This window comes from Patagioenas fasciata, chromosome 1 (assembly GCF_037038585.1).
Source record: "Patagioenas fasciata isolate bPatFas1 chromosome 1, bPatFas1.hap1, whole genome shotgun sequence".
NCBI classification, from domain to species: Eukaryota; Metazoa; Chordata; class Aves; order Columbiformes; family Columbidae; genus Patagioenas; species Patagioenas fasciata.
This window is the reverse complement of record NC_092520.1, coordinates 173,756,826-173,879,171: the sequence shown is the minus strand read 5'-3', so window position 1 is coordinate 173,879,171 and position 122,346 is coordinate 173,756,826. Positions and strand designations below refer to the sequence as shown.

Genomic DNA, 122,346 nt, shown 5'->3' with positions numbered 1-122,346 from the left:
GGCCAGGGCTGTGTGTTATTACTCTTAGTTACCTGCGTTTACACTGAGGAGTCCAGTCAGTGGGTTATTTTGTGCTACATGTTATACATGTAATTAAGTGAAACAAACAGCTCTTTCCTCACAGCCTTCATGGACCAAGCTATACAGTGCAGAGCATTGCCCTGTATTATGGAGGTGAAGAATGAGCAGCATGAGGTTTTGGTCAAGCTCGTGTGATGGGGAAAGGAGTGATGTACTGCAGCATGGGTGAGGTTTTACCCTAAATACTTGGCTGTCACAGTAGGACTGATTTCTGCCAAGGGAAGAAGGAGACCAGAAGTTATAGCAAAGCTTTTGCCGAGGACAAAAAAAAAAAATCCATGCAGGGTCTGAAGTGATTTGTTTGCTGGAGCAGAAGGAGGTAAGTGTGAGAGGCTGGAAAGAGCATCTGTACCATGTGCAGGGGTAGGAGGAGCAGGTGGAGACCACTATGTGACAAGACTGACTGCTGAAGCACTCGCCACAGAGCTGCTTTTTTTGCTGCAGTACAGCTCTTTGTTGGCTAAAATTCACCGAGGAAGAGGACTCAGCCGTGGTACCCAGCCACACCCCAGGTGTCAGCGTTGGTGCGTGTGCCAGCTGCAGCTGTGCCCATGCTGGAGGGGCATGAGTGTGATGTTTGCTTGGTGCCTCTTGTGAGGCACAAGAGAGGGCAGTGCTGCACAGGTGCACAGCCCCACCTCTGGGCCCTGGCAGCTCTGCCTGCAGGGAAGCTCTACCCACCATGTGTCACTTACCTGGTGGTGTTTGCTTGGAGCCTGGGATGGGTTTGTCTGTTGTTCCTGCTGGCTGTCATCAGGGCTGGCTTAGCCTCTGCCTGGTTTGTCAGCTTTTTGAGCTCTCACTGTTGACTCACTGATTACAGCTCCAGCCTTACAGCACAGCAATCTTGATGGTTTTTGGCTAGGCACCAAATATGAACTCACTACTTTTTTGTGAAGCCCTCAGGCGTTTGCTGCTGGTCACTGCCTGGAGGGACATGTTTTAAACTCCTGTACTGGAGACTTGCAGCTACAGAGCCACTGCTGTAAAAGGCTTTAAGGAGCACACTTCAAAGAAGGACTTGAGCTGGGCCATGAAGGATGGCCCAGCACAAGGATGTGAGCTGGCAGCAAGCAGTAGAACTGAGAATCTGCTGCATGTTGAGGCTGGAAGCACAGTGTGGCTGGAGGATGGCTGTTGGCTACTTGCCTGTCACTCCTAAGCAACTCAGCAACATTGCAGTTTGTATTTACTGCCTTTTCACCCAGCCTTACATAAAAATACTAATAGATTAGATAAGTATTGTTTAAAAGTTGGTCACCAGAAATTGCCAACTGATTAGTGTGTTGAATGGTATTCTCAACCCAGGGCACATCTGAATGTTTCCTCCTGCAGGGAGTGCAGGCAGCAGATGTGACATGCTCTCAGATGTGATGTGCCTGTTTGTAAATACACATGGAAGTGGGAGCTCTGCCTTTCTCCCACCGTGAGCCTCCTACCCTGAGGCAAGAGCTGCTTTGTGCTCAAACACAGAGTTGTGGGAAAACAGAGCTCTCCTTTTAAGAGCCCTTGTTTCTGTGAGTAAATGTTGACATCAGTGGGACCATATGAGCCTTAGGACTCTAATCCACGTGACTGTGGCTGTTTTTATTTTCCTTTGGTGGTTGTGCTGTTAAAGGTCAGTACATTCCTCTGTCCCATGTGCTTCCTTTGCAGCAGGCCAGCCTGGATTGATCTGCCAACCATGACCACAGCAGCTGGCTCCAGCTCCTGTCCCCGCACAGCAATGTAAGGGACCAGAGGAGGCTTTGAGTAGGGCAGCATGGACCTACAGGCAGGGGCACAAGCAGTGACAGCTGAATTCTCAGGCAGCTGCACAAAGTTAAAAGGTCTCTTTCACCATCTCATTCCCCTCTACAGGTGTCACTGGCAGAAAAAGAGGGTTTGTGGCAGAAGCTGTCCCTTTTTCCACAGCCAGCTTCCAGGTTTTTCCAAGTCCTGTGGCTTCTGCCTTTTAAACTTTGGGTTTTCAAGCTTGGCTGGAGAGGGACTGCATTTGGCATGGGGATGGAATTGGGAGGCGGTTTTGATAAACTGCTCTTGCGATAAAACATAGAAACCTGTTGTTCAGTCACGAGAGAATGCCTATGGAGGAAATGAATCCTCCCAGCGTATAATGAAAGCTTTTGCTTTTTTACCATCCTTGCTTTCTGAAATCCAGTAACTCACCATTGCTCGTCTGTCTCATTTCAGCACATTGGGTCTCTCTCAGAGGTGGCAGAACCTGTCAACACTCTGCTCTTCCAGCAGCAGAAACCCATGTGAGGTCTCAGCAGTGCCTGTCTAGGCAAAACTGCATGGTGCTCCCCAGGGACTAACCAGCTTTATGACTTTGTCAGTGTCCGGGTGCTGTGCTGCTGGGTCAGGTTGCTTCTTGGCACATTCCTGTTTTTTCTTAGTTTCCTTATGTTACACACTAGAAGCACCAGTAGGCTACAGGGAGTGTACTTTGCTGTACACACATTCTGCTCTGAGGCTGTAGCATCTTTCCAGGCATAACCCTTGAGTGTTTAGCAGAGCTGCCCTGCAGGAAGGCAGTGTGAGTGCTCTGGGTGTTCACTTATTCACTTTGCATTATACCAGCACAAACTGCAATTGCAACAGTGCTTGAGCAGCGTGGCTACACTACTACATTGTATGATCAAGTAGTGCTCTAAACTCTGTGCCGTATGTATGCTCAGGCTAAACAGGCAGTTTGAGAAACTCAGGACTTTCAAGTGTGACTGTGCTCAGGCATCACTTCACTGGAGTCGATCATCTTTTGGTCAGTGACCTGAAGCAAGATTTATTAAGTGCCAAGAACCTAATTATTACCATCACAAATTAATTATATGCCCTTGTAGTATGGGCCCAGCACTAAGGGAAGGCATGTCAGTAACTCCAAGTTTTAGTACTTCAAGTTCTCCACAATTCAGCAGCAGAGCTGTGTCCAAGAGGCAGCTGTTACCGGCTGCCTTCTAGTAAGGCAGTTTATTGGTTCTCAGCTAGGTCGCACAACATATTTCATGGTGCTATACCTGACTTCTACCCTCAAAAAGCAACAGGGTGGGGGACACAGACTTTCTCGATCCCTGCACGAAACCACCTTTTTTATTACTCCTGATTTCATTAACCTTGGCTGATGTAATTAGTGCTGCACAGAACAGCCCCTGGCTTGAGTAGCAGACCAGGCAGCCACCCTGTGGCCGCTGCTTCAGGCTCAGGGACTCTAACTGTGAAAAGCCGAAGTCATCAGCTGTACTTTGTCCAAAGCCTCTTGCTAAAATAGAGAGTATTTTTCTAGAGGTCAAATGCAGCCCCTTGGAGGGAGAGGCGAGGAGAGTGGCACCAGCAAACTGGTTTCCATTTCTGTCCCACCCTGGGAGAACTTTAGGGTGCAAGTTACTTCAGTCTATCTGTCCAGGATATGTAGCCCCTCTTTGCTTTGCAGAAATCCCTGGAAGGTGACTGGCCAGAAGCTTTAGCATTTCTCCCAGGTTTCATTGTTATTTGCTTCTGTGAGAAGCCTGGGAGGGCAGCATCACATATTTGACTCTCTGGGAATGCCCTAGAGCCAAACCATTGCTGCTAAAGGTTACTTGAGCAAGGTGGAAACGCTTCCGAAGGTGAAGAGCACGCACTGGGCTCTTCTCAAAGGAGTTGCCTCCTGAGATGTCTGGAACTAAGCACAGATGACTCAGTATGTTAAAAACCCAGTATTTTATTTCAAAGTATAAATTTCAGGCTCGTCAGACAAAACCCCACTACAGTTAATACAGACACACACGCTAATCTGCAGTACATACAAAAATGGGGAGAGCTTGCAACTGCCCAGTTTCAATTGGACATTAAGTCAGTCAGTCCTACTTTTTTTTTTTTTTTTTTTGTATTTACAAGTTCTTTTGCAAAACAAAACAAGAAATTAGATTCTGAGTTCTCTAACAAAAGATGTTGTTGCACGTTTGACTCCCAATAGCCAATAAATTACTAAAGCTGAACAGGACTCCCCAAACAGCTACTACCCAGGTATCTTATTTACAGCTATACCCCGTTAAATTAGGACAGCACTTCAAATATATATATGTGTGTGTGTGTATATATATATATATATATATATATATATACGTAGAAAAGAAAAAAGAATGCTCAGCCTGCATAATGGCAATGAGAAATAAAAGTGCATCTTAATGGGTAGTTAGAAGGGATGGAAAAGGAAAACTCATTCATTTGCTTTCTCTTGGCTATCCTTATTTTCTTCTTTCTCCCCTCGGATGGTGTTTGGAAGGGAACACAGATTTTGGTGGCAGGGCTGGCTCAGTGTCATTTGAACTCCTCTCCCTCCAGTGTTTTCATACAATGCCCACCCCTACCCAAACAAACAAATTAAAAAAATATATATTTAATATATCACGCTTCTATTTAAAAAATCTGGATAGATATTTTTGACTAAATGAAAATACTCAAGAGTTTATAAGAAGACAGAATCACAGCTTGATTTTATACAGTGTATGCAATACTCTAATACTGGGGAATGGCTGTTTGGGGAGTAGGAAAAGATTTAAGCTGTCCTTACATATAATACAGGTTCTAATTTATTGGACATTTAAGACAAACAGCATAAAGGAAGGGCTGAAGTGACTATTTCAGTTACAGTACAAAATGGTGCTCAGATCCTGCTGTTGGGCCCAATCGTGCTCCCACTGAAGGCACGATGGGTTTTGCTGTTGTTTTCACGGGAAGCAGGTAAGATGCCTGATTTTTACAGGGAAGACACCACAGGCATTTCCAGTCTTGTGCTAAAACCCTTGGGATGGGCGAGTGCCTCAGTGCTTGTGCTCAGAGACCCAATGTGGCCAACAGTAGCACAAATAACTGGAAAAAGCAAAGTCCAAGACCAACTGTTGCTCCTAGGGAAACTGGTCAGAGCATGGAAATAAGTCCAGGCTGAAGGGAACCTGACTCTGCACCCTCATGTTTTCTGAAGCTGTCACTGCGAACAGGGTACAGATGCTCTACCTACAGTTTGTCACCTTCCTCGCATTTAGCTATTTGGATCCAATAGTTTTTTTTCAGATGTATACTGAAATAAAGGAGGTCAGTGAAGCTGTAACTGGGAGGAACGCAGTGGAAAGGAATGGCATTTTGCCATCAGCACTCCACAGCAGGACTCGTCTCCAACCTGAAACTGAACCAACTCAAATTACTGTCAACCTGGACCATCCAGATGCCCTTGTATCACAGAGAAAACAAACCAAACCTAAAACAAACCAGAAAGGAAATGAGGATGGAAAATGCAGCTGTAGAATCAGTGCTGTGTTTGCTAAAACACAGGGATGAGATCCAAGGTAGAACTGCTGAAATGTCACATACCCAGTGGCAACAGCAAAACACTAAATCAGGAACAATTTTATACTCGGGTACTGACAATAAGACAGCAAAACTTGCGTGAAGCGCAGAGAAGAAACTAAAGCCAACCCTTCCACTTAAAAACCATATAGAGATTTTTAGTATATTCAAAAGTAGATCGCTGGAAACCTTCGGCAACTAACACTTTTATGAAGAGCCCAGTCTAGAAGCACAGTGTTAACAGACCTGCACGGAATGTTCCCAGATATTTTGGTAATACTTTCAAATAAAGTCTATTAAATGAAATAAATGATTTCTGAACATTTGTTGCTAGCAGAAATTTAATTTTGCAATAGTTTTATCGTTTTTGGGAGGCAAAGAATAACAAAATAACCAGCTACCCCACAACACAGGGAAAAATACCATTAAGTTGAAGAATTAAGCAATACTCCTGTTGGCATAAAGGGTGAATACTCACTGCAGAGATCTGCTCCACCACGGAAATGATGTTGCAGAAATGGTGTAGTTCTCCCTTTGCGTGTCAGTGATTTAGGAACCAGCTACCGTTAAGGTCTCCAAACTGCCCCAGGCATCTGAAAGTCAAACTGTGCTGTATCGCATACTTTGCCACCACTACTTGCTTGAGATCCTGAAATGGGACTTTTAGCAGTTCTGCTGGGATGAAACAAGAGAAACCAGCTCTCGCCCCACAGCTGCGATGGCTTTGGCCAACAAACAGCAGCCAGCTTGTTTCAGCGATTCACAAACAGCACCTGCACTCAGCCGTACACAGCAGAAATGGATGTAATTAAGCCAGAAGCCAGGTTTTACAGTGAGTTCAGTTGAAAACTACACCTTTCTTTAGTAAATAAAGATGAGCCTTCTTTCTCTAAAGATAGAGCCCACAAAACCTCCAAACCTGTACCAGACCAGCCCTAATGATACCTCCACTGGAGGAAAGAAAGAAATGGTGACGCAGGACTCTCACCCCCCACCTATCCCAAACAAGACAACGCCAAGAACAATCGTGACCTAAATGCAACCACAAACTATAGAAAAGCTGATGTATAGTTTGGGCTGGAATCACAATTAAATAAGCAGCTTAAGTTCTAGGTTGTATTCTAATATTTATTTTAACTTTCAAACTATAAAACCTCATTGTATTGATACGGCCAACGGCCCTTTGGTACCACCTCAAAGACACATTAAAAAAAAATCGCCGAAGGAGGACTTGACAGCCATCAACTGGAATGAACTGTTCTAACCTCTAATACAGAACTGGCTTTATAAAGACCCAACTTTCCGTAAGTAGTCTGAATGCATTATTAAATTATTATTCCTTGAAACAGGCAGACAAAACATTTAATTAAACATAGAAAAATTAAAGGCATTATTGATTATTGGCACCAGTAATACAGGGACAACTGTTATTGGAAGGAAAGGTTACACATCATTCGTACATGAGATTCAGTGGGAACCTTCTCTCATGATCCTTGGACTTTGACAGAATTTTTGGTCACCCAAATCAATGAAACTGCTGTACTTCAACTGCAAGTTTCCATACAGAAAATATTCATTACTCACTTGACAGAAGTGAGAATCCCAGCTACATGAAGGAGCGCAGTAAAACAGCATAGACGGAAGTCTATAATGCAGTTTCTTTCACCGATTGACAGAAGGTCTTTAAGGGAACACAACTAAAGAACCTATCATCTCATTGTGTATTTCACCAGCCATGTCTTGGATTTCGTTTTTCCTGTTCTTTTTCAACATTGCTTTACATTTTAACATGTTGGTTTTATGATGAAGAGCATTTAAATTAAAAAATCTTTACCTTCTATAGCTTTGCTACATGGCGAAGCACATTAAAAAAACTCTTCTTTCCCTTCTAAATCCACTGTTTGGCTCTGCTGAGCAGGAATGAGACTGCAGTTCTTGTTCTGAGAAGTTCCAAAATAAAAACCTTACATACACTTTCTTGTTCAGGTGCATTACAATCTGGTTCTGCAAAATGCACGTTTAACACGTCAATGACAGTGGGGCAGATGCACCAATTTCTCAGCTCAGAAGCATCATGAAAGCATCTATTAACATCTGCACTTGCCCACAAGTTTTAGGCCAGTGTCTAAAATTGTTTCTGAACTGCTCTGAGTGTGTTACCTTCCTGCAGAGGCAGGCAGGTAACTGAGAGAAAAGAATTGGGAAGCCAACTTCTTATCTTTTTTTACTAATTGAACACCCAAACCGAGTGCAAACAGCGAGAAGCTTTCATGGTGCCACACCACAGGTTTCTTCTTTGGCTGAACTGCAGGATACAGCTTTCCCAAAAGAACAGGGAAAGGCTGTGGTGGAAAATACTGTCTGTACACTCTCATATTCTTGACAGGACAAAACCAGCTACTCAAGAATTACAGTGAGGAAAAGGTTGAATGATACCGCAGATAAAAATTAATCCAGCATCAACAGATGTTCCACTTCCCAGTCTTTACAACAATAATAATTACTGCAGGCCAGGAAAACGAGAAGCAGTAATGAAAGGTTGGAAGGGTAAAGGGAAAAAAAAAACCAACTCCAAGCAAACAAAAGAAGACCACAAGGTATCTGGCTACATTTATTTCTGAAATTATTCTTTAAGGCACAAAATAAATCTAAAAAACAGGGCTGGATGTATGAGGGGAGGGGCAAAGAAACTATCTGAGCTAGAGAGGTGTGAATGCCGTCTCCACAATCCAGTTTCAGATCTGACCTGGACACGCTCCCAGTGTGAGTGAGGGGAGGATGCTCAAAGTTGAGCAGCGTTCTCATTTAGGTGAGGTAAGAGGTAGTGGGGTGATTTACATTTTTCCCCACAACCTCCAAATCTACACACATACTGGTTCCCCAGCCAGAGTCGAGTTCCCTTCCCTCCCCTCAGAGAGCTCATTACAGTTTGTAAAGTAAGACAAAACTGCTCAATCTTCCAGTACAAAAGTGAGACCTTGAATCACCCTCCATATCATCGCCTGCTCACAGAGCGGTGGGGGGCAGAAGCAAATCTGTTCTTGCTCTCACGTTAGTGCCTTGATAGATATTACAGATGTGTATGTTTTGCTTCAGATAAACTGTAATTTATTATTTTGTTCCCGCTCTGAAGCAGAATCCCAGGCATCCAGGGTGCCCTCAGTGAACAGTAGGTGGGTATCTAGGTGAAACAGCTGTCGTGGAAAGGAAAACAAAATTTTTACATGGCCCAGGGCTTGAGCTATCCAGAAAACACAGGCTCTCTCACTGCAGGTGAGATTTTATTTTTCTTTTGGTTCTGAATGCATGTAGTGTATCACACAACTGTCTAAAATAATCCTGCAGAGAGTGGATTTAAAAGTGAATTTCATGCATGGGATCAACCCCCCAAAACAGGGGTAATTCTTGGAAGTAGGACAGGTTTAAAGGCTCCAAAGATCTCTAGTTTAACTGCTCTGGGAAGAGATCACATCTGTGGACTGGGGATCACAGAAGGGTCCAAAACGTCCATAGATGTCCTTAGCCCGGACTGCAAAGTAGTATTTGCTGCCAGACACAAACTGCGTAAGAGTGCATGCCATGGGTAGTGGGAGGGCCTTCACTTCCCCAATCTTCTTCCACTGGGAGGGCATGGTGGCACTCGGGTCCTCGTGGTAGGCGTAGAGATGGTAACTGTCCACGGTGGCGCAGCTCCGGTCCACCTCCGTGACGCTCCATGACAGCACGATACCGTTCTGGCTCTGTACCCGTGCCAGCTTCAGCTGGGGCTTCTGAGGCAGAGAAGTGTTGGCAGCTTCAGGGGGCAGACGTGGGGGCTGCGGGGCCTCTGGGAGCGGGGCGGGATGTACCGGGCGTGGTGGCTCCTAAGCAATGTAAGAACAAGATGGGCAAGGTCAGAGGCTACAGCAGTGGAAGGAGGTTTAGTCCGTCATTCCCCAGGCAAATGGAAGCACATGAGCCTGCAGTCACCCGACCATCACAGCGCTCAGCCCTGTGTGCAGAGAGGACACCGGAAGGGACTGGCAGCAAAGGCTGAGAAGGGGCAGGACCGAGGATGCCATAAGTTCTCATTATTTGCATATAAATCCATAACTGTACGGATGATAATTGCCACCGTTATTTCCCTAAATTCTCTTTGCTTCCTACCCAAGAGGTGATTGACTGAACCCTGTGTCACAAACCAAGGACCGAGGAGGCAGGTGCACAATGACTTGGAACTGCTGTTCCCATATTACCCAAAACACCCCAGGCAATGGATTAAGCTGACAACTCATCATCTTTTCAACAAGCAGACTTTCAGTCACAAAAGGAGAAAATGGGTAACTGTGCACATGGTTTTTATCACCTTAAACTGATCACAAAAGCTCAGCCTCAGTTTCCAGAAAATTTTGAAATAAAGGCACAAATGTAGCTTTCAATTTTTGTGTTTTTTTTCACCACAGAAACTGCCCTTGGCATTAGTTAAGATGAATTTAGGAATGTCGTTATGAGTACAAAATTTTGTTATTCTTCAAGTCAGGTGCCCTTCAGGTTGGAATCTGGGATAGTTTTTGTCACCTTAAGTGCTCTGTGTGATATAGGCTTGATTTATTCTCATTATCACTGGAGGATGCATGAAGTTGCATGGTGTCTAGACTGAAAGAACTGTCAGCCACCTTGTTGGTAATCTATTTACCATTTCAGCACATCACAGGTGATGTATGTGACTATGCAGGCAATGCAGTTGGTTCAGTCTCAACAACAAAAGCATATGAAATGAGTTAGAGTAAATTCTCAAAGACTTATGAAAAGGGGTTTGAGGCGATGCAGCAGTAATCACCCCCAAAAGTGATAAAAAAACCCTCTGAAATTTGAGAGCTGGTAACCTTGAGGGCCCTGTCTGTACTCTGTCCTCCTACCTCAGTTTTGCAAACAGCTGCACTGAGAAACTGGTCATCCAACTCGTAGCCAAACCAAGACTAAACTTTTAGTGGCAGTTCTTCTATCCCCTTGACTCCAGCAGTCACCTGCAGACAATTTATGCACCATTCTTCAATATGTGCTACTGGTGATCTGGAGAACTCTGGGGTAAGCTGACACTGCCTACCACTCTTGGCAGAAGCTGCTGTAGGTGACAGGGCAGGGCTATCCAGGGGAACTGGCTGCCAAGTGTCTACAAGGCATTTCAGTATTCTGCAGTTCACACTAAGAAGCAATCTGAAAGACATTAATGCAGTGACAAGCCTGAAATTGCACTAAGTAACTTCGAACTGACAACTCACAGCATGCACTTGTGGTGGTCGATGATGCACTGTAAGCTGGGGGGCTCCAGATCCAAGAGTTATTCCACTGTTCACAACATATGTAGTTGTTTGAGGCATTCGTACTGTCATACCTGTAAGAAGTACGGTGAATATTCTGAGTATTCAATACTTAAAATCATCTAAACAGAACACTGTAAGACCAAATCCCTCGTTCAGCTGGATGACACCGGATTTCAAACTGACAGGCTCTCCTCAAACTGCCAGCAGACTGATGAAATACTGCACAATAACAATAATCCCCTGAAGCTGTAGAAGTGAGAGCAAGTGCTTATGTCTGCAGAGGGGACAGAATGATGTTTTAATAATTTGTAAGTATGATAGAAACGGGTGGGGAAGGTGAGAGATACAGGGAGTTTAAGTATGAAAAGAAAAATTACATCACTTTAAGATTCAGAAGGGAAAAGATAAAAGCTGCAGCAGCAGTATTGCATCCACTTAGTATTCAAATGCTAGAAGACTGTGCTGTGATGGCACTAGAAACCAAAAAAGATAATTTGATGTCCAAGAAGCTTGTCCTCCCTCACAGAACAGAGCCCACAATGTTACACACAGGCGTTACCATTTCATTCATTCCCACCCCAAACTGACCTGACTGGCAGGAATCAATTAGATAATGTAGTAGCCCTGTAGAAAATATCTGGAACTCTTGCAAACTAACAAGGTTTCATTCATTTTATACTACATCTTACTCTCTTAAGTAATATTTTGTCCATTTACTGTTGGAACGTGTATGTTCTGTGAGATCAAAGCTTCTTCTCATTGTTTTGGGTTGCCGAAGGTGTCCCCTCTGTTTCTGTCTGGAAATAGAAGATTTGGGGCAATCTCCACCACTTTCTTCTCTATCTAAACAGGCATCAAGCTCCGACAATAGGTGATGAGTGCCTGAAGTCTGTAATCTGTGAGTCTGAGGCAGGGAGCTCAGAGTGCTATATCTTAATGTTTTATATAAAGTGCTGAACTCTAGGTAGACGCTGCACATCTTTTTCCTATTGACACATCGCTCTAAGAAGCTAATGAAGCTGTGCAAACTCCTATAGGATAAGCAGTCACCTGAACTGGCTATTTCTCATCCACGAGAATCAAATCAGATACACTGCTTCAGCATGGTTGTGACTATCTCAGGAAATTACAATAATCTGAAGAAAGATGGACAGAAATGCCTTAATAAGATACAAGGTACAAACTTTGCATTATTTCTAGGTAGGCATACTACTTGGTTCAGGTAGTACAATACTACAATTTTCAAAACACTTTGGAGGAGTTCTCACAGTTAATCTTTCAAAGACAATGTGAAGAGATCTTGCTCCTGAAACATCTGCTACTGACACCAAAGACTGTTTCAATGATCATATAAATCAATACGCATCATCATCAGCATTTCTGAAAGCTTTGTAACAAAACAAAGAATGGTGAAACATAAAGAATGGCCTCAAAGATGAAAACTCATGACAGATAAAAGGGATCAAGAAACATGCTTGAGTTTTGGTTAACAGTATGTGAAACCTCTCTGCCTAGGATGCAAATAATCTGTATTGTAACTAAACTGGTCTCTTATCTACTCAGGCAAACCATCTGGCTTCCTTGTCCTGAGGTACAGGGAGTGCATAACACTATGGAGGAACCATCATTTTCTTATGTCTTAGGTGGCTTGTCAGACAACAGTGCTGCATAATACACATAATATTTTAAAAGCCGGAGTAACAAAACTGTCTAACAGAATCACAGAAACGTTCAGGTTTGAAGTGACCTCTGGAGATGATCTGGTCCAACCTTCTGTCGAAAGAACGCTCTTAGATTAGGTTATTCAGGGTCTGGTCAAGCTGAATCTTAATTACATTGATGGAAACCTGCACTGATTTCTGAAAATTTGTAAGCAGACAACAGAATGACAAGCATTCGTTGTATCACTGGACCATCACATCAGAAGCACATTACACAGAGATCTGGTTTTGGATGACCTTGCCCAAAAAGCATATGAATTCTCTCTCTCTTTGAGTTCTCCTAGAAAAGGTCTTAAAATAGTGTATTATCTATTATATGTTCTTCAACAACACATTAATTATCTTGCACATCTAACACTAAAAAGTATTCTGTAGATATTAATGCTAGTGATGTGTCATAATAACTGCTCTAAGAATTGGTAGATTCTGACAAAAACATGTATTTTATATTTTGGTACAAAAGAAGACAATATTATTAAAAATAATTAATGTAAGTGAATGCACAGTTAAGTACTGAAAAGTCCTTCCAAAACAAGTAGATCACATATGTCTAACTTGCAGTAAAAGGTAACGAAGAAAACTAAGCATGGGCTGAGGGTACCTTGTCTTTTATGGCCTTTTGTCAACAGGAACACAAGATGCACACACACCCCTCAAAAGATGCTGGTGAGCAGAACCCCAACTCAAATGCACATGGCGCAAGAGTGTAAGAAATTCAAGAAATATTAACAAGTAGTCCGAAAAGAATAATTTCCTCACACCCTGACATTTCATAGAGGTAGCTCAAGAACTGCCTGATCAACTTCTGCTTAGCTAGCACAGCTGATTTTTCACAGCCTACGACAACGCAGCCAAATCCAGTCATAAGAGATACTTAGAATTAAATTGCTACAAACATACATGGATATTCTCCTTTCCAAAAACTGTCATTTCAGAAAAATTAATCCATTATTTCTGCAAAAAACCTACATAAGAATAGTCTTACATGTCTGAAGGACACCATCTTCTGAGTCTGGCTTATACAGATGGTGTCTACAAAATCACTACCTGGACATCACAAAAGTAGGCTCTTACTCAGTGCACTGCAACAGGGAAATTTACGTTTAACGTAATGGTGTTAAAATAACCATTGTGTAGAAAACGTGGGATACCAAAAAAAGGCAGCTAATATCCACCACTTAGTGACAAAACGTAAACTATCATTTAACTTTAAGGTAACTTTTGATATCTACTACTCGATTTTGAAACTGAATTACTGCTATGGGAAGATACCAGTTATGTTTGCAAAGTCAAGAGATGAACTCGCTGACATCTCTAGTCAAAGAAACTCAAGCCTGCCTCAATCTCTGATACATTTAGTGAGAAATTTCATTTGTCCAAGCCTAGAGAAAATAAGAAAATTTGCTGGGCATAAGAGATCAGAGGTTGTTAAGGAATTACATTAGGATGCCTGATATAAACATAACTTTTAGACAGGAAATCGAATACGATTTACTACATACTTATGTTTTAATCTTACTCCATAATAGCAAAACGGTCCCTAATTATCTTTCTACAAAACAGCAATGCTCATCACATTACCTTCTGCTACCTTGTAAAGTGTTGGGCATGTCATCCAGAGATGCTTAATTGGCAGAGTCAGTGCCTGGGATGACTTAAATTCCATTTTTGCTCACTCACATAGCTGCACGGGGAATGATTTCTTAACAGTCTGAGATTTTCTCAGCTCTCTACGGTAGAAAAGAACCCCTCTAACCTCTATAATTAGGACTAGTAACGTAAAAAAAAAAACAAATCTAAACCAAAAACCAGAACACCACATCCATCAGGTAGAACACATCAAGCTGTGTCATGCTAATGTGTGCATGGAAGAAAAGCATCCCCTACCTCCAGTCTGTGGGTTGACCGGCCTTAGACCTGGGCCTGGCATGACAGTTCCTCTGATGGGATTCTGAGCTGGTGGTGCAGGAAGGGTGGTATAGACCACCTGATGGTTCGTGGGGGTTCTTGGTATAGGAAGTTTTGCAGCAGTTTGAGTCACTGTTCGATGAGTTACATTCACTGTTGTTGAAGCTGGAAAAAGACAGAGATCACATCCTAGAACGGAATTCCACGACATTAAAGCTGATGTGCGTATTCCAGAGTACACATCTCCTTTGGAAAACGGACTCATCTGAGTCACAAAATGAGAACTGTATCTGTGAAATGCTATCTGCTTTTCATAATGCAAGAAAAGAGAAAACAGTCTAAACAAACAGTATTTTTCACCTGAAATAATAATGCCTATATATATATTTACACAAATGCGAAACAGAAAAGATAAATGTAATACCTGCCCCTGCAAAAAGGTCCTGAATCTAAGCACAGCTGTAAAGAATATAAAACGCACCACCACAGAGTTTGTAGAACAGATCAGTCATAAGACAATTCCAATGCCAACTAATCTTCAACAATCTACAGAAGAGAGTAATATAAAGAAGATGATCTATGTTTCTTTACGTTAGAAAGAAAAATAAAAAAATAACACAGCAGACAAAATAACATTTAATTAGGGATGGAAGTTCATTGTCAGCCTTGCCATTCATTCTGCCAAGAGGATTAACTGGCAAGTGCAGTTGAAGAGAGCTTGGAGTGATGTTGCTAATGTTTTTTTCCCCTTTACTTAAATAACGCAACTGCTACAGGTTTCCTCTCCTTCACTTTTAAAAACAACTGTATATTTAATAATTTCCATGACCACCCTTAGCAGGATTTCTTCCTCTCCATGGAATTAATTTGATCCTGAATTCTTTCCAAACAACTGGACTATCTTTTGCTTTTACTTCATCAGTTAAAAAGAAAAAAAATATTGGGAACTGACTAGAATGGAAGACTAAAAAGTGCCTCAAACATTCTGAACATTCACCTGAAAAGATCAGCACAACACACAAGACACAAGAGTCTAGTTTAAGAAAAAAAAGCAGCCAGTGCAATCACACAAGGATGCAAAATGAAGGTACCTGTAGGTAACACATGAATGGCGTTCTGGGAGGGTCCGCTTGTGGGCACACCTGTCTGCTGGGCAGCGTTTGGCTGTGCAGGCTGCAAGGGCCGAGCCGCGGGCTGGGCGGGGGTGCTCAATCCTGTCACAGGTGTCTGGTTCTGCTTCTTGCTACCTGCTTTAAAACAAAATGAAGTTGTAGGCAACAGCAAACAGAAATTAGAACACTGCAGATTTTTAAAATCTTTTTTCCCCTCTGTCATTCGCAGATCAGCAAAGAACATTCCCTAGCATGACACTTCTTTCATCTTTCCATTCTGCAAACAAAACTGTAGAAAACTCATTCAAGCCCCCTCACTTGCATAATCTCAATCTTTCCCCCTGCCATACTCCATGATATTTCATTCTATCATCATGAAGTCAGCATCATTTGGAAACCTGAATTTAATGGAACACTATGCCAAAGCCCTCAAAATTTCTATTAAAAAAAAATAGCCCAAAACCTTAAAAAGGTCTAAAGGTTGCTGTACGCAAGTTGTTTCAAAAAAGTGACAGAGCTCCCTCAATAAAACTTGTCTACCTTTGATTATTACATCCTTTTATTATTTGCCAATTCTTTCCTTTCTTCAATGTTTAGTCAGCCCCATTTATTGCTGGTTTGATTTTTCCATGCTATTTTCTCAAAAAAAGAGAAATCACTTTGTTACTTATAGAAAACTTTAAAAGAGAATTTAAGTTGCTTTCTCGCATTGACACCCTCCTCAACATGACTTAGTCTGAGAAGTGACAGTGTCTCTATCTGTAGTTTATTACAGAAATATTTTTTCCTGCTTTAGTTTATTTGTGTGAACATAAAATATTCACTTAAGCCTGTATGTAATCAAGCCTGTGCACAAGCTAAATAAAGAAAAATTGAGAAGCTTTTGCCTGGATGTTTCAGCTAGATTCAAGTAATAGTGAGCAGAGAGGGCACCACCAAAAACTAAAAAACATGAGATAAAAGAGTAGGTTTTTTAAGGGCACTCATTCAAAAAAGATTTTCCCTAATGAAACTGTACATGCAGCAGCCACTAATTTAGTAAAAGAGTGCACAATATAAAAATAAAAGAAGCATTAATATGTATTTCACTCTTGAGAAAACATATCAACAGTATATTAAAAAACGCATTTAGCATCTATCAATTAAGTATACTAACTAGATTTCAAAGCATAAAGAACAGGGTTAATGGCAGTGTTGCTCAAGTTGTTGGGTTCTTTATCAGCTGGAGACTATTTTGATGGCCTAACAGAGCTGTCTTTAACATCAGCTACTAATAGCTTGAAATAGCAGTACCCTTCACAATCTGTTATATGATAAATTAAATACAATTCAAGACCTCAAAAATAAAATACAAAATAAATTGCAGACCATATTGTCTTTCTGTAGACTGAACAGCCAAACTACCTCACTGAAGCCGCTTGATGAAAATACAATTTTCTTTTTTTTCAAAGTCTATAAAAGAACAGTAAAGGGATGCTCATTTTGAAAACGAAAGACGAGATGTTTCTGGTTCTTTCATCAACTAACAGGTCTTGTGATTGGTTCAACCTTCTTTTATTTTCCGTGAGAGATATTTCCCATGTTCAACAAATCATGTGACTCTGAAGAGAATCCCATAGAGATGCACACAGCTGTTTACTTTGAATATTTACAGTCTGATGCACACTTCAGCTGCCACTGGATAATGTAAGTGATGTGAGTGCATTGTCAGTCATGACCCAGAGAAGATGTGCTCGCCATCCAACTAGTAAAAACACAGACATGCTACTCCTGTAAAAATGCCGTGCAAGTAAAAATGTCAGTCTGGGCTTTTTTGGTTTTGCTTTTGTTTTAATCTCACACAGAAGCAAGCTCATTTGTCCCTGACAAATCAAGAGCTCCGTGAAGATTCCAGTTGCTGTAAGGCAGGTCAGGATTGCACCAGTTTCGGGAAGTGATGAAAGGTAACCAACTAGACTTCACTGAATAGGTGGAAACAAATAGCAAAGGCTAATTTAGCTACAAAAGTAAAAAATCAGCAAGGAAAAGAGGATGACTGGGTGCACAGTAAGCACAGGCCCAAGGTTAAAAGTAATACAGGAAGAGTTCCAATGCTAAATGAACACAGCATCATATTCATTAAAAATGTGGAACTGGAGCAGACAAGACAATCTGATTTACGGAAATGAGCATAAAATGGAAATCACTACTACTTGTGGTATAAGTAAAGCTCCAAATCTAACATAAGAAAAAGAAAAGAAGAGGGGCTAAGTTCCATGCCAGCAATTGGGCCTACAACACTGCAGTTATAGCAGCAAGGAGTTTTAATCAACACACTAATTCAGAAGCAGTATAACGGGATTACAGAACAGCAAAGATGGTATACGTATGTTCAAGAATAAGAAAAAATGATCCAAAAAAATAATTTTTTTCTTACAAAAATATAAATGCACAAAACCCAGAACATGGATCTTTCAAGAGTACCCTTGTGTATCTTTCTTAGATTACAAATCTGCTTTAGGTTAGGGATAGGTATCAGCTAAATCTATTAATTGTTTTAGCAAATAATTTGCTGCAGCGCACTACACAAATATTGAATAAAAAGGACAGCAAGAGGACTGTACAACTTGCAGACAGAAAAGTGTCTAAGACTACTCTTTGATAAAAGATGACAACAATTGTTCTGGACAGAAATTAACACCACAGTTTCTCAAATGTTACACAACTTTTCCATCAATAATTTTTGCACACATCAGGAAGTGTGCACTCAATTTAGTTGCCAGTGTACTAACTGAGAGATGCTACGAATATGGAGGTGGACCAAAAGAGCACGCAAGAACAAAGCTAAGACATGGGAACTAGAAAAATGATGACAACAGAGAGTGCAACATCAGCCATTAATAAGAATTGATAAGAACCTCTACTATTAATGTGGGAAATTCCTCCTGGGGCAGTGAAGGTGATCAGGAAAACTTGCGTATGTTGTTGATTACAGATTGTCTGTGCATTGCTTGTCTCATAAGGTAAAGAAGAGAGGAAACGCAAATGATGGTAATTCCTTTCCGACCCCTCCACATGAAGCACTATTTGATTGCAAACTGCTATATGTAAAAAATAGGGTTGGAAGTTAGAGACACGTATTTCTGTGTTAACAGAACGGTGAAGTTTCAAAATGCCAAAGCAAAAGCTCTTGAAGGACGGGAACTCTGTTTTGCAGGAGTACTGTGTCCAAACCCAGTGGCTCAAGCACATGATTAGAGGTCCTAGTCACTATGACACTAAAGAAAAGAACCAATCCACTCCCCAAAAAAAACAAAAAAATCAAAAATCCCTCACCTTCAAAACCTTATTAGCCCTTAAAAATAACGCACAGGGCTTGGCCTATCTACCGCAACTGAAGACTGGTCTTGACAACAGTCTCTACAGTTCCGCTCTTCTGTGACCCAATACAGAAATTCGGGTTTCAGTTTAATAACCTCCCAAAACAAAACACCTAGAAAGCCTATAGTTCTCAATCTAAAGTTTAAGTCTAATTTACTCTATATGCATACTTTGTTATACAGTATTACAGATACTAATTTTAATTATTGATCCAAATGGAAACTTCATTGGAAAAAGGAAGGGATGAAGAATAGATTACATGAACAAGTTAAAAACATCTACGACAATGTTCAAATTTACTCTCAACCTGAATCTTCGGTCATTTCAAGCAACCATTAAGAGACCATGCAGAATTTTATCTCTAATAGCAGAAATATCAATTTTTCAAAGAAGATGACAGTGCAATACATAGTCTTAAGTACAGACTTATTACTCCTCTGAGATACTATGATTCTTTGCTAATACGATGCTCATTTATAATTAGACCTGCCCATAGTTACGCAAGACTTTTAACATAATACAATTTTTGTAAGATGAAGTGCATCCACACTGCCAAAGGATGTAAGAACACAACTAGTTTTACTCTAATCTTGGCACACAGTCCCAAAGCAAAGAACAGATCTGCATTTGGTATCTAAATTCTTGTACAGAGTTTGGAGTTAAACAAAAGATTAGAAACTGAAATAATCTAACACCTGAAAACCAACTGTAGAATTAAAAGATCTTTAGTTAATCAGTAAACAGAAAAAAGGAAATACATCTAGAAAAATCTTTCAAAATATAATAAAGAATTCAAACATCTCAAATTATTCCACAAGCCTAACAGATTTAAGGGTAGATAGCGACAATGTTTAAATTAAAGGAAAGGTAAAAATCTTAAAGACTGTTTTACAGTAAGTAGAATTCCTTTTATTTAATGCCTAGCAGATTTCTTTAATAACAGTCCTGTCTAACTAAAACACCAAGGAATAAAACAAACTAAGCAGGAACAAACGTTTATTCCCTTCTGTCATTCAAGGGATGAAATACTACTTGTAGCTCACCTACCCCTGCAGCTAGCAAAATCTTTTCACCTACCTTGAGAAGCAGCATCATCCTCTTCATCCAGTGTAAGATCAATGACACCTCCTGAATCGCTTCCTGTGACCTTCCCGCTCTGAAAGACAAAACTCCTTCATTTTGCAAAAGCAAATCCAGGGAACACAGGTGAAAAAGGGATACGAACTGAGCATTGACAAGGAGAGGTCTCAGAATTGATTAACTTATTGGAAAGGAACTGATTAAATGAGCAAGAGGAGGAAATATCAGGCAAATTTCCCCGAACTTGAAAAACAGGCAATAACCTATGATTATATTGCGGTATCATTTAAGCATTTTTAGCTTTGTAAGGAGTAAAGAAACCTGATGACCAGTAGCATATTGTTATTTTACAGATAAATAAATAACAATTTGCTTTTACAAAGTATCTTTCAATTATGACTTCATAGTTGAGCCACCAGAAGACTCCAATTGTATCCAGCTTTTTAAAGTAATTTCATGATTGTGTTTTTATCCATATCTACAAATTTTAGCATTCTATTATTCTACATATGAAGTCATTTGTAACCATCTCTTTAGAGGGGGTAAAGGATCTTTTTAAGCTATGGTGAAGGCTAAATGTTTTAAAAAGACCGAGAGGACCATCAAACAACATTGATCTTCTGGATCAATTGCTGTTTCTTGGCTCTTCAGACTGGAGGGACCACCAACATTTTCCTTTAGGTTATGGAAAAAATACTGGGGGAGGTCCTATATATACATATGTTTTTAAATATACTTTCCAGAAAAAAAAAATCTAAAATTATGTATTGTTATACTGAACTGCTAATGATTTATGGATTAAACCAGGTTCCTTAGGACAGACAAAGAGTTAAGAAAGCAACATAATTATAAAAACCTCTGAACAATTAACATGGAAAAAATTGTACAGTTATATGCCCCACATGGCCCGTAAGAATACCAACATGATAAATCCTGGGAAGATCAGAGATTTTTCTATGTAGCCTGATGGGGACAGACGCAAAAGGCCTCAGGATTGAGACTATCTCCTCTACGACCTTTCATCTGGGGAAAACTAAGCCTTTAGGGAAGTCCCTAAAGACAATTCTCACACAGGCAAGGCTTTGAGGAGGGGGAAAAGAGGTATCATATGGTTCCTAAAAGAAAAAAAAAAAAAGCTGGGTCCAAATTATTGGTCACTGAATTTGCAGTGCCTGACACGCATTATGCATTATTACAACCCAATTTCCTCTTGCCTTAAGTTCTGATGCTGCCACTGATGAAATTCTGCTATTAACCTACATGATGTACTATTTGAGTAAGAAATATCTAACTACTTAAGTTCACAGGCAATAGAAGAGACCTCTGTAGGGACTCTATCTTTGCTATACACAGAAAAACATCTTTCAGATTTATTAACCATGGAATTCTTCTGTTGAAGGATTTTTATTTCAAAGACCTTCCAGCTTCGTTTTTTTTAGTATGATGAGCTGAATTACCCACTTAAAGCTTAAGATGAAAGGCACACTCTAATAATCAATGATTACTTGGTTAGCATAAAGTCAAGAGGAATTTCATTCCAACTTGATCATCTTCCCAGCCAACGATGTGTATTTTGAACTATGGTGCTCTCTGCCAGGAGAAAGCAGATTGAAAAATGGAGGGGGAGATTTATAAGGAACTGGAGAAAGAAAAAACTATTGAGAAAGACAAAACTATCACTAAGCTATTAATTTCTCCCCACTATAAATTACATTTCTGTCAATTCTTCCTCCACAAGGAAATTTAAATCCTTAGAAAAACACTCTGTATGAGAGCTAACTGTTTTGAAGCCTTACTTCACTGTGCCAGTCAAGAAAGTTCTTTGGGTTTCCAAATAAGCAAGTGTCACTGCATGTATTTTTTTTTTTTTTTTTAATTTTGCTGTGTCTGGAGAGCCAAAATCTTTAGTTAAACAGGCAACTATTAAATGACAAATCGAATCAGCCAACAAGGTTTCATACAGGCGTTTCTCAGAAGGAAAGACCTTCTTTGCAGTTAGCCACACTACTCAAGGTTTTCTACTAAACAACTCTGGTAGCAATCTCCTCAACAGGAACTATCCAAAGTAGTGGAGTTCTGTCCACAAACCAGACTAGAAGTTGCAGATCTTCAGGAAAGTGTTTTGAGTGGTGCTCTGTGGTACATCCCCCAGCCCCGGTTCCATAGCACACACACCAGCTACTCTAAGATGCTGTAACTCCACACACAGAGCACCCTGAAGTCCTGACGACCCACCCAGATTCCTCTAAGTTCAACCACCGCATGTATCCCCCGAATGAAATTTAGGGGTTCAGGAAAATTTTAGGGAAACTTGAATCACTGAAAATGCTGCACATCGTGTTTCCTGCCGGGGGGTGGGGGGTGTTATGGTGTAGGAGTCCTGTCAGTTACCATCTGAATGGTTAAGATCTACACATGGAACCATTTGGAATAATCTCTGCCAAAAGCAAGTCATAAATGGTTTTCAGAACATCCTGTGCCCAACCAACCAAGAAAATAAAACCATTTCCTTTGAGTATCATGACTATTTTACCCAGAAATTCTCTCAGGGAAATTTTTGTTGCTACAAGGACCTGGGAAAACTCCAGTCTACAACAGAGCTATGTTTGAGGAAAAGCTAGAGAGGAACAACCGCTGTTGCTTCTGTGAATAAAAGGGAATGGGATTCTGAGGAGGAGACTGCCACGTCACACACCAGAAGAGACTCAGACAAACAGCTCTGAGCAAAATCAGAAGCCACCTTAAGAAAGCTTGTGGCCCGGATGGAGGCCTGGATGCAGGATGATGACACTGGACTTTCAGTCATGTATGAACAATCTTTACATTTGTCAAAAACTCAAGTAAGAGAACAAGTCTTTCAGTGCTCTAATATTAGATCTCTGGAGGAGTTTGGGCAGAAACTGCTAACAGAGAAAAGCAAAGTCATGGCATTCTGGTCTGCTCTCAGTTTTCATCTTTCTCCAAACACAGTAAGCCAAGAATCTGGACCTGATTCAGCTGATCTCTGCAGAAGAGCAAGATGATGCAATCGTAACACCTTTTCATCAGTGTAGTCACACTAATGAAATATTTAAAACCACTTAATGAGATCCCAAACCATATGCCCAGTGCTTTATTTCACACATTGCCTAGCACATCTGAGTAATAGAAGATTCAGTCACCTTAGAATATATAACAAGCTGGAACAGAAACAAAACAACCACAGTAACATAGTAATATGAAGGGATCTCTATCTGTTTAAAGATCACAGTTACCAAAACAAAAAAAAAGGGGGGGGGGGGGCAATGCAAACAAAACTCCCAAACCTACCATTTCATCATTTGTCAGAACAAGAGCACAGTCTCCAAACAGACAGAATTGGCTCTTAAATGTGATGGTTTACAAGTATACAACAGCATCTGGGTAGTTTCTAGCAGTCAAACAGAAAATAATTTACATTGAGATTTAAAATAAACATGAACTACTTAACACCCATTGCCATCCTTCTTAACAGCTCATGTATGTTAATGTATATGCTGTTTTATCCATTGCTGATGAGGTAACTTTGTACAATCTCTACCTAGTAACATCATAAACTGAACCATCCAGTTAACCACAACCTTATCTAAGCTGCCTTAGTTTAAATCTTTCCCTGCTTTCAGAGAGCAGCCAGCAGTGTAACAATCTTAACACAAACCAATGCAACAAAAAAATTAAATTAAAAATGACACCTAACAAATGGTACTTCGAAATGTCACAGTTTTAAAGATAAATGTGAAAAAAAAAATCAGAAAGAGAGCAAGAAAAATACAAAACTTCACCTTTTCCTGACTTCCTAATTTTAACATAGTCACATCTTCATTACACATCTGGTTGGCAAACTTCCATTTACAATAAGAAGTTTTGCATAAAAACATGTCTTGTAACTGAACATTTCATACTTAAGTCTAATGTAGATCCAGCCAAACAAGATGTACGTGATTTGGAGCTGAAAGGCAAAAGACAAGGTGAAGTGGATTGCAAGGTACAGAATCATAGAATACTTTCAGTTGGAAGAAATCCTCAGGATCATCGAGTCCAAACATTAACCTAAATCTAGCACTAAACCAAGTCCCTAAGAAACTTGTCTAAGCGCCTTTTAAACACCTCCAGGGATGGTGACTCTACCACTTCCCTGGGCAGCCCATTCCAATGCCTGACAATTCTCTCAGTGAAAAATTTTTCCCTAATGTCCAATCTAAACCTCTCCTGGTGCAACTTGAGGTCATTTCCTCTCATCCTATCACTTGCTACTTGGGAGAAGAGACCAACACCCTCCATGCTACAACCTCCTTTCAGGTAGTTGTAGACAGCGATAAGGTCTCCCCTCAGCCTCCTTTTCTCCAGGCTAAACAGCCCCAGTTTCCTCAGCCGCTCCTCATCAGACTTGTGCTCCAGACCCCTCACCAGTTTCATCGCCCTCCTCCGCACTCTAATATTTCAACATCCTTCTTATGATGAGGGGCTCAAAACTGAACACAATATTCAAGGTGCGGCCTTCACCAGTGCTGAGTACAATGGCACAACCTCTTCTGTCATGGCCCCAATCACTTCCCTAGTCATAGTTCTCTATGATAAAGAGCAGAAAGAAAGGCAAAAAACTAAAGGAAAAAAGGCAGCAGGGAAGAAGAGAACTACAAGCCTAGCAGCAGCTGAGCATGCACCACCCCAGATACAGGAGGATGGTATAAGTGCACTGTAATGCTACTCTGTTATTCTGCGTTGTGTATTTTTCCTGAAACAGCCAGCCACGGAGAAGGCATTTCACCATTACAGGCTTGATCTGTTTTGAAAAGTGTGTTATTTAGAGAAAATCTCGGCAAACTGCAGGCCCTCAGTTTGCAGTCATGCCCACACCTATCACATTTACCAATATCTAACTCCCCCTGGGCTACACTTGCATGTCACATTCCGCGGGTGAACATCTCACTTGGCAAGCATGAAGGATAAGTATTTAAATTCCAAGCACGTAACTTGTGAAAACAGCAACTGAAAGACCCTAGAAGAGGGGCAAACCCAAGAGTAAATTCTTATCCCTTTCAAATACCTGAGTGTAACCTGGTTGAGTCCTGAAACAGATGCTAAGTCATAACATCCTCTAAACAGCACTTAATCAGTTAAATGTAAACTGCTTTATAGTGCATATGGAAGATTAAATAATGAAAAGTATGTATAAAATGAATGTAACTTTCAGATTAGTGCATTTTCCTCAAATTAATATTAGGAATTGGTATTTCTAAGTGTTCTATTAGCTGTAAAGCTTTTGCTAAAAAGTGATCTATAGTACCGATTGTTCTCAGTAACATCTTCAGATCATTTTTAACTATGAAAACTACTAGAAACAGACTTTGTTTTAATTTCTTACATAAAATCTCTAATCATATTACCATAACTACACTTCCATCCAGGGTTTTCTACAAAGGATTGGTAAAAGTGTCCTATACTCAGAATTTCATGCATTCTCCACTGCATAGACTACGACAGCACAACATCTGCTTGCTTCCAATCCCAACCACAGAAGTATTTTTAACCATTAAAAAAGTACCGAGAAAAAGACATACTGACAAATAAGCTATACTTGTGGGGAGAAGTGCTAGGAAAAAGCAGCGATAACAGTTTTCCTTGAGGAAGAAAAGAATTATACAGTGACTTTCTAGAACCAATGGCACATGGACGAAGAAATTTAAAATATAAGCATAGTAGCAAAAGAGTTCTTAGAGGTAATAAAAAACCCAGAACTTGCTAAAAATGCATAAATACAGTGAACAGGGTCACCCGAATCTGAAGTCACAATTAAGTTTTGCAATAAAAATAAAAGCTTTATAATTAAGAATTTTCTTCGTTCTTTTGGAAGATATCCCGTATTCCATTGACTGCAATATCTAATAATGAACCTACACACTAGTCAATAGTTAAATTAATAAAGGGAAATCAGAAAGGAATCAGCCTTGCAATAAAATGAAGGGACGTCTCTGGCGTTTAAGTGATTCTGAAGCAGGTTTCTCATCTGCCTCTGGAAAAGTAAGGACATTAAGACAGGCTACTACCTTCTGTGCTACGCTCCATTTTTTCCACATGCTGAGACCACTTCATAGTGTTGTGAAACACTGTAGTGGGAGAAAGAAGATCAGCTTTGCTATCCAACAAGATTTTCAGATCAGCACTGCTGCAAATGATGTTGATTCATCATTTGAAATTTTAGAAAATAATGAGGAAGAAAGAAAAAATAGGGGGTGGAGGTGATAAAAAGCTATTCCAGTTCCATGAGGGAAAAAAAAAATACAAGGAGGGAGACCACACTGAGAGGTCAAAGCACATTTGGTAGACATTAAATTGAGAAAAGGAGGTATTTTCCACCATAACTGCAATTGTGAAATTTAAAACAGAAAGAAGCGGTCAGAACATCACAGCATATATATGTCAACTGCAAACTACTGAAGAAAACCAAGAAAGAAACCTCTAAAACTCAAATTGAACAAAAAATGTTACCTGTTACATCATTTTATAAAACAGTATACATACACACGGCAACATGTTCATATATTGTACCACATGAAAAACCAAAAGGTGAATGTTGGTATTTTGCAGAAAGTTCTGAATATGCACTTCTCTATTAATATATTATTAAAAGAAAAAAAAAAGTTTTGGTATTATATAACGCCATGGCTCAGTTCATCACACAGTAATAACAAAACTATTCATTGTAATGCCACCTGCTTTTCATAGAGGAACATTTCAGTTTCTGAAAGTGAAAACTGAAAGGAAAAATAGGCAACAACAAAAAAATAGAGCGCAAACCAAAAATTAATTCCATAGTAGTAAAGACCAAAATTCTGAAGATGACATGTCGCACACTGACACAGTGCAATTTTATTATTCACAGTTTTTACAGTAACAAAACAGAAAAAAATCCATGAAGCATCACAGCACCACAATCATACATGACGCACCAAGGCGTTATATAATAGCAAAATCAACCTGAAATCGTGCGGAACAATGTTAAAAATATGTTCTAGGAACAGGGTGGGTGTGGGGAGGGTGGTGATATTGTGCTTGTATGCATAATTGTGAGGCCCATATTACTTTTTTAGTCATCCATATACAAAACTAGGTATTTCAAGCACAGTCTAAGAAGCTGTAGAAATAATTTTTTAATACATTTTTTGAGCATATTTCAGTCACTAGCTGCTTCAATGCCAGACTATCACTCCTTAACAGTTATTTTTTTCCAATGCAGTGACTCCCACAAAATTGAAATAATTATTCCAGCCTTGCAAAGCTGTCATGGAAGTTTGCTTGACCAGGTACCAAATGTATTTGTCATCTCTTACCAAGATAAAAACGAGAATGCTAATGCAATACAGTCAGCAGTTTACCGAGATCACAGTTTGCACAAACAAAATTTCACAGGGCTGCAATACGTGTTTTGAGAGTGTGTGGTTGCATACTTCAATAATACTCAAACACCATTAACAGACGTCTTACATATTGCATTTACAAGACCACTGCGTTCCCCGTAGCCTTAATGGGTACTGTGCAACACTTCCTCCAGAATGAAAACAATGCAAGCATGCATAAAATTAATAACCAGTCTTAGTAACCCCCCATCTATTATACACCCTCTCATTTCTTTGGTGCAAAGATCAGACATTGGCTCTGTTACCCCTATTGATAAGAATCATAAATCAAATGACTATCTGAGAGACTGGTTGCCAGAAATGCTGATTTTAGGCACTAGCAAACATAATTCCAATTAAAAGCCACAGAGGAACACTTAGCACAATGCTTAAAGTATTTCTCTACTGCTGTAACTTTGTTTTTCCTTAGTCAAATAGTTAAAAGGGTATATAATACACACATTCATGCATTCATATGCACACATCTCTTTACCGGTTCTTACTCTTTCAAGGTGAAACATCTACCTTGCTTCCCAAAAGCCCACTGACAGTTTCCCAACAGCATTCATTATGTGGGATGGCCAGCTTGGATGATGAAAGATCACCTGCCTCCATCATCCAAGCTGGATCTGTGGCAAGGCATTTGACACTGTCCTGCATGACATCCTTGTCTCAAAATTGGAGAGACATGGATTTGACGGATAAGGAAACGGCTGGATAATTGGCTGGATGGTCACATCCAAAGAGTTGTGGTCAACGGCTCAATGTCCAAGTGGAGACCAGGGATGAGTGGTGTTCTTCAGGGGTCAGTATTGCAACCGGTGCTGCTGAACATCTTTGTTGGTGACACAGACAGTGGGACTGAGTGCATCCACTGCAAGTCTGCCAACCACACCAAGCTGTGTGGTGTGGTTGACATGCTGGAGGGAAGAGGTGCCATCCAGAAAGACCTTGACAGGCTTGAGAGGTGGGCCCATGCAAACCCCACGAAGTTCAAGAAGGCCAGGTGCAAGGCCCTGCACCTGTGTTGGGGTAACCCCTGGTATCAATATAGGCTGGGCAGAGAATGGATTGAGAGCAGCCCTGAAAAGAACTTGGGGGTGTTGTTTGATGAGAAGCTCAATATGACCTGCCAATGTGTGCTCAAAGTCCAGAGAGCCAACTGTGTCCTGGGCTGCATCAAAACAAGCACAACCAGCAGGTCAATGGAGGTGCTTCTCCCCCTCTACTTGGCTCCTATGAGATCTCCCACCTGGAGAACTGGTTCAGCTCCGGGGCCTCCAACATAACAAGGACATGGACCTGCTGGAGCAAGTCCAGAGGAGGCCACAAAGATGATCAGAGAGCTGGAACACCTCTCCTATGAGGACAGTATGAGAGAGCTGGAGTTGTTCAACCTGGAGAAGGCTCTGGAAAGACCTTGTAGCAGCCTTCCAGTACCTAAAGAGGGCAAGCTGGAGAGGGATTTTTTACAAGGGCATGTAGTGATAGGACAACAGGTAATGGCTTTAAACTGAAATAGGGTAGACTTAGATTAGAGATAAGGAAGAAATTCTTCTCTGTGAGGGTAGTGAGGCACTGGAACAGATTGCCCAGAGTTTTAGATGCCCCATCCTCAGAAGTGTTCAAGGTCAGGCTGGATGGGGCTTTGAGCAACCTGGTCTAGTGGAAGGTGTCCCTGCCCATGGCAGGGGGGCTGGAACTAGATGACCGTTTAAAGTCCCTTTCAACCCAGACCACTTTATGATTCTATGATGTTATTAATCAGTAAATATATTTTATTTATAGTACTTTTCAGATTAGTTTAATGCAGCTTTTAAAGCTATTATCCATATCTGGTGTAATGACATCACCAGTCAGACCGTTTTAATAATCCTCTGAATTTTTTGGCCCAAAATGACAAACTGGAGCCTACAAAACACAAGTACATTTACTTACTGAAAGCTCCTCTCAGTAACTGGGACTGGTTTAAGTAATATAGCTATGATCTCAGGGAAGGACAGATCACTTTAAATAATGTATTAAAAAAATAAATTGGAAAACTCCCAACAGTACATCATGTAGCTGAACTGTGTGGCTGCTCTAATAAACAACATTCACGTGAATCCATTTTTGTATGACTTTAAAATTGTCCTCCTGATAACATCTTTATAATTCAGACTTCTAATTAGTCTCAGGTGAAGGTTCCACCTCACAGATGAGAGCCAGTTGCATTTTAAACAGCACAAACATAGCCCCAGGGTCAGAGACAAAAATCAAGTATCCCATTTTACATATGCAATTATGCATGTTTATTTTCAGTGACAAAACCATGAAATAAAAGGAAACATACTCATCAATAATGCTTCAGCAATATAGAATTAATAGCTGCTTATAAACTGTAAGCTGACATATCCACTTCGTTCACATTGCCTCCCAAAAGACATTCACAAAGTTTGTTACACATTGCAAAGTAAAGTGATAGGAGTTATAAACGTACTTTATTAACATTTTACCACATTAATTTCCAACAGTCAGTAAAATAGCTTAAATTAAACTGTAGTTCAACCAAACAAATCAAGGCATGTCAGAAACAAGGGGAAATGGATAGGACACCAGTGGATTTTTTTAAAAGAATCCTAGTATTAGGTGAAAGAATGAAATGCACACGTGAAATTTAGACTGAAAAAATATTTACTCCATAAGAGGATAAGGTGCACCTGCAGTGGGGAACAGGGAAGAAAAGAGTGTTCACCTGACCTAGTGTTTTAATAAATGTAACAAAATCGTTCTTGAATAGATTAACCTTATGTCAGCCATTTTAACACATCCAACCCCATTCATATTTGTTCACTGATATTTGATATCACAACATAATAAAAACTGCTCTCACAGATTCCCTCAATATACCATAGCTATATTTATATATTATGTTTTTATATATATATATATATATATCCTGTATCTATAACTGGGATTCATAATAAAATACTTGAAAACCATTCTAAAGGCTTGTTATATAATTAAAAATGCCTTTGCCTCTGTAACAGTAGTATTTACTCCAATACATTACAAACATTTGTCATGTCTTCAGAAATACAATTCTAGGACCTGAGGCACTGGAATGGCCATGGGTAAAATTGGGACTGAACAACAACCCTTAAATTTCTGTGAATGCAGGAAAAAGTTGAAGTTGAGAGACTAATCCCAACATAGTAAGATGCCCCCTCCCACATCCCTGTGGCCATTCCTTTTGGAGCAAGAAGCAGAGGAAGGCTCAAAAGGAGCAACATTCATACAGAAAAATCATACATCCAAGCTACTTACTGGAAACAAGACTATACTGACCTAAACACTATATAACTATAGAGAAGCTGTATAGCTCAGGATAACCAAAAGAGACATACCAGACTAAAACCACACCAAAGCCAAGAACACATTCAATTTCAAGGCTTCCTTCCAATGCCTTCAGGTATTTGACATCGTGCACAATGAAGGTCTTCAGCGGGCACAGAGAAGGTGCATATAGTGAAGAACGTTTACCTTCTGGATCTACCATGCTGTACATCACAGTACTTTACAGTGGGGATGAATTACTTAAATAGCAATAAAAGAATAAAAAATTGAATATACTGTAAGATACTGGGCCAACTTCATTTAAAAAAAGGTAATTAGGGTACTCCTTGAAGTAACAGCAGAGATTTCCAAACATGTCAGGAAAAAAAGCACAGAAATAAGCTGCAGATTCACAGCACAGTACCAAAGCTTTTCTATGAAAATGAGATGCAAAATTAAATATATGGATGCATTATATACAGTTCCGATCATTCCCCACTGTTTTCAGAGTCAAATCTCTCAGGGAAAATGGAATTTAATCAATGACATCACAGCCATTGTTTAAAAAAAATCAGTCTAGTTGACTTGGTTAAGTGCTGGGTTTTTTTGCAATTGAAATATTATTTTAGGAAAAGATCTAATTCAGTTCTGATAGATGATAAACTTCTTTCAAAGTATGTTTGCTATATTCAGATTTTTAAAATGCATTTATATGATGATTAACAATTTTGTGCTAAGTTTACAGCCAAAGTCTAAAATTAAGTTTAAACAAACTGTACTTAACCTGCTGGTTCACCAACATGCTTCACCTATAATGAAAATATAATGGAAAAGAAAAAACAAACACACACACAACTCAGTTATGTTGTTATTTGAGGTTCTCTGCTGATACTGCCACTGAGGAGTCCAATTTACGTCCATTTTCACAGAATTCATGATGTTCACACAGCATAACCCGTACTGCAATGAACAGGATTGACTTGAAATTTTATCTCACAGTTAAAAAAACCAAAAGACCCCTGCTCCCCATATTACAGTACACATAGCCAAAGCTGACTTCATAAAATCAGCAAAACACCTTATTCTGTTTGCCTACTTCAGTTTTTCTAGAAAGGAAATATATACATGTAGAAAAGATTCATTCAACACTTTGAGTGGGAGGTGGGAACAGGAGATTTTTCAGTTCTGGAAAGCAACAAATATGTTCTACTAATTAAAATTAATTCAAATATTAGTGGAAAGCTTAGTGAAGACAGACTCCAACTCTTGTGTAGCAGTAATACTTCCAGGCCAAACCAGGAATGCTTTTTCTTGTTTTCAAAAAAATAGTTTTTCCCATACAAAAATAAAAAGCTAGTAATACTGCAGTTAGTAGCTTTGAAGTACCAGGTTCAAATGGAAGATAGTAAGAGGACGTTGTATAGTTGGGTACCAACAGAATTTAACAAATAAGGAACCAAAAAAATCCAATTCTGAGCGAACAGAATGGAAGTCAAGTTAGAAGCCAAATGATAATTAAAAAGAATCAGAGACATGCCTAGATTGGCCAATTTAAATCACCAACTAGATATGTGTTAAGGAATGAAACAATCAGCAATACACTGTTACAGTAAGTTATGCAGATGCAGTGAGGACCAGAGCAGGGCACTGTGGGCAGTATGACTACCAGCAAGAGGGAACAGAAAAGAATAGCCTCCTGCCAACGTACTTTTCTCATTTCTGCAGGATAAATGTTCAATGTCAGAAGGCTGGAAGAAGCAACCAGCTGAGATGAAGACAGGATTTTTTTTTTTTTTTTTTAAAAGAATACATACTCATCTTGGTGAAAGTTCAAAGTAAATATCTTCAAACAATAAACTAAATTTGTCAGTCTGGCTGAATTATGAATTCTATGAATCCCTAAAATTTCGAAATCTACGCTACTTTGAAATATCTCAAAGTTACTGCACAGTTCTCTTGTATTTTGAGAAATCTTTGCTCTTAGTTTTTTAGTTTTTCTTCTTTCTAGCCGTTAGAAAGCATTACTTTCTTTACCATTTCCATTTGATTTACTATAGGCTTGACAAAATTATAAACCTGCAACCATTATTTCCTTCCTCTAGTCATTGATGTCATAAGTGAATGCTGCAACTAAAGAAGTGTAGGATTGTGCAGGTGTAATTTGTATATTAACAATTACATCTGATGAACTAGCTCAATCATTATAACAAGAGCACACAAAAGTGACTGTAAACACAATACATAAGATGAATATAGCACTTTGAAAACCTCTTAATCTTTAATGCAATCCATCAGAAAATGGAACACTGTGCTGGTCTTACACTTTGGAAAATTGATGCAGTAAGTACAAATAACCTACCCAAGGCCGCAAAGGTAAACATTATGAGCCAAGATCAAAACTCCAAAGTTCATGCATCAAGTTCTCTGTTCAGACTATAACAAAGGGGTAAATCTCATGCATATTTGAAAGCCTTTCCCAGCAAGGAAGTTCTCCACAGAATTAGGAGTTTATAATGGTCAATTTGTTATTTCAGCTGGGAATTTTCCTCTATTTGTCCACTGATCAGCAAAATAAACACTTCCAGTAAAGTCCCTGGTGTGATAAACCGTGTGTGTGTGGGGGTGCCTGTGTGTACATACATATACACATGCATTTTGAAAGGATGAAGCCTTTCTTATTTCATTCAGTTAATATAATAGAAAACAGTTTTAAATGCTAAACTGTTTTTTCTTCCAAAGTGGACCTACCATAATTTGTGATTTGATGACCAGTTTTCCATTTTTATTTAGAGGAAGATCTCTCAGTTTGTCAGAATCTCTGATGAAAATCACAGCACAGAATGGCAGAGCCAAATAATGAGTTAGACACTCAAGTGTGATTCATTAAAAATTAACTATGAGTAAGCCCTCCTAATTTGTAATTTTTCATCATTAAAGAGCCTTTTAAACTCCAACTTCATTTCTCAGACAGAATTCACATCCACTACCCTGAGAATTTCTAAACTGTAAAAATCTCCTAGGGAAAATGTAATGATAAGTTCTGTTTACTATAGTGAATCTAAAGAAGTTGAAACCAAAAATAGTATTTGGATAGGATTTGGTGGGGAAGAGCAGGATGTGCTTCTTGTGAATTACACTATATTGACAAAGACTATGCTGACTATACTGCAAAGACAATGTGAAATGTAAGGGAAAGAGCAGGTGAGAATACAGAAAAACCTCTCACAATATAAGCACATAGAGAAACAACACTTCAACTCTAATTACTTGCCATTTAAGCAACAAACCTGTTCTGGACTATTTTCAGAACATTTTCCCCATTACAAGCACAACTGAAGAAGACTCCAATTTCAATATCATTTGTATCGAGTAGTGCCTTTGGAGAACAGAATGACTGAAATCTTAGCCAGAAATACTTAATAGGAAAAGGAACGACCTTCCATACAAATCTGTAGCTCACAGAGAAAATCCATTTAGAAGAATGTTTAAAAAAAAAAAAAGGCACAATCCTCTAGTAGGTCCAGAACCAATTTGAACAGCAAAGATGACAGTGGTCTAGCAATTCCAGGTGTTTTCATGCATATGTATATATTTGTAGTGTATCTGCATCTATTAGATTCAGCTTCTACTTTCTCTGTGCTCTTCAGTAATCAAGTATTTGATTTGTAAGATGCTACATTAGTGCCAGCAGGCACAAAATGGTATAATAAATACACTCTTCACAAAATATAAAAGCCATGCACTTAGTGAAGAAAGCATAGCTCTTCAGCTAAGTGGAAATCAATATCTCCCTTTCATTTTTTTAAAACAGCTCTGGTTCGGCCACTTAAAAGAGTCCCAGCTGCCAGAGAAAGTCATACAAACTCCAAGCTCTGCTCCGTTTAAGCTTCTGTGCCATAGCTCAAATCAGGAGTGCACATCGGATACTTCTTGCTGAACTAGAGTGTAAGAAATTTCCTTAGAAGACCAAATGAAAAAACAAAACTGATATTTTTTTTTCACTTTAGGAATTCACTTGAAATCAGTTCCATTACAGAAGCATCAAGTCATTGGTTCCTGTTTTATCACACGCTTTATAAAGACAGGTTCCTTACAACAGCCTTGAAAGGGACTGTCAGTCAGGTTACCACTGGCCATGTTCTTGGGGAGAAACACCTTGGAAGAACTGTGGTTCAACAGGACAGTGCTCTTGGAATTCAGAGCTGGGTGTCCCTCAGGGACTAAAGTCACAGAATTAGTGCCAGGTGGAACCACAGGCTTCTTAGGGAACAAAATTTTGCTTTGTTCTACAACAACGTGGTTTATAGAAGAGGTGGAGGCAACAGATAGTGATTCTTTTACCACTTCACCTGGGATCTTGCTATAGAGGTAACTGGGGGGGTTATTCTCCATTACATCTGACCAAGCTCTGTAGTGAACTTCCGCAGCTCCCCAGCAGTGCCTAATAGCAGACTCGGAGCGATGGCCCGTCACTGCCATGATTTCTCTAGGCCCCAGTCCTGCTTCACACAGTAGCTGGATAGTGGTAGTTCGGAGAGAATGATTGGTATAGCGTTGAGAGAGCCTGGCTGCCACACTTATCCTGGGCATCATGGTACCTAAGTAGTTCACACCCATCGGTTCTCTTTTGTACCAGACAGGCTGTTCTTGCATTTGCTCTGATGTTAGCTTTAAAGGATGCAGGTAAAAGGCAGGGGGCTCCGGAGGCAACTTAGACAAATAAAGCTCCAAGGAAAAAACAGGACAGTTTGGGTCCCCTGGCATATCATACATTTTACCCATTTTATGAGGATCTTCTCCATTTTTTCCTTTGCCAGGATACCTAAACATGGCATATCGACGCCCATTCTTGTCCTTCTCAACAATGAAAGCATCTGGAGCCAGATCTCTTAGAATTTCCCTCCCTCGTTTGGCAAAATGCAACTGCAAATCAAACCACACCTTGTTGACGAGTGCCAGTGGGCTGTGCAGTCCCAGCACACCAGATTGTTTGATCTTACGCAAGTCCTCAGCAGCTATAGGAGGACGGTGGTGAGTCTCATCCTTTCCCTGCATGCGCAGCATCTTCAGCATGCTCACAAATACCGTGTTTGCACTAGCAAACTCTTTGTCCTTCATTAAGCAAATCTGACGATTATAAGGTGGCATTTTGAGATGCCGGTTTAAGCCAGCACGCATTGACTTGTAGCTTGCCACACTGTAGGTATTTCCATCATGATTCCTTATTGTGTAATAGAACTCTCTTAGGATATCATTGAGTTCACTTACTGGGACCAATTCAAAGCTAGGATCCTTGCCATTTTTGGTCAGCCATTGTTTTAACAGGTTAGCTGCCCAGCCAGTCTGCTTGTGGGTGTTTTTGATGCTCTTAGCATCCTCTTCCTCTTCCTCCAAGCCAAAGAGGACATCCTCGGGGAAGTTAAAATTCGTCTGTGTTGCTTCTACCGCTTCTTTATTTTCTGATGAAGTTTCTTCCTGTTTCAACTGCTTTTCGAAACAATTGATCAAAGTTGTACCATCAAATATGCCACAGGTATACGGCACACAGCGAACTACTTTTTGTTCTGAGAAGTGCGGAGTAATACATAATATTTTGGATTTTACATTACAAAAAGCAGGTGGCATTAACTGGATTTTTCAAATGATATGATATATCAATTCCATACCTCGCTAGCCAATTAATATTCACCAGGTCCTTCTTTATTAACCATGGCATTACACATGCTTTAACTGATTTGACTGAAAGCAAACCTAGAAACATACACTGTACCAGAAGACTGAAAACCGGAAACCATCACCTGTCTCCTATTTCCCTCTTCCTTGGTCACCTTCCATTGCTAAATACTGCTACCACACACAATCTGCTTTTCCAAAGATTTTTCCGGGTTTCAGGCTCTACCAAACAAGAAAAACTGCAAAATATACTTCTTACATTGAAAATTAAATCTTAAAATTGTAAATCTCTCATCCATTCTGGTACTGAATTTCCAGCCTATCAAGTACTGACCAATGTTTTAATAGCTATAATCCACAGGTATCTTTGAAAAATTAAGTTCCAAACAACCATTCTTTATGAAATGCCTTAATAAAAGGCAGAGTGAGGCACATTTTATACTCTATAGTACTGGTTATCTTTGCCAGACTATTTCTATGAGGGGTGAAAACCAGAATCTTGTCCAATATATTTTATTCTAGCTTTGAAAAGCAATTCAGATTTAACTGTATCTTGAAAGACTATTACATGTGCAAATTTTAGCCAGAAGAAATTATTTTTATTCCCCTTAATAAAATGACTGCCAGTTAACAGCAATGTAAATATGAGGTACTTTGTCAAATATCTGTATGCAGAAATAAAATTAATTATGAATAATTTAAAATAGCGTAATGTCAACCTTTAAATTTCAAAGCAAGTTCAACAAATCTTAACACAAGGAATTCAGAATTACTGCAAGTTCTTTATCATGAAGTAGTTACTCCTCAAGAAGTTTCTTTGCCTTTGTTTTCCCCCCTATGACATATGGCAATGAAATATCAGAATCCAAATTCTTATTAACTTATGGATTAGTGTGGAAATGAAAGCATCACGATCATTTACAAAATATTTGTAGCTTTAAATTCAAGCCCTTCAGACAAATACCGGGCAGAGTTTTCTTTCATATATTAGCTCTGTTGTATCAGACACAATTTTAGCGTGCTTTGGAATTACTAACTCACCTACTTACACAAACCCCATCAGAAAACTTCTGAAAAGATTTTTAGAAGTACATATCCCAAGTAATACTCTGGATCAGAAGAAGAAAAATACAAATGGACAGAAACCAGAAAGCATGGCACAGAAAAGAAACTAAAGTCGTTTCATTATGAGCAATAAAGAACTTTTCTCCTGTGGATTGTAACTTTAGAATTTTATACAGAAACATAACCAACAACGTACCTGTGGTGTTCCTTCAGCAGTTCGCTTGTTTGTCGAAGAATCTGTTGGTGGCCTGCTTGTCTGGTTTTCTGAGGGGTCAAGAAAGTGTTCATTTGCAGTATCTGTACTAAATGCTGCTATCCACTATACAAATTTGGAGGCAATAGTCAAAACTACTAAACATTCAGTATGTGGCACATCTAATATTTTTCAGCCCTAATTTTCCATTATAAGTGTTCAAGCTTCATTACTACTATTTTTCAGAGGGAAGAGAAGATACAGAAAAGTAAAATGGCACTTTCCAGTCTAGAAGCAGTGTATGTTTTCTTCCTTGAAAGTCTGACAGTGTATTCAAATTATTTTACAGACAATTCCCTTGCCTAGCTGAGGACAAAACAACTCTCCTCACTCTGTATGTAAACTGACAAAATATTAAACTGAAAAAAATTACAATTATTCAACATTGTTGTACAAAAAACTGACTGAACAACAGATGGTTAAACAGATTGCAAAGTACTGAGACGATTTGTGCAAGGAGACCGAGTATCTTTATAAGCTCAGCCAAACATATATCTACACTAGCAATTTAAGCAGAATTCCTTGAATATTTGATGCAAACATTTAAATCTATGGATTTAAATTCTCCCTTCTCATTCCTTTTCATTTTAAGCAGAGCTTATCAGCAATAGTACTTGCCCAAAGCAGTGTTTCAATTCTGGTGAGAAAACTCCTAGGTTATCCACTAAGGTTATGTGAACTGCAGCAAATGAGACATGTTTTTGGACACGTACGCCCTTCTTTTGGTCACTGTGTCCGATCTGTTGCATTAAATCATTTTATTAGCTTTAGAGCTAAAAATCAATACAAAGCACATAACTGTCCAGCTCCGTGGAAGACATATTTTAATACAAGTAATTTAAGAGATGAGAAAATGAAATAAACCTACTACTGATGTCAAGCTCTGCTTGAGTTCATTTTAACACTATATTGTGCCAATGAGAAACTTGATATAATTCCAATTCACTCAGAAATCTTGAAAAAAAAATTCAATGTATATAAAATCAGAAGTGCAGAGAATTGTCATGGCATAGCCAAAGATTGAAAGTATTTTAAAATGGTTAATCTAGATACTGTATTTGAACGTTCATTGTGTTCAAACTTTTTTTTTAATGCAATAAATGTACTACTTTGGAACTATGTTAGTATTCAGTTGCATTTTCCCCCATTTTGTTTACTTTTAAGTGTCATGAAAATTAATAATTGTACTTTCCTTTCAGTATGTCTTTGCTTAGAAAAAAGCCAGACTCTTTTGAGAGTCTATATTAAAACTAAATACCAAGTTGTTAATGGCAGAATAGGCATTTTTGATTTCATGCTAGGAACACTATAAATCAAGTTCTAAATAAAACAATGCTTACAGAGCCACACTGCTGATTCCTATGGCTGAAACACATCTACAACAGAGATGATTTTGAACTTGACAATTTCAACAGAAAGGCAACCCAGAGCAAACATGTCAGTAAACCACACTAAACAAACAAATTTCCACAGGAGTGGAGTTTTTTGTTTCCCTTTGACAGCTATTTTCCTTTCCCAGTGTCAACATCCAAACATAACTTACCAACTCTGGGCACTGTAACGGTGGGTGGTTCAACAGGAGCTGTACTATTAAATGCAGAGAGGGGAATCTTCATCTGTAGGGGGGGTCGGCTGCTGGTGGTGTTATAAAGTCCTGAAGCACCCACTGTGGGCAAAGAAGTCCTAGTGGCCTGGGGAACAGGATGTGCAGTAGAAACAGCCTGCACTGCCAACGTTGTGCCTATTGACCCAGCAGTGGCTGGAGAGTTCCTCTGAATACCAGGGCTGGGCACAGATGGGCTGTTATTTGGTTTAGCTGAGTTAGCTGATGCCAAGGACACTGTAGTTTTGGTAAGGCTACCAACTGCAGATGAACTTTGTACAGATATAAATTCAACGTTGCCTGACTGTTGGTTAGTGACCAAAGTTCCCGTGTGGCCTTGTAGGAGCTGAGGCTGAGATGACACCGCAACGGGTACATGGAAGATTACAGGCAAGGACTGCAATGAGACTGACACCGACTGAGTGCTACCACTGGGCACTTGGTTAGTGCCAACAACTGTAGCTGTGTTAGCTGTGGGAAGAATTGTCGTTGTCAAAGAGCTAGTGGAGGTCACTGGAGGCTGGGGCTTAGCATGTCCACTGACAACTGTTGGAGGAGCAGCAATACTGGAAGCCGGCACTACACAAAAAAGAAAAAAAGTATTTGAACCAAGTGGGAAGTTTCACTCTGACACAACAAATGGAAACAATTTACTATGAGGGTGGTGATACACTGGAACAGGTTGTCTGAAGAAGTTGTGAATGTTCTGTTACTGTAAGTGTTCCAAGTCAGGCTGGACAGGGCTTTGAGCAACCTGATCTAATGAAGGATGGCCTGGCCCATGGCAGGGGGTTTGGACAAGATGACCTTTAAAGGTCCCTTCCAAATCAAATCATTCTATGAAAAATGTGGTATACGATTAGCTTTTTTGCCAAGAAAGGCTATATATACTCCTTTTCTGCTGTACACTCTGATATCCAACAGCCTAGTTAAAGATACAGTCAACACTGTATTTGTTTTAATGAACTATATACAAATGGCAAAAAATTAAGACATACAAAACACATGAAATACAGCACTTTAAACACACATTACAGAAATAGAAGTAAAACTGGTCCTTCAGAAAACACAAGAACAGAAAAAGTAAGTTAGTTATGACCAACTTGCTATGTGTAGGTAGGACCTTGTATCCAGAATGCTTTACTGAAACCAAGGGTTAATGCGTCAGAGAAGATACTCACTTTTATTTAACAAAATTTCAGGGTTTAATCTAAAGACCAGGAGTATTATACACTACAGAAAGCCTATATATGCCCACTACTAGATGATTCTGCAGAAAGGATTAAGTACCAGCTAAACTATTGTAAAAACCTAGGATGGTGTGGCTACAATAACTGTAATTAACAGTGGGTTTGATTCTACATTCCCTATAAAATTCTAATCTAGGAATTCAATTTTTCAACTTGATTCCCTTAAGAAACGGTGCTTATGACTTCCTTTAGTTCCCCAGTCAACTTATTTAGTTATGAGGCAGAGGGGAAGACATCACCAGCCTACTACAATGAAGTATAAAAAATGGCCTGTGAGCCATGTGTTTCACTTCTTGGCAGCTGAGAGACTGCAAGTTTTGCTGCCATACTCAGCAAACAGTTTGTTGAAGCATCTGATTTACCCACATGTTCTGGTTGGCTACATCAGCACATTTCTCCCTTACCTGGTAAGCACACTACACAAATATAAACTGGGAATGTAGTATGGAGCTAAACGTAATGAATCTTTTGACGTCAGAAAAAAAAGTCATAAAACCCAGTTTTGCTCTGTTTGGTTAGTTATTACTTAATAGAAAGCAATACAACTGTTAAGAAGTGTGTTTATAGTCCATAGGCAGTTTCTTACCTGCATTCACAGGGGCCTGAATAGTTGCTGGTGTGCTCTCTCCTACGTTCCTCTTTGACTCCAGCAACTGCCTCACTGTTCCAGCATTCCTATGGAACGAAGTTTCAGCATTCCTCAATGACCCACACCAAGTGTAATTATGAACAGCACAATGACGAAAAACCCCCTTATTTTACAGCCACTCTTTTCATTGAGGTTTTCTAAACTCTTGTATTTTCTACTTCCCATGCAAGTTAAATTTGGATGTTCCTCTCCTAAAAAAAAGCAGAGCTATTTGTAAATTTTCAAGTGCTTGCACCCAGTTTGCCTTCCACTGTGAGGATTTTCCCTTCCTTGAAATTAAACGTCCATTTTATCCATTATTTTTTAACTGCTGAAACAACACCCATCTTGGTTTACCTAAGAATCGATTCAATACTGCCGATTTACAACTTCTGTGAAAGAAAACAGAATTTTACAATTGAAGAGCAAAGAAGGAAAAGGAAGAGTGCCTGAACTAAAAAAAGAAAATACAAGGATTATCCATTACATCAGGTATCGTAAATTTTAACATGGTCACAATTGTATGGTTTGCTTACCGATAGATCACATTGTTTGCGTTTGCATTGTCATTTGTTACTTTCCCTGGAGACAGGGGTGCATTTTGTGAATTCTGAAGAGAGAAAAAAAAAAAGCCATAACAAAATAACCATAAGCCAGCTTGCAAACTTATGCTTTCATTATATTTCATATTCATTTATCTCTGTGTGAGATACACATTTTCTGAAGCTTACACTGCAGGAGAACTTGACATGTTTTCCAGCCTCCCAAAACCAATTTGGTTCCACCAGCCTCCCTTTCCTATATCCTCTCTTTTCATTGTTCTCTTGCTTTCAGGTTTTTACAGCATGAGAAGAAGAGAATTTTAGCTTCCACTTTTTCACAGTAATTAATCCAAAATATTCATTCTAGACACAGAGAAATACTACTGTTTGTATCCATTCTTCTCCCCTCCCCTTTTCACTCCCGTAATTAAGGATTCACTCTTATGACTCCGTACTCTTCATATTGAAGTAAATTAGATTTACTAACATAGAGTTTAAGGTGCTTTCACACTAATAATGCCTAAAGAACCTTCTGTACAAATCAGGGTTACATAACAGACATTAAGACTATTTTTCGATATCACTTCCTTTAACCAAACAAGACTAGCCTGCTTTGTGAATAGCACTGAACAAGAAGGTCACATCTTTCTGCATATAAAATGTCTTGAATTCAACACAATGTTTACACTAACTCAGAAAAACAAATACAACAAATCTAGTTCTTACTTCCTGTCTTTTCTTCAAGTCGTCCCTGGCTGCTCCAAACCGCTTTGTCAATCTAGCAATTTTAGCCTAAATGGGAAGAAGATGAAAAAAACACAAACAAAAACATAAATATCCTCCCCAAGAATCATCAAAGAAATCATATAAACTAAAAGACATCAAGTCAAAGGCTGTTTTCATATCAGGGGAAATTATTCTTCTTTGAAATATCAGTCTAACTCTTTGACATCAGAGCAGCGGAAAGATACACATGTGTCAAAAAATCAAGATATCTTAGAGACGAAGTGAATTATTTTCCCTCCTGTTAACAACTGCACAAACAGAATCCATCTTGCAGAGGTTCACACAATACTCTGCATGAATGAAAGCCACTGAATGCATTTGACTGTTCTAATGCCTTATGTACCAACCCTATTGAAAAATGCACCCCTTTTTGCCTTTCGTATTACCTGCTCTTCCCCCATTTGTCCTATTTCTCCCTCTCACTGATGCACTACATATCACACACACCTTACTGTCAGCTTAGTTCTACTCTATTTGATATTCAGGTGTCAGGTTCATTATCCTCTTAGGCACCATTCTCACATCTTGTCTGTTACTTCTTGCGCTTCCCTCAATATACTATTTGGTAACCATTCCTTCTGTAATTACCTCAGCATTACAAGATACTAGTTTACCCTGCCTAGCTTGCAGATCTGATGGCCCACTTATTCTGGAGGCAGTGGTTGTGCCACTTATTCTAACCAGGGACTTTTTGGTCCATTTACAAACCACACTTCGCACATTTTTACAAAGCAACATGACAGGCTACAATTACAGTCTGCCTTTAATTACATTCAGATTTCAACTTCTGTTATCTTTTACAATGTAGAGGTCTTTTGGAGCACGTAGCATAATAAAACCATGTAAGCTTTGACTGCATTCATAGCCTTAGTTATTAATTGGACACTGTAGCTGATGGCTGAAGACACTGATAAACAAGTATAAACAAGTATACTGAAAATATCTTAGCTAGCACTTAAGGAAAAGTCAACATAAAATGTCTAGAGCAGCAAGGGGAGTTATGTAGTATGAACTATTCTGGCAAACTCCATACTTCTTTTTTATGTTAAAATCGCCTTGTTGTTTGAATTCGTTATGACATAAGCTTTTAGTTGTCTTGTCACTTCAAAATTCTTCGATTTGTGTGGTGTTCCTTATGTCACTACTATGGACATAATTTCTATAACGAATGCAAGAAAGCATACTGCATTCAACACTAGCTATTTGCTTCCTTGCTAGAACATAATGATTTAGTTTCTGGACAAATATCATGGATAACTATCACATGATGTTTATTTGTCTGAACATCCTACAACGTCCAGTGCTACTGCCTTCTCCTTTTTGCACTTTTGCATTTTTAAACAACTTTCTGGCTCCATAGAAGCATTAGATATTTTCATACTTCGCATTTATTTGAAGTATGCAGTTCAACATACACTCACTCACCTGTAGTTCAGTAAGCAGAGTTTTATGCCTCTTGTTACATTCTACTTTCTCTATTCGGGTTTTCAAGTCTGCCAGAGTCTTGTCAAATACAGCACACTGTAAAGCAGTAAGTTTTTCTTCTAACAGCTTCTGGATAATCTGCAAAATTATCACCAAAAAAAGAAAAAAAAAGAAAAAAAAAATAAAAGTGCAATCCCAGAATTTGGGAGACCATCTATAAAAATATTCTCCACTTGTTTAACAAGTGTTCTGCTACAAAAGAAGAATGACAACAGTTGTGCCCTCTCAATGAAATAAAACTACAATCACCAATAAGTATGTGGCTGCAGAGCTAAGAAAAGTCCCTACATGTATTTTTGCAAATGCAAATGGTCCCTCTTTGACATTAATTCAACAAATTAATTTATTTGCAGTATGATAAATGTATAAAACATTATTACATGTTAAAAGAACCTTAATAGCAGAAGATTTTTTCATAAAGTGCTGTGTTTACATAAATTAATTTTTCTTCTCACTTTTCTGTTCTCATGAGGGACACTGGCATTCAAACAACAGAAAGACATTCAACAAAACTTAATTTCTGAGATGCATCTTCCCCTAGCAAAAATGTCCTGCATTACTCTTCTCGCAGAAGCTAAACATGGAAAAAGAAGAGACTGATTTCCACAAAGTTTACTTGATTTTTTTTTTCCCCTCCCTCCTATATCTATTGCCATATAAAAATTTTCCCTAGGAAACAAAAATAAACAAGCAAGAAATGTGACTCAGTTTTATGCACCCTATATTACTGAAGCTACAAGATGCACTAGCTAACTAACTAATGGAAGAAGGGCCCAATTTTTTTTTCTTCAACACCATAGGTTTCTTTACATTCCAATGGTGCAATCAGGCAATTGACAGCTCTGTAAAGATCTGCAAAATGCGACTTTGATTGCATTCGTCTGGAAACAGACGGTCTTTAAAGCTGGGAACACAATAAAGTGCACCACATATAAATATTTACCATGCTAAAATATCCTCTTTGCTAAGAATCTCCACCTACAGTCATATGAGACTTGAGAATTCAAATATTTAACACATTTCGAATGTAACTCTTCCAGCAGTTTTCAAATGATATTTCATCTCTTCTCAAAAGTAGGGCTATATAGGACTTTATATTAATTAAGCCACCTCTGTTATATGAATTACATCCAATTTTCAACCACAAAAAAGATGAAGTGTTTGAGAGTCAGGGAGTGCATGGGAAGGGATAACTAATACAAAGATGGTTAAGACAAATAACAGGTGCCTGTTTTCCATCTTTGCTCTGCACCTCCATTCTACCTTTTGTAATTTTTGGTCAACATCCTTTCTGGCTGTAATTTTTACTTGGAGTTCTGCTTCATAACCTTCTTCCACGTATCGACGACGTTTAGAATGAACATTGTCCATGTCCTCAGATTTGGAACGCTTTCTCCTTAACACTTCACCTGAAACAATTAGATACAACTGCTCGTGAGGAACCTTTAAAAAGACAGGTACCTGCAGAATGCCATAATTATTATGGAGTTTCATTGTTCCCCAGTTTAAGCTTTTTCATCCTAAACCAGCAAGAATATCTTTGGAAAAACAAGATGTTTGATGACACCAAAGCAGAACAGTCCCTTTGGTCTCTGTACATTGCTGCTCTGTTGATGGAATTCTGCTTTGTGATTCAAACCACTGCTCAAAATGCAAAATATCTCTGGTACCACCATTCTGTTCTCCAGAACTTGCCTCCAGTTTTTCCTGCTCCAATCAGCAAGAACCTACAATGGAACATGGCTTCTGAGAAGCAAAACAAAAACATGATTCTGAAAAAAGAACCCTCTTTTCCAGCCAGATAAAACTACATTTCATTCTGCCTATGTAAGCAATCAGTTTGTTTTCTACCTGCCATGGAGTTTTAATCTGTACTTCCAATCCATGGCTGAAAAAAACAAACAAACAAACAAACATTCAAAGCTTTTTCTGACTTCTGGGGTAAGAAGGAAAATAAAAATGCAACAAAAGAGCAGTCTCAAAATTGAACTAAATTATGAAGGTCATTTTCATCACAGCCATATAGCACAAAAGAACCAAAGAGATCTCATTTGCTCCTCTAGCTCCTAGCACTGTAATCTCTAGACATTGACACATAAAACAACAAGCCTGGGTAAATAATAGGGAAGGGGAGCTACAGATCACACTGTGGGTACCTGACCACCATCAAAACACCGAAGACCACAACAGCTCTCAACCCTTCCACCCCAAACCTGAGGCTGATACAGAAGGACAGAATTAGTACTACATCAATGAAGATTCACTGAAGACTGAAACAATGTAACAGTTACTTTCCACTGCCAGTTTTTTCTTACTTACATTACATACATTGAATTGTATTTATAATTTCACAAATTTCTTATAATTTGAGGTTTTGACTGATAGATTTCTGATGGCTTCTGATTTTTTTTGTGAATTTCAATTAAAATGCACCAATGTACTAAAAATTATTAAAAAGTAATATTTTAAAATCTGTGTGACAACCTAGGTTATTTTTAAAAGTTTGTGAAAGCGTAGGTCCTCGGATTTTAGGTATGTTTTATAAGGCCACAGGGTTCTTCATAAACATCTGCAGAATGCTCAGTATTTACAAGCAGTATGACGTCTGAGTTTTTCATTGTTTTTTCAGAAAGACAGTAAGCAGTGGAAATACAAAAGAAAAAGAGCTGTTTTTCCAGTCTCCTTCCATCCATCAGAAAAACTTGTAGAAATAATTTTTTTTTAAAATAAATATGAATAGTTACAATGCTATTCCCAGGCTAGTGAAGACAAGTTTATTAGGATCTCCCATACAACTCTTTCCTAACCCCAGTCAGTCCTCTTTAGAAGACGTCTAACTGCTGAATAGTACAAGTAGCTTGTAACATGCAAGAACTACTTACATATTTAACAGAACATGTTTAATGTTTAGGTAACTTGTTCTGAAGCAGATATAACATCTAATTTTACTGCAGTTGGATTCTCTTTGAAGAGCTTCAAGTTTCTTGGCTACTAGTGGACAGGGTATCTAAATGAGGCTGTGACTTATAAGAAACCCCATCAGCTTCTTATGTGCTGCATCAGCTCTTCTTGATCAAAGGGTGCTTTGTGCTTACGCTCCAGCGGATTCCTCGTGAAGGTTCAAATACTCTTTCAGCAGGTACAAGGGATTACTGCTGGGCCTAGAGCGCAGCTCGCAAAAAGCAGCTCCCAAACACAGGACCTTGCACAGCAGGGTGCACACAAGGCAGATGGTCCCTGCACTCAGTGACAGTGGCAATGTGTCACATGGTGTGGTCTGCAGCAGCCACTCGAACAACTCTTTGCAAGCCTTGGGATGCAGGGATTATCTAGGGCCTACCCTTCTGGCTGAGGCAATAGCAGAGGGATATGAGCTTCTTGGCTGCAGAAGGTGCAAACTAGTGGAAGAGCTGTGTTACCAACTTAGAGGAGCTGTGGGAGGAGGTCTGGGGATGGCACAGCATCAGAAATGACAAGAAATAGATTGACTAGATATAATCCAAGATCCTGCAGCCTCAAGAACTGCAACACCCAGCTGTACCAAAGAAGGTAACAGGCAGAGCCTGAGCTTATCCAGATACACACGATGGCAAAGGCTGGAAGCACCAGGACAGGAGGTCACACTCTGCCTGCAGATGTACAGGACAATGACAGATTTGGTTCAGTGCCCTCATAGCAGATATGGGGCTGGGAGCTGTGCCCAGTGAAATGTCTGAACCAGCAAAGCCTGAGCCATGCAGCAGCACCACATCTTAGTAGCAAGTGACTCTCGGCCTGCAGGAGGTGGAGGTCCCTGCCTGCTAGGGACAGGCGACCTACGAGAAAAATAAAGGCACTATGTGGGTGGGAATAGGGCTAGGAAAGCCAAAGCTCAGCTTAAGCTGAATCTGGTGAAGGACATAAAAGGCAACAAGAAGGGCTTCTACCAGTATTTCAGTAGCAAAAGAAAAACTAGGGAAAACACATAGGCCCCCTGCTGAATGAGGCAAGGGAGCAAATGACAAAGCGCACAGAAAAGCCCTAGGCATTCAATGCTGCCTTTGCCTCTGACTTTAATGAGAAGACTTGCCTTCAGTAACACCAGCTCCCTGAGACCAGTGGGACAGTCAGGAGCAAAGGTAGACTTGCTCTCGGTGGAGGAGCACTGAGTTAACATTTAAACAAACTGGACATACACAAGTCCACTCAAGCCACAGGGATGAAAGCATGAGTGAGGAAGTATCACTAGCAGGTCAAGGGAAGTAATTACTCCTCTTTTATCAGCGCTGTGAGATAAGCTTGAGTCTTTTATTTATAAGCCCAGAACTGGACACAAGAAAGATGTGAGTATCCTGGAGAGAGTTCAGTGTAGGGTTACCAAGATGTTTTACAGACTGGAGCATCCGTCATATGAGGAAATGACAGCTGGCATTGTTCAACTGGAGAGAGTAGTTAGGGATATTTTATAATGTGTGTAAATTACCTGATGGGTAGAGAGTGAAAAAGACAAAGCAAGACTCTTTGTGAGTACTAGTGAAAGATAAGAGATAAGAATGCAAACTGAAATACTGGAAATTGCATTCAAACATATAGAAACTTTTTTACTGTGAACGTGCTCAAACACTGTAAGTGGAACAGTGGAAGGTGCTGGAGTCTCCACCTGCAGAGATATTCAAAACCTGTCTGGACATGGTTCTGAGCAAACTGCTCTAGTTGGCCTGGTTTTGAACAGGGGATTTGGACCAGATCACCTCCAAAGGTCCCTTTCAATCTCAACAATTCTGTGTCTCTAACATATGCCACCAGTGAAGCATAATAGTTTTAACATTATGTACTTCTCTCTGTGTGTTTCTCTCCTTCTTTGTGGGCCTCTTCTTCTTTATCCTCCTTGCTCTCCTTTCTTCTCTCCTCCACCTCTTCTATAAACAGAAGAAAAAACACCATGTGTTACTTATGTTGAACCACAAAACTCTTGTAAGAGTCCTAGAGAAATAAGTATGACATAAGGAATGTAGCGATTAAAAAAAAAATTTAAAAAAATCAGAGGATACCTTCAGAGTAAAAATTTGAACCACCGTACAACATACAATGATCCACTTCTACATTTGCTTAGCTTTAAAATCAACAGAGTACAACAAAGTTACCCCTGATATTAAACCATGTATTTCTAATGTAGTTAAAGTTCTCAACAAATAATTTTATTTAATTTTTCATCTAGGAAAAAAATGTAAAAATTTCAGTAGCAAAATACTAATATTTTTCTCTATTTACAACTGGCAAATTTATCCATAATCTTTATGGTAGACAAGGCCTAGATTCTTATTTTCTTTAAAAATATTAATTTTAAAGTTTCTAATACAAATATCACAATTTAAGACTAGTCATTCAAAGACACAGATATTAGTAAATTATGAGGAAAAAAATGAAATAAAACCCCAAATGCACACAGATTAAGATGAAAAACAGTAACACTTCCTGAAAACTTTTATTATATGTTCCATGAATTTCCATTATGTGTTTCATACAGGCTGCATTTGTCACCTCCACTATGTTTAAGATTACATTAAAATCTCTCCAGAATATAAGCAAACAGTCAGCACTGTTATTCACATCTTGATCTGTATAGTTCTCTAATTTCCTTTTTTTTTTTTTTTCTATTTTGTGATTACAGCAGAGTATACTAGCTTTTTTCAGAGAAAGTTCCGGCTGCAAAGACATGCTTGATGCTTTCTTAACACTAAATTTTACTTCTATTACGAAGAACATCTGAATGATTTAAAATAAGTCGCGTAATAAATCAGAAAGAGGGAGGAGTCAGAAAACAAAAAAGAAATAAGACTTTTTTTGTTAATTTATACAAGAAATCATATCACATAAATTCTTCAAAACCAATCTGATTAATTTTTAGTAATTTCTACAGCTGTAAGCATTTAGATCTGCTTAGTGACTGACTGGATGCAAACCTGGATGTCAGTTCTGCCAATATATACATATAAATGGAAATAAAAGCAATGAGTAAGCATAAGAGCATCTGAACAGTATTTGCAAGTTACTCTGAACTGCAAACTCATACTCTCATTACTCCATAATCCTGTAACCACAATATTCTCTTTATAGATTAGCTAGAACTGATGTGTACATACACTAATTACAACAAAGTACAAAAGCACAGACTTTCTAAGCTATGAATCCTTGACCACACTCTACCCAAAAGTTATTATAAAACAGAAATACAGATTTTTCCCTTGAAACATGACAGGATTTGACTGTTTTTGTTTAGAAAGGAATCACAGATTCATATATTTTCAAAGGAAACATCATGGCCTAGACAAGCTGGAGAAATGGGATGACAAATGCTTTATGATACCCAACGAGAACAAATACTAAAGTTCTGCACCTGGGGCGAACCCTTGCAACGCCACAGGCTAGAGCCCACGTAGCTCGGGAGCAGCTCTGCCCTGCAGGCTTGCACTGGCAGCAAGCAAAGCGTGAGTCAACGACATGTCCTGCAGCAAAGGAGATCCACAGCACCCACAGGAACAGAGCAAATACATCACTGAAAGCAGTTATTGACCTTTGCTTGGCACTTGTAATGCCATCTCTGGGTAAGGAGCAAGAGACTGCTAAGGGGCTGGGGAACATGACCTGTAAGGAAGGCTGAGGGAGCTGGGCTTGTTAGAGTGGAGAAGACAAATCTTAATGGGGACTTAAAAACAGATCTCCAATACCTGTAAGCTGGCTTTTGAGAAGATGGAGCCAGGCTCATTGTAAAAGTGCACAGCAAAGGATAAGAGACAACACATATAAGCAGAACCAAGAGACTCCAACTAACAGAAAGAAAAACATTTTCAGCATGAAGAGAGTCATTGTAACAGGTTGCCCAGAAACATTGTCCAGTCATCATCAGTGGAAGTTTTCAAGACTTAACCGGTTGAAGTTCTAAGCTACTCTGTCTAATGTGACAGTGATGAAAAATTAAAAAGACAAAGGAAATATTTCACAACACAGGGCTTCAAGTAAGCTTCATCAGGCAAGATATAGCAGAGCCATCTGGAACAAATATAAGGAAAGAGACAGATCTTGATTCGGGGGCTCAAGGAAACCTCCCTCCATCATGATCTCAGAAGATACCACAAGATTTGGTCAACTCACGCACCTTGGATGAACTTTATTAATTATAATCTCATTATAATGTTAAAAAAACGCCTCCACCAATACAGCCCACAGCCCAGTCAAAGACTACAACCCACTGAGCATGCACTGGAAATTCAAAACACACTGTAACCTTTAAGTGAAGACAGCCATTACAAGAACCAATGAAAACAGGGTTGATTAAGCATTGTTGAAAGTACTGAGAAATGCTAACAGTGTGATAGCCAGCATGGAGCACTCATCTCTGCACAGGCATGAAACAAACAACCATCTTCTTATTTTTTTTTTTTTTGCACACTGGGTAAAAGAACCCTGATTTGTGGGACAACAACAGCACCTGCTTTGACCAGGAAACTGGACCTGAGACCTGCTGAGGTCCATCCCAACCTGAACTACTCTATTTTATGGTCACAACTCCTCCCACTTATCATAAAATATATATTTAAAAAAACACAAACGAACACACAAACAACAACCATCACCACCACAAACCCAAGTGATTCAAACACAAAACACACTACTCTCTTCAGTTATTTCTTGCCAGATTTTTAGTTGAAAAAAAAAATCCATAAAGGACTTAAAGATTACAACTGATGAATCCAACATCCATTAACTGGTCCTCCCAAGTATGTTTGACAGAAGCGTGCCTCATTTCTGCTTTGTAAAATCCAGTGGATCAAAAGTGCAGCAGTTGTTTCTTTGTCTGCTACATTAAAGAAACCTCTTTCCATCTTATATTCAGCTCCTGTTTGCAGATATTACAGACATCCTTAACCTTCTACTGGATGAAGAAAACCTATGCTCTTATAAGCTTTCCAGTATAAAGTCTGTCTCTCAACTCTCTGAAAGCCCTCCATTACCCCTTTTTGAAGTAAAAAACCAGAAATATTATTGCAGAAAAGTGGTTTCACCGTTGCCATTTAAGCATAACTTATTCTCCTGTTCAGGAATTCAAGAATTCAGACAGCTGGTTCTACCACAACACAGGAACAAAAGTTCATGTTTAGTTGTTTATCGGCCATTCACATACTCTGAAGATCTCTTCAAACACTACTTTCTAAAAGACAAGCTGTATCCTTTTAAATGTTAACCGCACTCTTTATTCTTAATAGGTTGTACTTGGGTGTGCAGACTTCCGTAACAGAGAGCAATAACGAGTTTGTTCTCTTTCAAACTATCCCTGGAGGGCATGAAATGCCATTGTTGTACAGAAGCCTAGAGTATCATTGTCCAGAATGTACTCTAAGTGCCAGCAATTCTGAGAAAGACAGACTTCAGACTTGCTTTGGTAGTCATCCTCAGCTGGTCAAACTTGAAAGGCACAGATTAGGTTAAGGGAAAGAACATAGCAACAGCTGCACTACATAAAACACACAGTTCACCTAATCCAGGATCCCATCTGCAACACTTTCATGTCAACACTAGATAATCAAGTGGGAAAGAATACAGGGAGGAGAAAAGAACATAGTGAAAGAGCCATAGGGTTTCTGCACTTGATAGCCCTCAAAAAAAGTCCACTTGCAAAGAAGATGAACGTAGGTAAACTTTTAGCAGTCACAGTGTTGCTAGAAAGGAGCTCCATAGATCTGCATGTGGAGAACCATCTCTTCTTCTATGCCTAGCCTCTGCCTCTCACTTTTTTCTTTTCCTCCACTTGATACGTGAGGTTCTTGTAAGGGAAAAGACAGCAAATACCCATTCTCCATATCACTTACCGTTTACAGTTCTTTGTGACATGTCTCCTCCATCTCTTTTTTCAGGCCAAAAGATCCTACACTAAAATACAGTCCATCCTTGTCTGAAAGTTCTCTCTCTGATCTGATATAGGTCAGAAAGTGAAGAAGCTGGAGAAGGAGATGACCTGTGTAGAATGGACAGAGGGGATAAACTATGACCCTGCACAGATGAAAACTCAAGCTCTATAGTGCAAGTAAACAGGGACAGGCCATATTAAAAAACAGAGGTGATACTCAAAAATGGAGATTTTCAAAATGGAGGAGGCAAGAAGCCTGCAGCTTCCAGCAACAGAATGAAGACTCCCTCTCTCCCTGCATATCTACAGTTATCAAACAGGTATAGCACTGATGAACTGGACCCAACTGGGTCCAAACCAACTGTCCACATAAAGGAGAGACTGGTGATAATCACCAGGGACTCCCTTCCATAGGAGGTCTCTATCCAGCAACCTAGCCACATCCCTCAAGACATTAGCTGCTTGCTGAGAGCCTGGATCCCCAATGTTGCCAACTGACTACCAAGGTTCAACTGGTCTTCAGCCTATTACCCCTTGCTGCTTATCTACATGGGCACCAACTATACCACCCAAAGCAATTCTAAGCATATCAAATGTGACAATGGATCTCTGCAGAAAAGGGTGAAGGGCATAAGGGCCCACGGTGGCATTATCGCCAAACCTCCCAATCAACTAGGAGAAAAGAAAACTCTAGTAAGAGTGCATGCATCCAGAAGATCAACATCTGGCTGAATGACAGGCATTGCAGGCAAAGCTTTCACAGTTTTCACTGAGAGGAAGGTGAATGGGAATAGTCAGCTTGGATTTAGCAAGGGCAAGCCATGCCTGACAGACCTGGTAGCTTTTACAACGGGGCCAAAGAATCGGCAACAATCCAGCTGGTGGCTTAGCACTAGAGGTAGTCCTCAGGGATCCATACTGGGCTGATGCAGCTTATTGTATTTACTAATGATCTGGACCTGTGGGCAGGAGATCACACTTGGTGGGTTCACAGATACAAACTGGGAGCAGTGGTAAATATTCGTCAGGGCACAGCCGCTACTCAGAGGCACACCATCAGGCGGGAAAAATGGGCTAACAAAAAGCACATCAAGTGCAAATGCAAAGTCCTGCATTTGGGATAGAATAACCCTATGCAACATAACAAGCCATGCGGTGACTGGTTAGAATTTAACTTTATAAAACAGGGCCTTAATTCCTGGTGGAAACAACGTGAACATCAGTCAGCAGTGTGAAATAAGTCCATTAGCATTTCAGGCTGTATTAACAAGAAATGTGTCCAACAGTATAAGGGAAGTGATTCTCCCTTGTCCAGTATTGAGAAACCCCCATCCAGAGCATTGTATGTGGAATTTGCATCTCCAGAACCAGAAAGGCACTAACAAAACCACAGCAAATCCAGAAGAGGGTAACCAGAAAGGTCAGTGGGATGAAGTTCATGCTATATGAGGAGCAGATGACAGCACTGGCTTTGTTCAGCCTTAAAAAGTGAAAACTAAGCATCACTGGCTTCCATTACATAATGGCAGGGCAGAGAGAAGGTGGAGCTGCTACTCTTCAAGGTGCACAGCGACAGGACGGGAGGCAATGGACACAAGCTGGAACACAGAAGATTCCAATTACGCAGAAAGTTTTTCACTATTGAGGCTGGTTAAATATTAGGCTACCCAAGAGGAAGTTGTGGTATATCCATCTTTGGAGATGCACAAAAGGAAACCAACAAGGTCCCTCAGCCATCTGACATAATTAGACCTGTTGTGAGTAGGAGGTTGGAGTAAAGACCATCAGAGGCCGAATTAAAACTACTTTGCAACTCCATCATCCTCCCTATTGCTCTTCCATGTACCTTTTCCAATTCTGTGACACCTTCTTTGATACCGGGTGCATGAAGTAAACAATCACACAAAACATTTAAGAGCTTGGTGTCCCATAGTGAAGCTTTCTCTTAATTTATTCCCAGCTTTATTTATTTGCTTTCTTCAACTGCTGCTCTATAAATGCTTTCACAGAACTACCTTCTATAATCCTAGAAAATGATCCTTGAGTGGTGAGCCAGCTCTATTTTCCTATCAGGTTAGGAACGTTTTCATACTCATCTGTGCCACTTGTAGTTAACCACAATAATTTTCATATCTAAGTCTTTCGACATTATAAGGTTCTCCTACAGTTCTTCAGAGTACCATCAGCAATCTCCCACCTTGTTATTCACCCTTTGTTTTAGATAAATTATTAATTCTGTCACACCGCAGTCTCTGGAACAGATCAGTGTAGATTTACTTTCTGTTCTTCAAGTGATTATTCCCTTCCTGACAACTCTCCATCTTATCTGATGACAGTTCCATTTCAAAATGTTCTCGGTAAAAAATAATTTGTGTTTGGATACCCAAAAGAATACAAACACATCAACTAGGTCTTCCTTGTCATGGACTTGCTACCCACCTGAAGAGCTCCAAGGTTTTCTAATGTATGATCTTCTATTACAAAAATCTTAAATGCCAATATAGATGTTGTATTTACTAATTCTACTTGAGAAAAGGATTCTATTAATCTGTTCATTTGAAGTAAGTACCATTCATTGTTTTTAGCCATGCTGGTTTGTGTCTGGGCTTTTTAAGAACCATACTTTTTAATTAAGCAGCTTGCAGCTGTTCCTCCAATACAGCATCTTCAAATGATCTCCACTGCATCTTCACAGACTTAATTCTCACAGGCTCTTTCGAAATGTTAATCTTTATCTTCTAAGACAACTCAACCTATTTTTGTATACAATTGTTTCCTGCCTCTGCAACATCGACTCTATTACCTTTGTTATTGAAAGACTGAAATTGGCGAAAGGCCTGCAGAATTTTTGGATTAATACCATGTTAAATTTAATACAAAATCAGTCCCCAGAAGATTTGCTTGAAATATTTCACACAAAATGTACTATTCAGAAAAACTTAAATGCCCTTCTCTGCAACTTGATGGGCAAGCTTTACGAAGCTTACAGTACAAAAATTACCAGACAGAACATACTTCAGTGGCCAGCTTTGATTTCAGGAACAGTCTCAGTTACAGTAATGCAACTGTAAAAGTTATAAACTGTTACAGCCAGTAAATAAAACAACTAGTTGAGAATTTGTCCAGTCACCAAAACTGAAAATCTGAAAACGAATTGCTGGATACAATAATTTCAGACTCCTGAAAACTGTAGTCTAGTATTTAATATTCAGTTTGGTCTTTTTGCTCCAGAGCAAAATCTCTTCTCTGACAACAGTGTGTTTTCTCATTGGTAAGATTACCAGCATGCTCGTAATGTACCTTTTATAAAAGAGACTTGTAACACACTACGATTTTGACACAAGTACACACAGTGTCCTTTCTCCTTGCTGCCCCCCACCTCCAAATATTTTCTGAAATACTTCAATTGCACAACAGAGGTGTCACTTTTGCAATCTCAGTGCAACACCTAAGTAAGATCCTTTGAAGAAACTACGGAACCTACCTTTTCTCTGTTCAACTGGCATAAATTTAAAGGTAAATACCACAAGAGAAGGGAGAGTCTGAAACAGGGCTCAAGAGACATATTCTTATCGCCCTTTCTCTAGTTGTTTAGAGACTGAAGATTCAGAATGCCATCACAAATTAGTGAAAGACAGAGTTTCATCATTAGCAAAAAAGAAAGTTGAGTAACTATGGTTACAAACCTTTTGGAGATGGAAAGACCTCTGAATCTTGCTTCACCTATGGAATTCCTACCCAGTTCAAGCATGTTTAAACACATCTCGGTTCGCATAGTCATAATTTCATAAAAAGCTATACAATGGGGAAGGAGGGAAGGAGGGAAGGAGGGAAGGAGGGAAGGAGGGAAGGAGGGAAGGAGGGAAGGAGGGAAGGAGGGAAGGAGGGAAGGAGGGAAGGAGGGAAGGAGGGAAGGAGGGAAGGAGGGAAGGAGGGAAGGAGGGAAGGAGGGAAGGAGGGAAGGAGGGAAGGAGGGAAGGAGGGAAGGAGGGAAGGAGGGAAGGAGGGAAGGAGGGAAGGAGGGAAGGAGGGAAGGAGGGAAGGAGGGAAGGAGGGAAGGAGGGAAGGAGGGAAGGAGGGAAGGAGGGAAGGAGGGAAGGAGGGAAGGAGGGAAGGAGGGAAGGAGGGAAGGAGGGAAGGAGGGAAGGAGGGAAGGAGGGAAGGAGGGAAGGAGGGAAGGAGGGAAGGAGGGAAGGAGGGAAGGAGGGAAGGAGGGAAGGAGGGAAGGAGGGAAGGAGGGAAGGAGGGAAGGAGGGAAGGAGGGAAGGAGGGAAGGAGGGAAGGAGGGAAGGAGGGAAGGAGGGAAGGAGGGAAGGAGGGAAGGAGGGAAGGAGGGAAGGAGGGAAGGAGGGAAGGAGGGAAGGAGGGAAGGAGGGAAGGAGGGAAGGAGGGAAGGAGGGAAGGAGGGAAGGAGGGAAGGAGGGAAGGAGGGAAGGAGGGAAGGAGGGAAGGAGGGAAGGAGGGAAGGAGGGAAGGAGGGAAGGAGGGAAGGAGGGAAGGAGGGAAGGAGGGGGGGGAAAAAAGGATAATTTGAACAAAAAATATGTATTCTTAATTACAGATAAAAGAGCAGTGTCAATTTATCTGTAAATTATTCACTTGTTTTATTTTCAGAAGTGCAACAGTATGCCAATGAGTATCCAAATAGATATGCTTATAAAACTGCAAGGCAAACATTCACTACAGATGACATCCATTCAGTTTAACATAAAAAAAATCTTCTGCTAACTACATGAAGAGGCTAAAGTAGCATATTCCTACATTTATTAGTTTCAAACGTTACTCAGTTGGCACAGTCATCAGATAAAAGTTAGATAAAAACCATCATGAGTTAAATGAATAAAAGCTATATGGCACGAAAACCATATATTGATTTGCTTTTTTCATGAAGTAATTTCTAATACTATCTTTTGGTTAAAATAAAAAGAAAGAAAGAAAAGAAAGAAACAAACAAACAAACGGGACTTATGGCATGCCTGGATCATCAGTATATGTTTTCATTCTTACTATACATTTGTACGTAAAGAAAGTTGAAATCCTTTCTTCCCCCTAAAGAACAACAAATGAACACACTTCTCCTCCCACACATCTTTATATTCCATGTCAGATCATTACTCATCTCTCCTCTTCTTCCAACCAGTATCCCAGTTTGTAAAGAGTATGAGAAAAAAACCAAATCAAATCAGATCTTGGACACGACAGTTTGTTTGGTGTTACTTTTTTTTTTTCCTGGGCCTCAAATTTCCTCTTTGAAAACCATAAAACTATGTAACACAGAATTGGTGGGTAAGACTGCCTTTTTGATTTAGAAACACGTCGCCAGTGTGTCGTTCTAAGAAACGAACAAAATCTCAGACTTGAATCAAAAGTACCAATTTAGAAAATCCTTACCTGGAAGACAAGACTTGTTCGGTAGTATCTCTTCAGCATGTTCCTCCTTCTCATCACAGGGATCATCTTCATCAGACAGTACTAAGAAAGCCTCTTTTGGTAGACTTTCATTGCTTTCCTGCTTGGAAGGCGAACCCAAACAGCTATCTGTTTTATCTTCTAAGTCTGGGACTGTGTCATCCACTGGAAAAAGAGAGCTCAGTTTGTCTTCAGCAGGTGCTAGTTTTTCCAAAATTGGAATAATTTCATCTGTTTCCATAGAGCCAGTATGGTCCAAGATACTTTCACTTGGCTCATCTACTGTCTTCTGAATAGTGGTTTCTGAAAGATCTGCAGTACCAACTTGTTTGTCCTTTGGTTCCTCGTCAGCTTCCATCCTGCTAGAGATGGCTTCTTCTCCAACAGCATCTTCTACAGTTACCTCTCCAGTCCTTTTCTCCTCACCAGATGAACTGGAACTAATAGTTAAGTCATTTGATTCTCCCTTCTCTTCAGGAGAGTCACTACTATCACAGACTGATTTACCTTCACCTTCTGACAGGATGTCACTCTTTCTTTCCTCCAAATGATCTTTTTTATTATTTTCTTCACGGAAATTATCTTTATTGCTACCAAGCATTCCATTTTCAGCCTCACAAGCTAAAGCAGTACCAGTATCTTTATCTTGCTCAGGAGTAACATTCTCTGGAGACAGTGTTAGAGGTTTGGGTTTTATGTCATTGACTATGTTCCCTGCTCTACTTTCAGGGCTTTTGGATTCACTAACTTCCTCAGAAGCTGTTCTGCCTTCTTCAGACTTCACACACAATTCCACTAGGCCATTGACTTCCTTCTTGTCCTCTGTACAGTCTGTATTGCTTAAAGGGGAATTTAAATCAGAATCTCCATTCTCATGCTTTCCATTTAACAGTTTAACTTCAGTTGTCTTCAACAGGTCCTCTTTAACTTTATAGACAGCTTCAAGTTGCTGTCGATCACTTACTCTCATTGTTTTTCGTGCTTTAAAGACTTTTTTCTGAGGTTCCTCTGTGCTATCCATCTTGACCCTTAAAAAAAAAAAATTCAGAGAGAATTGTGAAGGTAACAATTTATTATCATCATATCACAGTGTTCCTAAGATAGACTGCAGAATTTAGCACATTTTAAAGCAAACTGGTTGAACTGTATCTACCAAACAGAAGAAATACCTGGCAACACACTTAGATTCTGTTTGTCCACAGAAAAAGTGAGTACAAGTTTCTATGTATGCTGCACAAACACATGTATGCAAAAATCAGTGAGATCACACTATAACATTACACAGTAATATTCTGATTACACGTTTTAGACCAGTGATACTGTAGTATTGTTATAGCAAAGCCACACAATGAGGTTTTCTAGCTAGAAACAGGTACTGTACTAATGTAAGATCCAGTAGCCTCTCTTCTCACAAAAAACAAAAATTACAAAATGTTCTTGGTTCCACCAGTTCACATAGTTTTAGAATAAAAAAATACATGTAGTTTCAAAGAGAATTAACAACTGAGGTAAATGACAAGATTTTTAGATCAAGTAACTTTTAAGAAAATGTCACTACATTGAAAGAATTCTGAATGTGTCATTAGGATACTTCTTTTTTTTTCCTTTCTTTATAGATCAAATAGACCTTTGTCCCCAACATTTATACATTGGTTAAATGCACTTGTTTTTTTAAGAGCACTTTCATTCAATTTGCAGTAATACTGTACTAAGACCATTGTGCTTATGAAAACTGGAGTTTTGGTAGTTCCTTTTAGAAAAAGTTCCTTTTTCAATGAAAACTGATAGTTTTGCCCTCCATATAATTTTATTCATTTGATCCACCCACGCAAATATTAAGAAAAATAAAAACATTAATATATAAAAAATTAAGAAAATTAATGTTTGAAAATCTACTTATCAAATCAATCAATGGACTTGAAATCAGCATTATTACTTAGGAAGTTAAAATAATTTTGTTGAAATAAAAATTTTTAAAGCTATATTTTTCCCCCCATGTGGTCTGTTCTAGAACCTAATTTTAAAGGATTAGATATAATAATATTATTCAGATGCAGAACACAGATAAGGAACTTGTTATATCCTTAATGAAACTCAGCAACCAAGATCTTCAATTAGCTGATGCTAACCAACTTAGGTCTACCAAAGCTACTACACCATTCTAAGTTAATCCTGTTTAGGATATGGTTCTTCCTCATTTTTTCAAAACACGCAAAAATTCACTTGGGCAGTTAAAGATATTTCAGCAAGTAGAAAAAAAGAAAGAAAACAAATCAGGCAGTTATTCTAATTCTTTTTTTTTTTTTTTCCACAAACAGCAGATAAGCAAATGTTTACACCACTGATACAGTAGAATTATTACAAAAAGGATGCATATTAAATATAAATGTTCCTGCTCCAGCACGGGGATTGGACTAGATGATCTTTTGAGGTCCGTTCCAATCCCTAACATCCTGTGATTCTGTGATTTAGTACAGTTCATTTTGTATATTCCCCCAACACACTTTCATTCACAGACCTGAGAAATTGATTAATAAGCTGCATTTTGTCTTATCAAGTGCAATGTAACATTTTGTTGATTTTTTGGTAGAGAAGCAGGAGTATCACCAACACTAGTTTACATGAGCCACAGTTTTCTACAACCAAGTCTTAGAATTCACAAAACAGATTCCATGCCTCTAAGTATCAATCTGGTTCCACTCTCTTTGTAACCAATCTTGCCTACAAGTTTTATTTAGGTAGCGTGTCCTGGTTTTGGCTGGGATGGAGTTATTATGTTGGTGCAAAAGTAACTGCAGTTTTTGCATTGCTGAAATTTGCTGTTTGATATTGGAATACATTCTTAAATAAATGTGGTTAGGTTATACATAATTTTAATGTGCTCGTCTCACTTTATGTTATTTTTGCTCCTGACTTATTACTTGCTGTTTATTTTCTATTTAGTTTAGACTACGGAAATGATGTTAGACAAAAAGCAATTTTCTTATTGGAGTTCAAAATGGGTCATAAAACAGTAGAGCCAACTTACAACATCAACAACACATTTGGCCCAGGAACTGCTAATGAACATACAGTGCAGTGGTGGGTCAAGAAGTTTCACAAAGGAGACATGGCCAGCCATCAGAAGTTAACAACTGAGAGCAATCATCGAAGATGATCGTCTTACAACTACACAAGAAGCTGCTGAAGAACTCAACGTCAACCCTTCTATGGTTGTTTGGCATTTGAAGCAAACTGTAAAGGTGAAAAAGCTCGATAAGTGAGTGTCATGAGCTGACCGGAAAAAAAAAATCGTCTTGAAGTGTCATCTTCTACACAACAACAATGAAAAATTTCTTGATCAGATTGTGATGTGTGATGAAAAGTAGATTTTATATGACAACTGGCAACAGCCAGTGGTTGAACCAAGAAGAACTTCCAAAGCACTGCCCAAAGCCAAACTTGCACCAAAAAAGTTCATGGTCACTGTCTGGTACACCTGTTGCTGCTCTGATTCACTTCAGCTTTCTGAATCCCAACAGAACCATTACATCTGAGAAATATGCTCAGCAAATTGCCGAGATGCACCGAAAACTGAAATGCCCGCAGCCGGCATCGGTCAACAGAAAAGGCCCGATTCTTCTCCACGACAACACTCAACCACACATCACACAATCAATGCTCCAAAAGTTGAACGACTGGGCTACAAAGTTTTGCCCCACCTGCTGTATTCACCTGACCTCTCGCCAACCCACTACCGCTTCTTCAAGCATCTCAACATCTTTTTGCAGGGAAAATGCTTTCACAATCAGCAGGATGCAGAAAATGCTTTCCAACAGTTCATCAAATCCCGAAGCACGGGTTTTTACACTACAGGAATAAACACAATTATTTCTCATTGGCAAAACTATGTTGATTTTAATGGTTCCTATGTTGATAAATAAATATATGCTTGAGCCTTGTTTTAATTATCTAAAATTCATGGTCCACAACCCCAGTTACTTTTGCATGAACCTAACAATTTTCTTCCTAGTAGCTGGTATAGTACTGTGTTTTGGATTTAGTATAAGATGATGTTTTGGTTGATGCTAAGCAATGTTTACACAGAGTCAAGGACTTTTGAACAAGAAGGCTGGAGATGCACAAGAAGCTGGGAGAGGGAACAGCCAGAACAGATGATCCAAAGTGGCCAAAAGGATATTCCATGCAATATGGCATCATATTCAGTAGATAAACTAGCCAGGTGACTGCTGCTCAGGATCTGGCAGGCTATCAGTTGATAGGTTGCGAGCCATTGTGTTGTGCATTACTTGTTTCATATACTTTTATCATCATTACTGTACAAAGACAATTAACTCTCCCGCAGCCAAAACCAGGACAGCATGCACACCTTATTCTCTATCATCTACATCATGCCCCACTCACCAATACGTTCCAATTAATCATCATCATTTTTCCTGTCTTTGGATATACACACACAGATATAATTCCCTTAGATTACGGGCCATCCCTGTAAAATGTCTGTTGAGTTTGCTTAGTCCATGACTTTGAGCTCCATCTGTCATAACAGTCTTCCAGGGCAGGAAAGATGGTGCATGGTGCTGGATAGTTGCATACTATGTCTGGAGCTCGTAGCTGGTGTATCTGCCATGGTCCATGCCCTTGGTCTGTGGATTGAAGATTTTGATCTTGAGGAAGTTGCAGGGTGCCAACTGATGAAGCCAGTTCTGGTTCCATCACTAGTGCACTTTTCTTAGTTTCATGAAAGTTCATTCTTCATGAATCTGAGTGATTCTTACTGTAATACCATCGATATGGCACAGAGCAACTACAGGAGTTTGACATGCAGTGGCAGGGTTATACAGCAATTAACCTCATATAATTCAATTCATTAGGTATTCTCACCCCAAAACAAATCCCCTTGAGGTAGTATACACATTGGACCTCCATATCCTTCCACATTACCCACCAAGTGCACCCACATCCCTAAGCAAAAGCAATCCTGCAGGTGGGTTTGTCTTTGCTTGAGGCAGGACTAACCCAGATTGTCTTCCCTAAGATATCCTTTATGTGCACTATGAGGACTTTATCCCCTTCTACAGTATGTGGAAGTTTTGACTGGGCAGGGCCACCCTGATTGGTAGATCCCCTAGGGTTAACTAATGAGGTAGCTTTTGCTGAATGTGTATCCCAATGTCTAAAGGTCCCACACCTATTAGCAGTCAATTGTATCATCCAGTTTTCCTGGAAGCTCGTACGTGACAAGGGGGTATGATATACCCACTCAATGCCATGCTATTTGGCCCAGGTGTCTATGAGTTTGTTTTGAAAATGAGTCCCGTTGTCTGACTCAGCTCTTTCTGGGGTGACAAGTAACAGTAAGACTTGCTTTTCAAGGCCCAGGATGGTGTTCTGGGTGGTGGCATGTAGTACAGGATATGCTTCCAGACATCCAGTGGTTGCTTCCACCTCTGTAAGCACACAGCACTCACTGTGGCAGTTTGTGGGAGCGTGACATAATCAATCTGCCAGGCCTCCCCATATGTCAGCCACCATCCTCCATATCAAAGAGGTTTTAACCGCTTGGCTTGCTTGACTGCAGCATATGTTTCACATTCATTCATAACCTGTGCAATAGTAGCCACGGTCAACTCCACCCCTCAATCATGAGCCCATGTATATGTCGCATCCCTTCCTTAATGGTCTCGGGTGTCATGGGCCCACCAAGCTATAAATAATTGACCCTTAATTTGCCAGTCCAGATCCACCTGAGCCACTTCAGTCTTAGCAGCCTGATCCCTCTGCTTGCTGTTTTGATGTTCTATAGCGGCCTGACTCGAAGGTACGTGAGTGTCTATGTGACATACTTTTACACGGACTCCATACAGCAGCTTTCCACCTCCAATCCTTTCCTGCAACAGGATCCATCACTGAAAAGGGCATATAGCTTCTCATTTTCTGGTAGTTTATTTTACGGTGGGGCCTCTTCAGCACACATCAACTCATCCTCTGGCAATATTCTGAAATCTTTGCCTTCTGGTCAGTTCATGATCATTTCAAAAATTCCTGGATGGCTCAGGTTTCCTATTCAAGCCCATTATGAGATGAGTGTGATCCACTTACTCCATGTAGCATCAGCTGCAGGATGTGTAGAGGAGACCCTCCCTTTGAACATCCAACCCAACAACAGCAGTCAAAGTGCCAGAAGAAGCTCTCCTTCAGTACCAGCAACTTCTGAAGCAGTTCAAGCTCCTTCATATGCTGCCAACATCTCCTTTTTCAGTTGGAGTACAGCAGGCCACAGATCCTCTGTATCCCCGACTCCAAAACCCCAGGGGTCAACCTCAAGTCTCCCCTGGTGCTTTCTGTTAGATACTCCAGATATGGCCATTCCCCCAAGCTGCAACATACAGCACATTTTTTACATCTTGTCCTGCTCGGACTAGCCCAAAGTCTACTGCACGAACAATCTCTTGTTTAATTTGTTCAAAACCTTGTTGTTGCTCGGGGCCCCATTTAATACCATTCTTGTTCTGGGTGACTTGATGGAGAGCGCTCACAATCAACCTGTAATTTCAAATATGCATTCTCCAAAAACCCACAATGCCTAAGAAAGCTTGTGTTTCCTTTTTACTAGTTGGTGGAGACATAACTGCTGTTTTGTTGATCAAATCCACTGGGATCTGATGATGTCCATCTTGTCATTTTTTTTCTAAAAACTGCATCTCCTGTGCAGGTCCCTTGACCTTACTTCATTTAATGGCAAAACTGGCTTTCTGAAGGATTTGACTGTTTCCTTCCCAATTTCAAAAACTTCTTCTGCTGTGTTACCCCATATGATGATGTCATCATCCTACTGCAGGTGTTCTGGAGCTTCACTCTGTTCCAGTGTACCTGGATCAGTCCATGGCAAATGGTAGGGCTGTATTTCCACCCCTGGGGCAGTCAATTCCAAGTGTACTGAATGTCCCTCCAAATGAAAGTAAACCGTGGTCTGCACTCTGCTGCCAAAGGGATTGAGAATACAGTGATATCAGCTATGGTATATCACTTGGCTGCCTATGACTTCAGTTAATGTTGAAGTTCTAGCATAGTATCACTCAGTGACAGCATTAATTCATTCAGGCCACGACAGTCTCTTGTTAGTCTACACTCTCCATTAGACTTTTGCACTGGCCAAAACAGACTGTTAAAGAGAGCCTTGCTGATCACTGCCTGGCTCTCCAGTCAATGGATGGGAAACTCCAGCTTATGGATGGGAATCGGGGAGTCTCAGTGCAATATTGCTGCTAGTACACTGTACACACTGTCACGACAGCCATCAGCATCTGTTGCTCTTCAGTCCTCAACAACCCCACAACAGAAGGGTCCTCTGAGAAACCAGGCAAGGTAGAAAGCCATTTGATGTCCTCCATCTCCATGGCTGCTACGACAAAAGCCCACTGGTACATTTCAGAGTCCTTAAAATACCATTTTCTGAGGTAGCCTATGCCAAGGATACACAAAGCCTCTCAGCCAGTCACTCTAGGGTTGCTTTTGCTGCTCATTCCCACTTAGGCTCACTTTGGCCTTCAATACAGTAAGCTGCTGGGATCCCCATCAATTCAGAAATATAAAAGGATTATGCCCTTTTATAGTTTGATGGTGTTAGGGTATATATTGTGCACCGGTGTCCACTAGAGTCTTATAGTCCTAGGGGTCTGATGTGCCACACCATTGAATCCACACAGTCCAATCAACCCAGTTGTCTCTTCCCTTCACCTAGTTGGAGGCAGGGCCCTTCTAGTCCAGGTCATACTTTTTGTTACTCACTTCTCATAATTACATATCAGATGTTCTTTCCATAGGATCAGAAGTAAGATCAACCTTTCTACTCTGTCTGGAGAGCTGCCCACTGGAGACTAGAGGAGCAATTTTCCTGGAAGAACCTCCATTTGTAACGGTTTTCCCTTGCAAGTCACATACCTGTGCCTCTAGGGTCAAAGTAGGGTTCAGCCCATTTTCTCATATCCTCTCCATGGCCATGCTTGTAAAACCACAGGGTGTCCTGTGGTGTGTACCCTTTATATCCTCTCTCTTGAACAGAAGAACACTTACTTCCGATAGCTGAGATACTGGTCCATACGGGTGGGGAGTAGGACCTATCCTCTTCGATTTGCAGGACCTTCCGGGACAGCTTCTCCATGACCAAAATGAGGAAGGAAGAGAGATGTTCTTATTGCCAGAGTTGGCCAGCAAATTCATCCGCTGTTGGTCCCTCTCCATCTTTCCGGTTTATTACTGTCAATGAGCTAGCATATGACGGTAATGCACTCCGTACAACCTTCTGCCACATAGGTTGTGTACACTGGATTTCCTCTGGATCTTTGGGTAACTACTTGTTGTCCAGGTCACTATAAATTACCTCCAGCACAACTAATCTCCTCAGGTACTGGATATATCTCTCCATGGTAGTCTACTACATTACAATATCTTCCTTGAAGAGATACCTTTCCTTTATGCCTAACAGAAGTCACCTCCAGAGGCTGCAGTCTTGTGTCCCTTTTCCAATCACTTTGTCAATGCCCCCGCTTTCCTAGGAAGGGATCCCAGCTGCTTGGCTTCCCCACCCTCAAATTCCAGGCCTCATTATCCCAGCATCAGAACAGCCAGGTGACAAAGTGCTTGCCGGGATGGCGTCTGAAATATTTTCACATATCTCGGAGCCCATTCAGTGATAAGAATCGGGTTAGGGTTACCATCTTCCTTCTTATCTTCTTGTGATGGTCATGCTTTTTCATTATCCCTTACTAAACAAGCTGACTTTTGCTTCTAAGATTTCTTCTTCTGCATACGGACAACTGATACTGGCCTGAGTTGGTCCTCTGGCGCATCTGCAGTGTCTGTTGTCAGGGCTGGAGTGGTCACAGTGCCTATCATTTTGTTGTCAGATCCAGAGACCATCTATTCCCCTTGAGGTTTCTGAGTAACGATGAACAGGGTTCAGTAGGTGTGGATCAGGCCCAACATGTTGCGGTGATTTGCATCTCTTAGGAATCGCCAGGGTGACAGCACACTTTTTCCAAATATTCCACTAGTGTTTCAGGATTCTGCACTTGGTTCAAGGATGACATTCCAAAACACTGGAGATGTCCAGTGTCCTAAGTACTTGCCCATACTATTCCATGTACACTGCCACTCTACCCAGCCTTGGGCAGATCTCTAGGTGATATTTTTAAATAGTTGTTTAACCTTAAAAAAGACCTAAAACACATTCAGGAGACACAGCAATAGAAGCATGCTGGCTTGAACATCTCAAAAATATTAAAAATTCTCAAGAGCAGTAGTAAATAGCTTGAAGGAGAAAGGGAAGATGAAAGAGCGGGGGCAAGTATCCTCTTGTCTTCCCCATAGATTGTTGTCTGAGGAGAAGAGGTAAAGAGCATGATTAATAATAATCCCTGCAAGATGGCACCTGGGGTACAGAGATGACAGCAATGCAGAGTAAAAATAACAAGTTAGTCTTGTGACCAGTAATGTTATCATATAATAAAACGATGTTACCTAGTACAGCCAAATAATAATCCTGATCCATCTCTGAGAAGCGATAAACAGCACCACAGGGAATATATACTCCAAGTAAGGATTTACACAATAGAACCATGCAGACAACACAACACTGTGACCAGCGACAACTGAAGTAATATAATGAATGCCTGTAACAAATTTATTTGAACGTATGCTGGTCAGATGTCATTATCTCAGCCCTTCTAGCCCCACGCTGGGCACCAAAAGGAGTGTTGTGGTTTAAAACTGGCAGGTAACTAAACACCACACATGGCCATTTGCTTGCTTCCCCCTATGTCCTCCTCAGTAGGATGGGGGAGAGAATGGGGAGGGGAGGTGTGGAGAAAGATAAACCCCAACAACGATAATGATAATGAAAATGATAATATATAAAACAAGTGACGCACAATGCAATTGTTCACCACCTGATGTTGACCAATACCCAGCCAGTTCCCAAGCAACAGTCCTCCAGCTAACTTTTCCCTAGTTTATCTACTGAGCATGACGTCATATGGTATGGAATATCCCTGTGGCCAATTTGGGTCAGCTGTTCTGACCACGATCCCTCATCCCAGCCTCTTGTGCATCTCCAGCTTCTTGGCTGAAAAGTATAAACACTGCTTAGCAACATCCCAATCACCAGTGTATTATCAATATTCTTCTCATACTACATTCAAAACAGAGCTCTATATCAGCTACTAGGGAGAAATCTAACTCTCCCAGTCAAAACCAAGACAAATTTCTATCTTAGGATAGTATCCAAAATCTTGTTTAAAAACAAACCTCTAATGCATTTCTACAGTGAAACCATGAAAAAAAAAAAAAAATTGCTTCTTAGAAAATTACATTGTTAAGTGGTTACCTGATATTTTCAGCTGAATCCTACAATCTTTTGCAACCAAAGAATATCCAATAAAAGCTACTGTGACAAAATTATAATCATAGATGAGATTAAAAGATGAGCACTAAATGCTAGTTAACAGCTAAATATCATGTATCACTGCAGACCAGCCTTAAAGCGTTCCCAGCTATATCCACAAGGGAGTGCACTGCAGCCAAGTAACAGATCTCTGTGACAGAAAAAAATAAATCTGTAACCAGTCCAGACAGGTTTGGTCCTACCTGTGCAAGTCAACCAGCAGCCATCTGATACATAATGCCTTCCAGTCTTTCAGAGGGGTAAGGAGGGTTGCCCTTCAGAGAGCAACTCCAGAGTAGATTACACAAATTCAGTTTTGCATAAATAAAACATTTAAAACTAGTAGTGTTCGAAATGAATGTTTGTTGGTAGTCTACCTTTGTACTTAAAAATTAACACAGTTTAGCTACATTTGCTACGCACTTCCCTCATCTGATGCTTCTGTATTTTCAGTTTTCACTCCTTGTGTGACCAAGTCACAAGAAGGAAACTAGTGGCCTAGGCACCAAGTCAACAGGGGCAAATCTTTTATTTCAAAGAAAGGCATTTGTACAGAACTGCACAAAATGACTCCTGCACGTAGAGCTAAGTGTGTAAGGGTTAAATGCTGTAAATAAGATGGTAGGCTTTGGGTTGCTTTTTTTTGTTTGTTTTGATCTTTAAAATACAATAATCAATTTTGAAACACCAACACACACATTGTACGTAATCTATGAAAATTCCTTTTTCATTTTACACTTGAAAATCATGCACACTTCAGCATGAGAGACACGAACACACCAAGGGGCACGCACCCCTTCCAATAATACCTGGAGATTATTTTCTCATTACCAAATGTGTGTTACATGGCAAAAGCAAGATATGTCAGTGCACAGAGAAATATGCAAAAGACTCCTCTTTCAGCCAATTAAAAAGTTTTCCTTCTGCTTATTTTTTATTATTATTATTACTCTGTAGAGATCACAGCTCTAAAGCAACAGAGCAAAGTATTATCTTAGCTGCTATGGATTAGCCTATCATCGTGTGCTCATACGAGTAGCCCAAGAGCTGCTCGAAACATTAACCAATCAGCAAGCAGCTGCCTGAATCCTGCCTGGTAACAGGCAGCAGACAAAAGAGGTCATGGAAACATGGCAAGGGAAGAGAGGCTGGAATCTAAATAACAACATGCAATGGCGTTTGCGTAGTATCATCAGTCTAGAACAGCACTGGAACAGGGTCTCTGAGGTGCACACAGTGCCAGCTAAAAGCACCACAACCATAAAACATTTGCCAAAGCACAAGAACTACATGGAGGAAGTAAAACCTTTGATCATGAAAATCTGTGTTCAAATATGCAAAAGTCTACTTAAAATGTAGCATAGCCAAACCAAGGAAAGAGAGGCAGCAAATGCTTAGGAACATTTTCTTCTAGATGCAGAGTCCCAGAGAACTGAAGTGGTGAACAGAATCTACTTTCAAGTAGTGGTTCATAAAAAGCAGTTCTCAGTTGAAGTAATCTATAGCAATGTTGATATAAATTGTCACAAAATTAAAAACTATTTTTTAAATAAGTTTGTGATCTATTCTTACAGAACACGCACTGAAAATATGTGCCTATGATGTGGTTTTCTACCACTAATAAAAGCCTACTAATATGACTGAATGGAAAATACACACCACTGGCCTACTGAGATCCACATAAAACTAAGCCTTTATGTTAGAAAGTAATAAACGAACCAGAGGACATATGAACATGCAATACATCTGAGTTTTCCTTTTAGACTAAAATTAAATTATCGTTGGCTGAACAAAGCTAAAGAAGAATGTGTCATTTTCTAAGAAAAAAACCTGAGTCACCATCCTGTCCCATGTTACCTAGTGCACTTGTTGTGGTTTAACCCCAGTCAGCAACCAAGCACCACACAGCTGTTCACTCACGATACCGCCCCAGTAGGACTGGAGAGAGAATAAAAACCCTCATGGGTTGAGATATAGACATTTTAAGAGGACAGCAAAGGAAGACAGAATAATAAATAATAATAGTATATGGAAAACAAGTGATGTACAGTGCAACTGCTCATTACTTACAGACCAATGTCCAGCCCATCCCCAAGCAGTGATCCTATCCCTTGATCAATTCGTCAAGTTTATCTACTGAGCATGACATCACATGGTATGGAATATCCCTTTGGCCAGTGTGGGTCAGCTGTCCTGGCTGTGCCCCCTCCCAGTTTCTTGGGCATCTCCAGCCTCCTTGCTGAGAAGTCCTTGACTCCATATAAGTATTGCTTAAGCAACATCCCAAGCATCAGTGTATTATCAACATTCTTCTCATAGTACATTCAAAACACAGCATTATACCAGCTACTAGGAAGAAAATACACTCTCTCAGCCAAAACAAGGACATGCACAGACAGCAAAACAAGATGCACTATAATTTAAAAAAAAAAAAAGCATTATTTTTTACACCATATTTAATACCCAGTATCAAGTTTCACTGTTTAGGAAACAAGCAGTGTTTCCCCCCGCAGCAGAGACCTGTAATTTCACAAGAGCACCCAAGGGTGAGTGCGCTGCAGCGCCGCATCCCCTCTGCATCCTCTCCCCTCCAATGCACCAGCCTGCAGTCCTCACCTCAGCGTTGTATGCAAACTGACTCAGGCCCTGTATCTGATTGGCTGGAAGGAGCAGCTATACTGCAGCCAATCAGACAGCAGCTCCTTAAATTCTACCCAGAACAAACCCCCATGAAGCCGTTGGCAAGAGCTCAGCCAGGGCATAAACATGGGGCCCCACTGCACAGGGTTTGCACTGAACATATTGAACAAACAAGACTTACCGAAGAGCTAGTAAATAACGAAGTTAGGGGTTTTCTGTTTGAGACCTAGAGCTGCACAAAAGCACTAACCCATGAGTGCAGTGCACAGGGGGTACACAGCCTCAAGAAAGATTCGGTGTTCAACATGCAGGAACATTTTTAGGTTAAGACTCCTGAATTTCTGCGATATAAAATGTCGAATCAAAACTACTGCTGAGATCCTGGGTTCAAGTATGGGAGCTGTTAACCTCTCCTTTCTTCAAACGCCATGCCATGCTTGTGTTTTTCTAGTGTCCCAACAGAGGCATCAAAATCTGTGTTTCTTCACAAACGCAATATGACTTCTGCCTTGAAAGTAGAGGCCTTTCTCTCTTACTCTTGAGCTCTACCTTTTGAGGAAGCAGTTCAGTAAAGCATTTACTCTACACGTGTATCTATGCCTAAGAAAAACAACCAAACGTATAGTTCCAGGCATAGTAAACCAGAGTAAATTCACAGTACAGTTTCAAACAGTTTGTATGGTCTTTGTGTACTGTACTTGATTGACAATTTCATGTACAAGCTTGAACTACGGTCTTATCGCTGTGGCATCACAGTGAATTAAACAGCTGTCCTGTGTCTTCTCTACCACCAGAACATAACACTGCCTTTGACTCTGGCTCATCAACCCATTTCTCATACTAAATTAGTAATTTTAAGAGTTCTTTTCCCATGGGGCTGCCATGCCTCCTGGAAAAAATGGATTCCTCGTGGGAAAAAAGGACCATCAAGTCCATTTACACAACTAAGATCTTTCATCTGCTGGTGGTTTTGCGGAATTGTCATTACATGTTTCATCAGTTTATGCCTTCATAACTACTAAACATAAAATGCACACTTTTGGAGATGGAAGAATGGAAAACAAGTGAGAATCTTTCCTATAAGAACCTTCAATTAAAGTACATACTCCAGTTAGCCTTATACACGCAACTCAAATGCCTTATAAACATCCGCTCTTTAGCACATGAAGCTTAAAACTTCATTCTCCAATAAGTTTGTCTTTTTATGTAAACTAAATTTTAATAGCCATTTAGGTCATTAAACCAGTAGAATTCATTGAGTGGAACTCAGCCAGAGAAACCACAGTACATACTGTGTTTTCTTACTTCCCACAAGTGTTAGAAATTTCAACTTTTACCAACAACTCAAAACATAAGCTTTTCAGTTCAGCTGTGAGATCTCCAAACACTAAACTAATACTGCTGTTTGAAGTATCTGTAACAGGAAAATTCAGCTTTCTTACTGATTTTTTTAGCACAATCTAAAAGTATGTTTATTTCTGTAAAAAATGGATTTACTAAAATTACATATAAAGTTGAATTTGTGCATTTTAAAATACATTTGTGAACATTATTATACACAGTTTAAATGTTATATTGCAGTTCAATCTTTGGCACAGGATTAACAGTTACCATTATCCTTAAATATGAGGAGAAACTAATAATTCCATAGAAGTGGACAGTAACTGCCAGAACACATCTGCAATTAAAAACTTCTCCAACTTCTGATATTCCAAACTTAAAACCTGAACAACCTGAATTAATCATTCATGTACACACAGCCAAAAAAAAAATAATTATAAGCTCTTTTTTAAAAAAGGCAAGATGTTCTGTTCATGCTCAGGCTCACAATATTTTTTCCTTTTACAAGTGAAATTTCAAATGAAAATTCAACAGGCTACAGATATAAGAAGGTATCAGTAATGTATGAAGAACTGCATCTTTTAAAGGCAGGCCTCTTTACAAGTTTTCTGTTAGATAAAATGCAGAATAACCCTGCCGTAAAAAATGATCTATTTACCATTAACATTCCGTATTTTCTAAACTAGCTCACATATTACATATACAACTAAGTGTAGTGATGTAACTTTGGCTTTCAAACACTTACGACTTGGTGACATAGAATTTCAGAGATGAGCTGTTTGATGCTAGCGGAAGTCCCTTGACGTCACTTCTCTAATGCCAGAAGAAATGTAAGTGGCAAGAAAAAGGTGATGCTGCATTAAAATGTTTTTGTCATGCATACAAGCGCCTTTTATAAGGTTTTTTTTTTGCCAAGATTACATTTTTTCAGCAGCGAAAAGCAACAATTTAGAACTGAACTAAAATAGCAGTTGATCATTTGGCTGCGGGAATCTGCTGTTCTATAAAATATTATCAGTATTTAGTCTAGTGAGGATACCCTGTCTCAGGAGGGGCAGAGCACCTGCTGCACTGCTTGTTCCTTGCTCAGACCAGCCCTTCCACACACACAAGTCACTGCTGAACTCCCACCAAATGCAGCACCTGGGATTGGAGGAGGCAGGTCTTCAGTTATGAAAACGAATCATCCACTTCATAATTTCATTTAATTGAAGCCTGGTAGGGACTTTTCATAATTTTTAGGTTTTGGAGGCAGGAAGGCTATTTGCCGGTTTTCCACACGAAATGATGTATTTTCTTTCTGGGAGAGAGCCCCTGCACCCACCTTGCCCCTCACCAGCTCCCGCGCCGGCAGAGCCAAACCTGCCCTGCCCGATGGCCGGGCACCACGGGAAATTTACATACCGCTCCGGATTGGCTGCGGGACAGTCGTTTAGCATAAACCAATCCGCAACCGCGGGGCGGAGCCACCGCAGGGGGCCTGTGCAAATCTGCCCGGCAACCGGCTAAAAATAGAACGGGCGCCCTAGCGCGTCACCAAGACGGGGAGTGATGGAGCGACTTCCCCAGGGTGACGTAGGCGCGTATGAGAACACGTAGTGCGGGTCCGCCTCCTCGCGAGACGAGCAGCCGCCACGCTGCAGGTGCTGAGCAACGGCAACTGCAAACACGAGGAACGAAGGGACACCCAATCCTCACATTTTGCGACAAAAGCAGAGGTGTTAAATGCGGGTATGGCGCACATATGCTTTTGTACTTTTCTCTTTTTTTTTTTCTTACAATTTCTGAAGCACTCTTTTCAAATCAAAGCATTAACTATTATAATCTGCACATTAGCTTTTTCCTCTCCTTCATTTCTAAGCAAGCATGAACAGGAACCATCTTCATCTACCATCCCATGTTAGTCTGGTGACATGAAAATTGAGTCCACCCCACAACAGATGTCATCAAATCCTCATTAAATGAGGACTCATACCTGAAGTTAAAGACTTATTTTTGGCTCCTGAGTTACCCCTTGTTAAGTCCCACCTCACCAGAGACACACCTGTGCCATTCGTGCACTCTAATTAAAGAACGGTGAACAGGCTGAGCCACCAATAGAAACTCTGGAAATAGGAAAGGCATCTTGAGAATAAAAATGAAATGCAAAACAGTCTAAGTAAAGCACATAGTTCTAAAATGACCATGTAAATGCATGTTCTATTATAAATAACTGCAAGCAATGTTCTACATGTATAGCAGTGTACAAATTTCAACCTACAGAACATGTATCATTACACAAGTTTGACTTTCAGTACTACTGAACTGACAGCATAAACTCCTCACTGCAGCAGAAGCAAGCCAAGAGGTTTCTGCACTTTCCGCCATATCTGCCGTCAGGTTTCTGTTTCATGGAATTGGTTGAAGGCAGCTGAAAGCCAACACAGTAAGACAGATGAAAAGAACACCCAACACACATGGCGCAGGTATGGCTGCCTAATCCAGGTGTTCAGCAGCCTGAAAAGCACCATCTGACACAGAAGGTATTCATAAGCACATCTGGTACCTAAAAACGTATGTATTTTCTACAAGGCTGTCACAATTGAATAAGGAGAGAAGGAAGAAAGGTAGCCAATGTGGATGGTCACAGAGTGACCACAGACAACAGCTGATAGCTGTTGAATGAATGACTCAAACAGAAATCACAAAAATTAACCAGAAATCACAAGAGGAAGGTTGAAGGGAAGAGAGGCAAAAATTTTAATCAGAGATCTTCAAAATAACATTAGAAGAAAAAAAAAAAATAATGAAGTTTCTTGTAAAAGCTACAATTTATTAATTTATTAAACTTTATTACTTGTACTACTATTAGAACTATTTGTCACAATTATCCTTCGTTCAGGAAAGGTAGCTCATTCCATAGAGGTTAGTTAGCTACTGCTTATGAACTTTACTAGCAGCTGTGCCCCCCCTGCCTACCAGATAGTTTTTCATTAATCAGGAGAGGCTAATTGTTTTCCAAAAGAAACTACAGTCAGGGAAGGATGGGAAATGCAAAGTTTATCAACCTAATATTCCACCAGTCACTACTAGACACATGAGGAAAAAAACCAAAAAGCCTGTTTTTAGTGCTGGTAACCCACTGTATTAATATGCTAAGAACCCTTGATGATGCAAGTAGTTCATGTTTTTACAACAATAAGCAGTCACCCTCTAGCATTTCTACTGCAGTCAATTTCTTATTATACCAAGCATACAATAAGATTTATTTACCCTAGTAAAAATGTACAGCAGATTACTTTGTCTTGAGTCAATGGGCAGACAATTATTTTTCAGCATTTGCTGCTAGGCAAAGATTTGTCACTACTCAAACTTGTGAAGACTTGTAAGAAAAACTACCCAAGGTATTACCCAAACAGCACTTTAAACATTTCATAATCAAACACGTAAGCAACCATAGCATAAATGATTCTTCAACTTAAGCATGCTTAGAACCAGCTCTGCAGACACAGGTTGCCAGACTTAAATTAATTCAGGAACAGGAAGCAGAACGTGGACAAACACAAGGTGGTTTCTTTACATAGTTCCAACCCTGGAAATAAACATTAAGAACAATGGAACTAGCTTTGAAAGGGGGTTTGATGGCAAAAAGTAACCTGAAATGGTAGTAATTCTTGCTGTAGTCTTCCTTCCTAGAACCTTCAACACACCCACATTTTCTTACTATACCTGCTGCATAGTCAGTCACATCTTACAATATTGCTATACTCTATTTGCCTGAGTTGTTTCGAGACCAACTGCAATATCTTAGATTTGTTACTGTATAAAAGTCTCTTTTCTCCTTAGTGCCTTCTTGCCACACTTTTAAAATCCAGAACAAGTAGATGTGAATTTTGAAATAATGTCACACCAGTTTTAAGTGGCACAGTTGTATACATCTGCATCAGGAGCACCCTAAACAAGAAGCAAGGTGTGATATGCCCTATTGATTTCTGAGGTGCTGACTTATACCTAATGCTAATAGGTGCATGTCAACTCAGATCTACTCTGAGAAACAAAGATACTTGAACAAAAGCAAAGCAAGACAAAAAGAATGCCCTGAAAGTAATCACTCAAGTTGATGGGAAAATACTTTTGTATTTGGTTTAAAATAAATAAATAAAATCTTCCTATCAATGCTTTTGAATTAATATTAATAACAAAATTGCATGCACTCCACATTAAGTGCATTGATACCACATTACACAGTACACAGTCATATTGCATACGAAGGATGAAATGAAGTGAGAATATGATGCAAGCACTGGTGAGGTGGCACGTGAACTCGGATCAGAGACCTCAGCTACATTAAAGCTAACCTTTTAGTTTAACCCAGCAAACACAAAACAACCCAGCAAGTGAAAAAAGCCTCAGCTCAGATCGGTTGTCTGATGCTATTAACCACACAGCTGCTTTTAACAATTAAGCCAGCACGAGACAGGCAGAAGGGGAAATAGAACCACTTCAAGGCTGGTGTGCTGCATACCAGCGTTTCAGTACTAACTTTAATCATCTGTACAACTACAGCACTGAGCTGGATCAGGGAGCTTAACCCACAGATATGTATTTAGTAGGAGCAGTGCTTTGTTAAACTCAGCTCCCTGAACTGGCTGACAAACAACCACAGGAACACCTGGGCTGCTGCACCAGAACAGGCGACAGCCTTGGGTTTTCCGGGTGTAGATGTATGAGTCAAGGACTTGCTGTAATAGACAGGCAGACCTTCCAGAGGTTGGCAGAGCACTACAGGTGTCCCATGAAGTTGGCTTCATCTGGTTATTCAGGTTTAGGGACAGGTCACGGAGGCTGTCCCACAATTAAATATATTTGATATTTTCAAGTGTATGTCGTCTTAATTATTTTTAAATGCTCGTAACTGCTCCTCTGACATAAAAGTACTATGTGCAATAATATTAATTACATATATAATAATATGTGGTTATTTCTTTAAAGCTGCAAAAATAATGTACTGTAAAGAAGCAGATTGAAGATCTAATTTAACTCCTGGTTTTGGACTATACTAGATCAGTGTATTAACAAGAAAAGGAGACAAATTTTGATTCTGCTCTATGTGTAATACAAAGCTCCTAATGTGAATTTTTAAAAAATATTTCCAGACTTATGTACTCAATTACAGATTTAAAAATGTTGATTATAATCTGTATTATGAATTTAATACCATATTAGTACAAAAAATATGGAAATCCGTAAGAGTCCCACCCCTTTAAAAATATTTCAGTGCACATCCTGCAGTATGCTCAAATATTCTATTCTCTATTAAAAAAAAAATAAAATTGTGGTGGCTCATATAAAGCTCATGGTGGTGGCTCATACTAAGCTTTTTGCTAATTGACCTGATGGTAATCAAGTATGTTACTACTATTAATAAATGCTACTTTGGTGCTTTAAATTGGATGACAAGCTTTGTTCCATAAAATTCTCAAGTTTTCCTGGTCACATGAAGCCACAGTTATATGCATGTGAGCTGCAGACATTTTCTGTGGAACTTCTCTACTTGCCCATCTGCTTGAGCTATGAATTAATTTAGTGATTTGATATCTATTTTAAACATACCACGAAAATGAATTAAGGAAGAGTGTATTTATAACCCACAGCTGGTTTGGATGGCTCCACTTAATATTCAGTTACCCAAACAAACACAAAGTGTCATCATCACAAAGTTGAGTATTGCATCAACTAAAAAGGGCAGACTGCTTAGAAAAACCCCATGTCTAGTGTGCCAGAGTATCCTTAAGGGAATATAACTATTGAAGCTTGAAATGGCTTAGCCTAAAAGTAATTACATCTTACATAAACATGATTTGCAAAATTCATGTGTCTGCATTTGGTAATCAAAGAGAATAGTCATTTGTGACAAGGACCAACAGGGAAAAGTAACCCCTTAAGGGGTCACAGATTATCCTAAAACTCAGAAGAAAATTTTCAATCTTTAGCAGAGGTTGACAACATTAAAACATTTCTGCCCCTCCCTTCCGATCATTTTTGCTACAAAGACAGAAAACTGATTTCCCTGGCTCTAATCTTTCCTGAAAGTAGTAATAAATTAACTTGAGTTACCATATTAGGAAAAAAATAAACAGAATTAAATCCCCCAAACACTAGTTCTGCTTGGCATATAGCAAGCAATCAGAGTTTTTGCTCATCTCAACCTCTTCACTAAGTATTAAAGACAGCTTACAAGTAATAATTTGTGATTTTTAATTAACATAGTACAGTACGAATTCACAGTAAATGCAAATAATAAATGTACCTTTTCGTGCAGCTTACCCACATTTAGTATCTAGGGATTAAAATCACTTCTAGAGTTTATAACTTACAAGATAATTTGAAAATACAGAAAACAACAGAGAAGCTAACCTAAGCAAACTATAATGCAGCTGTACTAAGTTGCCAAAAGTCTCCCATAAATACAGTAATTCAAATTCGATGCAGCTTTCCTGTCTCAAAAGAACTAGCATCCAATGACTGACCTGACCATCACAGGACACACCCTTCAAACAATAACACATACAAGCAGAGTTGTTTGGAGCACAGCATTCCAAATACTCCTACTGGCAAACTTGTTTCTTTGGATAAGATGATTCCCCCTCCTTTTGCTGGTTACCTACAGTCACACCTCTCTTCAACCTAGATATCAAATACTGATCCTGAACAAGGCATGCAGAAATTCTGTCACATTTATAATACTGAAATACTTTTAAATAAGTATTCTAGGCATGATCACTCTGATCTCAACTGACTAGATTCACTCCTTGAATCCCTAAGGAAGAACTTCAAACATTGAAGTACAAAATCCAAAACTGGGTAAAGACAATATATTGCGCATTAATTCAACACCGATTCAAAAATGCTGATAAACAGATGAAAATGAATTCTAACTTATACAGAAAGATGATAAAATTTTCCTCCAACAACAATTTTAGACAAAGCTTGTTTACCCAGTTTATCTTTTCTGTCCTCATACACACTTCATTGAGAACATCAAGTGTTTCCCAGACTTAGGCTACTGGAGAAAAACACATAGTTCATGTAACGGAAGTGGAAACATGGTAGGGGAAGGAGGGACAGAGAAAAGACAGAAAAAAAGAGATAGGAATCTATCTAAATGCATTATGAAAAAATTTAATTATGACTGGAGTGAGCAAGCAGTCAAATTTACTTTTATTATGCTTGGTACTTTACAGCTCCTTCGCTAACAAAGGCCTGGCTTATCCCTCTATTAAATGCATGTATCTTGCACTTTTATTGGTGGAGAACTGAGGCAGAGAGAAGGGATGCTAACTGGCTTACTCCAGATCAGTCAAAAAGCCTAGAAATGAAACCAGCCAACCAACCACAACAGCAACAAAAAAACCCTCCCACAATTTGCAACTCTCAACTCTCTCCTACCTTCATTTCATTTATGCCTTGTCTTGATGAAAAACAACAGTAAAACACCAGTAAACTGTTGCTTTCCAAACTGACCCAGTTTGTAGGATCTTGCATTAGATGATATTATTTTAAAAAAACCCTGAAGTTATCTGAAGAAATAATAGTGTCATATACCCCTTTTTGCCCACATTTATATTTCTAGTCTACTACCACAATCACTTAAACCTGTATTTTGAATCTGTCCAGTACTCTAAGGTACTTTGAGAAACACAATGCAACTAAAAAGATATTTTGATACAGGTAATGCAGAGAGGACACACAAGACTGCATTTGTCATCAGTCCTGTGCCATTTCTTGATTTGTAAACATCTTGTAGCTGTATATAACAGAAGCCTAAGATGAACAAAACATATTCAGAATATTTTACCTTGGGCAGGGAAAGGGTAAACTCCTATTCCTCTAGCACTTCAGGTTTTTCTGGAGTGTAGTTCCTAGGCTAGCCTACAATTATTGAAGGTTCCTAGTTATTCTACATGACAATTAGTAACACTTAGGTTTGCTTTTATTAGCAGCTCTTTCAGAAAGATCAAGCTGATAATCCACCATTGAAAAAACAAACAACACAGCATACTAAATGCAGAAGTACAGAAAGATTAATAGTGTCATTATTAGTGCCTTTCAAATCACATTTCTCAGTGGTGAAACCTGTAGCAGAAATAACCTGAAGAAATGATCTCTATTTTTTCCATGATATGCCCACATAAACTGAGTCTTCTGTCCTTCAAACAAAATTTGCATTTAGCACAGCTGAAATACAACTGAAGTAACCTGTGCAAGTGTCACAAATATACAGATTTAGTTTTCACTATTTATTGGACAGCAGCCTCTCTTGACAGGTATCACCGTTTAAACCTGGGCTGATAATTAAGCAGACAACAGATGCTCTCCACTAACCCTCTCCATGCCCAGAAGGGAAAGGAGAAAAGGGAGAGAAACTTATGGGTTGGAAAATTAAAACAGCTTTAATAAAACAATAACAATGAAAAAGAGTATAATAATAATATTATTAAGACAATATTGAGTTTCCCCAATGATGAACACGGCATTGTGTGGTGCACTCCACTGCTGCTGCAGGGCAGGCACCCTGAAGTCCTGGTCTGGACACACCAGCAGATGGGAACCAGATTCAGGAATGCACTGATTGGCATCAGAGGCAGGAGAATGAGCAGAGTCTTACATGGATGCTGGCTGTGAAAGAACAGAGTGCAACCCCTGCAATTCCTCAGCTTTAAACTGAGTACAAAGTGTATGGGATGGAACACTTCATTGGTCAGTTTTTGGCCACCTGTCCACTCCTCCCCACAGGCATGACCCTTCTATGCCTCTTGACTTGTGGAACACAGAGGTTTAGCAATGACCTTGGTTTCTATAGGGATGAATATAAGCATGGGCCTCTCTGCATACCATTCCTACCCTTACCTTAGTAACAACTGTAAACATCGTTACCAATTCTAGTAGCAGATATTGACTGAAAATTGTAGTCAATTTCAGAAAGTACAGTTACTTAAAAGAAATTTAACTGAAAGAAAAAAAAATACTGACAGAGAATTGATTCCATCCTAGTTGAAACCAAGACAACGGATCAGTACTAACCCGTTCTAAAGAGAAGCAGTACAAAGATGAGCATAGCAACTCCAAAAGACACAATGTGAGCATTTACACTTCTATTCTCTGGTACTGTCTGGAATAAAAAGGCAAAACAAAAAAACGTGATTTCTGTTGATGCCACTGCAGGCTACCTTAAAAAAGTGGTTATGATCAAGAAAAGACAATAAGTAGGCAGAAAAAAAAAAAAAAAAAAAAAATACACACACACACACACACGTAAGAAATCAGGAAGTCTTTCCTACATATTTTCACATTAAAAAATATAAACAAAAATAGGAAAATAGGAGATTGTTCCAGTTCTGTATAACTTATTCTTCACCGTAAAGGCTTTGGAATTCTCCCAGGAGAATAGCTGTTACTAAAAAGAAGCCCTGACCCTACTTCAGTAGTAACACTAACTTGAGATTCCTCTACTACTATCCAACCAGCAATTCTCATAAAGCTTGTAAGAACCAACATCAAGGTTTCTATACCTTTGAAGTTCGGCTGAAATCAGTTGGTGGGTAAAGAATCATGAAGAGGAAGTATTTTCATCTCAGTGTGAGAGAGACTTTTTTTTTTTTTTTTTACAGTGAGAACAATGATTCACTGGAACAACCTCCCCAGGGAGGTAGTATAATCATCATTGCTGAAGGTTTCCAAGAGGCTCCAGGGAGACCTTGTTGCAGAGCCTTTCAGTACTTAAAAGGAACCTATAAGAAGGATGGGGGCAGATTTTTTAGAAGGCCATGTTATAACAGAACAAGGATTAATGGTTTTAAACTAAAGGAGAGGACATCCAGGCTAGACATGAAGAAGAAATTTTTTGCAATGAGGGTGGTGAAACACTGGCACAGGTTGCCCAGAGAGGTGGTAGTTACCCCATCCCTGGAAACATTCAAGGCCAGGCTGGATGGGGCTGTGAGCAACCTGATCTAGTTAAAGATGTACCTACTCATTGCAGGGGTTAGGCTAGATGACCTTTACAAGGTCTGTTCCAACCCAAACTAGTCTATGATTCTGTGATTCTATATTCTAAGATATTTCAAGTAAAAAGGTCCCCTCCAATCCAAACTGTTCTATGAACTGGATGGGGTGCTAGAAAATCTCATCTAGGCTCCCATCCCAAGGAACACTGGACCAGATAATCTTTTGAAGTCTCTTCCAACTTGGGGTATTTTATGAACTTACCCATACGGCTGATCTGAACTTAGCCATAAGGCTGATCTTGGGACCAAAAGATCAGCATTACCTGCCAGTTATTGAAAAACCCCTCTAAAATAGGACCTTTAAAAGTGGACAGATGACTAGTCCATCAGTCTTCTGAAGAAGTGTTGCATCTTCAGCAAGCAAGCAGTGATTGCAAAGTTGAGGAGGTACCTTTCAAGCCAAACTCTCTCTCCCAATACAGTAAGCCAGTAAAAAGTACTCCTCTTTGAATATGCTATATACACATATATAAAATATACACAAACATATATTTTGTATTTATATAGATATGTATGGTTAGAGAAAATGTGATGCAGGCTTACAATAAGAGAAGTCTAAAAGATGGTAATGAGGTTGTGAACCTAAGGACCTAGTTTATATTTGCACAAGGTTTAAAATATAATTCTTGTATATGGAAGCTGAAAAATATATGCAAACAGTAGAAGGTCAGACTGAAATAAACAGAATTAAACTTTAGGCACCTTCCTCTCAGGAAATCATATTCATCTTGTTTGGCATCTCTGGTCAGATATGCAAAAAAAGGATACAACTCAAGTAAGATTCTCGTTCTGAAACAATTTCTAATTTATAGGATGTAAGACACAGACTTCTATCAGACCTGAGATCTGCATTCTAAGTACCTGGCTTCCTTGTCTTTCGTCAACCAATACAGTTAGAGCTCAATTTTGCATCTTCTTGAATTCATTTTTTAACTGTTTACTGTCCCGAGATGGTGAGATAAACTATTCATTCAATAAATGCTGCTAATATAAATACACCTGAAGACACTGCAAAAAACACTGAGTTTACCAGGATCTTACAAAATTCTTCAAGTTGTGTGAAATACTTAGAAGCAAATAAAGACAGTGGTTTTAATATTTAAGGATGAAGCAGAAATAATGAAAAGAGAGGGTATGTGTCAGAATTTGTTTTTACTTAATAATACCCTATGTAACAGTGTAGACAGACAGGATGTCTGATAAACACTACTATGAATGTCTTTGTTTTAAGGGGGAAGTACACTGCAAAACTTAAAAAATTCGTTCTGGAAGGAGAAGGTTATTTTCAGAAGTCCAGTCTAGGAGACACTGAGCAACTGACAAAGACTTTAAAGTGGCCCTCAAAAACATAGCACTTCTTTGTGTTTGTTTGGTTTTGATTTTTTTTTTTTTGGTGTGTTTTTTTCTTAATGCAAAGAATTCAAGTGAAAACACCAGGTTAAACTTGAGGATGTGCAATGCAATGCATTTTTAACTCAGATCCTCACACCTACAAAACTTGTTGATTAAAATGAGTACTATTAACATTTCCACAAATTTAGACTATACTTTTCATACATAGGTTTCAGCCTTCACATCCCATTTACAATCATCTTCATCTTCCACCTGCAAAATTTAGTTTCAGAAGAATGTTCGAAACATTTCACAAGTCAAGTTAGATTTCAAAATATGTTTACACTGGGAAGTCTTAAAGTGAGGGAAAGAAGAAATGAAGCTGCTGCCAGTAGGGTTTGCAGAACTACTCTGAAAATGCACAATACAGTTGAATAAATGTACAGCAGGGAGCACTGCAAGGATCACTGGGGATATTAGGGCTGATGCAACATGAAAAAAATATTGGAAGCAATTTATCCTCAGAAATAATTAAATCTTTTTCCTCCAAGTTCTGCTACTGTAGCCTATGCACAACTAGTCCAGTGTAATCCTGCCTCAAATTCTGAAGAAAAGTCAAGGACCAGAAATACTAGACCCTATTGCTACTATAATACAAAATATAGTATTACACCAAAATATTTTACTGACAGTGTTGTTTACCACTAGGAAACAAATTTGCAATATCAGTTTTATTGCCAGGTTCTTGTTTCCCATCCCTAACAAAAGTGGTTTAAAGGTTCACCACAATAACAAATAATTATTGACTTTCATGAGGAAAAACAGCTTTAGACATCCTCTTTGCGCATCCTCATTTTATAGCAGCACTGCTGCTGTAAACACTGCATTCAGCTGTGGCCACCAGAGACCACCACAGTTGCTAAGCAATAACTCTCAAGTTTCATCTCAATTTTGACGTTTGCCATTTGGGAATATTCACTGGAACCTAATGCTCTTTTAATAACCCCATCTCATTCTTCTCTTTTTCCAAGTATCTATAATGCACTGATTGTATAACATCAGATACCAAATGAAAAAGTGAGCTTTCCACAACTGTTTTATGAAATGCAATCATGTAGATTTTTCAGGGACCAGCAAGTGCTTTTTCTTCAGATACAGAAATCTGCCTATACAATTCTGTTTTGGTGATCCTCTCCCATGAAGACTTTTTTCCCCCAAGTCTGCACATTAAGCCATCCAAAAAAAAAAGAAAAAGTAGCAAAATAAAACAAACAAAAATATGCCAAAACCTCTTCTGCTATGCTTTTCTAAATACCTGTGTGTATCTTCTACAGATAAAATACATTTGAATATTTGCATGTTGCAAGAAACAGCCATAACAGCACTACATAAACCCCACTCAGTTTCAGTGACTGTCTTGACTTTCTGATGACTGGATTATCCACTTAAGGTAAGCAAGAACAGAAAGTAGAGGCTTTCATAATAATAACAATAATAAATTAAACCCACAAGCAGTTAGCATATTATCTGGATTTATTCTACTGCTCTTGGAATACATATACTCCATAAATGATATTGAACCCTCTCGGTGAAAGAATATCACATAAATCTACATGTTCTCCTTCTATCTTACCAAAAAAGGACCAATTTAAACAACTTTCAGTGACTCCACCAATAGGAAGACATCAAGCAGTAGGATTCCACAGTGGTAGGAAAAGAAAACAGGCTGCAAAAATCCATGCAATCAACATATTCCTGTAGATAATATTGCTATGAGGTAATTGCTCCTTGAGAGACTTCCCACACAGATTGTCATCTAACCCAGAGGGGCTTCCTACCAAACGATGCCTTACAGGACAGCATCCTATGCCCCCTATGGTTACTCTGCACACTCTGAATACAATAACAGTATTCAAAAGAGGCAATGAGTTTTCCAGAACTCTAGCAGAATAAGCACCACCACTGTTGTGCAGCACCATCTTGAACAGTTAAGTCAATGTTTATACATAGTACCATTCTCGTAAACTCTCTCCTGACCTTATTAAGTGGCATTTAAGCATTAAGAAATATTCCCGATTGCCTTGTAGTAAAGGTTCCGTTATGTGAACTATATGCTGTGACATTTCCCTTTGGGCTGAGTAAGGATTGAGGAAGAAAGAGAAAAGGATGAAATTCTAATAATTAAATGTAATATTCTTGCGATAAGAACTGTAAGTAGCTATATTTCTATGAAATACTAGGTAAGAAGAATCATGTGTGCACTTCAGGCAACAGCTCTTCAAATCAAAGCCTTAAAATGATCAGGGAAAAGAGCAAATGCTTAGTTAACCATTTGAAATAGAAGATGACAAACCCAACTAATGTTACACAGATGTCTCAAGGATGCAGAGTAAAAAAAAAAAAAAAAAATTATCTAAAAGTAATCCAGCTATTGCACTGTCTCATCTTGCAATATGAATCTTAATAAAAAGGCGTCAACTACAAATTTTTCTATCAGTATCACAAATGAAAGTCATGGAAGATTTCAAAGCAGTACCAGATTGACAAAACACTGCAGAGAAAAAGGGCTTTCATTTTTATTTCTGATATAAATAAGTCTCGTTCAAGACTTACCATAGAACCTTCTGAGGCATATACTGCCAGACCACATCAGCAAGACAGACACTGAGAACCAACTGATACATATGAGTGTACAGAAACTACACGACACATTTTAAGTTTTTCTACCCTTTCTTTTGTTTCTGGATCTTCTGTATTGAGAAGCACACATGAACTGTAGTCTTCAAGTAAAGAGATGTTTTAGAGACGTCTCTGGATAACTCTCCAAAAATACCAGTCTGAGAACACTACCCTGCTTCACAATCCAGGTGGTATTGGCTCTCTGAAAGAACAAGCATGCAGTTCTTCCTTTTCAATGAATATGTAGAACCCACTGCTGTTATTCTGTCAGTATCTGAACTCTAATGGAAAGGTAGAATTGCTTGGCAGAATAATTAAATGGACGTATTTTCCAGAACATTCTTAAGCATCTTCACGGAAAAATAAATTATTTTAAAACATGATACAGCTAGAGTATCAATCTCCAGCTGAATGTATCCTTTCCAAGTGATGGGTAAGATGTTGCATCTATTATTTTTTCACATGCATTTGACAAGAGAGGGTTTGAAAGCATGCTTGCAGCTGAGATTCTAACACTGTCACAGGTCTAGATACAATCCACTCTAAAAATTTTTTTTGCGCGGAGGTACTTCTGCAGATGGCTTCTGAAGTATGGCATATTACTTCATCCAGCTGCATGAGTAAGTCCAACAAATCATATGTATCCTTTTGGCAAGATCTCTTTATTAAAGAGCTTCCCTTCGGTTAGTCATTTTTCTTGCAAATTCATGTTGACGCAGGTCCCTCTGAAGACTAGATTTCTGTGATCAGTAAACTGCAAAAATCATTAAAATTATTCAGAGCAAGCTGGTTACTTACAAGGGTGAATTCACTTGGATTGACCTTTCAATCACCAATTGCTATGAACAAGGTGCCTTAACTGCTAGTAGCTTGTATTTCTCTTTTGTGTTGCGGGATGACTAAGTGCCAAGAGCCATACCTGAAGCAAAACACTGGTACTAGAAATCTGAAATATTTTCCGTGAATTACAGCTTCTTGTTAATATTACAAAGATAAGAAATAAAATTAAAATCTGTAGTCTGAAGGTATCTGTTCTCCATTACAAAAAAAGAATCCATCTTTCTGTCTCTCCAATACCTTAGCAAAAAGTCCTTGAAGAAAGTAGAAAACAGTTATACACAAAACATCCTCTGACAGCCTTCTTGAACACAACAGTAGGTTGCAGGCTTTCTTGCTCTAGGCTCTTTAGAGGACATAAATGGAAACTGCACAACACTCTAAAAGGCATTCCTGGCTTTAAACTTCACATCCACAACAACAGTTTTTGGTGGTGGTTGTTTTTTTGTTTCTTTGGTGGTTTTTTATTTTGTTGTTTGTTTTGTTGTTGTTGTTGTTTTCCTGTGGAGTTCTTTTCAAAGACAGCTATGAGTTTGCAGTCACTCAACACCATCAACTCTTCATAGTAACTGGCAGTGAACTTGTGGACAGAAGTCAGCCATCAACATTTTCTTGATGCTGACTGGTAAGATCATAGATACTAGCCTGGTGAACCCAAGAAATACATCTAGAGATAGAAGCCTCCTAGGACCCATGCCTCCTTCTGCTCAAAAAACTACTTCTAGAGCCACTTCCAATGCCAGTGTTGCATTCCTAGGTGGAAAGGATGGAAGTGTACAAAAGCAAACCCCGTTTCATCCAGTAATTGGGTCATTATTTTGCTTGCTACTGCAAATCTTTAAAAATAAAGAAAATAAGACATTACAAATTCATGAAGCACTGATAGTCTGCATAAAACATAAAACTAGCAATCACAGTAGTATAAAATACGGAAAAAAAAAAGGAGGGAGCTGCAAGTTTAGCGTAACCAGTATATTATCTGGCACTTTCACTAGTAGTTAATCCTTGGTCTATAAAAGACTTCTCCAAACTGCTTTCTGAAGAGCTCAAAATAGTTCTACAAAAAGCATCCTTAATTTTAGCATTGTGGGAGGAGAAAAGCAGTCAATGAAGCAACAATCCAGGAGCACCATCACTGCAGACACATGAAGAATTCATACAGGTATTTCAGACTGCTTGCCTTCCCAAACTCCATAGAAAATTACATGGAGAAAAATGCATCTGCACAGTCACTCTAGAATAAACTCAATTTTTCTTGTCTAGAAAGCTTCCCAAATGCCACCCAGCGTTAGATGCCAGGAGCAGACAGTATGAATTATACTCAGGAATGCTTCGACTGACAAATAGAATAAAAGCCTCAGAGGAAAGCTGTCTTAATTTTTTAAAATTTAAATTTAGCTGTAATAGCTCAACTTTCAGAAAGATTCTGCTCAGAAATCTTCAACATCAAAAGGAATATTCTGAATGTAGCTCTTCCATGGCCTGACATTTGCCTGGTGAACCAGCAAGCCACAATGCTTGTTTGCTTGCTTCCTGTAAAGAAAGGACTCAGTTCCACCTTATCCCAAAATTCAAAGGGTATATTTCTCTTTGAATAACTGAAAATATCAATATATTAATAAATTGTTTCTTCATGTGCTGGCACATAACATAGCTGAGCTGTTTCCTGATTATTTTGAAGACTAACTCCAGGCTCTCATGATGATTCTGTATGGGTGACCATCTCCATGTCTGCATTTGTGATTATAAAACTATCTTATTCATGTATCCAGAACATGAATGTTAACTAGGTCGTATTCATCTGTCACCATGAGACCTTCTTGGTGAAGAATTTCTCTAAATAACAGAACACTGAGGAAAGGGTAGCAGAAACTATGGAACTGGACAACCTCCTGAGAATCCTTCTAAATCCACTTTCTTTGGAAACTGTTACTAGCTTTTTAAAAATCTTGTACAGCTTGAGTGAAAACTCTCTGCAGAAGAAACTATTGATCCTTGAAGGGACACTTAAAAAAACCTCTTTGTTTTGAGAGGATAAATGTTCCCTATAGGTTCTATTTTCTCCCTTGAAATAAGGCAAACTGCTGTGAAGTCTCCTGTGAGTATTCAAGAATTAATGTGCCAGGACAATGTTAAAGGACACCCCCCACACCTGTCTGTGAGAAAACTGGTAGTGGAACACTCTGCTTTATAGCTGTGACATATTGTTTCAAAAACAAAGATTTCAAAAAGAAGCCATCCACTGATAAAATGTTAACCAGCAATACCACCAACCTCCTAAAATGCTGGTAGTAATTTTCCTCAAATGGCAATAGCTTGTAGGTATCATAGCAGAAATGAACTGGGGTAAAATTGACTATAAATGAAGAATCTGATGATTCTTTTCTGGCATTGAGCCTAGATTGATGGTTAATTTTTTCCCCGCCTGTTAGCACACGCTGGATTACTAATCTATAGTAGTATTAGTCCAAAAAATGAAGTGGTTATAGCAGTAACAGGTAACCCTTGAGAAAAGGAAAACCTCACTTTTTTCTGTTTATGAGACCAATAGGTCCGTATCAGCACATCCATCCTACAGAGGGATAAAGAATCTTATTTTGAATGAACAGTGTAATTATAATACCTAGCAGTCTTTCAGTTGTGCCTGGAAGAAGCCTTCATCCCAAATGTAAAGTTCTTTTAATCTGAAATGAATGATACTGAAAACGGATTCTACCTCAGATTGGATGAGTAGCGTGCTTTTCCTCTTTTGTAGAGATTTCCTTATCAAAGTTGTTTCAGGTTTCTTTTGTGCTTTTTTTATTGTTTGTTTTGGTTTGGTTTTTTGGTGGTGGTTGTTGTTTTGTTGATGTTTTTTGTTTGGTTTTGATTTTTGTTTTGTTTTGTTTGTTTGTTTTAAATACCAAATAGTTTGATAGGGACAACACAAACTCTCCTGCCAAATATCTTTCTCTCTGGAACTACATCAGAAGTGGAGGTAGCTACGCTTTCTGATGGACAGTATCAGGATGGCCTCTCCAAAATGCCAACAGAGAGAAACAGATTCTGCTTCGGGTGTTTCAGCAAAATCCTCACATGACAGCAACTTAAGTGCTTCCTTCGCCGTTTTTCCTCACTGAGTTTGTCAATTAGACTTTGAATTTTCTCACTCCCCATCTCAGAGTACAGAAAGGCACAATCCTTTTTGTATCCTTTTTGCTGGGGTGGCATATTGTTTGCTTCACAGCAAGATCCAAATTTAGTCCTTTCACATTCTTTTTATCATGTAGAGCAGAATTCGAGATAGTAGTCTTCTGACAGCAGGACTCTGGGTTTAGCCTCTCCAGCAGTCTAACTTGAAGGCCTATGCATGTTTGAAACACTGACTTCACAAAGGCCTCCTTGACACCTCTGCTTTGTTCAATGGAGATTGTTTGTCACAGTTGGAGTGTGCTCAGCCCACAACTAGAGTATCAGATTCTAAATCATGAGATCCAGAACTAGTCATCAGTTCTTTCTCAGCTGAGATGAACCTGGGCTGACATTGCTGGCATGACACAGCTCTGGTTCATTTTTAAACTGAGCAAAGGTGATGAAGGTTGATAAAAAGACTGAGCAATGAACTTTGCAGCATTTACTGTGTCTCAGAATCTTGTTAGCCAATACCTTGCTGCCATGGTAGCTTCAGAAGAGCTGAGTAACTGTTTCAGTCAGCTCAAGTTCTTAGGTCTTTCCACTCTTATCCAAGCAAGTACAAGTCTCTTCTCTTTTGAGCAAAAGAGATTTTACAACAAAGGCTCTGACAATACTTCTCGGAACATTTTCCTTAAAACCTTGGGAAAAAAATACTCTCCAAGGGAAGGTTAAAAAAAAAAAAAAAAAGAGAAGATCGTCTACATGTTACAATCTTAGAAAGGACAAAATCTAGTTTGCTCTTCCGTTTATGGCTTTCTTCATGTTCTTGCCCTGTATTTGAGTAAGCTAAGGAAATGAAATGGAAGGCAGAACTAAGGCAGGAAGCATTTCAACAGAAGTAAGTTTGAAAACAGAAGGGTGTTTATTCAGTCAGACTAAATGACAGCGTGACAAAAAACCCACTTCACTTTACACCACAACTTCCATGCATTTATAGGTCTTTCTCACTTTCATTCTACATGGACATAGCTTTCTGTAAAGCCAACATAATAGGAATACTTTCCAAACTCAGTAAAAGTGATTAGACTGCAAAACCCTCCAAAACAAAAGCAAAAAATTTAACATACAAAAACTATGTAATGAGATTGGAAACAAAGAATTCTTCATATTTCTCTGTCCTTGTAGAATATGGTCCTTCCTCAAAATCATAAAAAAATCCTGTTCTACAACTACCGCACATATTTACAGGGTTGTTGACAATGAAGTGAAGGATCAGTGTGTATTTTTGCTGTGACAAATCCTACACCCAAGTTCTTCAACCCCTTATTTCCACCCCATTCCACTTCTACTCTGACAGAACAGTTTGTAACACACAGCACAGCAAGCCACTGAACCAGCTTCCCACCCAGGAGCCTTTCAGATCAGTTTTCTGATCTAGCTCCTTGCTGTGACATAATAAGGAACAGGATGGCAAAACCAGAATGAGTAGCTAGGACCAAGAAGCTGCAATGGCTGCTTAAGCAACATTGATGCAAAATGTTGAAATCACAGCTTAGGTTACTTCCAACTCATTTCCAATCTACTCAAGCCACAACTACTTTTGTACTTATACAGTTTATCACCAGATGATGGAGCGTGGGTGCCTGTGTGTCCACCTATATATGAAGTTCCCCCAGCTACACTGTCTAGATGTTTTTTCCATCAGATATGCCTACATACTCAAAACTGAACTCAGTTCCCTCCTCCCTGTACACAGCTGTGCACTCCACTTTGCCCATGATCAACAGCAGATTGGCTTTTAAAAGCCTCATGCTTTTGGCTCATCAGGGCATTTTTACTCCCACAAAGATGGCTGATCTGTTCAACGTTATAAGGTAGTTAATGATGAATCAAAACTAGCAAAAGATTTATCTTGAAGTGTCACTGTGAAACAGAAAAATTCAGAAAGCTGTCAAGCAAGTAAAAACCTGTGCTGAATAGAGCAGCTGGCCCAAACCAGGCCATCCCAGCTGTATCAATCAGTGACCTCCATCTTCAAGACTGCTGAGAATTAAAAAAAGGAAGCCACAGATAGTGAAAAATCTGCATCTCAAGGAATTTCAACTACTGATGAAACTTTTTAAAATGGTTGCAAATTTACGTTTTAAGAAGTCCACAATCACCTCACCACACCAGTGGACCACTTTCAGAACATAATGTGGGCAGGTTCTGAAAATATATAATCTGTTTTACCCATCACCGTATTTTCTTTAGATCTTTGATATTTAACGTAATTCCAAAGGGCTGCCCTGAAAAAATATTAAACAACAGACATATTTCAGAGAACGGATCCAATTTCCGCAGAACACAAAAGCTCTGACCATCTTTAATTGATTCACCTCCGCAAGCTTTGTCAGATTCCAATATGCAACTAAACAGTTCTTGGACAGATGCAATGTTTGTGTTTTTTGGTAACAAAAACCTAAAGCTGAGAAAACTTCCGTAAAGTTTTGGTTCTGCACAAACAAAAACAAAGACTGTTCTCATATCAACAGTTGAAACTAATGCTCAAAAAATTAAGAGAAATCTTCCAAATAAGATTAAGTTCTAAGACCAAGAACAAAGAAAATTTAAGACTCATAGAATGGTTCAGGTTGGAAGGGACCTTAAAGATCATCTAGTTCCAACCCCCCTGCCACAAGCAGGGACACCTTCTACTAGACCAGGTTGCTCAAAGCCCCATCCAGCCTGACCTTGAACACTTCCAGGGATGGGGCATCCACAGCTTCTCTGGGCAGCCTGTTCCACTGTCCCACCACCCTTGTGGGAAAAAAATTTGTTCCTTATGTCCAGTCTAAAGCTACCCTCTCTTAGTTTAGAACAGTTGCCCTTTGTCCTGTTACTACAGGCCTTGGTAAAAAGTCTATGTCAGTCTTTCTATATTGAAAGGGTGCAGTAAAGTCTCCCAGGAGCCTTCTCTTCTCCAGGTTGAACAACCCCAACTCTCTCAGCCTTTCCTCATAGGAGAGGTCCTCCAGCCTTCTGATCATCTTCCTGGCCCTCCTCTGGATTCACATCAAAAAGTCCACGTCCTTCCTATTTTGGGGGCCCCAGAGCTGGACACAGTACTCCAGGTGGGTTCACACAAGAGCAGAGGGGCAGAATCACCTCCCTCAACCTGCTGGTCACACTTCTTTTGATGCAGTCCAGGATACAGTTGGCTTTCTGGGCTGCGAGCATACATTGCAGGGTCATGCTGAACTTCATAATTTCTTAGAGAATAATTCCTTAGCAATCTCACTCAGTGAAAACACAGTAACAGCTACATAAATGCCTGCTATATCTCTCCCTCCCCTCGCCACAAACAGAGACACACGCAAAAAAAAACTTCATCTAAAGATTTGGACTCAAGCTGCGAAACTGTCAGGGCTGAGATTATGTTTACATCTCACTAAGCCATCACAACTATAGCAAAGGAAATAGATTGATTCAATACACAAAAGCAATTTAACACCACGCAGAGAAGAACTGATTTTCCATAGGCAAATAACACAGCAGTTACCCATGTTTTTTAAACAATGTAGGTAAGCCAACTTGCTCTGGCTTACCAAATAACTTGAGAAAAAACAAAGAAATTATGAGGGATGTGATCAATCAAAGCAGTACACCAAAAACTGCACCCTGGAACTTCCCATTATTTTTTTGTCCATTCTATTGCCAAAAGCTTCCCAATATCTAAGCTAAGACAACAAGGTAAAAGTACCAGCAACCTGATCTACCTTTGAAAAAGAAGCATGGTGCTTGTGCCACTCCTGTGATAAAGCAATGAACCCAAAACACTGGTCTGTCATAAAAGAAATCTGTTTTCCTGCATTGTTTGGGGATGGCAGGGGCAGGCCTTGCCTCTAGCACTGTCCAGAAAATGCATACACCTCTACAGTAACAGGAAAGAACTCCAGATACATATCAGAATTATTAATACCTCAAGGTAAAATCTGTTTAAAGGCTTGAAACAGATATCTATGTGTCTTGGTAACACATGGTTCCCTCTCCAATTGTGGCTGAGGAAGGTGCCACCAACAATTATGAAACAGGACGAGGCAGGTTAAAGAAGATTCTCTCTCACAGGGGAGATAAAAGCAGTTTCTTTGTGTCTGAAGCAGTATCTCTTAATCTTCACACCATTTGCTTGGGAGTGATGCATGTCCTTAGTCTGACCATCCTAGACAACATCCTTGATTGTAACCCTGAAGAATATCTGAAACGTATCTTGAAACAGGCATCAAGAAACCATATGGTTGTGATCCTTCAAGTCATATGGGTAGTGGAATATTCAGGATGTTGCACAGAAGCATCTAAGGAATTAATGGTCTCTCATGCCAAGAACTGAATCCTAAAAAAATAACCGAACTTTGCCACCAAACGGTGTTCTGGAAAATGAACTATTTTCTTTACCAGGCTTCCTTCCCCTCTATACCTCTCAATTCCCAGAAAGATCATCAACAACCAGGCTAGGCATAGAGGCAGTCTCACTGAAAATTAAGTAAAAATGCGCAGATTCTTGCATGATCATCTTATTCTGGATACTGCTCTCTGCATTTGAAGGTGTGGCTTTTTCAGCTTCTCTGTTGAAGATTTCTTCAAATCTGAGGCTCCAGGAGAAAGGCTTTCATTGGTCACAAAGATCCATAATACTGTCAAGTTCATAACCTTTCAAGTTATCCAGGCAGTGAAGGTGAGATGAAACAGACAGCACACATACTAAAATACAGCTAAGCAGAGTCAGATAGATTCTCAACATCTGTCAGTCTGAGGGGACTGGTGAAGATTTATACTAGATCCAGGTCCAGTGAAGACCAAAGGCCTGAAGATTGCAAAGTCTCCATACGCCAAGAGCAGAAATTCCATAGCAAATATGCACCAGCCTAAAAGCAGAGAAGCGCCAAAAGCAAAAAGAGATAGAGAACAATCCAGAAGTCTTCGGGTCAAGCATGCAGTAGCAACAAATTCTCTATGCTTTGCTGGACAAGTGGAGTTCTATGGCAAGGTCTGCCCATTCGCTGGCAGGACAACACACACGTGTTCCTAACGGATAGATGTGGTTTTGTACGTATGGCTCTGGCCAAAATGGTCACCAAATGACTGTTCCTCACAATGATATATCATGAGGAAGGGTATGTCATTATCTTTAGGCACAAGATACTATGACCTGGAGAACAAAGTACCAGATTAATGCTGAAGATTATCTTGTTTCCATTTCAATTCATTACTGATCAACAATTTAGCCCTGTCAAGGCAACATTATCTCCTGCCTTGGTTTTTCTTGACTGCAAAGTGAGATACATTAGTCTTTTTCTATAAACTCTAATCCCAGAAGCCAGGAATTGTGACAGTTAGAGAGATTCAGAAGAGTCTTGCCTCTTGCATTTCCTTGGGGAAAAAAAAAAACTTCAGCTTGTCAGTAGGTACAAGTGAAAGACTCAGTAACACATAAGTAAATACAAAAGCAAATGTATTTTGAACAGACAGCTTTTTTATTCTAGTTTATGCTTTATCTTGTATGTTTTAACAGAACATGACAATCTACTTGTGACTCTTGAACAGGAAGACTAAAATCCAGCTATAAATTATGTTCAACTTGAAAGTGCCTAATATCAAAACCATTTGTATTCCTTGGCACATAAACTGTTTTGCACGTCAAGAAACAATTCTTTGAGCAAGGTATAAGCTTAGAAAGTATTTGCTTGGTTTGATGTCCACAGAAGCCTTCTCTCTCCTACAACTGGCACCCAGATCCAAACTTCACTGAAATCTCTTGACATTGTATCAAGACCATAAGACACTTGCCTAAAATGTTAGAATTCTACCTGGTTGTTATGTTTTTGGGTAGCCTTAATCTGCTTAAAGTTTCAAAGCGCTAGGCTCCACATCTCAACATATTACTGTAATGGGTTCAGGTTCATAGTATTGACCCAGGTTTCAGTGCCCTCTGATTTCAGTGCCTGTGCAGACGCTTTGTCTGGACCAGCCTTCTCGACAATTGTGACGTGGCACTGGACACTCATGTGGTTTCTTCTCAAAACTCAAACAATTCTCAATTCTAAGATGACTTTATTATTTAGAACTGATTGAAGCTAGAAGATTGAGCACAGGTACTAACACATTTTTCCCTTTTTTTCTTTTTTAAAGTCAGTGAATCCTGAGAATTTCCATCTTGTTTTCACAGTGCACAATTCCCAAAGAGAAGGCAGCTGCTGCTAACAGTATGATGCCCTCCTAAATGATGCAGAAGCTACAGCAGTATCACAGCAATCCTTCAATGTGTGAAGAAAGAGATCCTATCAACAATTTTCAAACTACTACATATGCTGCATTTGAATGGAATAGCTAATTACCACAGCTGCTTGGGAAAAAAATGTATCTTTTCCCTTTTACTATAACTAGAGTATCGATCACCAAAATGCTTCCATCTCCTGCTAGGGAAAGTCAGCAGGAAACAGAGGACTAATAAGTCAAGGATGCATTCTGCTTTCATTAACAGACTTGAGATTAAAACAAACAAAACAAAACAAAAATAACAACTAAGAGATTAAAAATTGGTCAGATTTTGCCTCCAGGCAAACAGCACTGTAGCTATTAAGGGATTAATAAGGTTAGCTTTTCCTAGCTGAAGTATCAGCCAGTCTTAGAAGGTTTGCATTCATTTAGGTGCTTTCATTATTCTGTAGGCTGCTATTCCAATATCCTCATTAAATGAACAGTTCTTAATAGAAACAATCACTTCTCTTTAAAAGACGGAAGCAAAGCCTTCCCCTTAAAGGAAGACCATCTCTCATACTAAGTTAGAAATAATCATGGCATATCCAAAACAACTGATGGTCTGCATGATCTAGCTTAAGTGGCACTGAAGTTAATTTTTAACATTTTAATTTTGGTAGTTCTTATAATAGCTGGATTTTCTGTGCCAGATGAGTAGTCTCTGACTTGATTTTGTAATCCCCCTCCTTCATTATTCACTGAATTTCTTAGCCTGGAGAACACAACTTATCTACAAAATTTGCCTTATACCATCAGCAATGCTTCCTGGAACACATATGCAGCTCTTGTGGTGGCATGCACAATATTCAGCTTCTTCCAGCCAAAAAAAGAAAGCAGACACAATTCTACAGCTTTCTCACTTGGAGAACTAGCTCATGAGACACTAGTTTCATTGTCCCTGCTGCTGTCAATTAGGACAGTCAGCACAAAATCCTGGGATATAACATGTTCAGAATTCTCTTTCCATCACATCTTGTGATAACAAATCTGGTTGTCATAGAGCTTCATCATTTCCCCTTCTTGGCCCCATAATGAAACCAACTGAATGCACTGGAAGTTGCCGATGCTTTAACTGAGTCAAAGCTGGAAAACTTCATAACTTTTTTTCAGTAAAGGTAATATATTAGTCTTGTCCAGCACAGATCAGCTGATATTTCCTAAGTACAATTTACATCTATTCAGAATAGCTAAACAAGGCTTCAACAAAAAGTACAACAAAAAGGACGTTTTCCTCTCGCACCCCAACACACACAGAACACAGGCCTACGTTGCAACTAATAGCTATGCTTGTTACTGATCATAAGTAAGATTAAAATGTTATTTAAAACAAGGCAGTATAAGAGCCACACTGTTCACGGCTTTAAATATTGTTCTCTTTGACTGATTAAAAAAAAAAGGCAGATTTAAGTGCAAAAGGGAAACATAACACGAGGTGAAATTTTAGGGCAGGTCTAACCGCAATTTAAGAAAAAGACTCACAACAAAAGAGAAACAAAATTTTAAATAAAAAGATAAAGTCCTTGCCTACATGCCACTAGGATGTGTGAATATTATTAGGTATTTTACTTCTCTTGACCATAAGGCTTTTCATTCAACAGCTACAAGTTTTGTTGCATGGAGATTAAGCCTTGCCCACTGTTCTGTCAGCAGGTGGGGAGGGAAGGCAGAACTGTCCAGAATCACTGTAACATGTCTGGTGAAAAATGTCAAACTGGTAGAATTAAGGAAGACATTGTAAAGCATGACAACAAAATAAACCATTTCTAGTCTCATAAGACCATTAAATGCTCTTAGCCACCCATTTGTTGAAACCAGAAAGGCACTTGCTAATGCAGAGCTGGCTAACTTTCTTGACCTCATCATCTAAATATTTTATCTGGCCACAAGATGAGACAGTCCAGAAATTATTCCTGGGCAGAAAATCTAGACAATTTTTGTGAGATCTCACCACATCTGTATAAGGCTGGGCATGGTTTGGCTACATATGTAGCCAGCTCCAAGTCAAAAGAGCAATAAAGGTTGTAACAGTCCCTACTAGGTAATTGCATCCAATAATGACAAATCTAGATTACATGGAAGACTTCATGACAGTACTATCCCATGTAACCCAGCTGTGGGGTTGCCATAGTTGGCAAGTCATACATCAGCTGTTCCAAGTCCACAAGCCATTTAAATGCCATAGGTTGGCTATTCTTATAAGCCTGTCTTCAAATCAAGATGAGATGTCTTTCTGGAAGAACAGAAAACAGAAACCTCACTGCTTCCTTCACTCACAGCATAATTTTAAAAGTTCATCTGCCTGCAGTTTGCCATCATCCCCCCCCAACTTTGGATTGCAGACCCTATTTTACCAGTAACTTTTGCTTTCTGAGGGAACTTCTTAAATGGAATTACCACTTTATACTGATTCTTTATTTTAAAACTCAAGATGGGGCGGCATAAGCAAAAACATAACCTGCAGATCAAAGGAAATCATTAATTCACTCTGCTTGGAACCTATGAAGTTGCATCTGAAGTATGAAGTTTTGGGACCCTGAATGCAAAGGAGATACTGAGAAGCAGGTCTTGTCAAGGACCACTGAGATGGCTGAGGTCTGGAGAACATGACAGATGAGGTATGACCAGCAAGCTGAATTCGTGTAGCGTGAAGAATTGATAGTTAAGTGAGAATAACCAATTGTTCTTTTCAAACACCTAACTGGCATTCACAGAGAAGACAAAGCCAGAGTGTTTTCAGAGATGCACAACACACTGACAAGCAAAAATAGATAAACCTTGCAGCAAAAGAAATTCCAGATAGATACAGAGAACATTTCTTCTCTACGAGGGCGCTCAGTGAAAACAGCTTGTGTGAAGTGGTTGTGAAATCTCCACCTTTAATGACTTTCAAATCTCACTTCAACAAACCTTAGAACAACCTGATCTAACTTTGAAGTTACCCTCCTTTGAAGATGTCAGACTAGATAACCTCCAGAGGTTCCCTCCAACCTAAATTATTGGTTCAACTTTTAAATTACTGTAAGATTCCGTGTTCTTGAGCCAGACTGATTTTTGTGCCTTCTCCCAAGACCCTTCCTACTTTTTCAACATTCTAAAAAAAACCAGCATAGAGACAACAGGACTGTAACCTGTATTCATGCAGAATTCACATCATCAGTGTAACCAAGGCAGATTAATAAAGTGTTTGACCTCTCTCTATAGTGTATTCTTTCTATATATTTAACGGAATTTCAGTCCCTCTACATTAACTTTCTATTTGGGACTTTCCCTACTTAATTTGAGGTTTCCTCTTAAGCAGATATGTTCTATAACAGATGGTTTCTAAATATACAACTTCAGATTTTGCTGTGCAATAGTAGACTGCATGAGTGGGTCCCATAATCGCGTTATACATATTGGGTATTTACACCAAGCAACCACATTCTCAAACAAATTAAGTTAGGATTTTGTTTTATGAAGTTTTATTTCCATTAAACAACCTCAGCATTAATTCTAATAATATTCCTTTGTATTTGCTGAATCCCTCAGTTGTCCTTCCATTATCTTTCTTCAGGATCAATGTGAAGTTAAATAGTTACTTAGGTCATCCTGCCTGGCCTTTTTAAATAAGAAGTCTCCAAGGTATTCTGGAATTTACATTGTATTTCAAGATTTATCAGGAAGGACAACTCAGAAAAGAAATTCTCTCAGCCAATTCTCCTAGAACTCCTGGGTTCAGATTACAAGGACCTGCTATAGCCTTTGAAAAGAAATATCTAACATGGATTCTTTAGTATCTTCCTTGTAACATCCATATTTTAAGTACTTCAGCCACCTGCATTATATTATAATGTAATCTTACTTCTATCTAAAAAAAACCTAAAAATATTTAAGGTAGCAGCATTTGACTTTTGACAAGAATCTGGAAATCTATCATATACTGATTTACATACTTTCTCACACATGCCATTTTTGTACTTTTATTTCAATTGGACATCCATATAACCAGACTTCTAAATGACAAGTGAAATTGCATCCCTTATGAAATCTTAAGTTACCAGTAAAAAAAAGCTAAAGGTTTCAAAGTAAATGAGATACATATGAAAACAAATAAAAAACCCCCAACAACAACAATACCACCACAACCAACAGCAACAACAAAAACCACACCAAACAACAAACCTCGTTTGGCTCAAATTGTTGGCCTGCAGCATTTTACTCTGCAAAATCAATGTAGAAGTGTACCTTTCTCTACTATTATTACATTCCCCCCTCCTCAATATCGACCAGTTATAGTTGTCTTTCCTAGCATATTTACATATTCTCTACTATTCTTAATTCACGCTACATTTCAAAATGGCTATCACATTTTTAGTTCCTATCACTGCCATTTTAGGCTCAAATAGTCTACCCGAGTACTTTGACCCTCTACCTTTCAAATTTTCTTCTCTTCAGTTAATCTCATTTTTCCTTCTCTGGACCAAGGCCTGCTACTGATAGGTCCACATTCCTATCTTGAGCTGCTGTCTACCTATAAGAGACCATGTTTTCCTTAGCCTGTTCACACATCTCCAATTTTCCCTTTTTTCTACCTTGGAATCTCTCAGATGCAGTAATTTTCTTTCACCTTCTCCCCTTTCCAGCCTCCCATCCTGTCACAATAACATTTTGACTTGTAAAAGTAGGAACAACACAAATCATTTGTGCAGAACTAGCACATCTGCCCCATGCAGTCATTTCACGCACTACGTGCATAACCACAATACAGTACATTATGTAATAAGCAACACTGCCATTTTGTTAAAATTTGCTTCTCTAAGGCAAGGTTATTGTCTTCCAAGGAGAGAGCACAGATAAATATTGTATTCAGATCTGTTTCCATATTTACAAATACACCTTTTTAAAATTTACGTAAGTGCACTTGCAAATGTGCATTTATACTAAAAAACACGCAGACACCAGTTCAGTGTCCAATATTTTAAACAGTTTTGCCATCTCAAAAAGAAGAGAATTCAAAGGATGACCAGGATAATTAAGTTCCTTCATAACACCATGAAGCCAAAACCACGCTACTGGTGGATTTGACCTTCTCAATCCTGCACCCTTTTCAGGGGTTTGCTCCCAGTATTGCTAAGCCTCCATGTGTATCAACTGATGTCACTATAGAGACAAAAATACACAGTAACAAAACAGTAGAGGTTTGAACCAATCAAAACTAGCAACATTAGGAGCAAAAACTACATACTCAAATCTCTAATATTTTTAAGGTCTTCAGTTTTACTTAAGTAAACATTTTACAGTAATTGCTAGCTAATGTTCCCCCTAACAACAGTGACCCAAAAATAATTACAGTAGGAACAAATTACTTCCGGGCTTCCCAGAAAATGCCTCTTATATTTAAATCCAATTACTGGCATTTTGCCAAAGTGGGGGATGGGCACCTAAGTTGAAAAAATCATTTGAAAGGCCTCTAAAACATTAATGCAGAAAACAAGTTGCTTTTCTTACCTGGTGAGAAGGTGGCACGTGCAAAATGAGCTTCCTCCTCTGAATAAACCACTGACATGCAGCTCATTTGCATAAGTATCAGGAGCTACAAGTAGACTTCCAGGTCGGCCATCTTGATACTAAGATCGTGTTTTGTTTACACAGCAGCATGAGTACTATTTTTCAGCCAGCCTGCACTACGCTGTTGTACCTCTCAGCTAGCAGCCTACATCTGCCTGTTAAAGCCTGCTGGAACGCCCACGCCTCCACACAAGCAGCTAACCGTGTCGGGAGTGCTCCTGCAGCTCCCTGAGCATGCCACAGCCTCCAAGGGAACGTTGCAACTGCAAGTGCCTCCACTTGGACTCTTTGTACTGCCTTCTGTGCTGCCAACTATTAGCACTGCAGCAACTATGTGCAGTGAAGTACCTCCCACATACCACACAGTAGTGCCGACGAGCAAAAATTTGTTACAGTACAGCGCAAGACAGCACACTAAAATAAAAAAAAGAAGCCAAAATTTCCTCAGTATTTTCACTCACTAGCAATCTAATTAGACCTAGGTTCCTTTGGACATATTTTTACATTATCAGTGTGGCTCTTTTGCTCCAGAAACCAGAGTGCTGCTGCAATCCGTGCACAGGAGAAGTCCAGGACACATGTTAGCTGCTGCCGCCGCAGAGCCAAGCTGCAGTTCCAGCTAGCTGGCGCCAGAAAAAATTTACATAAAGGGGCCCTCATCTCAAGGCTAAATTGCTGCAGGAATTGCAGAGCAAAGCCTCCTCACTCCCCCCCCCCCACTGCGAGATTACTAGAGGTTCTAGAATACATCTTCTAGTTATTTGCTTACTAATAATCCGGATTCTTGTCAAAAGTCAAGTGCTCCTCTTACTGTTTATATAAATGAAAATTCACAATAGCCTCTGCAAAAGAAATTCCACCTTGAAGCTTGTTCCTGGTAGGATGCCGCACACTGCATTGTTAATAGTGAGTCTGGTGAGCACTCTGTAGTAACTGAAATAACACCAAAAAAATGGATAAGCTCAGTGCTCAGCAACCAGCTTTTCTTAAACTGCTATTTCCAATATTTCGCAGCCTACCAATAGCAAAAAAATAACCATCAGCTCCAAGTAGGGCAGATCCATTTTTAACCTATATGCTGATGGGTAACACATCTGGCCACTTAATTTACTATTTCCACTTCACATTTAATTTTGCTTCATTAGGCAGATGAAGGAAAAAAGTCCCCCATCTGGAGCTGTGGACTCGATCTTTTCAAGTACCTAAAAGGTACAGTGACAGGTAGAGGCAGAAGCTTGGATTTCAGCCTCACTCTGACTTCAAGCAGTTAATTTCTTAATTCATTTTTTTTTCCTTCCAGTCAAAGTCAAATTACATTAATAAATGGATTACATTTTACATATGCTTATTCTAAAGGTCGTTATACTATTTTTGTGGGGAAAAAAAAGCCAAGCTTTTCTCAAGCGTGCACAAGTAAAGGCTGAATCATTCACAAATACCTTTTTCCCCTCATTTGCTGCTTTACAAGAAACTCTTAGAGCATGAAACAATGCAAATGAACATACTATTTATTACACTAACTATAAACACAGATTTGGGAAATGCTAAATAAAAAATTTAAACCTAGAGAAATGTTTGGTTAGCTACACATCTATCAACAGTGCTTTTGTTGCAGCCTGGCACCATTTAGCAGAAAGGTGATGGAGACAGAGATGCCTGTCGATTCCAGCAGAAAAAAGGCTGACCCACTTCAGGACTGGAAGAGCCTACTTTGCGCCACGGGCCTCTTCTAGTTCCCTGCATTGCTCCTCATTGGAATGCCAACAGTGTCAAGGCTATATACAGTCAAATTACTTTATATGTCACCTTTTCCATTCTAAGTGTAATTTGCTGTATGGCTGGTTCTAGGTTATTTGAGCATAACACAATCCACTCCTCTGTGATGTCAAAAAGATATGAAATTTGTGCATGAAACTATTTAGTTATGCAAATTACTCTTCATTGGTTATTACAATTCATCCTCAGTTGTTGTATCCAAAAGCCTAGAGTGATGCACAAGGGAAAAAAATAATTACTTTTCCAGAGTGACTGTCATACTAAAATGACAGCCATTAACTATACCAGTGATCTGGTATTGCTCTTCTTTTATGTCACACATATCTTCTGATTTATCTTACTTTCAGACAGATTTGTCTACGTTAGCACATCTAAGTGCTGTGCAGAGTACATCTTTCAGTGACACTGTTATCATTTGCAGAATGAATCACCCGATGAACAGCCTCTGAGCTTAAAAATAAAGGGCAGTAATGCTGCTTTAAAAAAAAAAAAAGAAAAAAAAAAAAGAAAAAAGCCCTTGTGTTTCCCACATACAGCTGGCCCCCCCGCCCAGCTCTACAGCCTTGTGCACAACTATCAGAATAACAGTGCGATTCTCAGCACAGTGAAACAGCTACTGCAAAATAAGAGCCTTTACTCAGAGCAGTTTCTGTTCTCGGCTCCAGTCCGCTCAGGGAAGTCCAGGCCAGAGCTTGCCAGCAGCCCCGAGGGCGAGCTCTCCATCTGCCATCTGGGGGGGCCTGGGGGAGGCACCACCCCGCTTCCAGAACCTTCTGGCAGAGTCACCCCAGTCACGGAGCTTCCTCTTCCTCTCTGCGCCTTCTTGCCTCTCGCACCACTAGCCATCTTAAAAGCTCATTTTCAAACACAGAATGTTTTTACGCAGAGGAGGAGTGACTGCTTCATTAATCAGAAACGCACCGGCTGGGTTGTGCGGGGACAGGGGCTGCCTCTGAGCGGGTGCTGAGCTCCAGTGACAGGGGGGCTCGCTGAGCCCCAGACAGTGGCTTCCTGTCCCCCCGGCAGCCACAGCCCGCCCTGAGAATTAGCACAGGGACCACTTCAGCTGCTTCCAAAACACGTCTGGATTTTTTTTTTTCCTCTTTTTTTTTTTTTTTTTTTGGGTGGGGGGCAGGGTTACCATGTGCTCTTTCATCTTTTTTTCTTTTTTTTAATGCAAAGCTCTAACCTCAGAAAATAAACAACAGCATACTCAATTATATTCTGCCTCTACAGAAAGAGACAAAATTCCTTCCTGCCTTTCTCGTGTTTAGCACACAGTTAGTTAGTGGAAACAGACAGCTTTTATCACTTTGCCTTCTCAAAGCCAGTTAACTAGACTTCCTCCCACATGCACATAATTTCATAGTTTCGCATCAGAAGCCGTCTTGAACAGATGTTACAGTAAAAAATAATGCCAGTTGCATTCAAAGTAATTACTATTAGCTGTATAGCTGCATTTGGTACATATCAAAGACAGCATCCTCAAATTTTAAATGTCAGTTTTTTACTTTCAGAAGAGAAAGGTATAAAAAAGTCTGCCACAGAATGATTTGCCCAATTCAGATGTAATTTTAGATACTAAAGCATTTAATTGGCAAACTCTTAAAAAAAAAAAAAAAAAAAAATCTGTCACTAACAGCTTGATCTACAGAACAAAACCAAACCAAAATCCCACCACAGAGCAAAAGAAAAATGAAAGACCTTGGGCCTTCTGTAGGCAACACACACAGATTCCAAAACACCACCTTCCCCTCCAACTTCGCCTCTTCTCCAAAGCATGAAACAGAACAAATTATCATGCACATCAGCTAGAAATTTGCCAGTTTAAGTTTTTCTCCCACTGGTCTTTGAAAGGCACAGATAATGTTGTTAATTTCTGAAGCAGAGAACTGTCTGTCAAGCCATTATCTTAGCCAGTGTGGATTACTTCAACATATTTTACAACCACAACCCTATACCAACAGAATAAGCACGGAAAGCAGGAAAGGGAAGGGGGGTGGGGGAGGCTGACACTGGCTGTATCCACTTTCCCACTGGAGAAAAGGGGGAAGAAAGTATCTGAAATGGGTAACTTCCAGGCAGTAACAGAGCCTGATTTTGCACTGCCTTTCTTTCAGGAAGTACTCAGTTTGAGTCCTAATCAACTTTAGAAAAACACCCTGTATTTGCTCACTTAAATTTACATGAAGAATTCTCAGTTACTAAACAAATACCGAAAAGCTGACAGATCTTAACCTGCAAATCAAGATGATGAAGAAAAAAATTAACATTACTACATACTAATAATCTCTTCAAAGACACTACATTATTGAGGAAAAAAAGCAAAGTTTACAGCTAAAAATAAAATTCCAATTCAACTGTTTAATAATAGCCATAATGTGATTAAGTATTTAAGATTCAAAACAGTTCTAAGCACTTGGTAACCATTTATTTCTTGTACCTAAAGAACCAAACAAGTCAGGTGTATGAAAGTGATTTGCATGCATGAAACAGTATTGTGTTAATTCAGCAGTCCATTCCAGTTTGTTTCGAATCCTGCCTGAAATTGTTTGCTCCCAAAATATCTACCAAAATAGAACATGCAGCTGTATGAATTGAGATGATTCGGAGTTTTAAGAACATAATCAAGCCATGTTAAAATGGTTCCAAGCAAGTACTATGCAGTAATGAAAAACTATCCAAATAGTTGGAGTACAAATTAAAATAAAGTAGAATCATGTTCTTATAGTCAAATACACATTTTAAAAAAGAAAAAAAAAAAGTGAATCTATACACTCCTTCAGAGTAAACTGTTGTTGGGTATTCCTCTTTGAAAGTCACATGTATTTGAGACCCCTGCCCTATTAGCAATTTCTTTAATTCTGAAAGCCTGTCCTTCAAGTTTACCTATCAGCAGCACAAAGCTAATTGTTCTAGAATGCAGCAGGTCTCATAAGTGGAGAAAATGGAGACACAAGAACATCGAGCAGAGTCTGAAAATGCATCTCGCATTAAAAATACATAGCGATCACTTCAGTTGAAGCTGTTAATTCATTATACACAGCTATTTCTAATTCAAATAATGAATACCATATTTATATAATTAATAAAAGTATATATATTTTTAGCATCCACTGAAGTACCTTGCTTCCATGCAGGTAAATCTGTGTTTTTCATTTTCTTGACTACTGAAGAACAAACTGTTAACACCATGGGAGGGAACAGAGATCACGCTGTCAGCTACCAGTACTACTGTATAGCAAGCATCCCAAGCATTACTTCTCAAAACAGGGATGTGTTCCATATGCATCACAGGTTTCAAAAGTTACCATACTTTATGCATTCCAACACCCACTTCAGGAAAGAAAACCGAAACCCAACCAAAGAAACCGAAACCCAAACCACATCACCCACCCAGCTCTCTACAACAAAAGGCTACAGCTCCCTGCTGGGCCAGTCATTTTGTACAGAACTTCCAAGACTCATACAGTTTTCAAAATGGCCTGTTAAAGAGCAAAGTAAACAAAAGGGAAGACATGGAGACAAGAGTTTTCCTCTGAACTGTGGCAATCTCTTCGTGCTTTTTCTGTAAAATGCGAGTGAGCTTACTCAGCTCACAGAAGAAAACATGGGCAACTAAAAAGGCACAAAAAGCACCGTATGAAAGATGTGGTGTGAACGTACAATATCTTACTCAAACATAATACATGTGAGGAACCACTCCTTACAATGATTGTCAAAAAATACACTACTTTTCCTTTTCATGTTTCCATTAAAGAGGGAGTTAATAAAAACCCCAAACCAACAGAACCAGTAGCACTTGACAATTTTTATACGCTTAATGTTTTATAACATTTTCATATGCTTTTACAAAAAAACCCCAAACAATAGACGCCAAAACAAAACACCATCACAGGATGTGTATGGTAAAGTACATTTTAAACATAAAATTCACCCCCCTTCAACGAATATAAAGTATTCATGGTTTCTTTATAAACAGTATACTTGTCATTAACTATAGAAGACCATTTATGGGAACAGATATTTAAAAACTAATTTAAACAAGTGCCTTGTTAGAGAGTATGTGAAAAGCACCGAAGTCATGTGCAAAAATACTGATGGAAGACTAAGCTTTTAGGTGTTTAGTACAGCCTTTCACATCCTTAGCACTAAGTTCAACTTCAGATATGAAAATACTATGAGCTACATCCTGATGAGTTATTCAGCACTTCTGCTGCTCCCAATACATTTCTGGGGAACTTCCAAGTAATCCCCTATCTAATTACTCTCAAATTAACTCATATCCAGCTTAAGATCCCATAAAGACCTCAACTAGGCATAATGACACAGACACAAAACCAGATAATTAGTGATTTGCAAGGAAAAATGTCATATTTCTCCTCCTTTCCTGTTCACCCCCTCTCCAGTGGAAAAAAACTGAGCACTGCTTTTCTCCCACCTTTATGTCCCTGGATGCTGACACCTACCAGCTACCTTTGAGTGCTGAGCATGATAGCCAGCCAGGGCAGCAACCAGTAACACACAAGGAAAGGATCAGGACATGTGAAACCACTAGCACATTGGAACTTGTATTTCAATTAAATTATACAAAAGAAAAAATTATTTACCTTGAATCTTTCATTCTATCATTTGCAGTAGTTCTGCAGAATTTATAGCAGCAAATAACTGCTACCTGAAAAATAGTTATAATGTACCTAATCATTGCCATTCCCAGGTATTTACACAGATTTTATAGTTCTATCATTGGAAAAAGTTACACGTTGAAAATGTGATAATCAAATGTAAATCTTACCACTTGGTTACAAAAATGTAACAAAGTTCATAGAGAATTTATTTTATGTTTTAGTTGAAGTATGAAGCAAGCTTCTGAGAAAGGGCAGCATAAAGTGAGAACTCTTCTGGCCTTGTAAGGAAGTAAGCCAAAAATGAAGTAATTTGATTAGCGAGACATATGGGTGTGACCTTTGGCCTCTCCTGCCCCACCCAACCTACCACGTAACTGAGAAAGTACAGAAGTCTATAAATTAATTCCATGAGGGGAAAAAAAAAATAAAGCCAACACATACACCAAACAAAACAAACCAAAATAACTCAACACACTAAAATCCTGCTGACAAAAAACAAGAAAATATTCTAAGATACTTTATACAGCTTAAAATTAGTTGATTTTGCCTAAACAAAGGCTGTTTCTCAGCAAAGCAAAGCCAGTGCTTACCTCCAAGGTCTAGAGCATGTGATGCCAACAGCTCCGCTCATTTGCATGCAGCCAAGCTAAACTGCTGCCATGAGGAGCACTTCGTCAGCCATTTTGAAACTGCACTGTCTCAGCTGCACTGAAAGGTGATTAAGATGGCTGCCATGTGCACTCATGACCAGCCACCCTGTGACAACTCGGTAGTGGATAAAACATTTATACAGCAAAGCACCTCCCTCTTTGCCACACTGCAAGAAATTGCACAGGCAGAGGGGGGGGCCAGAGGAATGGTTTCTTTGCCAGGTAGAAAATTGTTAATGCAACATTGCAGCTACTCAGAGCACCACTGGAAAGAGAAAAGTAAAATAAACTGAAAACCACTGAGAGGCAGCCCTGCTAGGTCTGTGATAGAGGAATCGTATCACGTATTTCAAATCCCTCCTGACTCCAGGCAGTTCAGAATCCATGTCACATATTAGCAGCCACAGATATAGAGCCAGATCATGCATAAAACTGACAAATATTAGGGAATACTTTTCAAGAGCAGCCTCATTTCAGTCTTTTTTCTTAAAGAAAAAAAAAAAAAAAGCCTAATAAACTGATCTATACCTTTTAACAGCACCACCTATTTTGAAATATTGCATAATATTAGTTGCCCAATAAAATAGTTTTACTGGGGGGGAGAGGGAAGTTCACTTTATAAATAAGGAAGCTAGCAAAAAATCCCAAGAACACTCTAGAACTCCAGTGCTCACAGAAATCAAGTATCTAATTCTTTATAAATGATGCAGTATGTTATGTAAGTCTTTCAAAGAACAAGCATGTCTAGAATCCCCTCAACAATTTTGCTAGAATGTTGTTGTAACGATACTGAGTAGTTTGTTCCTAAAGAACTGGTTTGGGAACCTATGCAAGGGGCAGAGGGGTTGTCAAAGAAATACACAATTTTAGCGCAAGCAGAACTTAAGGCATTATGATGGTGCAAAAAGAATTGCAGTTTTTGCATTGTTGAAATTTGCCGTTTGATATTGGAATACATTCTTAAATAAATGTGGTTATGTTATACGTCCCTTTCATGTGCTTTTCTCACTTCATGTTTTTTTGCTGACTTATTACTTGCTGATTATTTTATATTTATTTTAGACTAAGGAAATTACATTAGGCAAAAGGCAAATTTGAACCATTTTCTTATATGGGTTGTAAATGGCAGAGACAACTCTCAGCAAACCATGCATTTGGCCCAGGAACTGTTAACAAAGGTACAGTGCAGTGGTGGGTCAAGAAGTGTCACGAAGGAGCCAAGCGCCTTGAGGATGAGGAGCATGGTGGCCGGCCATAAGGAGTTGACAATGACCAACTGAGAGCAATCATCAAAGCTGATCCTCTTACAACTCTGTGAGAAGCTCTGAAGAACTCAATGTAGACCATTCTACGGTCATTTGGCATTTGAAGCTAAATGCAAAGGTGAAAAACATTGATAAGTGAGGGCCTCATGAGCTGACCGAAAACTTTTTTAAAAATAGTAATTTTGAAGTGTCATCTTCTCTTCTTCTACACAACAACAATGAACCATTTCTTGATCAGATTGTGATGTGTGATGAAAAGTAGATTTTATATGACAACTGGCAACAACCAGTGGTTGAACCAAGAACAACTCCAAAGCACCGCCCAAAGCCAAACTTGCACCAAAAAAGGTCACAGTCACTGTGTGGTGATCTGCTGTTGCTCTGATCCACTACAGCTTTCTGAATCCCAGTAAAACCATTGCATCTGAGAAGTCTGCTCAGCAAATTGATGAGATGCACCAAAAACTGCAACACCTGCAGCCGGCATTGGTCAACAGAAAGGGCCGGATTCTTCTCCAAGACAATGCCCGACCACATGTCACACAAAAGTTGAATGGATTGGACTACGAAGTTTTGCCTCATCCACGATATTCACCTGACCTCTCACCAGCCAACTACCACTTCTTCAAGCATCTTGACACCATTTTGGAGGGAAAAAGCTTCCATGACCAGTAGGATGCAGAAAATGCTTTCCAACAGTTCGTCAAATCCCAAAGCATGGATTTCCACGCTACAGGAATAAACAAACTTACTTCTCATTAGCAAAACTGTGTTGATTGTAATGGTCCCTATGTTGATTAATAAAGATGTGTTCGATGATGTAATGATTTAAAATTCATGGTCCAAAACTGCAATTACTTTTGCACCAACCTTATAATACAGGTTCCTCTTCAGTATCTGTTCACTAACTGCAATCACCTAATTTGTCCAGGAAATGGTGGATCAGTTCTGGAAGGAGATCCTCTGTAACTGCCTCACTTCATCATACATAATACCTCTTTTACAAAATCCAAATATGCCTATTTTATAACAAAGTAACTGCAAGTGCACACAGGGCAATCCTGAAGGAATGTAATGTTGAATTATTCCTAAGCTTCTACCAAAACATAGTCTTTGCAATCCAAAAGTAGCCCAACACAGTAAGCCACCCCAAAAAATGGGAGAACATGCCCTCCATCTACTTCTTTTATTAAAATGTCTAAACTTACATAACTGCACGTCTGTTGCCAGCTGCAGCTGGTTATTTCAGGACTGATTAATAATGCCAGCAGTAGCTGTCTGATGCACCCATCAACATAACACCATTTCAAAATTTTAAAATGTTGCATTACACCATCTCGTTACTACAAGGACAAAAGGAAAAGCCTGATTTACAACACAAGAAAAATCACATGCCACATACATGTGAACAAGTACATTGATTACTATCTTTGATAATACTGTACAGATTCAGAGGACTAAATTAAAATATTCTTCAAGGTCAAATGCCCAAAACACAAGTCTCAAAACCAAATTTGTGAAGACTGGAGAACAACTTCATTACAATTAATTTGAAATTACCCACTACACTGAAGCTTTTCTTCAATAAGTCCAATTGCTAAATCAAAAACCAAGCTTATGATGAATTCAAAAGAAACTTATTCTATTAGCCAATTATAATCCCATGTTGCTTACTCTGAACTTCATACACAGGATACCTTCAGCTTACAGGGATTTATAGTAACCTGGAATGTTTAAAAGTTCAAACTTAGTATTTCATTTATATGGCAAATACACATACACTTTGATCTCCACAGTATCAATGCTTTAAATAGAAGAGAATGCTATGTTTAGCACACCTGAAAAATCTCTACATCAAAAGGTAAATTCTGACTTCCAGCCCTAGAAGCTCAGCAAAAACCCAAGAGCTCCACTTGTACAACACCTCACTCTCTAACATTCAGTCCTGGATCTCTATATATGTGAACTCAATGACTTAAATAGGTTTGAATAGGCATAGCTACTTGGCAAAAAAAATTCCAGAGAATACTTCCACTGAGCCAGAGAAAACAGAACCCATGTCACACTCCAGTTGCTGCAGTCAATTGTCTTACCTTGTCAGAAAGTTTCATGAACATGCAGAGCTACTAGTATGTTAATACAGACTCCTAGTTGTAAAAAATCTAGCTGAATGGTAAGAAACACTATGTATTTATTCAAGAGTCCACTTCAGGGTTTTTTTACTTAACATACACAGGTGTGTTCGTATGTTAAAAACATTAACAAAACTATTTAAAAATAAAACCTGACATTTAATTAAAACCAAAATTAGGAGTGAAATAACTCACCTCAGAATGTTTTGGTCCAGGAAATATTAAAGTGAACCTACACTAATGTGGAATTCCTGTATTAGCGTGGGACCACAATTTTTTATTGCTACTTAGGGGAGTATCTATACATAGACTCTAGAAATGAAAAATTAAATAACTGGTCATTTTAAAAAGATGCAAAATGAAATTCAAACTTAACCTGTTATGTTTATTCTCTTAATTACGTAACAGAAACTTCAAACAACCTTAACTCCGCCCTGTTTTGATGACATTCTGCCCCTTTTGATGACATGTCAACATGCTGCAGTATCATCTCAGCAAGTTCAATTATTCTACTTATAAGTTAGACTTTAAAACAGAGCTTTCTTTTTCCAACCTTCCCATGAACATCAAACAAGAAACTCAAGAGAATGGTACCCTGTTATTTCTCTAATTGTTGCCCTGTATACCAACCTACCCCCCATCTTATAATGTCATTACCTAAGAGTCAGACTTTATACTAGGGCTCCTACCCTGAAGAATCAAGGGGAGGCAGAAAATTCCACACAGGGTTTTATGTCATTTCACATTACAAGGGCAGTAAAAAAGTAGCCAAATAATTTCTTTTGCTCTAATTATACGCTTAGAAACCAGTTTGCTACATACCATCCAAATTTGTGTACAAACCACATCTCATTCCCTTTTCTCACCTACCCTCTTCTTCTGTTGTTCTTTAATGTTCTGTTTTATTTTGATTTTTTTTTAATGTCTGCTAATTAGCACTAAGTAGACAAAACAGTCCTTACATAGGTTCTATTTGTGAGAGACTACTACTGTTTGTATGCATCTGAATTAAAGGGTCAACAGACCATCTATTGAAAGCCTCCTTTATTCCTTTATTTACCCAGGTCAGTAGGCTAACGCAAAGAAACATCTCAACTCTCACCTTGGACTGCAAGAACTTCACAGATAAAAACTACTTAAACTACTGGGGAAAAGAAATAGTCCGCCATGATGATGAGACAAGGAACACTAGAGTCCAGAAAGTCAAAGCCTGCACAACATTTGAGGTCTTCCCCTAATTCCAATCTACTTACTGGTAGGACCAATAAAGGACATTTTCAACGTATTGACTTAAGTCAAGCATGTACATTTATGTCCTAGTTTGCTACTAAACACATCTTGAAAGGCTTAAAAAACAGAATGCAACATCTTTTCAAAATTATCTTCTGGAAACTGCAGTAAGTTGGAGGCAAAGGTAGAAGAAACCTTTTATGTCAGGTTTTTTTTGTTGGTTTTTGTTGTTGTCGGCGTTTGTTCATTGTTTGTGGGGGGTTTTGTTGTTGTCAGTGTTGTGTGGGGTTTCTTTCCTTTTCTCTGCCATAACATTTCTTTACACTATTGTGAAATGGAGGATAATGCTTACGACAGCACAAAATGATGGATCGAATATACAGGTTATTTTAATAGCTAGCTGACATATCCAGAATCATATCATTCATAAAACTTGTGTTTTGAGTATGTGAATTTACTTAAGAGCATTTTCAGAAACTGAGTCTAGAAGAGAAAAACATTTTTCCTGTATTAAAAATAGCCAAGTTAAACACAACAAACAAGCTCTACTAGTTTACCATAATTTCTTAGAAAATAAATTATTCCAAAAAATAGTTTGCACACAACCATCTAATTTATTAAGATCTCACATGATTTGATGTTTGTTCCTGGAAGAAATAAGAGTTGGCAACTCACAAGTACAGTTTTTAGTCATAAATGCACAGCTTTTTTTTTTTTAGATACTTATAAATCCTAAAGGAACAGAAAGAGTGTTTATACAATATATACACATAGGGTTCTCAATTCCTCCACAGTGATATGATGGAAGCTGACATCCAACTGGGGATCAGCCATTTGTTTAATACCACATAGTTACTATTATGCCTTCAGCTACACCACCAAGGACACATTACTAAGAAAAGTATCCTACAGTGGTACTAAACAAAATAATTAGTGAACAATGGAAGTAATGAAACCACATTTCCTGCAGATTTATAAACATCATCTTGCTGCTTTTTATCAGAGTAACTTCAGGTTATCATTGGTGCCTTACCACATTGCGAAGTGAATGCACCTATACATCTAGTCTGAAGCTGCATGTTGATGTGACAGCCTCCATACTGCTTTGACAGACAGACAACACCTATGTCCTGACTGACAGCAAGTTATTCCCCAAAAACATCTAACTGCCAGGTTTTCTCACTGGGGACAATGGTAACCGCTCCTCACCCCAGCTGCTTGTTTTCACAAAATTTGCAGGAATTAATTATCTCTGATACTTACTACTCTGTTAAATTTACTGAAAACCGACAAGTCTTCCAAGAAATACTAAGGATAGAACAGTGACAAACATTGATCACACAAAATTGTACTACTATACTAGAACTGAGAAGGTTTCTGTTAACACTTGTAGGGCTGTGGCACAATTAAATATTTTTGTCACAAACTTGTTTTGCAATTTTCTGCTTAAGCAAAAAAAGATAATTTATATTTGTTAAACACATTTGTCTTATTAGTGACATTTGTAAGTGCCATTTAATAACCCTATTCATGCATTTTTAAACTTTCACGCAGGCATTTATTTTTCACTAACAGCATTCTGGTTTTTGTTTAATACTGTCTAGTATAACCTCAAATGAAAACATAAACACAAAGCCATATAAAAATCAAGTGTAGCTGAAATTCTGCTCTCAACTTTGGATCATTTATGGCATATATGCACACAAATAGTCAAGATAGAACAAAGGTAAGAACTAGAATGTTAACTAAAACTAGAATATGCAACTAAAAGACCAAAATACCCCAAGACAACCAAACAAAACAGACTGCCATTTCTGAATCACAATTCAATTGTTTACAACCCAAAAAGCTAGAGAATGTATTGGTTTAGTTCAAACTTTACCAGCCTAAAAAAAATACTAAAGCATTCTGCAGATCCAGTTTCTGGATAACTAATATCAGTACCTCTAAAACTGATCGCAGTCACTTTTATGGTCTGATCTGCAAGCTAATAATGAACTTTAATGATCAGATGCTTCCACATACTCAAACATTCTACATACGATTTTCCGACCCCCACTGCTACAGAAATAGGGAGGAAAAAAAAAATCCCACACAAACAAACAAGACACCTAAACATATTACAAATGATACACAAAACCTCTGCAGGTGAATGAAAATTGCGATCCCACAACATCATACAAAACTTTGCTTTTAAAAAGATAACCAGAACTCAAAGGCTGACAAAATATATGCTCCAGATCCTCCTGACTGAAAAAATTTCAAAGCTAAAGTAATCACATTTACCTTCTGTGTGATCAGGCACCAAGTTTTAATACCCAGAACAAAACTGAGCTACAGGAATTTAAGATATTAATTATTACACAGATTACATCTAAACTTTATTCAGAGATTAAGACGTTCTGTAACTGTCCAGATTAACAAGAAGAGCTGATTATAGAGATTACTTTAGAGAACAACCTAACTTTCTCTCTGCTTCCTAAGGAGCCACCAGAAAAAAAAAAAAAAGTCTACTTTTTTGTTGCCCCATACAACAACCCTATCTTGCTCTCCATCCTGTATTTCGATATATCACTCCTCCTCGATGAACCATCCTGAATTTGGATAAGTCACTGCTGCGTGATGAACAGTTTCTTACAGTATGGTGGAACCAGAAAAGAGAAGGGGGGCGGTTGGGTTGGTTTGTTTGCTTTTTCCATACAGTACAGCATATAGTGCAATGAGTATAACTGAAATCCCACAATTACAAATATGATCATGAAAGCTTCATGTGTGTTGGTCAGTTTATGAGTTCCCAATTGGTTTGGGTGCGGAAGTAAATCTCTCAAAGTAACATCACATACTAAAGAGAAGAATCCAGGCACAGATTTAACTGGAAAATATTAACAACGTTGGATTTCACCACATTTAAGAGAAATATTATATAAAAATACATTGGGAAGGAAAGAAAAAAAGCCAAAGACAGAAACCCAAATTCACGTATCATAACAATTTTATAATGTGCAACTTATTTTTCTCATCTAATATGCATTACAAAAACTGTGATGTACATCTGTGTCACTGCAGTAATTTCCAAAATAAACTCAAACTTATAACTAGTCCACAATACAGAAAAACACCAGGTGGAGAGCAAATGGAAAAAATGAATTCAATTTGCAAACTATTTAGATGAGAGTAACATACTTGTAAAGTATCTTCTCGCCTTACTATCTACATTTCATGAATAACCTTGAGATTTTTGGTGTAAATACAGTTTCTGACAATAAGCCCAGATAAGCCTACTTAATGATTATACTCTTAAAAACGTCTAGATGGGGAGAAAATGTAATTTTTATTGTCAGTTACTTTTCACTGTGGAAATACTGTCTGTTTGTAACAGAAAAAAAAAGGCCTTCTCCCCAAAATCACAATAAAACATAAGGAAAATGAGGATTTAGTTACTAATTAAAAATCAGTTACTAAAATAGGATTTAAAAAATTGTTTAACATGTAAACTGTCTCTCTTTGCAACAGATTATGAAAAAAAATCAGTATTTAAAAATAAACTAAAACTTAATTAAAATTAAATTTTTATTCCTATGTTGTTCAGTTTCTTGGCTAGCAAGATCACCTTCTGCGCCGGGAGGAAAAAATATTATACTATGTTTTCTGTTTATTCCCCAGATGGAAGCATTATTAAAGGAGCCTTCACAGGAAAACTAACATACTACAGTTAAGGTTGGTCTTCTAAATATGTGAAATGGGCAGAACAATACAAGCTAAAGCAGGAAGTATCAGCAAATGCAGCAGAGTATGGCCTGTATGCTTATCTATCTGGATTAGCATCTTGCTGAAAACGGACTTCGCAATAGCTAGGAGAAGAGAATTAAGAGGTCCCTCAATAAAAGCTTCAAATGACTATTTCAATTGATGTATAATTATCGTATCCTTCAATTAATCAATTATGTTATCACAGTATCACAGTATGTTTGGGATTGGAAGGGACCTCGAAAGATCACCTAGTCCAATCCCCCTGCTGGAGCAGGAACGCCTAGGTGAGGTCGCACAGGAACATGTCCAGGCGGGCTTTGAATGTCTCCAGGGAAGGAGACTCCACAACCTCCCTGGGTAGCCTGTTCCAGTGCTCTGTTACCCTCACTGAGAAGAAGTTCTTTCTCAAATTTAAGTGGAACCTCTTGTGTTCCAGCTTGATCCCATTACCCCTTGTCCTATCATTGTTTGCCACCAAGAAGAGCCTGGCTCCATCCTCATGGCACTCACCCGTTACATATTTATAAACATTAATAAGGTCACCCCTCAGTCTCCTCCAAACTAAAGAGCCCCAGCTCCCTCAGCCTTTCTTCATAAGGGAAGTGCTCCACTCCCTTACTCATCTTTGTTGCCCTATGCTGGACTCTCTCCAGCAGTTCCCTGTCCTTCTTGAACTGAGAGGCCCAGAACTGGACACAATATTCTAGATGGGGTCTCAACATGGCGGAGTAGAGGGGAAGGAGGACCTCTCTCGATCTACTGACCACCCCCCTTGTAATACACCCGAAGATGCCACTGGCCTTCCTGGCCACAAGGGCACAGTGCTGGCTCATGGTCATCCTGTTGTCCACCAGGACCCCCATGTCCCTTTCCCATACACTGCTCTCTAATATATAATTTCCCAACCTATACTGGAACCTGGGGTTGTTCCTGCCCAGATGCAGGACTCTTTGCTTTCTCTTGTTAAATTTCATCAGGTTATTCCCCGCCCAACTCTCCAGCCTGTCCAGGTCCCGCTGGATGGCAGCACAGCCTTCTGGCATGTCAGCCACTCCTCCCAGCTTAGTGTCATCAGCAAACTTGCTGATAGTACACTCAATTCCCTCGTCTAAATTGTTAGTGAATATATTGAATAATATTGGTCCCAGTACTGACCCCTGAGGCACTCCACTAGATACTGGCCACCAACTAGACTCCGTATCATTGACCACTGCTCTCTGGCTTCTCTCCTTAAGCCAGTTTGCAACCCACCTCATTACTCTATTGTCTACACCACACCTCCTCAACTTAGCTGTGAGGATGCTGTGGGAGACTGTCAAAGGCTTTACTGAAGTCAAGGTAGACCACATCCACCGCTCTGCCATCATCCATCCACCTTGTTACAAATCATGATCAGTTTCAAACCTACACAACATTCAATATAGTCTTGTCATATTAATTCATACAGCAAAATTCAACACTGTTCCCAGATTATCACGGCAAGCGTAAGTTCAGCACTGCTACACTTGGTAGCAAGGCTGCAGCTGTTAAAAAGCCTTTTACTCCAAGCAACATAGTAAGACAACTAAACTAAGAACATTATGATGAGAACACAAACAACTCGTGAGATTCTTTGAAAAAGAACACACAATGAGCGGTTCCTTATAAACACTGACAAAACAGGTTTTTCTGTATTTTAATTATTCTGCATTTATCAAAAAAATGTATTGCTATCCAAAATCACTAGTACAATTCCTTTCTGGATTATATGTACATAGGAGCTTGATTGGATACTTCTGGAGCTACAAAATAATAAGATAACTGCTGAACTTGAGGAATAAATAGTGGGTGTTGTTGCCATGATTCATGAATTGCACAAGTCCTCATGCATTCAGTAGTGAATTCATTTTAAGATGGCCCTCACAACCACCATTAATCTCATTTCAGAGATCTGAAGACTGAGATATTACCAACCCAAGATCATATATCAAATTGCAGGTTTTTTGTAGTGTGTTTTGTTTTGTCTTTCCCCTTCCAAAGAATTCTTAGTATTCGAGGTAATACTCTCCTTCGTACCTTCCTGTAGTACTGCACGACCCGCACCTAATCAGAAAAACATACTTATTTCTTACACCGATATCTGCTGTTTGTGTACCGATTTCATATTTAACTTATCAATTTCAGATTTAAGTATAAATTAGCACATTCTTTACAATTTTATTTTTTAAAAACCTTAATATAAATATTAATAACTATAATAATTGTAACTGGATCAAACTGGTATAACACATGATGGCCCAAATATATTTTAACTTGCAAAAGAGAGCCCATCAGCATGCTTGTAGAGTGTACAGATATTGCAGGTGAAAATTCCAATAATTTTTTTTCATAATAGTATTGTATTTGCTTGTATAATGTGAAATATTGACCAAACATGTTTATTAAATACCGTTACTTCCGCCAATTAGTATGTCCAATAAGAAGACTAGATGCACAATCGTTATTTTTCTGTGACTGCATGAAGACTACAGTTTCAGGCTGATAGACTGTTGCCTACAACAACTGAACTATTCACCCCTTTATTTTATGAGAATATTTTTCCATCAACAATTCCATCCAATTTTCCTATTCAATAAGTCCATCTGTTTTAAGGGTCACACTGACATTACCATAAGTAATTTCTTTCAAGATTACTATTATACAACAAAATATTCTAATGCAGGCATTGCCCTTGAATATCTATCAAAGATTAGGAGACCTAATATGGATACACCAGTTAAAAGGAAAAAAAATGCTTGAGGACAGTGTTACACCTCTAATAGGCCCCAATGTCACATCAGAATTAAAATGTTAAATGCTTAACCATGAACACAGGTTCAATATTTTAAATGCTTAAGCTCAAAGAAAAGTAGAAGTTCTAACATTCATTTTTTATGGGAAGGACCCACAAGGACCATTAAGTCCAACTCCTATTCCTGCACAGAACAACCCCAAGATCACTCTATGATTCTATGTACATACTATCTAAACTATTAACCTTTGCGATATTGTTTGATGTGGGCCTCCATGACAACGTGGAGTAGCCATTTGGACCTTGTTTACCAACAACATCACATAAATGAGGCGCAACTAGGCCTTTTTTTTTCCCCTCCTCACTGAAACACTCTCTTTTCTAGGAAATCAGCATCCCCGGATGCTTCAGGAACTTTAATCTTAAATTCCTCAGTGCGCTATTGAGCACAACAAGAAAACCAGTTTTCTCCGCGTTGCTTCCATCAGGTCCATCCACCGCAGTGCTCAACACCAACACCTCCTGCGTCTGTGACCTTATCCACCGGCTGCATACAGCACCACACCACCCCAATTCACACAAGGAACATGGAAACGCTTTTGAGGCGCCAAGCAGCCGGTATGCCGCTGTCCCACCCAAACACCCGCCCAGTGCAATGTGGGAGGTGCCTCCACCTCGTCTCACCCATGCACAGGGCAGAACGCAACCAGACAACTAGCTGGTGTTGCCCAGCTCACCACACCTTCAGGACGCAGCGGAGAGCTCAAGCTGCGCTCTGCCCCATGCCAGACCTACCTGTGACCCGCAGTGGCCGCCACAGGGATCCCTCCACACGTCGGGAGCAGAGAAAAGCGCCTCCCCGCACCCTGCTCCCCACCTGCTGCCACCTCTACGCGAAAACAGCAACGCGCATGCGCGCCGCCGCCTGCACTGGAGCCGGGTCACGTGCTCCCATGCAGCACCCGCGTAGCTGCGCTGCGCTCCTGAGCCACTGCTGGCGCGCGCCGCGGCGCGTGTGCAGAGCTGCAGCCCCGGAGCATGCGCACTGCAGCCGCCGCCGCCGCGCGGGGCAGCGTTCCGCAGAGCGCTGCCGCTGCCCGGCCACTCGCGCCCCGGGCGGGACGTGCGGTACCTGTGCCCCGGCGTCCCGCAGCCGCTCCTGCCCCAGCGCCCGCGGCCGCCGCTCCCGCCTTCCCGGCGCTGCCGCCGCAGATTCCTAACCAGAACCCACTCCAGGAACCGACGCCACCTCCCCCGTCGCACGCGCCGGGCCGTTATGCAAATAAGCCCCGTGTCCCCTCCCCTCCCTGTTGACCCCGCCCCCTCCGTGGGCACAGGGGCAGGCAGCAGGGGCTGCCTAGGAGGCGGCCAATCCCAGGGCCGGCCATCCCGGCAGCATGCAAATGAGCCGCCGGGTTATTTAAATGAGCCAGTGGCTCCGCCCCTTGGCGGGCGGCGGTGGATGGTTATTCTCGATAACGTGCCGGGGCCGAGGGACGCGCTGCGGCCGTTGCTGCCAGGGGGCGCTGTGGCGGGGTGGGGGGCAGCGCTCGGGGCAGCCGCAGCAGCCGGCCCTCCCTCCCTCCTTCCTCACCTCCTTCCTTCCTCCCTCTCTTCCTCCCTCTCTTCCTCCCTCTCTTCCTCCCTCTCTTCCTCCCTCTCTTCCTCCT

At 39.4% G+C, this 122,346-nt stretch overlaps 1 protein-coding gene across 7 annotated transcripts; it reads right to left on the bottom strand.

Moving 5' to 3' along the window:
- Nucleotides 1–3,765: 3,765 nt before the first annotated feature.
- ATF7IP (activating transcription factor 7 interacting protein) lies at nucleotides 3,766–121,956 on the bottom strand. 7 transcript variants are annotated; one of them, XM_065835789.2, is made up of 14 exons: nucleotides 58,181–59,226; nucleotides 48,720–48,803; nucleotides 45,169–45,314; nucleotides 43,846–43,983; nucleotides 42,361–42,426; nucleotides 41,629–41,702; nucleotides 41,051–41,139; nucleotides 39,155–39,793; nucleotides 37,555–37,622; nucleotides 19,888–19,966; nucleotides 15,430–15,588; nucleotides 14,318–14,503; nucleotides 10,668–10,780; nucleotides 3,766–9,269 (listed from the first exon to the last, which is right to left on the bottom strand). In XM_065835789.2, exons 1-14 carry the CDS (start codon nucleotides 59,217–59,219, stop codon nucleotides 8,853–8,855), a joined length of 3,297 nt encoding a protein of 1,098 aa, XP_065691861.1. In that variant the 5' UTR covers nucleotides 59,220–59,226; the 3' UTR covers nucleotides 3,766–8,852. The 7 variants fall into 7 exon arrangements, with proteins under 7 accessions (XP_065691861.1, XP_071657190.1, XP_065691829.1 ...); XM_071801089.1 differs by having other exon boundaries at nucleotides 15,430–15,585; XM_065835757.2 differs by lacking the exons at nucleotides 3,766–9,269; nucleotides 10,668–10,780; nucleotides 14,318–14,503; nucleotides 15,430–15,588; nucleotides 19,888–19,966 and adding exons at nucleotides 31,588–36,107; nucleotides 121,809–121,956.
- Between the last annotated feature and the right edge of the window lie 390 nt (nucleotides 121,957–122,346).

Coding starts and splice junctions, on each gene's coding strand:
- ATF7IP (XM_065835757.2), bottom strand. CDS start 59,219: ATGGATAGCACAGAGGAACCTCAGAAAAAAGTCTTTAAAGCACGAAAA. Junction 45,315..48,719: donor AGAGAAACACACAGAGAGAA/GTACATAATGTT, acceptor TAATTGTTTCAG/GTGAAGTGTTAAGGAGAAAG. Junction 37,623..39,154: donor CGTTACAGTGCCCAGAGTTG/GTAAGTTATGTT, acceptor TTGACCCCTCAG/AAAACCAGACAAGCAGGCCA.